Source organism: Xenopus laevis, chromosome 7L (assembly GCF_017654675.1).
Source record: "Xenopus laevis strain J_2021 chromosome 7L, Xenopus_laevis_v10.1, whole genome shotgun sequence".
Lineage (NCBI taxonomy): Eukaryota > Metazoa > Chordata > Amphibia > Anura > Pipidae > Xenopus > Xenopus laevis.
This window is the reverse complement of record NC_054383.1, coordinates 68140448-68284626: the sequence shown is the minus strand read 5'-3', so window position 1 is coordinate 68284626 and position 144179 is coordinate 68140448. Positions and strand designations below refer to the sequence as shown.

Below are 144179 nucleotides of genomic sequence, written 5' to 3'. Positions count from 1 at the left end.
TTGATAGTGTCTGTGGGAGGAGGGGCTGCTAGCGCAGCTGTAGAGCAGGACATAGGAAAGTGAAAGTAATTGCTTCGCTGCAAACCATGTGACCTCTCTCCTCCAAACATCACACGCATGGGCAGAGAGGGGAGGGGGAGTGTACAGCTAGATTCTCATGTCGTAGTGCAACCTGGCTTTTCATTACAGAGTGGCTGCCTCCAAGCACACAGGTAATGCTGTGCCTGCTGTTAGAGCAGCACAGGATGAATGTGTAATGAGCAGAAATGGAAGCCCCCATGACAAAATACAAACTAAAATAACTTATGCATGGATTTGTGGATTAACATTTTATTTGTCAGACAGTGTTTATGGATGTGTGTTTTTTATAAAAATGCAAAAAAAAAAAAAGTTTAAAATGACGACAGATTCCCTTTAAGGCAGTGATCCCCAACCAGTAGCTCGCGAGCAACATGTTGCTCTTCAACCCCTTGGATGTTGCTCCCAGGGGCCTCAAAGCAGGTGCTTATTTTTGAATTCCAGGCTTGGAGGTGAGTTTTATTGCATTAAAACCAGGTGCACTGCCAAACAGAGCCTCAATGTAGGTTGACAATCCACATAGGGGCTACTAAATGACCAATCACAGCCCTTATTTGGTACTCCAGGAACATTTTTCATGCTTGTGTTGCTCCCCAACTCCTTTTACTTCTGAATGTTGCTCACGGGTTGTAAAGGTAGGGGATCCCTGCTTTAAGGGAATAAATTGAGAACAGTAATGACTTAATACCATTTTAAATGACAACCATTTCTGTTCTGTATTTTTAGCTGAAAACGTAATGCCCCAATCAATACTCTGTAGGGCAGCCCTCAAGGCACTAAAATTAGCTTTTCCAAAATTCATGGTTTATTTGCCCCAGCATATATTTGTTTTTTGCACCAGACATTAAATGATATAACATTATGGTCACTATTACCCAGGGGTTCAATAACTTGCACATTTGCTATAAGTTCTGGGTCATTTGAGATCACTAGATCCAGAATAGAATTTATTCTGGTAGGCTCATCAACAACCTGTGCCATAAAATTGTCATGCAACAAGTTTATAAACGTGTTTCCATTAACTGATCTGGCAGTACTGTTGTTCCAGTCAATATCTGGGTAATTAAAATCCCCCATTATCATTACTTTAACCAAACTAAGAGCCTTTTCTATTTGCATCAGGAGCATCAGGAGCTTGCATCAGGAGCTTAGCCTCCTCCTCCTCACTTACATTAGGGGGCAGGTCCGGACTGGGGGTCCGGACTGAGAATTAAAATAGGCCCTGACATTTCAAGTACACAGAGGCCCAATCAGCCCACATAGAGGCCTAAATAGCCCCCACCAGCCCACTAAATACTGACTTTCTATGGCACCTTATTGCAGCCCCTCTGGCATTTGCCAGAACCCACAGATTGCCAGTCCCGGCCTGTTAGGGGGTCTATAGCATACGCCTACAATTAATTTGCTGGACTCTTTACAATTGGTGAAGAACTCCACCCATAAGACTTATGCCCCCTCATTTCCTAACATAACCTCCTCCTTTATATAAGCTTTTAAATCCTGCCTAACAAACAGACATACCCCTCCTCCTTTTCTATTGAAAAAGGTCCCTCCGAAACAAAGTATAGCCACTGATATTAACTGCCCAGTCATGTGACTCATTCAGCCATGTTTCGGCCAAACCAATAACATCATATTTTCCCACCAGCACCTCTAGCTCTCCCATTTTACAAGTCAGACTCCTTGCATTTGCAAACATACATTTAATACTGGTACCATATTGAACATATGACATGTGGTCCTCCCTATCCTTAACGGTACCCCCAGCCAAATCTCCTTCCCCATTTTCCCTTTCTTTGCCCACTATCTCATCTAACCTGTTTTCCACTGAATCTTTTACTGAACCCCATCCCACGCCTAGTTTAAAATCTCCTCCAACCGTCTAGCCATCTTCTCTACCAAAACAGCTGCACCATCATCATTGTGTCTATCGCTGCAATTTAGTGACTGAAATATGTAAATATAATAAACCACAACTGGCCATAGACCACCCAACCCTGTTTACAGTTACCATGACTTTAATGTAAGAATGTTTTCACTAACAATTTTATAACCACACATGTTTCTGGCCTGCACTTGCGCGTCCACTTTCCATTCTCCAGTTGATGTCAGAGAATTGGGCAGATTGGCATAAAGAAAGTGAGTGTGATGGACCGTAAACTGTGACAAACCTGCCAAATTGGGATTAAAGTCTGCAGTGCGATAAAAAGGAAAATCACAGTGTGTCAGAAATTGTGTTTGGCTCTTCATCTGTTCACTGTTCACTGCAGGTTAAGAACAGTAACTGAACCCCCAATTAAATACTCTCATACTCCCATAGGAACAGCTATACACTGTAAGAAATGACCACCAGGCATACCAATAATAATAATAATGCCATTAATCTGTGCATTGTATTAACCACTTCATTTAACACAACCTCCTTTCCCTAATTCGTTCTGCTTACACACAGCCTCCTTCACAATTCTCTTCCCGCTCCTTCTCAATGAATGCAACTTTCTTGTTTATAAACCCACTTTGCACACAGCCTTCTTCCCATAACACCCAACTTCACACAGCCTCCTTTCCTATTACATCCTGCACACAATCTCATTTCCATATTAGTCTCTGATGCACACAACCTCCTTGTTTATAAATATGCTGCAAAAAGCCTCCTTCTCCATAACCACATCACTACACATTGCCTCCTTTCTTATAACTCTTCTGCACACTGATTCCTTATTATCGCCTGAGAACACAACCTCCTTGCCCATTACTATTTTGCCAACAGATTCCTTCTTCATAACTGCACGTTGCCTCCGTTCTTATTACTTGACTGCATGCTGCCTCATTTTCTATCAACTCCTGGAACACAGACCATGTGCCCATCATCAGCATGTCGCTCCACACAGCATCCTTCCTTATCTGCCCTCCCTCTCCAATAGCCTATTTCTCCGTCATCAGTCACTACCCATCACTCCCCTGAACACAGTCTCCCTTCCCATCCTTTCCAAACACTGGTTCAGTAGCCAAACATGCAGAGTATGTTTCACTTGATCCGTTGACTTGTAGGATTTTTGCTTTTTCTTGAAAAATATAACGGGCTACCATTCTCTTATTTTAATTCCTTATTATGACATTGGAAGTAAGTAAAATTTTTATCAGCTGGGCTAGTTGCAACCCTAGTGAATTAGCAGCTCTACAGTAAGCTGGACATACACAGACTGATATAAAATAATGACTACTGTACGGGCCCGAACTGGCAATCTTTGGGTTCTAGCTAATTCCAGAGGGGCTGCGATAAGGTGCCATAGACAGTCAGTATTTAGTGGGCTGGTGGGTGCTGTTTGGGCCTCTGTTTACCTGAAATGGCAGGGCCTATTTTAATTCTCAGTCCGAACCTGCTACTGTAGATCTCTTCAGATCAAGATGGTAGATTATTTTGGCTAAATATCAGTTGAGCAGTTTACAAAATCCCATTGGCGAGAAATGCATCAGCCTGTTAATGGAGTACTCTTGTGACATCCTGATAATATGGAGACTGAAGGTGGGCATACCTGGGCAGATTTAATTTGTTGATTATTGCCCTTTAGACCAATTCAGCATTTTAGCTGCTCGTGTAAGGGCCCCTCCGATGGACCTACCTGGCCAATGTGGATTGGCCAGGTTTGATTTTCCCCTCAGGTCGAGGACCGCATCAGCTAGTTGATGAGCTCTAATGGCTCATATTCCCACCATTGTAATCAAATTGTTTGGCCTTACGGCCAACAATCACATTAAGCCCAATATCACCCACCTTGGGTGGGCACTTCGGTGGAAAGATCCGCTCATTTGGCTATCTTAAGTCATTGGGTCAGTCTGAAACATGTATTTTCATGTATGCCCAACTTCTTGCAGTGGCCATATATGCAAGATTTGGGGCAGTGCAAGAAATTTAAATAGCTGTCAAAAATTATGGGTCGGAAAAACTAGCATCAGACCCTAACCAACAAAACTTTAACCAGCGGCCGGCCACTCCTGCAGAATGTTGCCATTGTAGGAACGGCTGCACCCAATCCATGACGTCTCTCGATCTGTACGCCACTTCATCACACATCTGGTTTTAAAACATGGAATCTTAAGGAGCAGAGTAGTGTTGTTTCCCTCTCTGAACACATACTACCTGTAACCGTTGCCCCAATTTTAACCTACACCTGTCCAACCTGCAGGTCAGAATTGGGACAAAATGTTAGCTCTGCTGTCAAGGGGGTCACATTAACACACGTTAACCCCTCTAAAAGAATTTTAGTCACTATGCATTACACTCTATTTTTTCACCCTGCTTGATATTATGTATATGTGATGTGACAAGCAGAAACTGTGATTATTTTCGCTTTAATAGGCAAATAACTATGTATCCCTTATTCATATTAACTCCATGCACGGGAATTCATTTTCAGCCTTCCGCGTGCTGCTGTTTAGACAAAATGTATATATCCGGCAATAAGTCATCAAGAACACAATTATGAAAACGGTATAACCAACAATTTATGGACTATCACATGACAACTCTCTCAATCCCATGTGACCCCGCTGACTGAGTTTTAGCAAAGCCGCTAGGAAAGGCTCATCACGTGGTGCGCGTACAGTCGGGCAGGCGACTACAGCTGAAGTTTGGGCAAGGCGAGACAAGTCCAGGATATGGAGTTGCCGGCTGTGAATTTAAAGGTAACCAGGTTCTCAAGAGTAATGGTCTGTTTTTTGGTGGGAGCGGGGAAATGTGTTATAAACTAACGTAAATCATTTCTGACAGGGGAGATTTCACGCGAAGTCTCCGATGAAGCTCAGGTGTACTAGCAGTATAATGTATTTTGTGTAGTATGACTGTGCCTCATAACTGCAGCACACACTGTCCACTCATTGTTATCGTATTTTCCTCACACTTCCTTTGGTGAGGGTTAAAGTTTGATAGTGCCGAGGAGTGGCATCAGCTTATTGCCTTACATACATATCGCTATTGTCTTTTGTTTATACTCACAGTCTGTGAAAAAGGAAGCTGCGCACTTTCCCAGAACTCGTCCGTTTGTTGGTATGGTGCAATTAGCAGGACTGGAGTCATTACATATCTGGAAATTCAATCTATTCATCTAGTTTAGAATTGCAGCTGTCATTGATTTGTTTTTTTTTTCCTTTTTATTATCTTATTTAGACTTCCTTCCTGTTAAGATGACACCGTGACATAATGATATCTAATGATCTTTTTTACATAGGTACAGTTGCTTCTTTTGTACAGAATGTTTCATTTTAATACTGCTGCTATTGCCAGTTATGCTGTTTAAACGTTCAATTAGGAATGCTATAATATTATGATCCTTTACCTAATGGTCAGGATCCAAAAATGAGCCCCAGTGTTTTCAATTAAGGGAGAGAAGACGTAAAGCTCAAAGAAGCAGGGTAGACATCTGCACATTATGTTTTGTATTATTATGTAACAGCCCAAGGTAACCACAGTCCTTTAGGGCTGAGACATACGTGGAGATTCAGACTCCCGGTGACATCGCATCCTCTTCGAGCGACTAATCTCCCCGCAATTCCTTCCTGCTGGCTAGAATGTAAGTCGTCGGCGGGGTGGCACTCGGATCGCTTCGTTTTCTGAAGTTGCCTCACGAGGAAACTTTGGGCGACTTCGGAAAACAAAGCACTCTGAGTGCCATCCCGCCGGCGATTTAAATTCTAGTTTGCGGGGGAGATTAGTCGCCCGAAGAAGAGGCAATTTGTCGCTCTGCGACTAATCTCCCCGAATCTCCACGTGTGTCTCTGCCCTTAGCAACAAAGATCTGTGCCTCTGAAGATGCCCCCATGAGCTCTCCATCTCCTTTTCTCAGTTAAAAGAGTGGTTTACCTTTATGTTAACTTTTAGTATGTTATAGAGTGGCCGGTTCTAAGCAACTTTTCAATTGGTCTTCATTATTCATTTTTTATAGTTTTTTAATTATTTGCCTTTTTCTTCTGACTCTTTCCTGCTTTCAGGTGGGGGTCACTGACCCCATCCAAAAACAAATGCTCTGTAAGGCTTCAAAAGAATTGTTATTGCTACTTTTTATTACTCCTATTTCTATTTAGGTCCTCTCCTATTCATATTCCAGTCACTTATTCAAATCAATGCATGGTTACTAGGGTTATTTGGACCCTAACAATCAGACTGCTGAAACTGCAAACCAGATAGTGACTGAATAAAAAGCTAAATAACTCAAAAACCAGAAATAAAAAAAAAAATGAAAACTGATTACAAATTGTCAGAATATCACTCTCTACATCAGTAATCCCCAACCCAGTAATCCCTTGGATGTTGCTCTCAGTGGCCTCAAAGCAGGTGCTTATTTTTGAATTCTTGCATAAAAACTAGTTGTACTGTCAAGTAGAGCCTATTGTAGTTGGAGAGATCGCTGGGAGATTAGTAGCCCGAAGAAGAGGCGATTTGTTGCTGGGCAACTAATCTCCTGGAATCTCCACGTGTGTCTCTGCCCGTAGCAGTAAAGATCCGTGCCTCTGAAGATGCCCATAGGAGCTTTCCATCTCCTTTTCTCAGTTAAAGGTGTGGTTTACCTTTATGTTAACAAGTTTTGGTTGCATAAAAACTAGTTCTACTGTCAAGTAAAGCCTATTGTAGGCTGTCTGTCCACACAGGGGCTACCAAATAGTCAATCACGGCCCTTATTTGGCACTTCCAGGAACTTTTTTCATGCTTGCGTTGTTTCCCAACTCTTTTTACAGTTCATTGTGGCTTATGGGTAAAAAAGGTTGGGGACCCCTCCGCTACATCATACTAAAAGTTAACTCAAAGAACCCCTTCAAGAGACTGATTCACAACATAAAGTGTATAAATACGATATACCATTCACGGCTCAAGGCTGATAAGTAGTTGAACATGCTCAGAGTGTTCTGGGCTACAATTACAAAGCAAAGCTTAGGGGGTCATCATAAATTGTAAGGCAGAAAATGAAATTTGCCTGTCATTTAAGATAATGCTACTGTGCTGATTATTTCTGATGCTAATTGTACTGGTCTCAGAGCTGCCATGTAATGTGAATCTGAATTAGTGTTAGTGACACTCCTAACAAAATCTAGGATGGGGAGGTCCCCTGACAACTTTGAATGCACATTCTCATTCGTTATAGAGATGCTGAGCCTTTAGGCTGGTGCAGTAAGTTCTAGCTGCCTTTGTTTTTAGGGTTTAGTTTTCCTTTAAGTGAGAAAACCGTGAAGATATCCCTTTCTGTTGCTTTGATTGACTAGCTCTGTTTAGGGAAATTACATATAGGGCTATTCTAGACATTTTGTATTCTTTATAATGGCAATCTTTGTGAGCCTGTCTAGATCAGGCAATTGTTGCTCTAAATTCTATCATGAAGAAACCTTGTGCATTTTAGGTCCTTGTATCTTGCACAATCTGAGCATAGGATAACTAAACGTTAGTGAGGCAGCCATATGCTGCACATTTTATGACTGATAAGACCTATAGTATGTGGATTGTATAGGTGTTATAAACTGGTAAAGTGTGGATTCTGGAAAATGCCAGAGGGGCTGCTGTAAGAAGCTATAGACAGTCACTATGTATTGGGCTGTTTGGGCCTCTCTGTACTTGAAATGCCAGGGCCTGTTTTGAATCCCAGTCAGGACCTGATAGAATTGCCAGGTCTTCACTTTAAAAGTGGACAGCTACAAGTGTACAAAACTTTATTGCTGATTTCTGAATAGTTACATAGAAGTTCATGTAGGCTGCATCATTCTTCTGAACGAATACTAATAGACTAGCGTTTATTAGTATTTTTTAGTAAGGACATCAGAACATTTCATTAGAGCCTTTACTTTTGAACATATATATATCTGTCTGGTACAGTGTCAAAAATATAAATATGGCCACAACCATAAATGGCCAAATTGCCATGACCTTTCTGATATTATAGTGTGGTCAGAGAATGTATAAATAGCAAAATGTGTTCGTGGTGGTTCAAGGGGGAAGCAGGGCATTCATTTTTCATAGCTACAAAAAGTCAGTTTTATCCAAATTTTAACAATACTGCTTGTTTTCTCGTAGAAAATCATAAGACCTATTTCTGTCTACTTGCTCAGTAGAAGTTGCTCACAAGACCTTATCTTTGTCAAAATCACATTCCATGCTACAACTTATGAAATGTATTCTTTGTAGATGTTTCTTCAAATAAAAAATGTTGGGTTTATATGTGGTCTAATTAATTTTACTAGAAATGTCTAGGAGAATAATAGCTTTAGGCCTTACTAAGCAGTGGCATCTGATCTACATCATGTTAATAGATAAGAAACAATCTCAGCTCTATAAAATAAGTGATGTGGTTATTTATTTTCCCAGGATGCACAGTAATTGTGTATGCTGGAGATAAATGATGTGCTGAGTAATCTAGATGATCAAAAATCAGGAAAGATGGATGTGTGGTTTGTGTATGCACAATGTCACTCCTTTCACAAGGCTTTGTGGATTTATGTGAAGTTATGTAATATTTATAATCAGGGCCGGAACTAGGTAGGGGTAGGCCGAGTAGGCACGTGCCTAGGGTGCAAAGCTGGGGGGCACCAGGCACGTACCTGCTCTGACACCTACCCCATTGTCCGGTCCCGTCTCTCCTCGACTGCCACGGATATTTTCTTGTAATTCCTTCGCATGCAGTTCTGCGCATGAGCGCAATTTTGCGCATGCGCACCAAAGCATGCACTCAGCCGGCGCCGTGCCCGGCCAGGTTGCCTAGGGCGCCTGGCTGGATTGGCCCGGCTCTGTTTATAATATGGACATACAGTGGTGTGAAAAACTATTTGCCCCCTTCCTGATTTCTTATTCTTTTGCATGTTTGTCACACAAAATGTTTCTGATCATCAAACACATTTAACTATTAGTCAAAGATAACACAAGTAAACACAAAATGCAGTTTTTAAATGAGGGTTTTTATTATTTAGGGAGAAAAGAAATCCAAACCTGTGTGGAAAAGTAATTGCCCCCTGAACCTAATAACTGGTTGGGCCACCCTTAGCAGCAATAACTGCAATCAAGCGTTTGCGATAACTTGCAACGAGTCTTTTACAGCGCTCTGGAGGAATTTTGGCCCACTCATCTTTGCAGAATTGTTGTAATTCAGCTTTATTTGAGGGTTTTCTAGCATGAACCGCCTTTTTAAGGTCATGCCACAACATCTCAATAGGATTCAGGTCAGGACTTTGACTAGGCCACTCCAAAGTCTTCATTTTGTTTTTCTTCAGCCATTCAGAGGTGGATTTGCTGGTGTGTTTTGGGTCATTGTCCTGCTGCAGCACCCAAGATCGCTTCAGCTTGAGTTGACGAACAGATGGCCGGACATTCTCCTTCAGGATTTTTTGGTAGACAGTAGAATTCATGGTTCCATCTATCACAGCAAGTCTTCCAGGTCCTGAAGCAGCAAAACAACCTCAGACCATCACACTACCACCACCATATTTTACTGTTGGTATGATGTTCTTTTTCTGAAACGCTGTGTTACTTTTACGCCAGATGTAACGGGACGCGCACCTTCCAAAAAGTTAAACTTTTGTTTCGTCGGTCCACAAGGTATTTTCCCAAAAGTCTTGGCAATCATTGAGATGTTTTTTAGCAAAATTGTTCTTTTTGCTTAAAAGTGGTTTGCGCCTTGGAAATCTGCCATGCAGGCCGTTTTTGCCCAGTCTCTTTCTTATGGTGAAGTCGTGAACACTGACCTTAATTGAGGCAAGTGAGGCCTGCAGTTTTTTAGATGTTGTCCTGGGGTCTTTTGTGGCCTCTCGGATGAGTTGTCTCTGCGCTCTTGGGGTAATTTTGGTCGGCCGGCCACTCCTGGGAAGGTTCGCCACTGTTCCATGTTTTTGCCATTTGTGGATAATGGCTCTCACTGTGGTTCGCTGGAGTCCCAAAGCTTTAAAAAATGGCTTTATAACCTTTACCAGACTGATAGATCTCAATTACTTTTGTTCTCATTTGTTCCTGAATTTCTTTGGATCTTGGCATGATGTCTAGCCTTTGAGGTGCTTTTGGTCTACTTCTCTGTGTCGGGTAGCTCCTATTTAAGTGATTTCTTGATTGAAACAGGTGTAATCAGGTCTGGGGGTGAGTAAAGAAATTGAACTCAGGTGTGATAAACACCTGATTATTATTATTTTTTAACAAGGGGGGCAATCACTTTTTCACACAGGCCCATGTAGATTTGGAGTTTTTTTTCTCCCTTAATAACGTAAACCTTCATTTAAAAACTGCATTTTGTGTTCAATTATGTTATCTTTGAATAATAGTTAACGGTTTTTGATGAGCAGAAACATTTAAGTGTGACAAACATACAAAAGAATAAGAAATAAGGAAGAGGGCAAATAGTTTTTCACACCACTGTAGCATTACAGCTTGCAACACATTGTGAAATATTCAGTAATGCTTCCTTCACCCTTCACTTCCCAATATAGAAAGTGAACATTTATAACATTTCTTGTAAAAAGAAGAAAACTTCTTTAGACTGTGTTGTGATTCTAGACTGTTGTGCGAATTTAGAAGCTGTGTGTTTAACACGTGTGTGTGTGTGCGCGCGCACAGTGGTGAGTGCAAAAATGACAGATTTGTGCTCCATACTTATTTGAAAACTGTCTTAAATCTTACATAGTGCTGTCAATTATTTTGTGCTTGTATAAAGATTTTCATATCACATTTTGTTGTGCATATTGGCGTCCCATTAGTTAGAGTTCTGCAGCAGCTTGGGTACCCACAAAATGTTTGGATGAGTTGGGATTAGTAGGTCGGGTCACAAAGAATATTTCATTTCCTGTTATGATGACTTCACTTTCAATTTACATTACTGCAAAGAGTGCATGTCTAATGGATGGAGTTTAGCCCTGTGCCTTATCACCCTTTTACAGCATATTAAAGGGATTGTTCACCTTTAAGTTAACTTTTAATATGATGTAGAGAGTAATATTCTGAAACAATTTGCAATTGGTTTTCATGTATTATTATTTAAGGTTTTTGAGTTATTTAGCTTTTTATTCAGCTTAATATGCATTATTATTGCATCTGGTAGCTAGGGTTCAAATTACCCTATTAACCATGCATTGTTTGAAAAAAAGTCTGGAATATGAATAGGAGAGGACCTAGAAAAATATGAGAAATACAAATTAGCTATAACAATAAATTTGTAGCCTTACAGAGCATTTGCTTTTTAGATGGGGTCAGTGACGCCCATTTGAAAGCTGCAAAGAATCAGAGGGAAAGGGCAAATAATTATAAAACTATGAAAAAAAAATAATGAAAATCAATGGAAAAGTTGCTTAGAATTGGCCATTCTATTACATACTAAACATTTACTTAAAGGTGACCAACCCCGTTAAAATAAATATTCTATATGCATGTCCAATTACTCTTGTTTTATGACAACAACGATAATTCTACCAGGTATGTGTTTTTAACGTATGTAAGTACACAGATGCTGAGCACTGTATGAATGATTCATTTTCAAAATCTGTTCTTTACACACATCTAAAATACACTCACTTTACTTTTGATGATTGATGATTTGCAATAGTTAACTTATTGAGAAATCTTGAGTCTTCTGTTCTTTCTAAATACTTCCTTAAATTTGAGGTTTGTTGAAATTATACTTTCATAACAAGCAAAGCATTGGTAAAGTAACTCCCAACATTTTTTTTTTTTTTAACACAGATGGTAACAGGTAATAAAATTAATTACTTATGTGTAATTTAAAATAAATGTTCAAAGTGTTTCAAGTTTTGTCAGCTCAGCCCCCCAATGACCCCCATTAGTTTATATGTGGCTCCAGGCTGATTCTATCAGTAACTGGTGTAAAGCTGTATAGGACCTTTCTCCTATGCCTTTTACCAATTGTGTTTTGTATAATTTTATAAACAGAACACTGCCCACTTCCACACAAAGCCCCTCCCTTTCTGGTTAAGATATAAAGCAAGTGAAACTAGTTTTTGGTAGGGTGCCACAGAGGAGTTTGTTCAATAATAACTTGTGGGAGGGCAATATATCTGTTTGCACATGGCACAAAACTATGCAGGCCATAGTTTGATAAACTGTGTTGATAAATGCTCACCAAAAACCAATCATATTCTAGTGTTTGCCCTGCTATTAATTTTAAATGGTTTTAAATGTATACACAATAAAACAGTAGTGGATGCATATTCATAAAAATGATGATACTTGTGTCCACCATGATTACACTTTACAAGTACATTAGAGGACATTATAGACAAATAGCAGGGTGTCACAATGAGCGCTCGGCGCTCCCTACCTTTCCCCCGGCGCGGCGGATCCAAGATGGCAGGGCCCAGGACTACACATGGGCGGAAGGACGCCGGCGCGGTGACGTTACGCGCTTGGCACCAAATTCAAACTTAAAAAGACGCCGGAAACCCGGGTTCGATGCCCGAGTATAGCTCAATATTATATTGTGTTCCTGGGTCTCCCAGCTTGCCTGTTTTTCCTGTTATAGATCTTCTGCCTGTTTCCTGACATTTGAACCTTGCTGCCTGCCATCTCGAACCCGTGCCTGAACTTGACCTCTCTTTTGGATTACCCTTGAATTGTACCCTGCCTGGACTCACTGGAAAAGGACTTCCTCCTTGATCCTTACTACACCCCCCTGTGGGTGCCGCAGGCCCCCGCTGACATTATACTCGGGCCATGGATCCTACTGAGGAAGCTACGTCGGACGTGCGCTCCGCGGACTGGCATCCCGCATGGAGGAATATGAAGCCCAGCAGTATCGCATAGGGCAGGCACTCAATACCCTTCTCTCTCGTGTGCCTCCAGCGCCCCCTGCTTCCCAAGCTGCTGTAAATCCTCCCTTGGCGGTCTCTTCGTCCAACGCAGGATTCTCGTCTGGTGAGCCTCGTATTCCACCTCCTCCTCGCTTCAGTGGAGACCCACAGGCCTGCAGAGGTTTCGCTACACAGTGCCAGATCCAGTTCGAGTTTCAACCTTTGCACTTCACCAATGAACGTTCCAAGGTGGGCTATGTAATGTCTCGTTTGATGGGCAAACCGCTTGAGTGGGCAACATCTCTTTGGGAGAAAAATTCTCCACTGACTTTTGATGCTAAGGCTTTTCTTCAAGCATTTCGTACTGTGTTTGATGCCCCGGGTCGGGTCACTAATGCTACTTCTCGTCTTCTGCAACTCCTGCAGGGAAACCACATTGTCAGTGACTATGCTATTGACTTTAGAACTTTGATGGCTGAGACTTCCTGGAATGACGATGCCTATAAGGCTGTATTCTATCAAGGACTGTCTATTCGCATTAAAGATGATCTTGTCTCCAGGGAGTTCCCTGACCTGCTAGAAGATCTGATTGCACTATCCATTAAGGTGGACACTCGTCTCAGAGAGCATCAAGTAGAGAAGGAGCATTGTAAAAGATTTCAACCCTTGTTGGCACCCCGTTTCCAAAGGTCTCTCTTGTATACTCCAGCTTCTACTTCTCCTCCTCCGGAGGAACCGATGCAAGTTGGAAGGGCTCGTCTCTCTGAACAAGAAAGGCTCCGTAGACGTACGGCTGGACTTTGTCTCTACTGTGGTGGGCAATCCCACTTAGCTGTCTCTTGTCCTGTAAAGTTGAAGAATGTTCCTACTCAGAGTAAGACTGGAATTTCTTTTATCAGTGGTGTCTGTTCCAAGTCCTCTGAAAACTCTCATCAGTTTCGTGTTCCTTTGCAGATCCTGCTGACCTCCAAGTCAATTCCTGTTTCGGCCTTCCTTGACTCCGAAGCTGCAGGAAACTTTATGGACTTGGCTTTTGCTAAAAAGATTGGAGCTCCTCTATCCTCCGTGTGTCCTCCCATACGAGTTTTCGCCATTGATGGCAGACCCCTTTCCACTGACACCATCACTCTGTCTACTGGTGAAGTATCTGTTCAGACTGGAGCACTACATCGGGAGAAGATGTCTTTCCTGATCATCCCTTGTCCCTCCACTCCGGTCGTGCTGGGTTTACCATGGCTACGACTACATAACCCTTCCATAGACTGGTCCTCCGGTCAAATCTCCCGTTGGAGTCTACATTGCCAAGGACATTGTTTAATTTCTCAGCCCATCCAACGGGTTACAGTTTCCTCAACGAACTTATCTTCATTGCCCTCTGTCTACAGGGACTACTCCGATGTTTTCTGCAAAAAATCAGCAGAATTCCTTCCCCCGCATCGGCAGTATGACTGCCCCATTGACCTCCTTCCTGGAACCATGCCTCCCCGTGGGCGAACTTACCCTTTGTCTCCTGCGGAGACTATTGCCATGAAGGAATATATCTCTAAGAATCTCCAGCGAGGTTTTATTCGTCCTTCCACATCCCCAGCCGGAGCTGGTTTCTTCTTCGTGGAAAAGAAGGACGGTGGTCTCCGCCCCTGTATTGACTATAGGGGTCTCAATAAGATAACTGTCAAGAACAGATACCCCTTACCCCTTATTTCTGAACTTTTCGACCAGCTAAAAGGGGCCAAGGTTTTCTCCAAGTTGGATCTCTGCGGGGCTTACAACCTCATCAGGATCCGAGAGGGCGATGAGTGGAAGACAGCTTTCAATACTCGTGATGGGCATTACGAGTACCTTGTGATGCCCTTCGGCCTCTGCAACACCCCTGCTGTCTTCCAGGAGTTTGTTAATGATGTCTTTCGGGACCTCCTGGGGAAGTCGGTTGTTGTGTATCTGGATGACATCCTCATCTTTTCTCAAGATTTGGAAACCCATCGCTCCCAAGTCAAAGAGGCTCTTTCTCGTCTCAGGGAGAATTCCCTCTTCGCCAAGCTGGAGAAGTGTACTTTCGAAGTCCCTAAGATCTCCTTCCTTGGCTATATCATTTCGTCTGAGGGCTTCGAGATGGATCCTGCCAAGGTATCAGCTATCCAGAAATGGCCACTCCCCCAGAGTACCAAGGCGATCCAGAGGTTCATAGGCTTTGCGAACTATTACCGCCAATTCATTAAAGGCTTTTCTTCTAGCATTGCTCCTATCCTCTCCCTCATCCGCAAAGGAGGGAAGCCCAATTGTTGGCCTTCTGTGGCTCTTGAAGCCTTTCAGTCCCTGAAGGATGCCTTCATTTCTGCCTCAGTTCTTCAGCACCCTGAGCCTCACCTACCCTTCTTCATTGAAGTTGATGCCTCTGACGTCGGGGCAGGTGCTATCCTTTCCCAGAGACATTCTGCAGATGGTAAGCTCCATCCGTGTGCATACTTCTCCAAGAAGTTTTCCTACGCTGAGCAGAATTACGACATTGGGAATCGTGAGCTTCTGGCTATCAAACTCGCTCTCGTGGAATGGCGTCATCTCTTGGAGGGCGCACCTCATCCAGTCACGATTTACACTGACCATAAGAACTTAGAGTTTATACAATCCCTCAAGAGACTAAACCCCCGTCAGGCAAGATGGTCTCTCTTCTTCTCTCGTTTCAATTTTGTCCTGACGTATCGTCCTGGGACCAAGAACCGGAAGGCAGATGCCCTGTCTCGAAGTTTCTCCCCAGAGGACCGCCTTCCTATAGAGCAAGATCCTATCATCCCTCCATCCAGGATCTTCAATGCTGTATTTCCCCAATTCGCTGAACAAATCATGTCTTGCCAGTCTGCCGCTCCTCCAGATACCCCCATTGGAATGGTGTTTGTGTCCCCTGAATTATGCCTTCCCATCCTCCAGCAGACTCATAGCTCCAAACAAGCCGGTCATCCTGGTTCAGAAAAGACTCTTGAGCTCCTTCGGCGCCTAGTCAGGTGGCCGACCATCCGTAAGGATGTCAGAGACTTTGTCGCAGCTTGTACTGTTTGTGCCACCACTAAGGCTAGCCACTCTCGACCCTGCGGTCTTCTACAACCTCTACCAGTACCCTCTCGTCCATGGACTCATTTGGGTATTGACTTCATTGTGGAGCTGCCGCCCTCTTGTGGGAACACTGTCATTTGGGTGGTAATAGACCGCTTCAGCAAGATGGCACACTTCATTCCCTTAAAGAAACTCCCCTCTGCTGTGGAACTGTCTCTTCTCTTCATACAGCATATATTCCGTCTACATGGCTTCCCTGTGGAAATTGTCTCCGATAGGGGATCCCAGTTTGTCTCCAGATTTTGGCGTTCCCTATGTTAAGTCTTTGGGGGTTTCTCTTCAGTTCTCCTCTGCCTATCACCCTCAGACCAATGGGGCAGCGGAGCGAGTGAATCAAGCTCTGGAACAGTTTCTGAGAAACCATGTTTCCCTCTGCCAAGACGACTGGTCAGATCTACTTCCGTGGGCGGAATTCGCTCACAACAATGCCAATCACTCTTCTACTGGAAGATCTCCTTTCCTGTCTGTATATGGTCAGCATCCTCTAGCCTTTCCTCAGGACTTTCTTCTCTCCGACGTTCCCGCTGCTGAAGATCATGCAGCTCACATATCTGCCATCTGGACTGCTACTAAGTCTAATTTGGAGAAGAGCTCCCTGGTACACAAGACCTTTGCTGATCGTAGGAGAAAGCCTTCCTCTCCTTACAGGTTGGTGATAAAGTCTGGCTTTCTTCTAGGAATATCCGCCTGAAGGTTCCATCTCCTAAGTTGGGTCCTAAATTCGTGGGTCCTTTCTCCATCTCCGAGTTGATCAATCCTGTGGCTGTCCGTCTGCAGCTACCTCCTGAGATGCGGATTCCCAGCATGTTCCATGTTTCCTTGTTGAAACCTGTAGTGTCCAATCACTTCTCCTCTGGTCAGTCCCCTCCTTCTACCATCCTCGTGGACGGCCAGCAAGAGTACGAAGTCGAGAAGATTCTGGATTCTAGACTCTCCAGGTGATCTCTCCAGTACCTCATCCAATGGAAGGGCTTTGGTCCTGAGGAATGCTCCTGGGAGAAGGACTCGGATGTGCATGCTCCCGGCCTTGTGAATATCTTTCATAGTCGGTTTCCCCAGAAGCCTCGTCCTGGTGGTCCGGTGGCCCCCCGTGGGGGAGGGGGTACTGTCACAATGAGCGCTCGGCGCTCCCTACCTTTCCCCCGGCGCGGCGGATCCAAGATGGCGGCGCCCAGGACTACACGTGGGCGCAAGTACGCCGGAGCGCCGGCGCGGTGACGTCACGCGCTTGGCGCCAAATTCAAACTTAAAAAGACGCCGGAAACCCGGGTTTGATGCCCGAGTATAGCTCAATATTATATTGTGTTCCTGGGTCTCCCAGCTTGCCTGTTTTTCCTGTTATAGATCTTCTGCCTGTTTCCTGACATTTGAACCTTGCTGCCTGCCATCTCGAACCCGTGCCTGAACTTGACCTCTCTTTTGGATTACCCTTGAATTGTACCCTGCCTGGACTCACTGGAAAAGGACTTCCTCCTTGATCCTTACTACACCCCCCTGTGGGTGCCGCAGGCCCCCGCTGACACAGGGGACCTTTTTACCCATAAAGTGGATCACCGTACCAGAGGCCACCCCTTTAGACTAGAAGAAAAGAACTTTCATTTGAAGCAACGTAGGGGGTTCTTCACAGTCAGGACAGTGATGTTGTGATGGCTGATTCAGTTAATGCCTTTAAAAATGGCTTGGATGATTTTTTGGACAGACATAATATCAAAGGCTATTGTGATACTAAGCTCTATAGTTAGTATAGGTATGGGTATATAGAATTTAATTACAAGTAGGGAGGGGTGTGTGTATGGATGCTGGGTTTTCATTTGGAGGGGTTGAACTTGATGGACTTTGTCTTTTTTCAACCCAATTTAATTTTGTAACTATGTAATGACATGAGAAGCTGAGTTCACTGGACTGTGCTTAAAAGCTTACCGCTGTCAACGGTGGGTCTGCGTGCTCATGTCTCGGAACTTCAGCAAGTGAAGTAAACCATGAAAAATGTAGTGTCAGGCAGGCACCAATCCAGAACCTCAAAAGTGGAATCCAGGAGACTGTAGTTTAAATAATACACATTTTATTTTACATTATGTTAAGCGTTGCATGTTTTGTTTTGCTAAGAGAAGTAAAGGCTAAAATTAAGTAAGCTTTATTAGAAAGGTCTATATAAATACACCAGTAAACACTCAAAGTAATGCTGCTCTGAGTCATCTGTCAAAGGAAACACCACATTTCTTTCCTTCTATTGTTTATACATGGGATTTTGTGTCAGACTTCCTGGTTTAAACCTCTAGGGCTTGAGCATGCTTAGTTTGCTCCTCTCTCCTCCTCCCCTCCCTGCTGTAATATGAACCCATAGCTATAAGTCAGCAGGGAGATAATCGGGCAGGAAGTGATGTCACACCAAGGTAATATGGCAGCTACTACCCTGAACAAACAGAGAGAGCTTCTAGAGCTGTTTACTCAGGTATAGTAAAGCATTCTACACAATAAATATAGTGTTATTGCACTTTTGTGGTTAATCTATTGGCAATAAACTGCTTCGGTAGCTTTCCTTCACCTTTAAGCGGCTCTAGGCGACACTAAATGAGTAAGGCTATTGTTTTTAACATAATGTAAAATAAAATTTGTATAATTTAAACTATGAACTCCCGGATTACACTTTTGAGGTTCCAGATTGGTGCCTGCCTTTTGCTACATTTTTAGTGCACAAATACGGTTCATTACTTGATTTTTTAAAATGACATAGAACATTTTTTAACAGAAGCAAAGAAAACGTTGTTGAACATTTTGTGATTTTCCAGATAATGGATCTTCATACCTTAAGTCTACTAGAAAATCATGTAAACATTAAATAAACCCAATAGGCTGGATTTGCTTCCAATAAGGATTAATTATATCTTAGTTTGGATCAAGTACAAGGTACTGTTTTATTGTCACAGAAAAATGTAATAATTTTTTAAAAATTTGGATTATTTGATTATAATGGAGTCTATGGGAGACAGCTTTTTTGTAATTCGGAGCTTTCTGGATGACGGGTTTCCGGATAACGGATCCCATACCTGTACTATATAGCTTTTCTCCTGGTACAGTTTTGAAGCAAAATTTGTAAGTGTGCACTAGAATTCCTCCATGTGGTGTTTCACTGGAAAAAAAAATACACTCCAAGCAGACCCCATTAATCCACCTTTCACACTTGCACTCTGGAGAGACAGCTACATTCTCTACAGTGCATAATTAATGGAAAATTAAAAGGTTTTTTTATTAACCTGATTTGAAGAATTACTGCCCTGAGCATCTGGGAGAAAAGATATCTAGACTTACTGTACATCCTGCTGCAAGGTTGAGGGCAATGGCACATGAAGAGTTTAGTAACCCATGATAAATTTCCTCTAAAAATTACTCAAAATGCTTTTCCACCGCCAATAATGTAAATCGTCGGTGGTAAAACTTACGAGGCGCTTGGTTTTTCTGAAGTTGCCTCGCAATGAAATTTCTGTGTACCATTGCCCTGAATTTCCTCTGATTATTTAGTGCTGCAATTGTCTGCTAGTTCATCTTTTCTAGTCTCCTGTCATTTCCCTACACCTGGCCAATGACCTATGTCAGTCATTCCATGCCTGGCTGAAAGACTTTAGGGCAATGACACACTGGGAAATTTGTCACCTGCAGTTAAATGCTTTCGGGAGATTTGTTGCCCACATTTTTACTACAGACAAATCTTTGTGTGCCATTGCCCTTGCATGCTGGCACCATATATGCATTATAATAATGAATAGTGTTTTTAGCAATTGGATGCTATTGGTAACAGTCTAGCAGTAATTTATGGCTCTACAGTTTACATAAAATGGTTCAGCTAATTCATTATTGTTATTTATGACATTCTTGAAATAGTATAGAGATTTTAATCATGAATATATCACATGTTTCCTATTTCTACAGGCAATTGTGTTCACACACTGGCTGCTGACAGTATTGTAAGTATTCTTCTCTGTTACTGATTAACCCTCCATGCTTTCCTGTAGAACAGTGCATAGGGAAATAAACCATGGAGCTTGATTTATCTTTATCACGTCTATCTTCATCATTTTTCCTGGGAAAAAAATGCATTGGGCCTTCATCTTTTGTACTTTGCTTTCTATGTACCATAGCAGCAATGCAGTAATAACATTATCCACCCTTCGGGCCCATGGGAATGTGCAGATTTAATATGTAGTATGTATAATTTGTAATAGTATGTACACTACCTCTGCCAGCTATAAGACACTACAAGATTTACAATGTTTTGCAGATCACATCAATTTACAGATTTGGATGTAGGGTCATAACACTTGCCATTAATCATCCTCCCCTTTTACTTTTATGGTAGTCCTCTCCAAGCACGGGGCAATCACTTGCCGGTAGGAATCTAGACGGCCAGCCACAAGTGACAAGCTGCTCATAATCTCTCCTTGTGACATTGTTTACGGAGTCATGGGAAGAAAGACAAAAGGTGGTGGAGGGCTGCCATATTATGTATTATACATTATAATATACATATGTACCCATATCAGTACATTTAGGAAGCTGCTAAAAATGTCCTCCCATTTAAACAAAAATGGATTGTTTGTCCATATATTGTAATATATTCAAGATGGCCAACTATTTCAAAGGCATCCCTGGTTAAAGCCAGTCATACATAAACTCTAATCTGATCAAAATCTCATCAAGAAATAGCCTCTATTTTAATATACATGTTTTACAAGGAGGAAGTTTTAACATTTGTCTAATCTGAACCTGGAAAAAAATCTGCAGCTATACAAATAACAAGTATAAATTATCTTACTATTTGAAATGTTAAAACATAATGAAGTTGGTTGTTTTCTGGTGTGAGGGCAACCATGCCAGTTAATTGTTCATAATCCTGTGTTTGCAGAAACATCCAGCACAATCAATCAATTACTTTCAATTTCATTGAATTTCTTTCAAACAGCTACTGCAACAATAGAGATTTGTATATCTTATAGATCTCCTGCTAGTTGCTATTCTGACATCAGCCACTAGGTGTATGCATCAGGTATATCCCTTTTTGTCAGTGCTTATCAGAAGTTTGACAGGCACATGGGCATTTTAAGATGAGTTTTTTTTCCCTTCACACCACAGTGGCAGTTAAAACCCTGATGTGTGTAGCTCTTAAAGTGAATTGTAGGAAGTATGCGCTATTTTAACTATTGTAACAGGAAAGGACAAACTCGCAATATTAACTATTGTAACAGGAAAGGACAATAGCAAACTCGCAATATATCTGGTAATAAATCATTGCTTAAAAAGGATTTTATAAAAAAAAATAAAAGGTTGAGAATGAGATAATGTATGTTTTATCAAACTAAACATCATGTTCAAAAAAACAAAATTGATGTTGTGTACTGCCCTTTTAAGTATTTATGCACTTGTGTCAAATAACCTAGACTTAATAAATAGCTCTGTATCGTGTGTGTGTGTGTAATTTATACTTTATGGTAAAAGAGGGATAATCCAGAGATTATAATACTTTTTGTATTTGTTCATTTGTGGGCCAAAATATGTTAAGCATGAGAGCCTATTGAAATACCAAATACTGTAAAACTAAATGAGAAATGAGAGTCTAAAAGCTATCTAATGAGAGCAAAATGTTCCATACTTAATACGATATAAACTATCTGTTGCTTTTCATTTTGGGGTAGAGTTTTCCTATAATATTCACGTTTTCTTTGTTTGGCAGTGCATGCATGATTGATTGGCTTCCTAGAGCCTATGGTTTGGCAAACATAACAGTACTGGCAATGGGAGTTTGGGCAATTGCACAGAGGGACTCTGCTGATGCAATTTTTATGGTAGGTAAAACATATTCCTAAAAAGTATACTGAAAATGCATCTCAGATTTGGATAACGGAATGTTTTCCTCTTTCAGTTTTTTGTTGGCCTCTTACTGACTGTTTTGACGGATATCCTTCTTTTTGCACTGTACTTTGCTGGAGCAGAGAAAGCCTCTGAATCAGGACCTCTTCGAGATTTGTTTCGCTTTAGTTCTGGCATGGGCATTTTAAGCCTGCTTCTCAAACCATTGTCTTGCTTCTTCATGTATCATATGTATCGTGAGCGAGGGGGAGAGTTCTTTGTCAATCTAGGTAAGTGAGAACTAATGTGCTTTCTTATAGTTACAGTCAATGAGTCAAAAATAGTTGTCCTCCAGTGACCGTACAAATTCATTGTGTTCTCTGAAAGAGGAGTGCCTATTTCTCTTCACTTTAGACAAGCTGGGTATGCCTGAATAAACTCTAGTTACACTTTAGTGAAATATTAATGCAGTTACTGTATTGAATGATGGATCATGAGACAGGTCAGGTAAAAGTATGTTTGTAATATGTTTTTTTCATGACCTTTGGTGCCTTTTTTTTGTTTAGACATTGTCCCATAAGAAAAAACAGAATCACTTACTCATTATACCTGTGGTAGATTAAAAGAAATTCTGTCATGATTTTTATGATGCAATTTTTATTTCTTAATTACACTGTTTACCCAGCAAATAATTCACTCTATAATATAAAATTTAATTCCTGAACCAGCAAGTGTATTTTTTTAGTTGTAATATTAGTGTGTAGGCAGCCATCTCAGGTCATTTTGCTTGGTCATGTGCTTTCAGAAAGAGCCAGCACTTTAGGATGGAACTGCTTTCTGGCAGGCTTTTGTTTCTCCTACTCAATGTAACTGAATGTGTCCCAGTGGGACCTGGATTTTACTATTGAGTGCAGGCAGTATTGTTTGTCTGCTGGGCTAAGGATAATGACACATGGGATGTTTTGTTACTTGTGATAAATCTTCACTACCGTGAGTGACAAGACATTCCTTGTTTCCTTCCCATTGGCTAAAATGCAAATCACTGGTGGGGAAACATACATGCTTACATTGGATAGCCATCCTGTCAGTCAGAGCTCTCTGGATTTAACAATCCCATGCCTGTGTATTTGTGTAAATGTCTTTCTGCTGCTGTTTTGCAAATCTTTTTGTAGTTAGTGGTGAACCATATATCCTTATATTGGACCAGTTCAGAAGAAACTGATTTGGTGTCTTGTGCAACTGGAGGGCATACACACAGTGCCCATTGGTTTCTCCTAATAAAAATCTGTGCTGTCACATAATAAGTGTTCTATATTAAACCCACTGATTTGGTATACTTCTTTAAAACGTTGAATCAAAAGCTTTAATTAAGTAACAATATTTGGTAAATATATCTCTCCATAGGATTCATTACAGTTTCCCGAGATCGCAGCTCCTACCAGTCCATCGATCATGTGGATCCTCCAGCTGACCAAGATAAATTGCCATCCCGCGCATATTAAAAATAAACCGCATAAAAATACTGTGATCATAAAAAATAACTGTGACCAAAAGAATGCAAAAAACAGAAGCAAGGTCTGAAGTTGTAATACTTGTCTGATCCCTAGGCTATAAATGCCTTATGTTCTCAGGGAGCAGAACTAGTAAAACATGTGAGGGGGACCATTCCTGTTTAAGTCAAAAAGAGGAGACAACAACAGTATCCATGGTCTATAAAAGTTAAATAGCTGTTGTGTTCAAAATTAGATCTATATATTTTTAATTCATATATTGGAAGGAGGTTAGAAAAAAGAAAAAAGTCTCGCTATCACTTCAGATGCGAGGCAATCCTATTCTCTGTGACAAATGTTGGATGTTCCTACAACTTCTTTGGTTTTGTATTTTTAGACAGATTTTTTGTTCAATAAGGCATACTTGCTAACCTTTCAACTGTATAAACTGTGAACAGGATGAATATATATATATATATATATATATATATATATATATATATAAACACATTTAATGTTAACATATTTCTGTAATATATTGGCATTTTGATGGATTTAAAGAAATGTTAAGAATAAAAGACTTTATAATCACCATATACTATATATACCATCTTACTTTACTGCTGATGTGGATGTGTGTGCATTTTGCACATTGTGGGAGAGGCCAGCGATAATGGATTCTAGCGTGAGATTTGAACGGAGTAGAACCACATTCAACAATGCATTGTTTGCATTCCAGGAGTCTTCGAACATTCTGGCAAAGCCAGCAGGGTAAAAGTTCAGTTATTTAATTAAAAAGAAGACGTGCATGAAGAACCTATGCTATGGGTGATGCTATTGTGCCTCCATTGGTGGATGACTCCCAAACGAAAATCTTTGGTAATCTTACTTTCCTTGTAGTGTAGGGATGGTTTGTCCATATATTGCAATATATACATGCTGGCCAACTACATCAGTCATCCCCTGCTTGGTCAGTCCTACATGACTTGGATTCTACATGATAAACAAAAAAGGAGATTTTGTGTACTCACTGTTAAATCTTTTTCTCTTCGTTGCTTGGGAGACACAGGGACAGTGGGGTATAGCTGGCACCACTAGGAGGCAGGACACAATAAAAAAATAGAAACTTGATCCCTCCTCCTCCTGCTATACCCCTCCTCTGTAGGCAGAGACACTCAGTTCGTACCAAAGGAGAAACAGGAGGTTATTTATAATCAACAGAAAAACTGATTACTAATTACAAGAAGAACAGATGGTTGAGTCAACCAAGTCTGAAGCCAAGAGAAGGCCTCTATCCAGGGAGGGAAGCCCTGTGTCCCCCAAGTGATGTACACAAAATCTCCTTTTCTCCAGGTCTGCTTGGGGACAGTGGGGACGTACCAAAGCTGTCCCCTGAATCAAGGGCGGGAAGTAGAGGCCTACGTGGACCCAGCCACTGCAGCCTGAAGTACCTTCCTGCCATAGGGGGTGTCAGATGCCACAAAGGTGCCAAACTGGTAAAATCTGGCAAAAGTATGGATTGAAGTCCACGTTGCAGCCTTGCACAATTGTTCCGCTGAGGCTTGATTTAGAAAAGCCCAGGACATACTCATTCCTCTGGTGGAATGTGCCCTGATTGAGTCTGGGGGAACCTGACCCTATGATGAATAGGATCTCTGGATGGCCTGTTTTATCCAGCGGGATATGGTATTCTTAGTAGCTGGTGTGCCCCTGAGAGGGTCTGAGGGAAGGATGAACAAAGAGTCCAATTGACGGATGTCCTCGACCCGGTGCAGGTAAAACTTGAGGGCCCTAACGGGGTCGAGGGTGTGCAGTGCCACTTCCTTCCCAATGGAAAGGGATGGGCAGAAGGTAGGAATCGTAATTTCCTGGTTGAGGTGGAAAGTGGAAACCACCTTGGGAAGAATAGAGGGAGAAGTATGAAGTACTGCCCAGTTGTTGTGGAAGGTCAACAGATGAGATCTACAGGAGAGGGCAGAGATCTCAGATATTCTCCGTGCTGAGGCAATAGCCAGCAGAAAAACGGTTTTCCATGTGAGCCACTGAAGTGGAATAGAATCCATGGGCTCAAAGGGAGCGCGTTACAGGGCACGTAGGACTAGGGTTATGTCCCAATTGGGCACTGGTGAACGTACTGGGGGCTTTACGTGGGCCACTCCCTAAAGAAAGAGCTTAACATCGGGGAGCAATGTGAGACGTCTTTGGAACAGGATGGAAAGTGCCGAGAGATCTCAGCGACCCGAGGGACATGTCCAAGGACAGTCCCTCCTGTAAAAAGACCAGAAGGTGTGGAGTGGAAAACTTCAGTGAACTGAAACCATTATGTTGGAACCACCGATGGTAAGTGGACCGGACCCGATGGTGCGTCTTGGCGGAGACCGGTTTGCGGGCTGCACGCATGGTAGAATGACAGCGTCAGAGAACCCCTTCCGTCTCAGGATAGCGGTTTCAGTAGCCACACCATCAAATTGAGGTTGGCAGGACAAGGATTGGACCCTGAGAGAGAAGGTCCGGGATGAGTCCAAGGTTCCTCTACTGAGAGATGTACTAGATCCGAGACCCAGGATCGATGGGGCCATCTTGGAGCTATGAGGATGAGAGTAGTGTGTTCTCTCTGAAGCTTCTTGATCGTTCTTGGAATGAGAGGAAGAAGAGACCTGGAATGAAGATGGCTGACAGGCGAGTCGGATTGCCCGTATCTCGAGAAGGTTGATGTGAAGACGTTGTTCTGATAGAGACCAGTGACCCTGCACTGACTAACCCTCCAGCACTGATCCCCAACCGGAGAAGCTTGCATCTGTGGTGAGCAGTCGCCATTGTGTATCCCCTAGGGGTCTGCCCCGTATCTCGAGAAGGTTGATGTGAAGATGTTGTTCCAAAATAGACCAGCGACCCTGCGCTGACCTACCCTCCAGCACTGATCCCCACCTGGAGAGGCTTGCATCTGTGGTGAGCAGTCGCCATTGTGGATCCCCTAGGGGTCTGCCCCATGTCAGGTGACTGGTTTGCATCCACCAGAGAAGAGAGACTCGAGTCCTGCGGGATAGACGAAATTCCAGGAGAAGGGATTTGCACCTCCAGGCTGCAAGAATATTCCACTGAAGCTCCCTGAGGTGATGCTAGGTGAAAGGTACTGCTTCTACCGTCGAAACCGTGACTCCCAACACCTTCATGTAGAGTCTCCGGGTGTGGGATGATTTTGAGAGGACAGACCGCACGAGGGTCCATAGATGCTGGACCTTGTCGCTGGGACAGTTTGTTTCTGGGTGTTGAACTGCATCCCGAGGAAACCATGGATTGGCTCGGGGTTAACGATGACTTGTCCAGGTTGATGAACCAACCCAACTCCTGTAACCAAACCATAGTGAAGTGCAACTATTGCTGGGCCTGTGCGAAGGAAGGTGCCTTGATCAGGAGATCGTCCAGATAAGGAGTTATGGAGATCCCCCAGGTGCGGATTAAAGCAGTGGCCACCAACATGATCTTGGTAAAGACACGAGGGGCTGAAGGGAAGGGCCGTGAATTGGAAGTGGCGATTTTGGAAGGCAAATCGCAAGAATCTCTGATGGGGACGGAAAATTGGGACATGAAGATAGGCGTCCTTTATGCCCAGAGAAGCCAGGAATTGGCCTGGGGACATGACCGCAATGACAGACCTGAGGGATTCCATCTTGAACCTTCGCAGTCGAATGAATGTATTCCTTGAGGTCCAGGATTGGCCGAACAGATCCATCCTTCTTGGGAACTACAAACAAGTTCCAGTAACAGCCTTGGAATCTCTATCCGACCTGTGAACGGATAGGCTTGTCGATCGCGTCGTGCAGCGCCTGAGCCCTTTGATGCCCCTGAGGATATCTGGACATGAAGAACCGGCGGGGCGAAGTGAATTCTAGGTGGTAACCCTGACTCACGACCATGTGTACCCAGGCGTCTTGAGTCAGATTCTTCCAGGAGTCTGCAAACCTGCAAAGTCTCCCCCCCCTACGGCTGAGTCGCCAGAGGGAAGATGGGGTGAGTCATGCAGACGTGGGCTTGCTTGCGGGACTGCCAGGATGACCTGGACTTTCCACTGAAGCGTCCTCTGCCGGTGGTGGAGTGTTGGGGAGGAGACAATCTCACGCCCTTGTGCTGGGAGCCGCGAAAAAACCCCCCCGGTTCTGACGAAAGGAGGGGCGAGATTTTGGTTGTGGGAGTAGAGTACTCTTAACCCCGGTGGCCTGGCTGATGATCTTGTCCAGGTCTGGACCGAAGAGGAGTTTTCCCTTGAATGGAATTGAGGTGAAAGACTTTTTTGAAGACAAGTCCGCGGTCCACAGCTTCATCCAGAGAGATCTGCGAGCCGACAAGTGAAGTCGGCTGAAGTTCTGCTAATCACCTGCAGCGCATCGAGGGAGGCTCACATAGGTAGTCATTAGCCTCTTTGATTTGCGAGGCCAAATGAGTTCTTCACGGGGGACCCCTGTGGCAATCGCTCGGCATAAGGAGTCCGACCAAGATTGGACGGCTCTACTTACTCAAGCCGAGGCTAGAACCGGCCGGCCGGAGGTACCTGAAGCAGAGAAGAGGGAAAGTAGAATGCCCTCAAGCTTCTTGTCCATGGAGTCCTTTGAAGGAGGCTGCATTAGGAACTGGTAAGGCAGTGTCCTTGGATAGTCGAGAGACAGGCGCGTCCTCTGAAGGTGGGGAGGTCCACTTTTCCGTTAGATCCTGTGGAAAAGGATATAGTTTGAGAAAACGGCGGTTAGCCTTGAAATGTCTCTCTGGCTTGTCCCATTCCTGTTGGATAATTTGCTCGAGTTGAGCATGAGAGGGAAAGGAAGGTGAGGACCTGCTGTGGCTCTTAAACAAGGTGGTGGAAGTACTGGAACTAGGTCCAGGCTCCTGTAAGAGAAGGGTCTCTAATACTGAGGAGATGAGGGAATCAATGGCCTCGGAGGAGAGTCTCACCAAAGTAGAAGGAACCAACGCACACCCTTCACCAGATCAGCCCGGTGCACAATCCCAAAGGATCCGGCAGCCTCACATATGTGTAGAACAGAAAAGGATCGGCACACAGGCATTCAAAGTCCATTACTACTTCTCCCCTGCTGCCTGACTCCGAGGACGATCCGGCCCTGTCTGATAGTGAACGATCTCACAGTTCCGACCGAGAGGAAGAGGACTCTCCTCCAAGTGTAGAACAGAAAAGGATCGGCACACAGGCATTCAAATTGCAGTGTTACCTGCTCGTTTATTGTCGGACTGCACAATAAACGAGCAGGTAACACTGCAATTTGAATGCCTGTGTGACGATCCTTTTCTGTTCTACACTCGGAGGAGAGTCCTCTTCCTCTCGGTCGGAACTGTGAGATAGTTCACCATCAGACAGGGCCGGATTGTCCTCGGAGTCAGGTAGCAGGGGAGAAGTAGTAATGGACTCCGTCTCACACTCATCCTCGGAAGGAGAGGGGGGCTCTCTACGTTTTGCAGGCTTAGGCCAATGATTATCTAGCCGCGCTAGCAGAGAGCCAATTTAGGAATGCCGGTGGCAAGCGGAAATGCCCATTCTGGGAGAGGCTGTGGGTCCAGGGGTGAGGAGTCCCGGGGCTGGCCTGATGGGTCCACATGGGAGGCTTGGCTTACCTGAGGACGGAGTTCTGAAGTTTCAGAAACGGCCTCAGGTGGCTTGCACATGGAACACAGAGGGTCCTTGTGACCAGATGGCAGGCGTTTGCGGCACTTGGCACAAGCTAAATACTTAACCTTTTTCCAGGCCAGCTACTTCTGCATCGGTTATCACCTGTACCTTCAGACATGGTGTACACAAGCTGTTCCTATAAGAGAGGAATCAAGTTAACAATATATATAATGTAGGTTATATATATGTATACATAAACTTAAAAAGCCTCCCCAGGGTACTGCTGAGTGCAAAGCCTTGGAGGAAAGTAGAAGCCTGATAAGGCAGTAATTAGAACAGTGGCAATAGCTAAAAACCCCACTGTGTCAGAAGTACTGCCCTGTTGTGTTGTAAGAAAAAACGGGGGGCTGCGCTGCAGAGAAGCTGGGGAAGAGCTCCGCCCAGCATGGTGAGTCTGCTAGTAATGGAGACTGGAGCGTCGCCGGAAGAGGAACCTCCTCCAGAATCAATGGGCGTACAGTAAGCGCAAAATCTGGCCGAGCCGTTGCCTCCCCAGGTAGAGTGAAAGACAGCCCGGTGTCTCTCTTGCGCTGCTGACAATGAGGACAGTAGGAAACATAATTGCCATTCCCATTGCCTGCCTGTGTGTTTGGTGGAGGCTGTTTAACATACTGCCTGTGTCTGAACTAGTGACCTGCAGGTTGCAACAGTCTCCTATACTACTGTGCTATAAAGGCAGATGGATTTTGAAGAGGGGGAGGGTGCTCAGAGAGTGAATAGGCTGGCTATTAAGGATATATGAGCCACGGCAGGAGTTCCCAGAGTGCTAGTCTAAGGATTCTGGAGGCATATAAGGAGGAATCAGCCACAGGTAGAGTTGCCACCCGGCCGGTTTTTACCGGCCTAGCCGGTAAAACACCTGCCAAGGCCGGGGCCGGTATTACAAATTTGCCGGCAATGCAATTGCCGGTAATTTGTAATACCCTTTAAAAAAAAAGCCCCTGGCCTGCCCCCAATTCGCAAAGAACTTACCTTTTTTCCAGCGCTGTGCGATGTTGCTCCACCCCTTTTGCGGTACATCGCGTAGCTCCGCCCCTTTTTAGCATCACGGACCACCCCCTTTTGGTGCCCGCCCCCCACTGGCCGGTAACATTTTTTAATAAAGGTGGCAACCCTAGCCACAGGATGGAACTGCCTATAACTCAGCCCTGTGTCCCGGCCAGTGCATCCTCACTCTGGACAACAGAGGGAGGGAATCAATGCTGGATGGTCAGTGCAGAGCACAAGAGACCCGGTGACAATGGATCAGACTACTCAGTGCAGCTGTCCAGCTCCATATAATGTGAAGGAATTGTAATGAAATAAAAAGAGCAAAATAAATACTAAAATACTCCTGAATGCCGGTCCTAAACTCCTGAGGACACAACAAAACTGAGTGTCTCTGCTTACAGAGGGGTATACGTGGGATATAGCTGGCACCACTAGGAGGCAGGACACAATAAAAAAAATAGTAACTTGATCCCTCCTGGTACAGCAGGAGGAGGAGGGATCAAGTTACTATTTTTTTTTATTGTGTCCTGCCTCCTAGTGGTGCCAGCTATACCCCACGTAGGGAATCTTCCCCATTTCAGTGTCGGATTGGGGTACCTGGGGCCCACCAGGAAACCTGATTTCAAGGGCCCGCACCTCCGGTGTACCAATATTTTTGGTGAAATGAAACAGGTCAGATTCACTTATCAATACAGTTTTAGGAGGTAAAAAAATCCTTTTCTCTGCTTTTTCCTCACCCAGCAACAGACTGCTGCACAGTGGCAGTTCCATGTATAATACGGCAAAAATACCCCCAGAAGTCATAACACGATGGCTCGTAGCACAGTTATTTTACATGATATGGCTTTGACAGGAAAGTGCACCAGTAGTCAGCACAATCATACAGCTTTGAATAATATAAAAACAGAGGCATTGACTGACCATATGCAGGGCTGTTTTAAGGCCTTGGTGGGCCCTGGGCAAAAATCTTAGTGGTGGGATCCCAATCTTCTGGAGCGCGTAATTTTGGTGAAGCAATAACCATTTTTTGGCCACACTTCCCAAATACCACAACCATTTAAAAAAAAAAAATTAAAAAAAAATAACTAAGTCATGCCAGCATTAAATGGATAATCAGAATATTAACCACAGATCTAACAGTATGCTACATTTACTACAAAAAATTGATAATTAGCATATTAGCATAATATTGTGCCAGTATAATCACTGTAGAAATGGCCAATGAGTACTCCATCGATCCCAGACAAGCAAGTAAGATCACTAAAATATGGACAATGAAGAGAACAATTGGCAGTAAGGCAGAGGCAAGAGAGAAGCAATTCTGAGAAAAAAATAAATCTGATTAAGTAGTGAACCTGTGGAAGTGGAGCTCCCCTATTCATTAAAGGGGTGGTTCACCTTTAAGTTAACTTTTAATATTTTATAGAATGACCAACTCTAAGTAACTTTTCAATTGGTCTTCATTATTTATTTTTTATAGTTAATTATTTGCCTTTTTCTTCTGACTCTTTCCAGCTTTCAAATGGGAGTCACTGACCCCATCTAAATTCAAATGCTCTGTAAGGCTACAACTATATTGTTATTGCTACTTTTTATTACTGATCCTTCTATTCAGGCCTCTCCTATTCATATCCCAGTCTCTTATTCAAATCAGTGCATGGTTGCTAGAGGAATTTGAACCCTAGCAACTAGATTGCTGAAATTGCAAACTGGAGAACTACTGAATAAAAAGTCAAGGAAGAGGCAAATAAATATGAATAAATATAATATTAATAGCAATATAACAATTTATAAAATAATGCCGACCAATTGATATGTTGCTTAGAACTGGCCATTCTAGAACATACTAAAAAAAAAGTTAACCAGGGCACTGGTACTCCAATCAGATGACACAAGAAGCAGCAAGGACCAGGGCCGGAACTAGGTGGGTTTATTATAATTGTACAGTTATACCCAGTCCTGGAATGGAATCCATAACAATTACACAGAGGCGCAAATAGCCCCCCCACCAGCCCACTAAATAGTCGGTGTCTATGGAACTCCACAGTAGCCCCTCTGGCATTTGCCAGAAATCACAGATTGCCAGTCTGGGCTTTTAAGTTCTTCACCACCAGTGCTTAAAAATCATGCTGCATCAACAATTGGTAACACATCTAGGCCCACAATTATCATAAATATATCATCATAAATATATATGTATGGAGCTCACCTTCTGTTACTCAGTTGCCTCTCCTGCATGCTATTCACTTTTTTTCTATTTATCTGTTTTAACACTTTCCTGTTATCAACCTTTTAGATCTGTCTACTCTCTTTTATTTTACCATTTCTATCCTCCACACCTTTTCTTTTCTGCAAGCATATTAGATTTTCCTTTCTTAGCTTTTTCTTTTTTATTTTATACATCATTACTTTTCTATATGCACCTCCCTCTCTTTCTATTCCACACTTTTTTCTGTCCTGCTACTTACATGGCATTCTCTCCTGTCCTTTGCTCTCCTTATTCTCCATACTTCAGCTCCCCCCACATTAGTTTCTCTTTTGCCTTCTAAAGATTTAAGTTTTGGTCTTATCTTCAGTGAAGCATTGGTGGTTTAGTGGGTGGACAGCCATAATTTATACATTGCTTTCCTTCTCTGTGCTCAGATTTGTGGTAGGAGCCTGCGCGCCTTCGTGCGTGTCTATCTCTCTCACAAGATAACAGAGACAGACTTCACACATGCAGCACAGGCCTGAGCCAGGAGAAGAAATCGATCGCAGAACAAAGAGTTTAAAGGCGCCCACTGAACCACCAATGCTGCGATCACCTGTCATTTCGGTGGGTGGAGGGGGATGAGTGTGCGAGTGTGAGTGGATTGGACAGGGGGAGGGAGCTCAGTACAGCAGGTGCCTTTTTTAAAAAAAAAATTGTAAAAAAAAAAAACCGCTGCGTAAATACAGTCTGCTACTGTAATTAGATGATCTAGGGCCTGCCAATGCCGGGGCCCACCGGGTTTTTTCCCGGTGTCCTGTCAGGCCAGTCCGGCCCTGCCCCATTGCAAGTGCTACTGAGTGCCAGAACTACGTTTGTTCATTCCATTGGATTCTACATGACTTGGATTATACTACTTCATTATACATTTTACAGAGGGACTAAGTTTTACCTCCAACTTACTTTCAAGGTTAAAACTCCGCTTTCTCTATAGTTGTTAGAAATCCCCCCTCTCCAGCTGCTCTCCTGTCTACTGCAGCATGGGCGGAGATCGGGGGCCGATTTAGATTATGCTGTTTGGCCCGGGTCCCGCCAACAATTTTTCACCAGGGGCCTGGAGCGTGGCAGACATTGGTGGCTGACAAAGCTGAAGCCAAAATTAAATTTCTCTTGCCTAATTGGGGGACACAGGCACCATGGGGATGAAGATCCTGCAGCTGGGATGGACACTATGTTGCAAAATATGACTCCTCCTCCTGCTCTGGGCTTCATCCCCTGCCTCCTCCTATTACCCTCAGTTTCTTTTAGTGTCCTCAGAAGGAGAAGACACGGTTTTTTCTTCTAAGTGGCTGGAGCACTGATCAGGGCCCCAGGTCTAAGATCACGCCACACTCAGGGGCCACTGATTTAATCAAGCGCCTCTCCAGCTGCAACCTACCTGCCCTTTAGATTTCCCGCTCTCCGGAGGTCTGCAGGCTTGCTCCTCACCCCCTGCGCTGTTTTCCTGCTCTACGGAGGTCTGCATCAGCGGTATACATCCACCTGGGTGTATAATAGCACACATATACATATATATTTCACATCTGTGCATATATATATTTATGTGTGTGTCTTTTATTCACAGGGGTAATCTTCCACAGGGCACAGATCAGCTGGCGTTTTTCCTAGGTGAGTACTTTATTGTATTTTACTCCCTTGGTCACCCTCTCACATTATGCGCCCCTCTACACACAGACGCAATTCTTATTATCCTGGCGCCATTTAGACATGCGCCATTTTCCCTGGTGAAACGCATATGCGTTCCACCATCCCTCCACCCGCCCTTCGCCTCTACTTCCGACTGTTCAACTCTGATTATCCCGGCGCCATTGGGCATGCGCCATTTCTCTGGTGAAACGCATATACGTTCCACCGCCCATCCACCCGCCCTTCGCATCTACTTCCGGCGCGCTCTCTCTACCTCTCCTTCCCGCCAGACGCACCCTGCACTACGCGCAGGCTCTATATGCGGCTCCGACGTACAAGACAGCTACTGAGCAGGTTAGCTCCACATCGGATATTTTTTATAACAATCCTTGTACTCTTCATCCGCTCCCCTAACCCATGGCTATCTCTCTCTCCCTGCTACAGGACTCTCATAGGAACGCCCTTCTCCTATCACTTGCTAACCACCCCACATGCCTGGTTGCTTTTAGTGCGTACAGCCACCCTTCCATGCTCTTTTATAGCGCCTTCAGAGGCAAGTCCTCCAATATATATATATATATATATATATATATATATATATATATATATATATATATATATAAATATAAATATATATTTATTATGCCTCAGATATCTGGCTATAGTCTGGAAATATGAGCATGTTTTGTTACTGCATGTATGTTACTGCATGTTATGTTTACTGCATTATAGGGTACATGGACCCAAAGGGCTTCCATTCATACCTCTGCTTATCTCCGCAGGCTACCCTTCGCCAAGGAGATTTCCTCACGGCCATACCCTTGCTTAGGCTTATAGGAGACCGACTCCCCTGCCTCAAAAAAAAAAAAAAATTATTGGGCTTTTTATGGGATTTTGTCTAACTATTCCTACCATTTTCACTGATAAGGAGCAAAATGGCTAACAAGTCAGAAGAGCCCAGGACCAACAAGTCCTCAGCTCAAACTCACCCACAGGTTTCTTTTTTAGCCTGTTCAAATTGTAAAACAAAATTTAATTCAACCTCGGCTGATTCATTGTGTGGGGCCTGCAGAAAATCCGATTTACTGCCACTACCTACAGCAAATCCAGATCCTGAACTTCTTAGGGCCATATCCCTCTCACTTGCAGGCATTCAACATTTGGCCCGCATCCCAGAGACCTTAGACAAGGTTCTTGAGCATTTATCTCAACCTTCCCATTCTCAACACCGCCCAGGGACATCTAAACGTCACGCTCCCTCTCCTCCAGACTCCCCTGGGGAATTTCTCTCTCCGACGAGGACGGTCAGGTCCTATCCGCTGACGACTCTGATCAGGACCACCCTGATCTCGACATAGACACTCCCAGAACTCAAGGGGAAGTAGAGGGCCTTATTCAAGCCATACTAAACACACTGAACATAGAGGACTCTTCTCCCTCGGTCGAACCAGCAAAGAACATTTTTAAGAGACACAAGAAGAGCTCATGCTTATTCCCAGCATACGAACAGCTCGACGAAATTATCAAGTCCCAATGGAAAAAACCCTGATCACAGGGTACAGCTTTCCAAACGATTCACCCAGACTTATCCCTTTCCTAAAGAGTGCATTGAACTCTGGTCTTCACCTCCAGCAGTCGATCCTCCGGTTTCCAGATTATCCAGGAATACCACCATTCCGGTCGCTGACGCGGCCGCATTCAAAGACCCCATAGACAAGCGTCTAGAAGGTTTCTGCAAATCCTCCTTCACAGCTTCTGGTTCAGCCTTCCGACCCATCTTTGCTATCGCCTGGGTGGCAAAGGCCATGGAGGTCTGGGTGGAACAGGTGGCACAACTCATCGGATCTGAAGACCCAACTACCGACAATTTACTTTCCCAAATAGCAGACGCCACTACATACACTGGAGACGCAGAACGGATGGTTGCTCAAGCCTCAGCTCAATCCGTAGCCGCTCGCAGATTTTTGTGGTTAAAATCATGGTCCGCCGACCTAACATCCAAACGTTCCCTAGTCAGCATACCCTTCCAAGGTAAACTACTCTTCGGGGCTGAACTGGATAAGATCATCTCTCAGGCGACTGGGGGCAAGAGCACCCTACTCCCCCAAACCCGACCCAAGAGTCCTCCTTTCAAGAGGAGACCCTTTTTTCGACCTTTCAGACAAGGACAAAGGTCAAAGACGCAATCCGACAAGTCCAACTCTAACTTTCGCTCCCGCTTTCAGGGCAAACAAAGACAGCCTTGGTCTTCATCCAAGTCTACCTCCAAGCCTTCACAAGATAAACCCCACACCGCATGAAGGTGTGCCCCCTCCCGAAGGGATACCCTTAGGAGGCAGACTCAAATCCTTTGAGAGGTATGGAACAACAAGATTCAGGATCAGTGGGTTCTTCGGGTGGTATCACAAGGACTTTTGATAGACTTCACTCAAACGCCCCCCCACAGACTTTTTGTATCCAGACTGCCGGTCAAGGCCTCAGACAGAACCAAATTCCTCTCCATCATACAGGACCTGGCCGCGGCAGGCACCATTCAACCTGTTCAACCAAACGCCAAGGGAAGGGGCTACTACTCCAACCTATTCATGGTTCCCAAAAAAGACGGTTCACTCAGACCTGTCTTAGACCTAAAGGATCTCAATCCTTTCGTCAGAAAGTGCCATTTCAAAATGGAGTCAATACAATCAGTTCTAGCATCCATGGAAGAAAACGAGTTCATGACAGTCATCGACATCAAGGACGCATATCTTCATATACCAATTCACCCAGCTCATCACGGCTTCCTCAGATTCTTTGTGAACGGAGAGCATTGGCAGTTCGTGGCCCTGTCATTCGGCCTATCGTCAGCTCCACGCACCTTCACAAAGGTCATGGCGGCAGCATTGGAGGAACTCAGACTCAGGGAATAACCGTTATCCCATATTTGGACGATCTCCTTGTCAAGGGTCATTCCGCACCTATAGCTCACCTACACACACATCTCAAGTCCTCCAGACCCTGACCTCTCTGGGCTGGACGATCAACTTCAACAAGTCGAACCTACACCCGACTCAATCAATAGAGTACCTGGGCCTAATCCTGGACTCCAGACAAGGGAGAGCCTTCCTACCGCAGGACAAAGTCAGAACCCTCCAGACTCTAATTCGGTCTCTCATGGGATCCAACAGCATTCCCCTTCGATCAGCCATGCAGACTCTAGGCACGATGGTCGCCTCCTTTCCTGCCATCCCGTATGCTCAATCCCACACCAGACCTCTTCAACACACCATACTTCTGCACCAACGCAGAGATCGAGTCAACCTCGATCGCAAGATATCCATTCCGAGTCGAGTACTTCTCTCTCTACACTGGTGGCTTAAACCACATCGGATGACGGGGGGAAAACCCTTCCCACCCCATCACTGGAAGATTCTAACCACAGATGCCAGTCTACGGGGGTGGGGAGGAGTCATAGACCAAACCACAGTACAGGGCCTATGGACTCAAGAGGAAAAGAGGCTACCCATCAACCTTCTGGAGCTCAGAGCGATACGCTACTCCCTCGAACACACAGCATCATTACTCCGGGGTCAGCCTGTGCGAATCCAGTCCGACAACGTGACGGCAGTAGCCTACATAAATCACCAAGGAGGAACCAGAAGTCTCACGGCCCTCAGGGAAGCTCAAGAGATCCTAATGTGGGCAGAGAACAACGTTCCTGCGATATCAGCGGTCCACATACCCGGTGTGGACAATTGGTTAGCGGACTATCTGAGCAGAGAAACGATCGATCACGGGGAATGGACGACGTGTTCCGCCTAATTGTGGCAAAGTGGGGTCTACCAGAAATCGATCTCATGGCGTCCAGGACCAACAGACAGGTTCGGTCGTTTGTCTCAAGAAGCCTAGATCCCCTGGCTCACGCAGTAGACGCCCTAGTGATTCCTTGGCGCTTCTCCAGGGTTTACATCTTCCCCCCTCTGGCTCTTCTACCGAAGGTAATCAAAAAGATAAAAAGGGAAGGAACTCAGACCATCTTGGTGGCTCCGTTCTGGCCCCGAAGGTCCTGGTTCGCGGATTTAATCGCCATGGCGGCAGACGACCCCTTCCATCATCCTCACCGGACAGACCTCCTCACTCAGGGTCCGGTTGTCCACCTGAATTCTCGTCTCTGGGCTTTAACGGCATGGCTCTTGAAGCCTTGATTCTTCGAGATTTGGGAGCGCCTACAGATGCAATTCCCACCATGCTTCGTGCACGAAAACCTGCCTCAGCGAAAATATACCACAGAGTATGGAGAACCTTCATATCATGGTGTGAACACAGAGATATCAACCCTCAGCAGGCAAGAGTCAGGGAGATCCTCTCCTTTTTGCAAGATGGCCTTACTAAAGGTTTAGCCCTAAGTTCGCTGAAGGTGCAGGTTTCGGCCTTGTCAATTTTCCTACAGAGTAAGCTGGCATTTAATCCAAAAAATCATTCCACCGTATCGTTGCTCTGTGCCTCCGTGGGACCTCAATTTGGTGCTGTCTTACAGGAGGAACCCTTCGAACCACTCGAACAGATCCCTCTGTCCACGCTCACCGAGAAGGTGTTGTTCCTTTTGGTAATCACATCCGCTAGGAGAGTTTCTGAGATTGCGGCACTGTCATGCAAATCGCCCTTCACGGTTATTCACATAGACAAAGTCGTTCTCAGACCCACTCCAGACTTTTTACCTAAGGTGGTCTCTGAATTCCACTTGAACCAGGACATAGTAGTACCTTCCTTGTGTCCAAACCCACAAGGTCTGATTGAGAACAAACTCCACAAACTGGATGTTGTCAGAGCTATTTCATTCTATCTGAAAGCCACAGAGAACATTAGAAGAACTGACACTCTTTTCATTATCCCCGACGGCCCCAAACGCGGTACCAAGGCCGCCAAGACAACCTTGTCCAAATGGATCAGATCCATAATTTCCAGAGCCTATGCTGTCAAGGGGAAGGATCCTCCGATCAAGGTTAGAGCTCATTCTACACGCTCTCTCAGCACTTTCCGTCACCAAGCTTCAGCGGATCAGATCTGTAAAGCGGCCACATGGGCATCACTACATACCTTCACTCAATTCTACAGGCTCCACACGCATGCTTCAGCCGAAGCTGCCTTTGGGAGGAAGGTGCTCAGAGCTGTTATTAGCTAGACACCTGCTATACAGTGTCCCACCGTTGGGGGCGCTTTGGGACATCCCCATGGTGCCTGTGTCCCCCAATTAGGCAAGAGAGAGATTTTTGTACTTACCGTTAAATCTTTTTCTCTTGTCCTATATTGGGGGACACAGGCTTTCTCTCCCTATTCTGACACTGTTTTCACGGCTGCCGTGACGTTTTTTCATATTGAGTTGTTCGTTCTCTTCTATTAAAAGTTTTTTCTGTTTTAAGAGGGTGTTATTCTTGATTTCGCTTCTGTTTTGGGCTGTTTTGCTCCTTCTTCGGTCGAAACTGAGGGTAATAGGAGGAGGCAGGGGATGAAGCCCAGAGCAGGAGGAGGAGTCATATTTTGCAACATAGTGTCCATCTCCAGCTGCAGGATCTTCATCCCCATGGTGCCTGTGTCCCCCAATATAGGACAAGAGAAAAATATTTAACGGTAAGTACAAAAATCTCTCTTTATATTAAAAAAAAGTGAATAAGTATAATGATATTATAATATGGATGAGGATGTAATAGATACTGCTCTCCAAAGGCAAAAGGGTTGGAAAGTATTTGTTTTTAGAGATTCTGAAGGGCCACACAGCAGTAAGCATTGAAAATGGCAAAGAAGGAATGTATGTGATGCGGTTATACGTTATCACTGGTGATGCTTGTCTCCAGTGTTAATAATTATGCCCCAAGGTCTTTCTGAATTGGGAAGGAAAGTTTAGTAGTGGTTCTAATGTGGTGGATTGTTGAAGGTGTGTGTGCACCATGGGGGGCCCAAGTACACGTTAGTAAAGCACATGAACATGTGAGATGAGAGACTGCAATATTGTCCAAGGACTGAAAAATATTTTCCTGACAATTAAGATGTTACAAACATATAGTAGATTAGGCTGGAAAAAAAATAAAACCTGACAAACTGCTAGTTGATCCAGAGAAAGGGGAAAATAACTTCTATCTGAAGTGTTTCTGATTCCAAGAGGGCAAATGGTGCAGTCTCTGGATCAAATTAGTATTTTCTGACTTTCTACCTCTTATGAAACCTTCTAATATACAGGTAGGGGACCTGTCATCCAAAATGCTTGGGGTTTTCTGCATAAGGGGTCTTTCCGTAATTTGGATCACCATACTTTAAGTCTACTAAAAAATAATTTGAACATTATATATTTTATCCAATTTTTTAAACACTTTATATTTTTCTCTGTAATAATAAAACAGTAGTTTGTACTTGATCCTAACAGATATATTTAATACTTATTGGGAGCAAAACAAGCCTATAAGGTTTATTTAATGTTTACATGATTTTGTAGTAGACTAAAGGTATGGAGATCCAAATTACAGAAAGATACGTATAATGGATCTTTCTGTAATTTAAATATTCATGTCTTAAATCTACTAGAAAATCATGTAAACATTAAATAATCCAATAAGGATTAATTATATCTTAGTTTGGATCAAGTACAAGGTACTGTTTTATTTTTACAGAGATAAAAGAAATCATTTTTAAAAATTTGGATTATTCAGATCAGGGGTGTCCAACCTGCGGCCCGATTGATCCAGGATGGATATGAATGCGGCCCAGCTTGAAACTCTCAGTTCCCGAGGAAACGTCATGTTGCAAAGGATATAGGATGAGGGGGACTCTGCCCATTGCCCAGTTTGTAATAATAAATCTATTTAATATCCAGGCGTCCCATATTCCAGTGTATAGCTCCATTTGGTTATCCAACTGGTATTGTAGTTCTCTTTTTTGTATTTTCTTTACTTTTACAAATCAAAAGTGATTGTGTATTTCATGTGGGGCCCCAGACAATTTTTGTTTTTCCAATGTGGCCCAGCGAAGCCAAAAGGTTGGACACCCCTGATTTATAGAAAATGGAGTCTATGGGTGATGCCTCCATAATTCGGAGCTTCCTGGATAAGGGATCCCCTACCCACACGCACAATTTTTTTTATGTTACCAAGAATAGGCACACACCTGTACAAATTGTGTTTCAATTTATTTTTCCTGGAACTTTCCAAAAGTGCCTAAATTGTTCACCATGTGGATATGCATCACATTATCACATAATTTTCTGCTGCTGCTATTAATACTTTACATGATGATTTGGGTTTTTGTTACAAAAATTTTTTTTTAAAGTACAGTACTACAGACTATTCGTCTGGCTCGTGAGTCACCTTCCTCACAACAAACCAAGCAAATGGCATGTTAGACCCACTTTTTGTTTTGCTCCCTGCTATCCAGTGTGTTCTGTAAAGGAGTACAGAAAACATCACAAAATGGTGGCTCAAGGTAAAATTAAAATATTTATTGATCTGTACTATACATTATTGATATGTATACAAAAATACAGAGTTTTTAGTGTTGCTCATTCAGAGTAATTAACCTTAGTTTTATGAATGTCTATATTTCTGGTAGTGAAACAGAGCCCACATAATTACATACTTTAAAGTCCATGGAATACAAGTTAAGGAAACTCCAGTAGGCTCTTCTATTCAAAACAAGCACTGCTGCCGTAAAGGCCAAAACATAAAATCCGAATTTCCTGTTTTAAAGTCCTAGTTAAAAATAAGTTAAAAACATACAAAACAGAAGGTGGACGTCTGGAGAGCATTAATTAAAAAGACACTAATTGCTGATCTCCTAATTCTGGAGACCAAACTAGATATAAAAATGATTCTGAGGGGAGACCTCATTTTTTTACACTGAGGTTTTACCTGAAGTGTTCAATCTTTTAATGTTCATATTTGTGCAATTCAGAAGACAGTATTCCTATAATTAATACTAAATTTTTGACAGTATAGTGCTATACAGTAAGGCTTATGGCACACAGTGTGTATTATTCAGCATGTTACTTTTCCACACACAAGTGCATGGTTGCATTTGGGGCTTCTGACCGCAGAGAAATGCCTTGTGTGTCATAGGCCTGAGGAATCCTTTAAAACATAACTGGAGCATTCAAATTTACGGACAGAAGGGGGGTGAAATGGCACAGTCCATCTCAAAACCATTTGAATTGCACTTTAGCCACGAGGTAGTAGGCACATCAGCAGGATACAGCTTATTCTCACTGGTCAGTTGGTCTATCATGCTCTTTAAAGGTGTCCTCTATAACCTGCCACAAGCAATTCTCAAGGGGGAAATCATTGTCCACCAGATTTACCAAGTAGTAGTTGTCATGAATATACTGAATAATCATACGGGATGGAGACTCCTCTTCATACAGTTTGGCCCACTGCTCAATCCACAGGGCAAAGGCTTCATCCTGCGGGTAAAAAAAGATTTTTGAAAGGTTTGGATCTCACGTGTTTTGCAAAAAGACATAAGTATGTATACAGACCTATCAATACACACACATATATATATATATATATAGAATATACAGTAACAACATTACTCAGATTGATACCAATAAAAATAACTTGGTAATATGGTTCTGAGGAATGACTTCTAAATATATCTGCACTCGTCGCTTCAGCTGTAACATTAAAGAGATACTGACACCAGAAAATATTTTTTTTATATTTATCATAACATTGTCTTTGAATGCTATTTATAATTTTGCCATAAAAGTATTTGCCTGATGCTCTTAAATTACCTTTCTTACCCCCATGTTCCTCTATGAGGGGGCTGCCATATTTGTGCAGCAGGAGTCCGTAAGCATAAAAACTCTAACTGACAGGCTGAGAAGGGACAGTCAGGTTGGCAAAACAGTCAGGTTTAGAAACTCCAGGTAACAATTACTCACAAAAGCAGTGAAAAACGATCAACATGACCTATAGGTAACTTTTAATGTACATTAATATTTTGAAAAGAACATTTTTTAGTGTCTATCACTTTAAATAACATCATAAGAATCAGGTAATGTTTGTGACTTATCTCTACAAATACCATGGGCTAATATCTACACAATTTATTTACCTTCCAATACACAAAGCTAACTGGATCCACAACGGTTGGCTGAATAATTTCACGTCCTGGAAAGATTCCCCACGTCACAGCATTTGGTTGTAAATCTGCAGCATTGGTAATGTTTTGACCCTATAAAATGCGGGAGAAATATTTCACTCAGTGTAAATGGAAATGCTGCATTTTATGAGCGCTCACTAGCTGCACTTAAAGGGGTTGTTCACCTTTAATTTAACTTTTATTATGATGTAGAGAGTGATATTCTGAGACAATTTGTAATTAGTTTCAATTTTTTATTGTTTGCGGTTTTTGAGTTATTTAGCTTTTTATTCAGCGGCTCTCCAGTTTGCAATTTCAGAAATCTTGTTGCTAGAGTTAAAATTACCCCAGCAACCATGCACAGATTTAAATATGAGACTGGAATATGAATAGGAGAGGGCCTTTATATAAAGTTGAATAATAAAAACTAGCAATAACAATACACTGTAGCCTTGCAGAACATGTTTTTTTTAACAATAGTGACAATCCCAAAAAAAAAGGGGAACTAAACACCACCCATTTATACAATAATGAACAGACGTGAAAGATATAACATACATATGTTGATCAAGAATCCACAAGCTTAACTAAAATATGTCAGACTGTGGGGAAATGATATCGCACTCAGCCCAGATGCCTTAACTCCAATGGCATCACACTTGAAAATAAACGTTGCCTTTAGAGTTTACACAAGCCTAATTAGAGATTCATAACCTACTGCTGTGGGTGCACTTAAACTGAACAGTTGTATTTTCTAGGCTTTAGACTAAAACTACAAAATATAGGCCAGGGATTTGCTTTAAAGTCTGCCATTCAACTTACATGTACATTGACTATATGATAGTTCACACGTGGCTCATATCGCTTAAGCACTTTGATGAGGGCAGAGACCATTTCACTGGATGTGAAGAATTCAAGATAGGCCTAAGAATAAAAAAAAGTGTGATTAGTCAGCAAACGTATATGTATACAATAAAAAGCAAAATATAAAGTAATATATGATGAATTTATAATCACTGGGTTATTGCGAATTTTAAAATCGCATATTTTCAAAATTCTTAATTATGCAACATAAATATTATGAAAATTGAATGTTCCTATACATGTAAAATTGTTGCTTTTTGAATATTCAAAAGCAAACTAATCAGTTACTGTCCCATTGGGAACTATACAGCATTTCTGGGTAAATGTTAGGATAATATGAATATTAAAGAGCAAATGTGGTGAAAATGACAATTCAATATACAGTAAGCTTCTTATTAACATTAGAAAGAAAAATGTAAATATATTCAATTAAGAATTCTGTGCCATTTCTGAAATAATGAAGTCACTCTTCCTTAAAAATCCATGTTGCTTCATTTTATCTGCATGCAGGAATCAAGTATTATAGCAAAATCTTGCTGTTCCTTATTTCTATGAGACAAATTTTCATTTTAGCAACACTTCCCCTTTGAACTTGTCAACACTACAACCACTAAGGCAATTGGTAGTACTGTTTAAGCTTTGCACAGGTAAATGGCAGCGACGTTGTTTATTCATTTTAGTCAATCAGTATTGCTGTATGGATCTGAGACACATACCTTTTCAAAGATCAGTATTAAAGATTGAAGATTCTACATTTACAGATGTGGAATGGTCTGATTTCTTTGCAGCTTCCTAAACATGAACCCCCTCAAAACATTTGCTTTATTTCACACCATTATTAATATTATAAATATTTACAGCAGGGAAAATAAGTATTCAATGGTTTTCTCAGTAAATATATTTCTAATGGGGCTAAGTGATCCACACATACAAAGACAAATAAGTCCATAAATGAAGTTACGTGTAATAAAGTGGAATGACAGGGAATAAGCATTGAACATGCTTACAGACATTTATTTAATACTTAGCAGAAAAGCCTTTGTTGGTAATAACAGCTTCAAGATGCCTCCTGTATGGAGAAACTAGTCGCATGCATTGCTCAGGTGTGATTTTGGCCCATTCTTCCACACAAACGGTCTTCAAACCTTGAAGGTTCCAGGGCCTCTTCTATAATATCTGATCTTCAGTTCTTTCCATGAATTTGTCGGGTGATTGACTGCACCTTTCTAGTAGCTTTATTTTCTTTCTCTGAAACAAATTGAGTGTCCTTGGCTGCTTGTTTGGGATCATTGTCTTGCTGAAATGTCCACCCTTGTTTCATCTTCAGCATCCTGGTAGATGATTCTTATCAAGAATGTCCCGGTACATTTCTCCTTTCATCCTTCCTTCAATTATGAGGTCTGCCAGTATCATATGCTGAAAAAAGCCCCACACCATGATGTTCCCACCTCCAAACTTCACTGTTAAGTATGGTGTTTTTGGGGTGATGTGCAGTGCCATTTCTCCTTCAAACATGGTGTGTGCAATGACATCCAAAGAGTTCAATTTTGGTCTCCTCTGACCAGACTATATTCTCACAGAATTTCATTGGCTTGTCCAAATGTTGTGCAGCAAATTTGAAACAAGTTTCCAACATGCTTTTTCTTTTTATAGGCCATTAATTAGCATTGATAGGGGCAGGATTGTTTTCTATAAACTGACAGATTTCAGCAGGTTTTTTGGCTTTCCATGCCTTTTTGCACCTCCTTTTCTTCATGTGTTCAATACTTATTCCCTGTCTCATTCCACTTTATTTCACATAACTTAATTTATGGATTTGTTTTGATCTTTTTCTATGTGTGGATTACTTGGGTTGTAACAGACATCTGGTGTAAATTTGTCAATTTTTATGCCATTAGAAATATATTTTGTTAGAAAAACGTTGAGTGTTCAATATTTTCCCTGGTATAAATAATGAAATAAATAAATGTTTTTATATGTATTGAAATTATTCTGTAACGGGTAAATTAACCCGTCATGAATAGAAAACCTTGGTAATACCTTTTGAAAGACATAGCCTCTGCTGGGACCCCAGCCCACAATTGGGTCTGTGGAGGGCTTCCCGTTGACATTTGGTTGGGAGTTGATAGTCAGAATTCCCCTTTTATTAACTTTCTGCAGTTCATTCTTCAGTAGATTGGTCTCTGGAGCAAGAGGATCATCATTCCAAGGTAAACAGTTTACCTGTATACAGAAAAAGCAGCAGATTAATACTACAGTCAAAACAAACAAGGAAAATGTTCTTACAACACAAACAAACATACACCTAGTATGTGCATGGCTTACTTTTACTATTAACAGTCCTAGAATATGTGTTTACCAAATTTATAACAGACAATTGTGTATCAATAGAAATGATAAAATACAGGAGTTAAAGCATTTTTACTGTATAAACACAGGTATTGGATCCCTTATCCGGAAACCTGTTATCCAAAAAGCTACAAATTACGGGAAGGCCATCTCCCATAATCCATTTTAAGCAAATAATTCTCTTTTTTTAAAAATTAGTACTTTGTACTGGATCTTTACTAAGCTGCATGAATCCTATTGGGTTTATTTAATGTTTAAATGATTTTTAACAGACTTAACGTAAGGTGATCCAAATTACTGGAAGATCCCCTATCTGGAAAGCCAAGGATCCCAAGCATTCCGGATAATAGATTCTGTACCTGCATATAGAATCCATAAACAATCTTACTTTGTGCCCATTAGGGTTAGGTTCTCCAGAGATGTAATAGGTAAACACTTCAAACACACTCTCTTCGCTGTTGAGTTCTTGTCCCCACATTTTCAGTAATTCTTCTCGTGGAGATTTGCTTTTCAGGTAAAAAAGGTAATAGTCCTTTAACTCACCAAAAGCTGGAGAAGAGGAGTTGCCCCTTAAAAACAAAGAAGCAAAATGTAACTAAAAGACCTGTATCATTTACAGAACAATAAACTTCCACTTGTCAGTCAACATACCAACGCCCATTTGGAAATTCATCCCACTCCTGTGTACGATGTATGTAACTCTTTGGCCTACTAGCCCAAAAAATTGGACGGACGTCTTCTACTCTTCGTTTTGGATGTGCACTCATAGCCCAAGGCATAGGTCGCCTAGTGAACAACAAAGGGAATTATATATTATCAACACCACTGTCTCCAGCTGGCATACTACACACTAAAACTAAAATATATTGTTACTTGCAAAAATGTTATGTATCTGTCAGAAGAACTACTTCAGAGACTCACAAGCTCACAGTTCTCAATGTAACAAATCCTTTTTGCAAAGTAAAGTGAAGCCTCCTTTCAACACATTGTTAGCTTAGTCTCTCTTTTTTCTGCATTTCAATAATGTACCTTTGGAGTACTGGAGATAGGCTTCACAGCATATTTTAGATGTGGCATTACCAGTGCTTTGTAAAGGGTAAGAAATACCCTTTTCTCTTGTGAGTCTATACCACTTTGCATACAGGACAATATCCTGCTGCCCCTTCTCTGCTACTGAAGTACTCTTAGGTCCTTCTCCATCTAGAATTCACTTCTAGAAGTATCCAGGATATTTTAAAATCCCAAGTGCCAAACCTTTGTCAACACTGAATCTTGTCGGACACTTAAACTGGCCATAGACATGCAGATTTATCCTTAAAGCTGGCCATAGACATGTAAATGTGTCCTTATGTTGAATGAACGATCGCCTGTTGCAATCTTCAACCTACAACTAACCATTCAGATAAATAAAGTAGAAAGGAGAACAAATCAGACAATATTCTGGCCATGAATTGACAAACGGCAATAGTAGGAAAGTTATATCAGACATATAGTAGTGACAGTCACCCACTGATTTTGTCAGATAGACATTACATGCAGAAATATTGTTAGCCGACAGAAATCTTCTAACGTGTCCAATCGATTAAACGACTGGTCGATATGGTACAAAAAATGTCGGGACAATCCACACACTGTCTAAAAATCATACAAACCTTTGTTTAGCCTCCCCAAGATCTCTTAAAATCCCCCAACAAGCATGATACATCATGGATAGGTTTGATATTGTATAATATTTTAATACTAACACCAAAAAGAACAGACCTTATTTTAGAAAGCAAATGTTTGTGACATTGTAACAGCAGCCTTGGCAAAATTTGAGATCTACTGTGACTCTATTGTCTATAATTGGCCATACATATTAAGAGGTTGCCAACGAGTGGATTTTTTTACCAATATGCCCACCATGGCAAATATCTGTCTGATCAAATCATTTGGCCCTTGGGCTTATAATTAGATCATAATTGCCGCTATGCAGGTTGTTGAATCGAGGACTACACAAACGTGCAGATGCGATCCTTGATCTGACTGGAAAATCAAACCTGTCCAGTCAATATCTAGCCGATATTGGTTGGTCAGGCCTGTTGGTTTGCAAAACACATGGACTAATATAATAAGCTGCTGACTCAAGTCTAGAAGGTCAAACCCACAAAACATGAAAGGATAAATATATATGGCTTTTACTAGCCATTACATGTACAAGTTAAGCCACCGAACATTTTAGTTTATGTATATGGAAAAATAGCTTAGAATTATGCAAAAAAACTGTTTTAGGGTGAAGGCCCTCTTAAGTTAACAATTTAACTTCCATGTTAATCGTCAGACAATGACAATTAATTTCAAATAAGCCTTGCCTTTTATTGCAGTGCAGTGTTAGTGTAACACTGGTTTATCTGTTATATATATACAAAAAGCTTAAACATCATACAACGTTAAAAGATCAGATGCACACGGATTATGTTGTATGCTTCTATGTACAGTAACTTTCATCAAAATGCCCCAAGGAAAATTTTGTGAATACTGAAAATTTTAAGAAATTGTACTTGCAAACAAAACAAAATAGCAGCTTATTTAAATAATCTACATTTGAGCTTCTGACCCAATGCAGTTTGCACCACTGAAAATCTTAGACAAACTATATGTTTCAATATTATTATTACCATTTCTTCATAAAGCATTGTGTTTACGAACAAAAATTGTCCATATACACATACTTTATTCTATACTAGAAAAAAAAAAAAAAAAAAAGTATTACTAAAGTTGCCAGAGTAGATCCTTGTTACAGCAGAGTTGCTTTACCCACCTAGGATCTTCTTTCCACATCCCAAGGCGCTTCAAGACATCGATAGTGGCTACCTCTCTGTTAAGTGTATAGAAGTGAAGTCCGTGTACCAGACCGCTGTCCAGCAGCTCCCTACACATTGATACTGCCAAGTCAATGCCATAATTTCTAATGGCTGCATCATTATCCTTAATTGGTTCTATGACATCCATAATTTCCTGGGGGACCTCAAGTTTTGATAATTTTACTAGCTGACGCAAAGAGCCATATCCCTGATTAACATAAGAAAAAAAAATTAAATCAGGTAAATAGTTTCTGCCTTTCAAATTACCGAATTTTTACCACATAATGACAGAGTAGAAAGGATGAGGCAATCAAGCTTGTTTACAAATGTACAAGTATGGGATCCCTTATCTGAAAACATGTTATCCAGAAAGCTCCAAATTACATCTCTACAGTCCATTTTAAGCAATTAATTCAAATTAAAAGACAAAAAAAAAAAAAAAGATTTCCTTTGTTCTCAGTTTAAACAGTACCTTCTACTGGATGCTAATTAAGCTATAAAAATCAATATTGGTGGTAAAATCATCTTATTGGGTTTATACATTTTTTTAAGCAGACATGGTGTGGTGATTTAAATTAAGATGCCTTATCTGGAAAACCCCAGGTCCAAAGCATTACAAATAACAGATCCTATACCTGTAATAGTTTATGTAAGCTTTAAATGGAAATAAACTAAAAAGTTCCCATGTCACGTTTATTTCAAATTTAACTAATACGCTATCCAATAGTTTAATATGTATTTATACAAGTTTCAAGCAATAAAATTATATTTTGATTATATATCTGCGCTTTAGCTATAAATGTGCATTTTTAACATCTTTGATTGTTTATCACAATGGGAGAGGAAACCAGTCCTCCTTTCCACTCCTTCAATGCTGAACCAGCAAAATACACCTCAGTCAGGTTCAGGGAGATGGCAGGAAACTGTACCAGCATGAATGTGAGATGATTTCTTGCTATTTGTTACCAGTGAGTGGAGCTACTAAATGCTGAGAAAACAAAACCTCATAATAGCTATTTGTGCCATTTCCTTAAAATAGTAGATTGTGGATACTCTAAATCCAAATCTTACAAAAGTATCTGCACCAGCAAGTCTTCGTTGTTTTCCTATAGTGAGATTTTATCCATGCAAATGGAATAATATAGTGAATAATGTACCCCTGCCCCCAATTGTAAAATATAATTATAAGTCTTCATAAGACTTATAATAAAATCATTTTAGTGTGGCTTATATTCATGTAGCCTGTGTAAAGTCACTGATTGCATCTTAAGAAAGCTGAATACGGGTAGCTGCACGTGTAGCCCTATATGTAGAGCTGGCTCAAAGTCAGCAATGCTCTCAAGTTGCCTTTACATGCTTTTTCTAAGGTGAATAATATTTAAGGCACAATAAAATGGGCACCCTTGTGTGTTCATATCAACAACATACTTGGATCGGGAAGATTCCAGGCAAGACAGGACACGTTATCCCTATAGCTCTACAATCCTTTAAAAATGTAAGGAATGTCTCAGATCGAAAGAAAAGCTGAGTGATAATAAAATCTGCTCCAGCATCTATTTTCTCCTTAAGGTGCTTCAAGTCCTGGTCATAGCTTTCTGCATCAGGGTGTCCTCTGGGATATCCTAATTACAGAGAGAGATAAAAAAAAACCTTACTATCAGGATTTTCTTTGGCTGGTATTTGACACAAGTCATGAGGGGGAAACCATCAAACCTTACCGGCAACACATATATCAAAGTAATCCTCAAATTCATGACGAATGTGCTTAACAAGATCAACAGCATAATTAAAGCCCTCTGCCTCTTCCTCCCATTCCTCACCAGTAGGGTCTAGAAACAAAACAAATAACATTAAGTGCACAATTAGGATGTAAGTTGTACCAAACCAATATGATACATATTAAACATTGTACACTCTAAGTTCAGTCCTGCATTTTTCAAGTGGAGGAGGGCAGTTAGGCTACTTGGGTGCCCAACAAACTTAACCCATCCCCAGTGATTTAACATGTTTTTGCCCTTGTAAGTCATATGATTTATTAAAACTTGTATTTGTCTTCATAAAACCTGTATTTGTCTTAATATGTATTAATTTCATTCACTGTGAACCTGATCAAATAATAGAATGCTGCCCTGACATGGCAAAACAAATGGATCTGAACTGAATGCCACATTCATATACTAAGAATGTGTCAAGAAAAATCAAACCTTTTGTTTTAGGCAGTTGAAAAAGGAAACGGACAGTTTGTTAAACTTCACCCTCCAGCTCCACAAGTTGTCTTGTCACACTTGATAAAGGGCCTTGGTGCCCGAAACATGTTGTGTGGAAATTTAATAAATCTTAAATGCAGTTATTCTGCCTACAGCGTGTGATTCCCATACTTCGACAAAATTGTGATTTATAAGAGGAGGCCAGGGACGGAGCTTCCAGGGAAACACATAGTCTGGCTATACTAAAAATGCGGCTAATGAGTGTAAACCTACTATAGAGAAGTTGTCTTGTTATGTCCCGATTGTCAGGCAACCTACTCAGTATGGCCATGTTGGCACCCTTTAGGGAAGTCACACTCACATATTCACACTCATACATGCATTCAGCACTTACATACAACATATTACATGCGGTGAGCACCATGTGAGAGAGCCTTTACAGTTACAGTCTATCACCTTTAGGGAGTCACTTTCATAAACTTTACTATTCTGACTATTAAAAAAAAATAGGACCACTGAAGGTGAAACACGGAGAAAAAGGAGGCAACAAATATGCTTTCATTCAATAAACTGTTCAAGGAGGGATGTCAGTTGTAAGAGGTTCTGCAGCCAATGTTTGGTTCTAGTAGCTATACTGGGTAAGTGAGCAAATGGATCTGAAGTAGGGTTGCTTAAGAAAGTATGTGTGATAGATACCATATGTTGCACTATAAATAAAAGCATTTTGGATCCATACCTCCTCTAAGAGCCATTATGTTCTTCAGCCCAAGACGCTTTGCCTTTTGGAGATGCTTTGTAATGTCCTCCTTCGTCTGATTGCAGCATGTCATATGCAAAAGAGTCTCTAACCCACAGAAATTAACAGCAGTACTTGCAATAATCATGGAGGATGTCTCTTTATCTGAGCCGGGATCTCCAGCAGGGTGCCAGGTCACATCAATGAAGAGGGGACCTCCTGAACCCATTCGATCAAACCTGAGGCAATAAACCACAATTATATCACTACCAAATCAGCAACCACATCACTGCCATCTGCCACAGAACGAGCATCACCCATTATTCTTAATGACTACTAGTACAGATATGGGATCGGTTATCCGGAGACCTGTTATCCACAAAGCTCCAAATTACAGGAAGACCATCTCCATTTTAAAGGGGAATGGTCGCGAAAATGAAATATTAGCTTCGGCATACTAAAATAAGAAAGTTTCTAAATACAATCAGTTAAAAATTCTGTACCAAGTTTATAATCGCTATTCCTCTTTCAGCATTGGTTTCTCTTCATTCGGTCTTCATTCAGGAGTTTGGTGTCACATGAATGATCCAATATATCTTATAGGGGGGCTCCTTTTGCCTAGATGTATTAGAGCTCATTTTATTAAATCCTGTCTCTCTACATGCAGAATTTGTGCAAAAGGCAGTTATTTTATAAGATGTTGTTTGTACTGGAACCAGTTATTTGAGTGAGCTCTAATACGTCTGCTGGGAAAGGGAGATCATTCATCTGACACCCAACAGCTGCATGAAGACAGAATGAAGAGAAACAGATGCTGAGAGAGGGATATTGAATATAAATTTCATTATTTCAGAAACATTACAGTATTTTTAATTGATTGTATTTAGAGTATGAGGAATTGTATATTAAATTTTCATTTTCAGGATAGTTCCCCTTTAACTAAAATATTACATAACATAAATGTTAAAACAATTCATTTTTAATAAATCAGTACCTTGTACTTGATCCCAACGACAATATAACTAATTGTTATTGGAAGCAAAACAATCCTACAGTGGTGTGAAAAACTGTTTACCCCTTCCTGATTTCTTATTCTTTTGCATGTTTGTCACACTTAAATGTTTCTGCTCATCAAAAACCGTTAACTATTAGTCAAAGATAACATAATTGAACACAAAATGCAGTTTTTAAATGAAGGTTTACGTTATTAAGGGAGAAAAAAAAACTCCAAATCTACATGGGCCTGTGTGAAAAAGTGATTGCCCCCCTTGTTAAAAAATAACTTAACTGTGGTTTATCACACCTGAGTTCAATTTCAAAGGTTATAAAGCCATTTCTAAAGCTTTGGGACTCCAGCGAACCACAGTAAGAGCCATTATCCACAAATGGCAAAAACATGGAACAGTGGTGAACCTTCCCAGGAGTGGCCGGCCAACCAAAATTACCCCAAGAGCGCAGAGACAACTCATCCGAGAGGCCACAAAAGACCCCAGGACAACATCTAAAGAACTGCAGGCCTCACTTGCCTCAATTAAGGTCAGTGTTCACGACTCCACCATAAGAAAGATACTGGGCAAAAACGGCATGCATGGCAGATTTCCAAGGCGCAAACCAATTTTAAGCAAAAAGAACATTAAGGCTCGTCTCAATTTTGCTAAAAAAACATCTCAATGATTGCCAAGACTTTTGGGAAAATACCTTGTGGACCGACAAGACAAAAGTTGAACTTTTTGGAAGGTGCGCGTCCCGTTACATCTGGCGTAAAAGTAACACAGCATTTCAGAAAAAGAACATCATACCAACAGTAAAATATGGTGGTGGTAGTGTGATGGTCTGGGGTTGTTTTGCTGCTTCAGGACCTGGAAGACTTGCTGTGATAGATGGAACCATGAATTCTACTGTCTACCAAAAAATCCTGAAGGAGAATGTCCGGCCATCAAGCTGAAGCGATCTTGGGTGCTGCAGCAGGACAATGACCCAAAACACACCAGCAAATCCACCTCTGAATGGCTGAAGAAAAAACAAAATGAAGACTTTGGAGTGGCCTAGTCAAAGTCCTGACCTGAATCCTATTGAGATGTTGTGGCATGACCTTAAAAAGGTGGTTCATGCTAGAAAACCCTCAAATAAAGCTGAATTACAACAATTCTGCAAAGATGAGTGGGCCAAAATTCCTCCAGAGCTGTTATGATTTAATTCCGCTATGGACTCCAATGGCTGAGACCGGCTACAATGTAGCTAATTGCTACACTTGCGGAGTTCAAGAATTAGTAACTCACTGGCAACATAACCGCAACCTGTTGAACTCGGCTATAGTGCTATACTCTCTCTGGGCGGCTTGAATTCCGGAAGGCCCAATATTACTTCACTGAACCCATGCAGAGGCTTACGGCAGAGCGGTGCTTCGGAAGTACACGCTAATAACGTTCACGTGGCGGCTGATTTCTGAGCCCGACACAAGTTATTTAACACTACCCAAAGCCCCAATTCACTGCACGGAGGCAGACTCAAACTCGAAACAAGAAGCGTTTACGCTAACTACACACACGCTCGGCTTTCATTGAACTGGCAGCCGCGTGTGCACTTCAGAGCCTTAAGACACCTCTGCTCCCTGCGGATAGGCTGCTGAACCCACCTGCCATTAACTCCTGCCTCGCTGGCTGGGTCGTAAACCCTCACACTACTTATCCGCTTCACTTCAACCCTAACATTACCCCCCCCTTGAGGGCGGCCTCTGGCCGTCATAGGTCCTGGTTTACGGGGGTACCTCCGATGAAAGTCCCGAATCAGCCTCTTAGCATGAATGTTTCCCACTGGTTCCCAAGATCTTTCCTCAGGGCCAAATCCTTCCCTATCAACCAAATATTGAAGGTGGCCCCGAAAAATCCGTGAATCGAGGATGTCCGAGATGACAAACTCTGTCTCCCCATTGACCAACACTGGAGAAGGGGGCACCACACTGGGGTGGGAAAATTGTCCCTCAAGGTAAGGTTTCAAGAGACTGACATGAAACACAGGGTGAACCTTCATTGATTCAGGTAAATCGAGCCCATAGGCTACCGCATTAACCTTTTTCTTGATGTTGAATGGCCCAATAAATTTTGGACCTAATTTAGGAGATAGGACCTGTAGTTTCAAATTCCTTGTGGATAACCACACCTTGTCCCCTACCTGAAAACACACCTCCTGACTCCTGCGTTTATCAGCCTGCCTCTTCGAGCGAGCATTAGCCTCTTTGAGAGACGAGATGAGAGTGGCATGTAGATCCTGTAATGCAGATATCCGATCCTGTACTGCAGGGACAGAAGATGATTTGGGTAATCCAGGAAAGAAGAAGGGAGTCACCTCGCACACCCTGGCCGTCCAAGTTCCGCGACACCTGGTGCTCGATGAAGGAGGTGTTGGCAACCTCCGCAGCAATCGAGAAGGAAGAAATCACCGGCACAACAGGTTATTTCCAGCAGGGAAACCCTTGCTCGTTTATTTTGCGGATGCTTGACAAAGGGGTTACGCACCGAAACGTTGCATCCGCAAAATAAACGAGCAAGGGTTTCCCTGCTGGAAATAACCTGTTGTGCCGGTGATTTCTTCCTTCTTGGGTAATCCAGGAAACATTGAAGGATGGATGCCCGTGTTGGCAAAGAATGGAGTCATTCCGGTAGTAGTGTGAATGGAATTATTATACGCGAACTCCGCTGTTGGAAGGAACTGAACCCAATCATCTTGCAAAAATGCTACAAAGCAACGCAAATATTGCTCCAAGGTCTGATTCGTGCGTTCAGTCTGTCCGTTAGTCTGCGGATGAAATGCTGTGGAAAACGAAACTTGGATGCCCAATAATCTGCAGAATTCGCGCCAGAATCTAGAGGTGAATTGTGTACCGCGATCGGATACAATCGAATCAGGAGTACCATGTAATCTGAACACCTCCCGCACCATCAAATCTGCTGTCACCGCAGCTGATGGAAGGCCACGAGCAGGAATGAAGTGAGACATCTTTGTAAACCGGTCTACCACCACCAGTATGGTATTAGATCCTTGAGATGTAGGAAGGTCCACAATAAAATCCAGTGACAATGAACTCCATGGTTTTTGTGGAACTGGTAATGGCATCAGTAATCCCATAGGTGCTTTCCTTGAACTCTTACATCTAGCGCAAACTTGGCAGGAACGCACAAAGTCCATTACGTCGTGCCGAATCGTAGGCCACCAGAAACTTCTGCGTACAAGGTCTAATGTTTTATAAAAACCTAGATGACCTGCAACCTTGGAACTGTGATGTAACAGTAGAACTTGCTTGCGGTAGGATGTAGGAACAAAGATCTGCTTTCCATGGAAAAGAAAATTATCCAGTGCCTGCAATTCCCCAGATGTCAGTAAACTTGCAGCCTCAAGGTCCGTAGTATAAGCTTTCTTCATTCCCTCCCAAAAGTTTAAGTGAGGAACGGTGAAAAGAAAATGTTTTTATCCACAATTGGAATATCGGTTTTCCGACGTACGACAGTGGATATAGGAGGCCTGGAAAGCTCATCGGCTTTCCCATTTCTACTAGCAGGCCGATAAGAAATCACAAAATCAAATCGTGAGAAAAATAAAGACCATCTGGCTTGCCGTGGATTAATGCGCTTAGCGGACTTCAGGAATTCCAGATTTTTATGGTCTGTGAATACAATGATGGGGTTTTTAGCTCCTTCCAAGAAATGTCTCCATTCTTCGAAGGCGATCTTAATTGCCAATAATTACTTATTCCCTATGTCGTAATTCCTTTCTGCTTCTGTTAATCTTTTAGATAAAAATGCACAAGGATGGAGCAGAGATTTCGGACCATGGCGCTGAGACAGTATTGCGCCAACCGCATAATCTGAAGAATCCACCTCAACTATAAATGGTTTCTCCAAATCCGGATGTTTCAAAACGGGCGCTGAGGTGAATAAGGATTTCAATTTATCAAACGCCACCTGTTCTTGAGTTGACCAATGAAATGGCACCCCTTTATGAGTGAGACGAGTGATAGGAGCGCTAACTGCAGAAAAACCCTTAATAAAACGTCTATAGAAATTAGCAAATCCTATAAATCGTTGGATTTCTTTGACATTAGTTGGAATGTCCCATTGTAAAATGGCTTGGATCTTACTGGGATCCATTTTCAGTCCTTTGGATGAAATCTCAAACCCCAAAAATTAAATGACAGGAACCTCAAATTCACATTTTTCGAACTTGGCGTATAAATTATGTCTACGAAGCCTGCTTAGTACTTCCCGAACATGATGACGATGTTCTTCAATTTCGGCCGAAAAGATCAATATATCATCTAAGTAGATTATGAATTGATCTAACAAATCGTGAAAAATATCATTAATAAAAAACTGAAACGTGGCGGGCGCATTACTTAGGCCAAAAGGCATAACAGAGTACTCGAACTGCCCATATCGTGTACAAAATGCAGTTTTCCACTCGTCTCCCCTTCGAATACGAATTAAATTATATGCCCCGCGAAGATCTAACTTTGTAAAAATCCGAGCGGTTTTCAGTTGATCCAGAAGTTGAGACACGAGTGGTAACGGATACCGATTCTTGCATGTAATTTTATTCAACTCCCGGTAATCTATACAGGGCCGCAGTGTGCCATCCTTCTTTTTAACAAAGAAGATGGGAGCCCCAGCCGGTGATGAGGAGGGACGAATAAATCCTTTCTCAAGGTTTTCGTCTAAACATTTTTTTAATTCCTGCAGCTCTGGTTCAGAAAGATTATAAACTCTCCCATAGGGAATCTTGGCATCAGGGAGTAAATCGATGGGGCAATCATATGCCCGATGTGGGGGAAGTTTGTCTGCTTCCTTCTTATCAAAAACATCTACAAACTCCGAATAGGGAGCAGGCAATGTGTAATGAAGGTGTACTCGTTCTCCCCCCTTATTTTCCCAACTATTTGTTACTTGGGCCCCAAATGAGGTAATTGTCCGAAAAGTAACTTCCCTTGTCACCCAATTAATGCAGGGATTACATTGAAGCAACCATGGAAATCCTAAAATCAATTCAAAAGGAGTTGAAGGCAAAACATCAAATGAAATTTTTCCAACACACTCTTTATTAATCAACACCAAAACGTCTCGTAACTCATGAGTAATGGGCCCTGAACTCAAAAAGGATCCATCCACCACTTCCACAATCAGGGGTGATGGTTTACAAATCGGCTTGAACTCAGCCTTGGTTATCAAAGTGGAAGAAATGAAATTGCCTCTGGCCCCTGAATCGATGAGGGCTCTTGCTTCAATCTGACTGTTTCCCTTCTGCAAAGTAACAGATAAAGTGAAATATTTAGCGTTATGCATTACATAGGGAGACAGGTTATAAATCTGGGGTTTCTCTACACTACCTTTAGCCGTCTCCTTCTTGGTGTAAGAAGAACCACGGAACTTTTTGGGGCAGTCCACTGAGAAATGTCCCTGTGCAATACAGGCACAGATGCTGAGTGCGGCGCCGATTCCTTTCTTCGACAGAAATGGGTCCCCGGATGAACCCTACTTGCATGGGTTCCTCTCCTGAGGTTGCACCCGGTGCAGTCTCGCCCCTGACCACCCCAGTAATTGGGGCTGCGACTTGTCTCCCACTCTTTTCCCGACATCTTTCGGTGAGACGACCTATCAATCTTGATACACAATTGGATAAAGGAGCCAAGATCCTCTGGCGCATCCACCCGTGCCAATTCGTCTTTGATTTTGTCAGTTAACCCTCTCCTAAAATGAAATTTTTGGGCAGCCTCATTCCAGGAAGTGTCTGCCACCCATCTCCTGAAACTAGCGGCATACTCCGCCACTGATTTTTGCCCCTGAGATAAGGTAAGCAAATTAGTTTCTGCTGTAGCCACCTTATTTGGATCATCAAAAATAACTGACATAGCTGCCAGGAACCCGTGGAAATCTGACAGCAACGGGCTCTGCTGCTCAATTAAAGGTGAAGCCCAATTTAATGCTTCTCCTGATAATAATGTTAGGATTAACCCCACCTTACGAGAATCATGAACATATTGCTGAGGCTGTAACTGAAAAATCAACCGACATTGATTAATGAAACCCCTGAACGCCAGTCTGTCTCCACTGAATTTATCAGGCAGGGGCATTTTCTGTTCTCTAACTGCACTCGCGGCAGGAACAGCAGCGGTCCCACTTCCCCGTGCTATTTGACCCTGAAGTTGTTGTATTTGCGACTGCAAACTGGTCACCATTTGCACCATGGAAGAGAATTGTTGGGATAGTTCTGCAATAGCTTGATTGGTCTCAGCGGAATCCATCATGGGCCAGTTCAATATGTTATGATTTAATTCCGCTATGGACTCCAATGGCTGAGACCGGCTACAATGTAGCTATCACTAACTCGAGGAAACACTTGATACTAATTGCTACACTTGCGGAGTTCAAGAATTAGTAACTCACTGGCAACATAACCGCAACCTGTTGAACTCGGCTATAGTGCTATACTCTCTCTGGGTGGCTTAAATTCCGGAGGGCCCAATATTACTTCACTGAACCCATGCAGAGGCTTACGGCAGAGCGGTGCTTCGGAAGTACACGCTAATAACGTTCACGTGGCGGCTGATTTCTGAGCCCGACACAAGTTATTTAACACTACCCAAAGCCCCAATTCACTGCACGGAGGCAGACTCAAACTCGAAACAAGAAGCGTTTACGCTAACTACACACACGCTCGGCTTTCATTGAACTGGCAGCCGCGTGTGCACTTCAGAGCCTTAAGACACCTCTGCTCCCTGCGGATAGGCTGCTGAACCCACCTGCCATTAACTCCTGCCTCGCTGGCTGGGTCATTAACCCTCACACTACTTATCCGCTTCACTTCAACCCTAACAAGAGCGCTGTAAAAGACTCGTTGCAAGTTATCTTGATTGCAGTTATTGCTGCTAAGGGTGGCCCAACCAGTTATTAGGTTCAGGGGGCAATTACTTTTTCACACAGGTTTGGATTTCTTTTCTCCCTAAATAATAAAAACCCTCATTTAAAAACTGCATTTTGTGTTTACTTGTGTTATCTTTGACTAATAGTTAAATGTGTTTGATGATCAGAAACATTTTGTGTGACAAACATGCAAAAGAATAAGAAATCAGGAAGGGGGCAAATAGTTTTTCACACCACTGTATGTATATAATGTTGAAATTACTTTTTAGCAGGTAGTGTATGGATACTGTATTCTGTATAACAGGTCACATACCTGTATACATGAACACTATTGATAAGGGACATTGGATGGCATGTGACAACACACTTGATTTTAAAACAGTGTGAAATAGATTTTTGAACCCTGTGATATAAATGAAAATCATTAGAAACTTCATCTCTTACTAGATCAGAATGTCATATTCCATTTGATTATACAGTGTGTGGATCTGGAGACATTTAGCTCATAGAAGCTCTTACACTTTACCTTAATTTTAATAAAAGTGTCTACGGTTTTACAATATGGGCATGCAGCCCTCTGGACATTTTTTTGAGTGTGCTTTAGAGTATCATTGCACTAAGTGTAATTTTACATTATTATAATCTTTAGGGATGCACCGAATCCAGGATTCAGCCTTTTTCAGCAGAATTCGGCCGAATCCTTCTGCCTGGCCGAACCCTAATTTGCATATGCAAATTAGGGGCGGGGAGGGAAATTGCATGACTTTTTGTCACAAAACAAGGAAGTAAAAAATGTTCTCCCCTTCCCACCCATAATTTGCTTATGCAAATTAGCGTTCGGAATCGGTTTGGTATTCAACCGAATCTTTCGCAAAAGATTCAGGGGTTCAGCAGAATCCAAAATAGTGGATTCTGTGCATCCCTAATAATCTTATTGTGTTAGAGAAGTAAGCAAACTTCATCTTTCAGTGAAACATACAATATATAGTGAATAAAGTACCCCCTCTTGTAAAATATAAGGATATTATAAGTTACCAAGGAGTTTCATGACCATATAAAAACACGAGGCCGAAGGCCGAGTGTTTTTATACAGGTCATGGAACTCCGAGGTAACTCATAATATCCTCATATTTTACAATTGGGGGTACTTTATTTATTATAATACACAAATTTTAGTGAGTCATGTGACAGAAATTACATCACTACTCACCGTTTATAACTGATGACATCACTACTCACCGTTTATAAGGATATAATTTACAAGATATTCATGGCTTTTGTGTATTATATGTCCTTCCTTGCATAGCCGATTGCTTTTATACTCATTTCCCATGTATAGCCATGTTAATATCAAGCCTAATTACACGTAATGAGTCAAATTACTGTATATACATAAGAGATTCAGTATTACAGATTATGGATAAAGGGACACATCTCCTCAAAATTCCCTATAAAATACTCCAGTTAATTCACAGGATTTATTATTTGAATTTAAATGCACATATATTGGAGTGCTACTAACTCACCAAGAGTTTGTAATGGAACAGTAACAACAAAAAATGAAAGTGTTTTAAAGTAATGAAAATGTCATATTCTGTTGCCCTGCACTGGTAAAACTGCTGTGTTTGTTTCAGAAACACAACTATAGTTCATATAAACAAGCTGCTGTGTAGCAATGGCGGAAATTGAAAAAATGCTATATGGCACAGGTTAAAAGGTGGATAACAGATAACACCATTGTTCTACAGAGCATATTTTTTTTCTGCTGTGTAAGCTGAGCCTTTTCTACTTTGAATTGCTGCCCCCATTGCTACACAGCAGCTTATTTATATAAAGTAGTGTTTCTGAAGCAAACACAGCAGTTTTACCAGTGCAGGGCAATACTGCATTATATTTTTAATACTTTAGAACACTTTCATTTTTTGATGTTACTGTTCCTTTAAGCTTACCATGCCATTTATCCAGTGGGGTATAATTGGTTAAATTTTTTATTTATGTATTTAAACTGCCTCTAATTTAGTTTGGTCAGTGACCCCCATTTAAAAGCTGGAGAGAGTCAGAAGAAGAAGGCAATTAAGTCAAAAACTATAACAAAAATAAATAATGAAGACCAAATGAAAAGTTGGTTAAAGTTTAACATACTAAAAGTTAACTTGAACCACCCCTTTAACAAGTGAAATGTTAAGCCATGAAAGAAAACCCTCTTTGAGAGATCACACCTGGAGATCAAGTTAACTGCTCCACTTGCTGTACGTGGAGGAAAAAACTCCAATGAGAACCATCTATCGCCAGCTTCAACCCGCCTTCTCATCTTTTCCTTGAGACATTCATGTCGCTCTATGTCCAGGACTGGTGTGGAACATCGGGAGCTTTCCTTGGAGTTTTCTGCACTGCTACAGCTAGCGGTGCCACTATCACTGCTGTTTGCATTCACCATCCTGAGACCACTAAAACAGAATAAAACAAACGTTAAAGGGCATGTAAAGGCAAAAAAATAAAATCCCATTTTTACTTTCTTTAATGAAAAAGAAATCGATCTCCAATATACTTTAATTAAAAAAATGTGTACTGTTTTTATAAGAAACCTGGCTGTAGGCAGTGAAATTCTCCATTCACTTACTGCTGAGGATAAGAATTGTCAGACAATCCCTAAATGCTCTGCAAGGAAACAATCATACTTATGAACAGCAGGGGGAGCCCCCGCCTTCCCAGCCATGCAGAACTCAAGCAGCTTTGTTTTTTCCCCCCTGTGTATAGCAGTGGGCTACTGTGTAGATATTTGTATTGGATTTTATTTTTGTCTTTATATCCCCTTCACTGTTTCCAACTCCAGCTGCAGGGACAAAGATCATGGAGACAGATTTAAACAGATAAACCAGGATTCTATTTGGAGGATTATTTTGTTGCAGCCACTGGTTCTGCAGAGTTGGAGAAAGTTTATATTAAACAATACAAAAACTATAAAATTCACATTAGATTACATGACAACACAGGACCCAGTGCAGTCTGCATATTCTGATTATTAACCAGTTTTGATGTATCGGCTTCTGGCAGATATTATTTGGCTTGGGCTGTTTTGATAGTTTATGACGATCCCTAAGCAGCCCAGACCACACTGAGCATGTGCACAGTCTTGGTCTTGCAAAGATGTTTAACAAAGTTACAAGATGGTGACCCCCCCTGTGGCCAGCTTTGAAAGCATAGATCATTTGTTTGATTAGGCCTGTGGTGCAGTAAGTTCATTATTATGTTTAGTATACAAAATACAGCATTTGTAGCCTTATTCTATTTTAGACTCTCCTTGCCCGTTAATCATTCTTTAGGAAATGCTTTCTAGTTATCACTCCTGCGGAGGCAGCAAAATTCACTGATACAGAGAAACCTCTAACTGCACAGGAACTCAGCTACTATATTCTTGGCAGTTAGAGGCTTAGTCTGCCTGCACAAAGAAGCTATGTTCTTGGCATGCAAAGGATTAAAGGGGAAACTATTGTCAGGCAAGGTCATTTTGACATACTGTTTGGAGGGTCTTCAGAAAGCCAAAAATTTTATCAGAGCAGGCAGGACAGCAAGCTGCCAAATAATTGTGAAGCGTAGGGCAATGATGCTGTATACCGGGTGGTTCCCAACCTTTTTTTTCCCTGTGAGCCACATTCCAATGTAAATAGAGTTGGGGAACAAGACAAGCAGGAAAATTGTGGGCGGTGCCAAAAAGGCCTGTCATTGACAATTTCGTAGCCTCCATGTGGACTGGCAGTCTACAGGACACAATACTTGGCCGTAAACCTGGTTTTTATGCTATCGAGTTGCCTCCAAACCAGGAATTGAAAAATAAGCACCTGCTTAGAGGCCATCGGGACCAACATCCAAGGGGTTAGTGAACAACATGTTGCTCACAAGCGACTAGTTGGGGAACATTGCTGTATACAGTACCGCTTAGACTCAGATACAGAAGCTTTGTATACAGAACACTAATGTAGTTTTAAATTTTGAAGTGTGTGTTATGGGATGTCTGTGTGATGCAGTGTTTGTGAAAGAGGTGATGTGATAGTGGTGATAGAACTGTAGTCTATGCTTTATTACTGTGAACTGCCTCTTCCAGATCCCCTGAAGAAACACGATCCGGGCTAACACAACTGTTCTGAGTGCAGGCAAGACAGAACCACAGAAGGGTCTCTTCCTTAGGACAAAGTGTTTGTCTTCCTTTAGTTATGTACTGTTCTGTCCTGAGCTGTATTTTTCCCAAAGCAATACTGGTTTGTGTGTTTAAATCATACTGTACTATATATATTTGCATTTAACTGTATGCCATAAGCCTGCCATAATCACCTGCTTTTTTTTTTTTAATCAATTCACAGGCATTAGGGGATCACCATATGTTAATTGGCCCAACAGTGTTATGAGGCTACTCTTGCAGTTAAACTTTAATCTCTGACTCTTCAGTCTTTCTGGGCCCTGTGTACTGAAGGTTATTAGTTGCAAGTGGTACTTTTACCAAGACATGATGGCCCAGTTTTGATAAAAGGAAAAGCAGGAGAAAAGTAAAAGCCTCAGGTGATAATGTACTGATTACAAAGTCAATGGTGACGTGTCTAGGAATAGTAACAGACAACAGTCACTTTCACATCACCAATCGATATTCAATCGACCTTAGAATATCACTGAACATCAAGCTCTGTTAATTCCCAGAACATTTGACCTGCAGCTTTAATTTGCTGGGTAAATGTCCCCGGCAACCACATTTGCAGATTCCTCTCAGATTATAATTTTTAATGTTTTTACATTTTTATCATGCTTCTTTTTATTCCTTCTCTTATACATTTTACAGTCTGTCATTCAAAATATGTTTTGGTTGCTAAGAAAATAAGACCATAGCACCCAGAAAACAGTGCTATAAGGACTATAAGACACCAAGAAATATGGAACCCACTTTCTGCTGAAGAGCATTATAAAAACCACACCAAAGGACTGATTGGATACTGATTTTATAGAAGTAGCCTTTTTATTTTAGTACACACCTCGAGACTTTAAGGGTAGAGCTCCACAAGCGTTTTTCATCGGATCAACGCCATCGACAAAACGCACAAGACAAGTCGGATGGAGCCACACGCGTGAAGATACAATTGGACTGAATGAAAAGTCGGAGGTAACTCCAGACACTGCTAAATGATCTTCTGTGTTGTTTCAGTGACGCTCGGCTGGGGGCGGCGCCATCAGCCCAGCGTCATCAAAGCAATGCAGAAGATCCACTAGCTATGTGAGGGTCCGGTTTACGAAGGTTCGCGGGGCTGGGGGCAGCTTTGGGGTGGTAACTCTTTAAACAATAAAAGATGCTTATCTTTCATGCTAATTTAAAAAACTTATATCATCAAATCAACCAAAAAAAAATTATGTTGACTTGCAATTATTGTAACAAATTTTGCTTGTATTGATTGTAGTGAATTAGTCCTCAGTTTGGATGACTGTCAATTAGTGATGGGCAAATCTGTCCCGTTTCACCAAAAAAATTGTGAAACGTCGAAAATAGGCTGCAGTCCTGTTTTCATTTGTAATTAGCCTATGGAAGGATTGTGGCGCCCCCAGCCGAGCGTCACTGAAACAACACAAAAGATCATTTAGCAGTAAATACATTGGATATGTTACTTGCCATTATCTAGACTGCTTCTGTGCTGATAATTTTAAAGATATATAATAGTTAAAAGAATCCTGAACTTGACTCCCACCATATGGTAAGAAGAATAAGGGCAGCACATCTATCTATTCTTGGTACAACATGTTATACAATATGTACATTAACGTTCCTGAGGGGCATGGCATTTAAACATACCAGTGAATTGCCTTAGCTATCTAAAGAATTTGTTTTTTAATTTACATAAATGCATAAATATAACTAATAGGCCTTTCTGGAAAGGTACCAGGGTGCTGCAGACACAGTATTGGAAATCAGTATGACAATAGTTCCATATATGGCAATTACTTCTCTAAAATTCAAACTTTTATATATCATCCAATTAGTTAGGAAAGTTTCCTGCTTCACTGGAAGCTATGGAAAAAGGACAATGTTGATCATGTAACCTCACAAAACGCTGCAGTTCACTTCCCACTGACATGACTGGGACCATGCACAGGAGATTAGCAACTTATGACTTCATTATGTCCAGCATGTATTGCCTATAAATATTACCGTTAGCCCAAGTCTAACATAAAATTAAAAACCCGCATATGTAATAAAAGGAACTAAGTTTGCCCACGAACACTAACCCATAGCAACCAATAAGATGGTTTCTTTTAAACACGTGACCAGCAAATGCTACCTGCTGATTGGTTAATATGGGTTACTGTTTCTGGGCAAACTTTGTGGCTTTTATTACATATGGGGAGGGTTACAGCTGAGCATTAAACAGTGCTATGTAAAATATGATAATGACAGAAAAAAACTTGTGTATGCATATTCCCCCTCGTAGCTTTTGGTGACTCCCAATGTGGTCTTAAATACAAAGCACCTGATCAACACAAAAAGCTATCTAAGTTTGTTTGTGTGTGTCTTGATGGGATGACTACCTTTCCCAGAGAAAAGTCTACACAAATGCTTTGTTTGTTTTTTGTTTTTGTTTGGCGTTCTTTTGGGAGTTGCCAAATGTGTACTCAAATGGAGGTCAGAAGTAGAAGTGCCCCTGTGACAGAAAAAACTCATCAAGACTGTGTACTTTGATGTGGTTGCTATAAGCTCAGCATACTACATTTTATAAAAAGTAAACCTTTTTGTTTAACACACAAGTTAACTTGCACTGATTTTTTTTTTTTTACAAATTTCTAATAGTTACAGCGTATATCACTCATCTACATATATCTCCAACTCTTAAATAACATTTCTATAACTACATTTCTAATTCACCCAATCTATGTTAAAACTATAAACTACTTGATAATAGTCCTGTAAATATGCTGAATGATCAGTTATTTATCCCGTTTTTTCCTAGTAATTATTTTCCTAGTGATTATAGAATATTATGGTATGGTACAAGCAGAAACTTTGTTCTATGGAATCTGGGGCAAAAGTCATAGTTTGTGACACCTGGCTGAGACTGGATTTAGCTTTTCTATTCTGCAATTCTGCTAGCTGTCATTACTTCCATATGTAATCTTGACTTAAGCAAAGGCCCTTATTCACTCCTAATAAAACATCTCATTCCAAAGACGCTATCTTGTCCATAATGTCCCCAAGCCCCGATATGATAACAAAATACAGACACCAGCTCTTTGCTTGATTATAAGGGTGAAAAAATTCCACTGAACTTTCCAACTCAGGAAGTTGTTTTACCACGCACAAGTTTGTGCTACCACTAATAACCAATACGTTGGTATATTAATTATTTGTAAATTTGTACCATAATACTCATATTCATAACAAGAAATAAAAATAGTCAAAATTTAGAATTAACTGGCACGATTACACCTCTTGACCTAGTTTACTATGAACAATGACTGGACTAGTAGTCCTTTCATTCCTTCTTCCTTGAACTTCCGCCATATTTTTTATACACTGCATGATAGACATCATATGCTTTATGAATTTATTTAGGGGCACAATATAATGCATAAAAGATGTCACACCTTCAACATATTTGTTGTATATATGTGTTAAGGTTATGCAATATGCAGCCCACAGGCCTGCATATTATTCTAACTCAGAGTTCCACTAATACAAATAAATATTATGTGATCATACACAGGGAAGTCATACAGAATTCTGTAGCAGGTCTTACTTGCAAGAAAGTCTTCTCTATCTTCCCCTGGGATGACATCACTTCCAATTTATGTGGTGGGTAACAGGTCAGGTTTAAGATATACTTTTTGCAGGTTATAAAAATATATTTTATCAGTCAGCAGCATGTCCACCCTATTAGACCGGCTCAGTTCTCTAACATGCAGGTTCAAACTGCCTTTTTTATTTATAAAAGTCCAATCCAAGTGCTTCAATTTACCCACTGCAAAAAATGCAATAAGCCTTTGCTTAATAATGTAAGAATATTCAACATTTCAACCACACAGCCAGAAGCCCTGCTTGTACTCCTTCACTGCAAGACTAAAGGGGCCCTTATTATCCTATGCCCCCCAGTCAAAAGGCCTTCAGACACCCCTTCTCTGCAAGGCTGGGGGTAGGTGTCCCTTTTACCCAGGCTGCAGCCAGAAAGCTTACAGGTAGGGAAATCTTCAGAAACCTGCAAGGGTCCCAATACAAATACGCTCACAGAGGGCTCAGAAGCCTGATGACCACACATGTCCATTAGATCCTTGTGCAGACTCATAAGAGCCTTTTTGCTCCAGATACTTGGAAAACTACAAAATCAAAACATGCAGGTGTGCCCCTGGTTTGGGTAAGGTTGGGGTAAAGGAGCAAGGTGCAGCAGTGCCAATGAAAGTGCATGTGGTGCGCTCTAGTTGCCATGATTTCAGGCACCCCAGGTGTGCAAGGCCTGGGGTCAAAAAGCATGGGCATCCTAGCTGCCAGGCCTTTTGGCCAGAGGATCAAGTGGTTCACCATTCTCATAGTTAGGGCTAGAGTTTTCCTCCAACTGATACCACACTTGATCCAGGGTGATGAAGCACAGATTGACAGAAAATGCACTGGGGATAAAAGGGAAGTTAATCTATAAATCGACTGGGAAGTACAAAACCAAAATGTGGAGAGACAAGTCAGAACTGAGCAAAATCAAAAGACATAGGCTGTTGAAGAGGAAGAAGGGCTGTGAGCAGTGCTGTCCAACTTGTTACATGTCGTGGGCAAATTATTTCTCACACAGCACATTTGAGAGCTAGATGTAATTAAAATGATCATGCTCATACAATGAAGTCTCTGAAACCTTTGAGCAGACTAGAGGCCATAAAAATCCTTTGGATGGCCACGTCTGGTCCAAGGGCCTCCAGTTTGACAGCCTTGGTATTGAGGATACCAAAACAGGACAGAAGACAACAGAAGCAGATAGGGTGAGATGGGGAGAAGTGAAGCAAAGGGGTGGTGAAAGAAACAGAAACTTGCAATATAGAGATCAAGAGGAGAAGGTGAGACGTAAAAAAGAATGAAAATAAGGAGAACAATAACAAGGAGAAGAGGGACGAAGATAGTAAAGACGTGTAAATAAGAAGAAAAAAGTTAAAGCGTAGAGGCAGAAATACAGTAAAAGGTAGCTAAGTAAGATTGACATCCTGACTGTCACATAAATTCAGAATCCAGCTGGTGATGGATGTAGTGCTTGCCACCCATACTACCAAACAACTAAATGCTTACCGTATATGTATAGCACCAGCATCAGAGACATTGGAGGTCAGTGAAATATAGACTAATGTGTCCCCTACAGTAAATATTAACTGGCCAATGCTTATGTGGCCTTTGTAAGACAAGAAACCTCTGTAATCTCATTTTCTATACAGTTTTCTCCCAAACATACGTAGGCAAGTCATTGGCTTCTGGTACAAATGACCCGTGTGTGTGAATGTAGTAGGGACCTTACATTGTAAACCACATTGGAACAGATGCAACTAATGCAAACTATGTGTAATCTCTGTAAAGTGCTGCATAAATGTATATATAAATGCCAGATAGTGGATAAAAACAAATAATTGGAGCAGAGGTAATCCTTGGCAATCTCAACCTTTGCAAATACATACTGGCTAAGAAATACTCAGAACATGAAGCCATGCTCTTCCAACTCCTGAAAAAATGCATGACTGTTCCCATAGAGCCAAATTAGGAAAGCACGACCATGTGCCACTGACAGATCTATTTCAATTACAAGTTACCAAGAACTAGTCACCAAGTGCATGTGCATTGTTAAAGTTTCTTCAGATATTAGGACCAACAAGGTTTTTTATGACTTATAGAAACCTTGGGCTCCACATGTAATTGGTCATTCAATTTTCAGAACCTGGAATTCCAAATGCCTACAACGAAATACAAAGCATACGGTATATGCACATTCTATTAAAGTCTGCTGCGCATTCTCGCTCCATTTAACTGTGTCATCTGCATAAACACTACAGGCTCTTACCTCATCCGCTACAAACTCCTTTGTCACCCACGCTGTCTTAGCAGAACACGCTTCAAGACACTACCAGTGTACGCGCATAGACTTCTCTCTACGTCACGCTCAGAACACTCAGGAGACTGGGTGGGGGGAGGGGGTAACCAGTACGCGAGAATACCATGTGATCGCAACATCCGTGAAACAGCATGTCTTCCTATCAGCCGGCCCTTTTGCTCTTCTGTCTGGAAGGTACAGTGTCATGTGACTGGAAAGGGGCGGGGTACATCCGAACAATGCCTGCTAGTGGTACAACACTGTCATAGGGTAGCGAGGGGGATCTGCTGGTGTTGTTATCACGTGTTATATGACACTCTGGGAGGGGGGCATAAAAAAAAAGATGGCGTGCTGTGGGGGTTCGGTGTGCTGTTGCTGCGGGAATCGAGAGAGCCGCACCCCAGAGGAATTGGTGAGAGGACGAGCCTCGCTGGAATGCAGGGTTTCTGATAATGCCTGAAAAGCCAGGCAGTCTGATGTCTTTATTTCCTCTAGTACTTTTAAACTGCACTGTTCGTGCCCTCTCCCTTCTTTCTGATAATTGTCTAGATAGGGAATGTGCGTTGATTACTGCTTTCTGTAGTTCAGTTGCATCCTCACTTGTAAGGTGACTGCAGCACAATGCCTGAGTCATGTTTCATGGGAGGTCATGGGTGTCTCCCAGGATTCACAGTGAATGGCATTGTGGGACAGTAACTGGTGCTAATATTCCAGTTTTCACCCTGCATATGGTTATTGAAAAAAGATTTTTTTATATAGGTTATGTAAAATCAGCACTTCTAAAATCAGGCTTTGATACAATATGGCAGTTTTGCTGCAAGCATTTTGACTGCCAAGTGGCTCGCTTATTTTTCCTATTTGTTAATACATTGTTTTCAAATAAAATTGTTGCTTAATGTCAAATATCCTGACTGAATCACTTGATTCTATGTGAAGTGATGCAGTCGGGATATTGGTATGATTTTTGAAAGAAGTGTGGTATCCATCCATCACTCTGTTGGGGCAAATGTAGCAATATATGTTGGTTATTCTATTTGGACAAACAATCTTATTTATGCGTTTTCCATGTACATGTATTCTCCGGTTAATGCTTTATAAAGTTTCTGGTTGACTGACTGGCTTAGTGTGGGGCAAAACTAGTGATCTAGTCTTATGCTCTTGGAGTGCTTGGAAACCAATAACCATTTCTATATAATGTACTTCAGAGGATCCAAACATGACCGCTTGTGTTTAAATCATGTTCTGACTATTCAACATTCACTTTGAATCTTTACTGTTGTCACAAAGGCATGACAATATTTACACAGCGTATCCCATGATTTATTTATTTGTATGTGCAAATGTGAAAATTACTTCTTGTTTCTGCTAGGGCAGGTAATAGTATCTAAAGTGCCCTACAGGGTCACTTAGGGCTACAGAGTTACGTAGGGTAAGGTAGCATTATAAACCAATGTTTCCATTACTGTATGCCAACAGTTAGTTAAAAACATTTCATATATAGTGCTGCCTTCAAATTTATGGTCACTGGAATAACTGTATTTAGAACTGTGTTAGAAGCTGTATAAATACATGTCTTTTTGCACTGCTTAAATGGCTTCACATGGCTTATTTATACAAACTATAGTAGTTTTCCTAAATTAAACTTTAACTAATGCTGGACGTTCTCTTTAAATGCATACAAAACACTTTGGTGCTTTTTGGCGTTACTTGTCCTTTAAATGCATGACCGCTAGCTATGGGTCATGGGGGTTTGAATTATTAAGTATACTGAACCTTAATTTGTTTTCACAGACTATACTAGGGGAAACACATGAAGAAGATGAGGAGATTCTACCCCGGAAAGATTATGAAGTAAGTTACAGAACTTTGGTTCTTAGACACAAATTATAAATAGGATACAACGTACTCACAGCTCAGGTTCAACTGCACTTTCTCGAAAAATCGTGATAAAATATTCCCACTTTATTTCATCCATTAAAAAACTGTCAGCAAAGGTACAGGGCATAATATTACAGACTACTGACGCGTTTCGTGATCACAATGGTCAGAGCTTCAAATTATAAATACAGTAGATTGTCTTTTTTTGCAAGTCCTGTGTTTTGGCAAATTTGTGTGAGTTGTAGCACAGCATCAGCTGAACAGTTTAAACCCAAGGTTGATTAGAAAAGTGGTTCAATTAGGTGGTCTCATCTCTCACTTGGCTATTTATCATTCGGATTGGCAACAGGAATGTACCTACTGTACCAAAACATTGGGAAACACGGATCATCCTGTTTCTTTTGCATTTATATATTATGCACATGACGTGCTTAAATCTCTTGGTTAAAAATTAGCTTGTATTCATTACTTTGAGTGCAGAAATGCACTGATGCTCACTTCGTCAGCGATTGTCATGCTGTCTATTTGGCAAATATCTATATATTGCCTCAGGTGCACGTTACATAGCTATACAGGTTTGGGATCTTTTATTTAGAATGCTCGGGACCTAGAGTTTTTCGGATAAGGGGTCTTCAATAATTTGGTTCTCCTTACCTTCACTCTACTAAAAAAATCTATGAAATTAATTAATTAAATATTAATTATATCTTAGTTTGGATCAATTTCAAGGTACTTTTTTATTATTACAGAGAAAAAAAATCATTTTTATAAGGTTGAATTATTTGCTTAAAATGGAGTCAATGTGAGATGGCCTTCCGGTAATTCCGAATTTTCTGGATAACCGGTTTCCGGATAACAGATCCCATACCTGTATACATATCTGGAAAGAAAAGTATGTTTTAACAGGAAAAAGTGTGGGAGTAATAGACACAGCTCTATCCATTCATTGGCTAATGAACCTCATGTATTCATGCCTTTGGTTTATACTTCACACAAGCAGAAGGGACAAACTTTCATATTGGGTCAGCATAGCTGCATGTTTAACATGAGTTCAATGAATAACGCTTGTGAAAACATTATTACTAGTGCACAGATAATCCTCTTCCATAATGGACTCCTAAGGAAACACTCATAACAAAGGGTGAATGGAGGACGTTGTAATTCATTATATTGCAAGGACTAAACATGGAGTAGCTTCAGTTTCTCTGTTTGCCCTGTTTAGCTCAAGAAATAACAGAAAACTTTAATTTTTTATGATTGAAACAGTAGGAAAATTATGTTGAGCATGAAGTCATGCTGTACAAGGGGATATACTGTCTTTAAAAACTGCAGTGTATCAATATGGGATTCTTCAGTAGCACATACTATTTATAAAAAAAAAAAAAAGTTTTAAAGTTAATAAAAAGCCTTTATTACATTAATCAGTGTGTTGCATCTTTTTTTCTGTGAAATATTTTAATAGAACGTACACTACAATGTAGTTCTCTGTAGTTTGTGCTATATCAAAATTTGACTGTGTCAAATTTAACTCAAATGTAGGGCAGTTTCCTCATACTTATTTTCCTAGGTAGGAAGTCATAAACAGCCTCACAGATATGCTGCAAAGCGTGGACACGGGGAAGACCCAGTAAATACAGTGGCTTGGCCCCTATTTGCAGCCTGCGCATGTGCGAGCTGTTTATTGTCTCCTGGATTCTTAAAAACAGAGCAGTAATTATGGATATCCTTTTTTTATAAGCTAAGGCAAATGTCTGGCTACATTTTGGACTGTGTGTTTGAGCACACAAAGTTCAGAAACTTGTAGGGTAAATGTTTTATTATTTTTTTTTAAATTCCCTGAATTTTTTCCTCTAGAAGCTACATAAAAATGCAGGCAAACCCACAACAACAGGTTTCTAGTTCAACTCGTACCACAAATAATTTGAATATAGCGGCAAAAATGAAATATCTGCACTTCAAACAAGCAGTAACGTTTAACATTTACAATTGCAGTTTTTTTTAAATATGTTCTTCTTTGCAGAGCTTGGATTATGACAGATGTATTAGTGATCCATATCTTGAAGTTCTGGAGAGTATCAACTATAAGGTAATTTTATACACAAAATAAGAAAGAAATGCATTTAAAGAAATCCAGGAGGTATGTAAGAAAAGTGGAGTAAAGTTTTGCAAGAGTTTGGTATTCAAGTACCTAGTGACTTTCTTTATTCAATGCATCTCAGAATAGCTGTAGATGAATTAAAATTGTGTAATAAGTTGTATTTTTTCTACCAGAGAGCCTGGAGGTACGAGGCAGTGAAATGGATAATGGTCTTTGCTATAGGAGTCTGCACAGGACTGGTGAGGTTTTTATTTTTCCACTTAAATATACCACTTAAAAACAAATGGCTAAATAATGGAGGTAAATCAATAAATGACTATATGTTTCATTAAACAGTAATTTAAATGTTCTACTAAACAATCACAGAAAAGGCGAATACAAACAGGGGACAAACCCCTTGTGTTTATTGTGTCACAACGTTTCAGGGGCGTTCCTCCTTTCTTCCCAGGGTTGGCACACCAGGTGGATATCCGTTTTGAAGGGCCCGTGTGTGCGTCTTCCTTGTTACACTACTATAAACAATCAGTGCATTCTTGCAAGATCCTAAGCACTGTGAAAAACATTTTTATATGAAGTCAGTACTACAATGGGAATGAGCAGTATTATGAAATTATCTGCCTGTGTGCCATGGGCAGTGGACTTCCCATTCAAACTAAGGGCATTTTGGCTGCAGCAGTCAAAATTTGTTTTATACAATAGCAAATTTGCTTTTATAACACAATCATTTCTTGTCTATTACGTTTAGTAGTAACAAACAAACACTTTTTTCGGTGTACAGAACTGTAATACTTAAAACTCCTCTAAATATAGAAAAAACGTACTTTTACAGGCTGATTTATTTCAGCTTTATGCAAAAACCCTAGTCGTCCCACCCATCTGTTCTACTTATTGGTGCCTTCTTTTCCAGATTGTGAAGGGGTGCCAGCAGCAATCGGCACACTGCACTGTAAGACAGGGACCAGCTAGTCTGACCTGATAGGGAAGGAAGTCTTTTCTTGACTCCAGGGCTGTTATTGGCTAGCCCCTTTACTCCTACTATGCTTCTGATAGACAGAGTGAAATCAGCACCATATATTGTTTATTTATTGCCTGCAAGATTAGGGGGGATTTTATTTACCTATAGGTTTCCTTTAAGAATGAAAATAATTAAGTGAAGTTTGTAACATCTGTATTAAAAAGGAGATACTCCTTTTGATACTCCAGTATTGAAGACTTTCATATCAGAGGGAACAATGTTTCCTTTCAGAGCACTGCTCTCTTCTTGAAGTGGCTGTTCACCTTCCAACACTTTTTTTTCAGTTCAGATGTTTTCAGATAGTTCCCCTAGAAATAGACTTTTTTCAATCACTTTCTATTTGTGACCGTATTTTTAAATGTTGAAGCTTTAACATTTAATTTTTTGTCTTCTGTTTCTTTAAAGGAGGGGGAATATCGCTGACTCTGTAAACTGTTCTAAATTGATACATAAGTTGATACATTTCTTATCTTTTGTCCTGCTGAGCAGAATTTGTTAGTTTCATGATTTGTCAAACATAAAACATGGAAAGTGATTGAAAAAAGTATTTCTGGGGAACAATCTGAAAACAACTCAATTAAAAAAGGTTTTGGAAAGTGAACAACCCCTTTAATTAAAGGAGAAGGAAAGCTACAGAGGCATTTTATTGCCAATAGATTAGCTGCAATAGTACAAGCTAGAATGCTATATTTATTCTGTAGAATGTTTTACCATACCTGAGTAAAAAGCTCTAGAAACTCTCTGTTTGTTTAGGATAGGAGCTGCAGTATTAACTTGGTGTGACATCACTTCCTGCCTGAGTCTCTCCCTGCTCTGGGCTCAGATTACAGTAGAGAAGGGAGGGGGGTGGGGAAGAGGAGCAAACTGAGCATGCTCTTGCCCAGGGCAATGAGGTTTAAGCTGAAAACAGGAAGTCTGATACAGAAGCCCATGAGTACACAATAGAAGGAAAGAAATGCTGTGTTTCTTTTGACAGAGGACTCAGCGCAGCAATACTTTGAGGGTTTACTGGTATATTTAGGTGGACCTTTCTGATAAGGCTTACTTAGTTTTAACCTTTCCTTCTCCTTTAATCTTCATGTTTTAGCCCATGTATTGTTGCCAATACTTTTTTTTTTCAGGATAATCTGGAAAAAAAAAGTTTGTTTGATACAGTGCATTGGACTGACTATTCCTTTCAGACTGTAGTTATGCTTGTGTAGCATATTTAGGGCAGAGACACACGCTGTTATTCGAGGAGATTAGTTGCCCGGCAACAAATCTCCTCTTCATCGGGGCGACTAATCTCCCCGAACTGCCTTTCCGCTGGCTAGAATGTAAATCGCCGGCGAAATGGCACTCGGAGCACTTCGTTATCCGAAGTTGCCCGAAGTTTCCTCATCCGACGACTTCGGAAAACTATGCAGTCTCAGTGCCATCCCGCCGGGGATTTACATTCTAGGCAGTTCGGTGAGATTAGCCTCCCTGAAGAAGAGGAGATTTGTCGCCGGGCTACTAATCTCCCCGAATCTCTGCCCTTAAAGGATATTCACTAATTAATACAGGAATGACCTGCAAGACTTTTTTTACTGACACTTTCTGGGATGTTTAGAGATTAAAACCCTTTACCCTTAACCATTTTTGATCTCACATATATATTATTTACTTCTCAGCAGCAGGGCCCACACTCAATGGGGAGGTGTGACCTTTGGCAGTCCAGTCAGGGGCTCTTAGCAAGTCAAAGGGGTTCTAACATGCTATGGTTCGGTTCCAAAGGGACCTATAATACTTAGTTAGCTGGACCTACCACTGTATATGGACCCTGGGTGGGCCACAGTCATAATAAATCAGGATTTATGGCGGTAGGGTTCTGCCAGTTAGCAGTATGCATCCTCTTGATTTATGATAGTAGCAAAAAAAAATTATAGACTTCATCCTGGTTGAGAGTGTGTAAATAACCATTAAAGAAAGGATTGCTTAGTAGTAAATGTGTGCTTTATTTGATTTGTTGTATTTTTTAATATGTGTATTGTAATTATTTGTGTTGCTGTGCCCAATATAATATTTCTCTGGGATTCCTACCAGGGCTGGTTTTGTATTGCATGCATCTGCATTTATTATCTGTGTTATTTACAATTACTTAAACATTTTTTTATCCCTGTTTCTATTGGCTTCTGCAGGTTGGACTCTTTGTAGATTTCTTTGTCCAGCTCTTCTCCCGGTTTAAGTATAGAGTGGTGCAAGGTTGTATCCTTTCAAACCTGACTTGTTCTGTTACATAAAACTCCAAACATACGGTACTAACTAGTTTGTACTTTTAACATAGTCAGTCCTGTTCACTTGGTGCCAAAGGAAATATTCTGCATAGAGTGCAAAAAAATGGCAGCCTTTTTTGTGCTTTGCACATTGTGATCAGGTTAAAAAATGAACCCAAATCTGAATAAAATCTGCACAAATAAGAATAAAAAGTCTGATTTCGCAATGTAATACTCTTCCTTAAACTGTTATTACATTGCGAATTTTAATTGCGCATTGTGAATTTTAATTACGCATTGCCCACTTTAAAGAAGTGCTTGAAGGTGTCGTAATCTTTTGGAGCAAACATAACCACTTTTTCATTAAGAAGTTTTATTACATTCACTGCGCACTAGCGCAAACTATAAAATTCGCAAACCTTCTTTCACTGTCGGAAATGGTCACTAAACCGTTTCCTGGTTCGCAAAAGCTGTGTTAAATACACACAAAGGCAAATTTGTTCACACAGACATGTGCAGACGTGTTTTAAAACTGATGGCATGCAAAATTTTGATCCCTGCTGACATTAAACTTCCTGGTGACATCAGTGGGAAGCATCACATATTGCATCACATATTGCCCTAGACCTGTCATTACTAGTAGTCCAGGCAACCGGTAGCACTTCACTTTGATGTCAGAGGGTAGCCAACTGTTGTATGTAGCACCCTATGTACTATTGGTCTACACCGTTTTTTTTGTAAAGGTTCAGTTTTATTGATTTTACAAAACCAAAACGAACACAAAATAACTATGTTTTACAGTGTTTAGCAATACTGCATAAAGATGATGTAACCGGATAGTTCTGTCACAAAATAAAGCAATTATCATTTTTCGGGTAATCATAGGTAGCATTATATAGCAGGTCACAACAATTTTAAAGGGCCAGTTATTCATCAAGGGGGTCATGGTGACACCAGTCCCCCCACATTTTGCTAACTTGTCGTGCGCCCCCCTCGTTTCATAAGTTCGTTTTACTACGGGGAGAGCTCCATCCACTAGGTGTCACCTAGGATCCTCCTATCCAGTGCATGATCACAGTTTTTTTAGCATAAAACATAAGAGTTTGCATCCTGCCTCTTGCCAAATTTCTTTAGCTTGAGAAGCGTTATAGGTTTGGTGGATGAATTTGTTTGGTGGATGAGTCTTGGGATAACCTGAGTCCGCATGAGATAGGCTTGATCAAAGGGTGGCTTGATTGCTCCCATAATTCCACTATATTATTTAGATAGGAGTTTGGTTGAGGATGGTGGCATCTTGAGAAGGGCATCTTTTAAAGGTATGGTGTCTATTGTGGGGGAGAGAGTGTGAAACTGCTCCTGAAACGCATGTCTGATTTGGAACTATCTATAGAGTTGCACCTGTTGACCGGGGACTCTATCCTGCAGCTTTTGATGGGTAGGTCAGAAAGGTTTTTCAGAATGCTTTTTAACACTAAACCGTGGCCAATAGACAAAAGTTCACAGAAATGGTTCAGGAGTGAGTTGGTCCAGAGAGGAAGGTGGAGTGAAAGCAGCGGCCAGGACACAGGATTTTTACAGCCGTAGACCATGCTTTGTGTGGCGTTAAGATAGTATGGGGTACGGTGGTCATATCCAAATGATGTCTGTAGGGTCCCAAGCCTTCTAAGGAATGAAGGATGCTTGAAGTACAGTGTTTGGGTTATAAGGGTCAGGAGAAAAGCACCAGTGTAAATAGTAAATTTGGGAGGCTAAGTAATAAAAATAGAAGTGTGGAAGGGCCAAACACCCTTTTTCAATGGGTGATGTAAGCCTTTTCCAGGAGATACGAGGAGTACTGTTGGCCCAAATAAATGGAATTATAGTTCTGTTCTGTTTTTTAAAGAAATGTTGAGGTATGGTAAATGGGGTATTGTGGATTATATATGAGTTTGGGGAGATATATCATCTTAATGAGATCGATCCTACCCCAAAGCGTAAGCGGTAGTTTGGCCCAACTCTTAAGGGATTGGGTTAGAGTCTCTATTATGGGGTCTAGGTTGAGTTGCAGAAAATGATGGGGGTCTGAAGACACCCATATTCCCAGGTATTTGAATGATGTGACCCACTTTAACCGTGTCTGCGGGGGAAGTGGGGCTTGGGGGTTAGGGTCAATACAGAATAGCTGCTATTTTCTCCCAGTTGATGCGGCATCCCGAATGTTTAAGTGCTGGATAGTAGTTTAAAAGAGTGGAGAGGGAATCTAAGGGATCCTCAAGATATATTAGTATGTCGTCAGCAAATAGGGATACCTTTTCCGTGACGTTGGCGTATTGTAGCCCCTTGAATGTTTGGGCACTAGTTCTAACTAAGGATAAAATATTAACCATTTTGACAGATCTTGCATTAAAGTCCTACAAATATGCAGGGCCAACAGTGGGTTGTTCCTGTGAAAAGAAGTATTGATCAGCTAATTAAAAGGTGTAAACCTTCTATTAGGATTCTATTACAATTTTTTACTGAAGTTAAAATAGATTGTTATTGGACTTTTTCAGGAAAATAATATAATACTCCCTTAACTAAGGGGCTATCTGTAAGGGCCCGAAGGCACAGTAGGAGTGCGGACCAAGGAGGAGGCAGGTAACAGCCGAGTTCGAGGTAACAGAAGGATAAGGCAATAGAATAGTCGAAGTTCAGGAAAAAGGTTCAGTCCAGGCAGCAAAGGGTCAATCCGAATAACAGGCAAGGTAGGTACACAGGAAATCAGTCAATAATATCACACCCAGGAATTCACGAAGATAAACCTATACTTGGGCAATGTCTGTAATGTCCAGAGGGCTTTATATAGGCCAGGTTTGGCGCCAAAGTTTGGGCGCAATGGCGTCATGACGCTGGCGTCCTGGCGCTGACACTCTGACACTCTGACGCCGGCGCCCATTCTGACCAATCGGCAAGCGGGAGGACGCAGGCGTCATAGTGCTGCGACCAGCAGGATCCACATGGTGGGGCCAGGAGTCGCCATCTTGGACGCCGTCGCCATCTTGGGAAGAAACCTCTATTTCCATTACAGTACCCCCTTCCTTAGGGGGGGCCTCAGGACTGCCATGACAAGGACTGGATGGAAACTGTTTGTGAAATCTTCGGATAAGAAGGGGAGCATGGACATCCAAACTTTTCACCCAGGAGCACTCCTCAGGACCAAACCCCTTCCACTCAATCAAATATTGTAACACACCCCTGGAAATCCGAGAGTCCAGAATCCTCTTGACTTCAAACTCCTGGTGCCCATCAACAAGAACAGGAGTAGGAGAGGAAGAAGAAGAAGAAGAATGTGTTGCAGGCTTGAGGAGAGACACATGGAAGACATTAGGAACCCGCATTTCGGGGGGAAGCTGAAGACGAACCGCCACAGGATTAATAATCTCAATAATAGGAAAAGGACCGATGAACTTGGGGCCAAGTTTGGGGGTAGGGACTCTGAGACGGATGTTTCGTGTAGAAAGCCAGACTTTGTCACCAAGGTTATATTGAGGAGACGAAATTCTTTTCTTGTCAGCGAATTTCTTCTGAGAAAGAGAACTCTTTTCCAAATTAGCCTTAGTGGCGACCCAGATAGCGAGCATGTGAGCGGCTTGATCATTGGCTGCAGGAACGTCTGTGAGAAGAAGGTCTTGAGGAAATGCTAGAGGATTCAACCCATAGACACAAAAGAATGGAGATTTCTCAGAAGAAGCGTGCATAGCATTATTGTGAGCAAATTCCGCCCAAGGGAGAAGATCTGCCCAGTCGTCCTGGCACAAAGACACATGGCAACGAAGAAATTGCTCCAAAGCTTGGTTGACTCTCTCTGCAGCTCCATTGGATTGAGGGTGGTAGGCAGAGGAAAACTGGAGAGAGATATGAAGTGCTTTACATAAGGATCTCCAAAATTTGTAAACGAATTGGGAACCTCTGTCGGATACCACTTCAGCCGGGAATCCATGAAGGCGAAAGATATGCTGAATAAATAATTTTGAAAGTTCTTGAGCAGAGGGCAGCTTGCGTAGAGGAATGAAATGGACCATCTTGCTGAATCTATCAATCACGACCCAGATGACCGTATGACCGAGGGAGACAGGTAAATCCACAATGAAATCCATCGCCAGATGAGTCCATGGACGGGAGGGAATGGGCAAAGGTAGAATCAATCCCTTAGGAGGAGAGTGACCGGACTTGGAAGCAGCACAAATGGAACAAGAAGAGATAAAGTCTTTGACGTCCTTTCGAAGAGAAGGCCACCATACCAGGCGAGACAGAAGTTCAGTAGTCTTCTTGATTCCAGGGTGGCCGGCCTGTTTGGAATTATGGGACTGAGAAAGGATGGAGTGACGAAGATCTGGAGGAACAAATGCGACTCCCAAAGGAGTATCGCCAGGAGCAGAGGACTGTGCAGATAACAACTGGGAAGCCATGGTAGGAAATAAGGCAGCAATAATCTTGATGGGAGGCACAATGGGTTCAGGATCTTCGGAACTAGTATCTTCAGGAATGAAGCTTCTAGAAAGAGCGTCTGCTTTCTTATTTCTGGACCCTGGACGAAATGTGATAATGAAGTTGAATTTAGAGAAGAGTGCCCATCTAGCTTGCCTGGGATTAAGACGTTTGAGAGACTGGATGAATTCAAGGTTTTTGTGATCAGTAAAGATAGACACAGGCACAGAAGAACCTTCCAACAAATGTCTCCACTCTTCAAGCGCCAGTTTGACAGCCAACAGTTCACGATTTCCCACGTCATAGTTCTGCTCAGGAGAAGAAAACTTTTTAGAAAAGAAAGCACAAGGATGCAATTTCCCATCGTTAGAAGACCTTTGGGACAAGACAGCTCCGGCCCCGACATCAGATGCATCCACTTCAATGAAAAATGGTAGAAGAGGATCAGGGTGTCTAAGGATTGGAGCCGAAGAAAAAGAATCTTTGAGAATCTTGAAGGCTTCTAAAGCTTGAGGAGACCAGCATTGAGGTCTTCCACCTTTCCGGATGAGGGACAGGATAGGAGAAATTTTGGACGAGAAGCCCTTGATGAACTGTCTGTAATAAATGGCAAAACCAATAAACCTCTGGATAGCTTTAGCGCTGGTGGGGAGGGGCCAATCCTGGATCGCCGAAACTTTAGCTGGATCCATCTTGAAGCCTTGTTGGGAAATGATGTACCCCAAAAAAGGAATAGAGGAGACTTCGAAGAAGCATTTTTCCAGCTTGGCGAAAAGATTATTTTTTCTTAGACGAGATAAGACTTCCCGCACTTGGATCCGATGTTCGGTAAGGTTTAAAGAAAAAATTAGAATGTCGTCTAAGTACACGACCACACTTAGGCCAAGTAAGTCCCGAAAAACATCGTTAACAAGTTCTTGAAAAACCGCAGGAGCGTTACAAAGTCCAAAGGGCATCACGAGATACTCGTAATGCCCATCCCGAGTATTAAATGCGGTTTTCCATTCATCTCCCTCTCTGATCCGGATGAGATTATAGGCCCCACGAAGATCTAACTTGGTAAAAATGCTGGCACCCTTGAGCTGGTCAAATAACTCGGAAATGAGAGGAAGAGGGTAGCGGTTTTTCACAGTTATCTTGTTCAATCCGCGATAATCGATGCACGGTTGTAAACTGCCATCTTTCTTTTCAACGAAGAAGAACCCTGCCCCAGCAGGAGAAGAAGATGGACGAATGAAGCCCCTCAGGAGATTTTCCTGGATGTACTCTTTCATCGCTGCGGTTTCAGATGGAGAGAGCGGATAAGTACGTCCTCGAGGAGGCATAGTACCAGGAAGAAGCTCAATAGGGCAATCATAAGATTGATGAGGAGGTAGAGTTTCGGCAGACTTTTTGTTGAAAACATCAGAGAAATCTTGATAGGTAGGAGGAATTGCGGGATTTGGAACAACAGAAGATACCTTGACCAGGGACTGGGCCGGAAGACAGTTCCGTTGACAAAAGAAGCTCCAGCGAGAAATTTGAGTTGCAGACCAGTCAATGACAGGATTATGGATGCGCAACCAAGGAAGTCCTAGGACTACAGGAGTCGATGGGCAATCAATTAGCAGAAACGAGAGTCTCTCAGTATGCAAGGTGCCCACTTTGAAAGATAACTCCTGAGAAGACTTGAAGATGAAGGCAGAAGAAAGAGGCCGGTCATCAATGGCTAGGACTCGGAGTGGAACTGCCAGACTTTGAAGAGGAATATAATGACTTTCTGCAAAGGCTTTGTCCAAGAAGTTTCCAGCTGCGCCGGAGTCAAGGAAGGCTTGAGTAGTGATGGTCTTGGAAGCAAACTGGAACTGTACTGGAAGAAGAAAGCGATGAGCAGAGGATTGGGGAAGATGATCAATTCCGTCCAGGTAAGTTTCCCCAAACTTACCTAGGCATTGGCGTTTCCCGACTTCACAGGGCACTCATGGGCAAAGTGGGATTTGCCCCCACAATATAAGCAGAGTCCCGCAGCCCTTCTCCGCAACTTTTCCTGTTCGGAAAGACGAGCACGACCAATCTGCATAGGCTCTTCAGTGGTAGTGGGAGAAGGAACCGGAGCCGAGGAGGAAGATGAGGCAGTGCTGGGAAGAACCGGTCTCTGGAAGCGAGGAGCCAGGGGAGGTTGAAACTTTCTCACTCGTTCTTTAACAACTTGGTGTTCTCTTTGACGAGTATCCACCTTGACTGCCAAGGCCACAAGATCCTCCCAGCGTGTAGGTAACTCTCGTGAGACCAAATCGTCCTTGAGGCGCATGGACAACCCATTGTAGAAGGCAGCATGATAACTGTCGTTGTTCCAGTTGGTCTCGGCAACCAGTGTGCGGAATTCGATAGCATATTCGGGCACAGAACGTGTTCCCTGACGAATCTGGAACAGGCGGGAAGAGGCAGACGCTGCCCGGCCGGGAGCATCAAATACGGTGCGCAGATCACGGATAAAGGCCTTTGAGTCATCAATCAGGGGATCCTCTTTCTCCCACAGCGGAGATGCCCATTCCAAGGCTTTACCAGTCAAGCGGGTAATGATGTATCCCACCTTGGCACGTTCCGAGACATATTGATGGGGTAGCCGTGTGAACTGGATGTCACATTGATTGATGAACCCTCTACAAGCCTCAGAATCACCACTGAAGAGCGGAGGTGCTGGAATGCGAGGTTCAGAGACATGAACCGGCGCCACTGGAATAGTGGCCGAAGCGGAGGCAGGAACCTGAACAGTAGGAGAGAGAGCAGACAATTTCTCCAAAATGGCCTCAAGGGCTTGGCCAAAGTGAGTCTGCCGAGCTTCATAGGCCTCCATGCGTGAGGGTATCCCACGAAAAGCTCTTCCGAAGTCTGGTTGAGCCGAGGCCTCCTCAGATGGGTCCATGGCCCAAGTATAATGTAAGGGCCCGAAGGCACAGTTAGGAGTGCGGACCAAGGAGGAGGCAGGTAACAGCCGAGTTCGAGGTAACAGAAGGATAAGGCAATAGAATAGTCGAAGTTCAGGCAAAAGGTTCAGTCCAGGCAGCAAAGGGTCAATCCGAATAACAGGCAAGGTAGGTACACAGGAAATCAGTCAATAATATCACACCCAGGAATTCACGAAGATAAACCTATACTTGGGCAATGTCTGTAATGTCCAGAGGGCTTTATATAGGCCAGGTTTGGCGCCAAAGTTTGGGCGCAATGGCGTCATGACGCTGGCGTCCTGGCTCTGACGCCGGCGCCCATTCTGACGCCGGCGACCAATCGGCAAGCGGAAGGACGCAGACGTCATAGTGCTGCGACCAGCAGGATCCACATGGTGGGGCCAGGGTCGCCATCTTGGACGCCTTCACCATCTTGGACGCCGTCGCCATCTTGGGAAGAAACCTCTATTTCCATTACACTATCTTGTGCCTTACTAATTGGTGCAGTGTATCTATGGCAATGTTGGTAGCAAAGCAGTCTAGAACAAGCATGTCCAAAGTGCGGCGCGGAGGCCAATTGCAGCCCGTTTTCAAATTCACACCGGCCCTCAGACTCCGTCATGAAATTAATAATAATGAGGGCCCCCTAGCACAGTGCAATCGGGAATCCTATAGCAGTAATATTTGGGCACATTAGTGAAATGATCTTCTACTACTCTATACTGCTGACACGTACTGGCACGTAGAGACGCGCTGTTTTCACATACTTCTCTAGAGCTGAAGGTGTCAATAGACGTACTGACGTGCCAGTACAGTAAACTAAAGAAGTATGGCGTCACTATGTGTCAGTATGTATCTATTGCTAACTTCTTCAGCACACAGGCAGCAGTATAGACCAAGTGGCAGATCATTTCACTAATGTGCCCAAATATTACTGCTACGGCTAGGTGATTCCTGTAATTTACTGTTAATGGTTCAAAGAATGTCGGGCTGAATGGTGGGCCCCCACACATTTTCACCTCACCAAACTGGCCCTCGTTGCAAAAAGTTTGGGAACCCCAGGTCTAGAGGATACAAAAGGCACTAGGCAACACACAATTGTAAGATGCAGAGCCACTTTTAAATAGGCAGTATTCGGTTTACCTAGAGAATTGCATAGTCCCCAAATCACTGTGCACATCAATATTAGATGCGCCTCCTTTCCTTGAGCCATCCACAGTTTTGTTGTCGTTAGTGTATGTTAGGAAACGTAACTTATTTTAATAAGGATAAAAAGATGGATTTGTATAATCCATTCCATACTAATATTTTGTAAAGCCACCCATTGCAGCATTAATAACTTTAATAAGTAAGTATGTTCCTCTGATTTTAAAATTTGCTATGGGGCTAGACATTTTGACATTTCCCAGCGGCCCTCAGGTCATGTGACTTGTGCTCTGATAAACTTCAGTCACACTTTACTGCTGTACTGCAAGTTGGAGTGATGTCATTACCCCTCCCTCATACAAGCTGCTGTAATGTAAATAGAGCCTTGTCTGCTGAGCCTGTCAATTGAACAATAGGCAGGAATCAAGATAAGCTCTCACTGACACCACTTCAGAAGGATTGAAATAAGATAGTCCTATATAGATAGTTTATTATATTTGTTTACACAAAAATGAATGGCAGAAACACAGGAGTACACTCCCAGGACTGATGACAGGGAATAGAAAAAAAGTGTAAAATAAGGAGGACATACTTGAAAACCAGGAAAACTTAGGAGGAAGTCTAGGAAGGGTTAAAATAGCTCATGAAAAGGAGGCAGTAAGTAGTTAATGAAAAAAGTATTGCAGGCAGGAAAGGAGCAAGGTCTGTGTGAGGTGGATAGCAGAGGGAACTCACAGCTCCTTTACCTCATCTAGTAACCAGTAAAACAAACTAGGAAGGCAGCAAGGAGAGAAAGCTCCCCCCTCCAAAGGAATGCAGAGATCAAACTTACAGAACGGCAGGAGCTTTGATAGTCGTCTGTGGGAGGAGGGGCTGCTAGTGCAGCTGTAGAGCAGGACGTAGGAAAGTGAAAGTAATTGCTTTCCTGCAAACCATGTGACCTCTCTCCTCCAAACATCACACGCATGGGCAGAGAGGGGAGATTCACTAAGATTCGTAGTTGCGTCAGGCGTAACTTCGCCAGGCGTAGTTTCGCTAGCGCTCCGCAAATTCACTAAAATCCGAAGTTGCGCTCAGGGGTAGCGTAAGGTTGCAAAGTTGCGCTAGCGTTGATATACGGTTGCATACGGCGCCAAATTCAAATTTCAATGGAGGAATATGTAGCAGCACTACAAATGCCTGGGAAACCTTCAAAACATCAAATAAATAAAAATTTTATTTTGCCCTACAGAAGTGCCCACTGTATAGTTAAGTTGCCATGAGTTAGGAAATGTAGGGGGAAGTAGGGGAGCCCCAAAAAATTTTTCGATCTTTTTCAGCCCATCACCCATAATATAGAAAAAAGCCAGCGTTTTTTGGGACTTAGAAAAAATTTGAACTTTTTTTGAAGCAATCCCTATCTACTCTATTGCGCTTCGCCTGGTCTGAGGTGGCGAAGGAAGTCTAGCGTAAAAGGTAGCGTTCAGTACAATGCGCGCGTTAGTGAATTTGCGTAGTTATGTCCGTTGCGCAAATTCGCCAGACGTAAGGGTGCGAAGTAACACTAGCGAATGTACGCCAGCGTTCGTTAGTGAATTTGCGAAGTAACGAAAATGACCAACGCTAGCGAATTGACACTAGCGTTAGGCGCTTCGGCGCATAGTGAATTTGCCCCTCAGTGCGACCTGGCTTTTCATTACAGAGTGGCTGCCTCCAAGCACACAGGTAATGCTGTGCCTGCTGTTAGAGCAGCACAGGATGAATGTGTAATGAGCAAAAATGGAAGCCCCCATGACAAAATACAAACTAAAATAATTTATGCATGGATTTGTGGATTAACATTTTATTTGCCAGACAGTGTTTATGGATGTGTGTTTTTAATAAAAATCCAAAAAAAAAAATTTTTTTTAAATGACGACAGATTCCCTTTAAAGTGACTGCTAATCTTTATGTAATTTTGGATACAAATAAAATACAAACAATGGATGGATAGGAGGTTTATCCCTCTGGTTTTAGTAGAAATTAATTTACAGTAGTACCCCAATTTACACTTTTCAGGGACCAGAAAAAAATGGTGAAAATTCCAAGAGAATGGAAAATCAGAGGATGCATTATATATTGGTGGGACCACCAAAATTGTGTAAAAACAGGTACAAACTTAAAAGGGGGTGTAAAATTGAGGTTTCACTGTACTGGTTTTGGTTGCTAATTTATCAGTTAAGTAGCTGACTGATTTGCCACTATAGGTTAGTGCTGTAACTTTCGAGCAATTCCCATTGAATACTTGGGGAGGTAGAAACTGTTTAATTCCAAAATTGTGCTATATTCTGTGTCTGTATTCTATCATTTTCAATTCCCACTTCCTCTAAGCAAGTAAATCAATTAGTATGCTTTATATACTGTCCGTTATCCATTTTTCATAGAATGCCCTCTACAGTTCATTTATTACTGTATTATAGCAAATTAAATAAATTTTCCTTTTCTTGTGCATAACATTAGCATATTCAATTTATCTAAATTCTTGTGCCAAAAAATCCAATTGGTTCAGTTACAGAATGGACAGATCGATATAAGGCTATACAATCATACTGTAGGTTGCAAATTAGGCTGAAATGGACCTTCTTTCTATGGTGTATGGTCTATCGTAAAAGCCTTGCAGTTGCTTGGACTGTCAAACATGCTATTTCATCTTGTATTAAAAAGGGCATTGTAAACATTCCTTTCTAAATGCTTTTGTATGTCCATATACTCTTTGCAAGTCTGTTTTTAGGCAAGATAATTAGAAGATTTTATTTATTTATTTATTTTTTTTGTAAAGGGATTTTTGTAGGGATTTGTCGGGGAAGGCATTTTCAGCCCATTGTAAGCAAAAGCTTGACTGTCTTGTCCTCAAAACAAATAGCTATGAAAACTAGATAACCTTTGGTGCCCCCAGTGATTAAAACTTTACTTCTTTAAACGTTTCACTGAAAACAAAAGTGCATCTAGACCAAAGTAGTAATAAAGCACAAAATCTGGAATCCCCAAAGCTGAATTATAGAGTTGACTGATCCTTTATTTCAATAATTTCCTTAACACATTTTTTAGCTGTTGAAGAATGTACTGAGAGGGGTTGTTTGGCACTTTCACTTTTGGAGCTCCTGGGATTTAACTTGACTTTTACCTTCATTGCAACACTCTTTGTCCTAATTCAGGTAAATTGTTGGAGATTCAAATTTGAGAGAGTGATAAATACATAACGGTAGCAATGAACTTTTATTTTAATGGAAAGTGTTATCATATGTAAAGCTGAAATGTTGCCAGACTTGCTTAGCTTTATAAGCAATTAAATTACTTTTTTGGGGCGTTGTAAATTCAATAACAAATGCTTACAATTTTACACAGCCTGTGGCAGCTGGTTCTGGGATACCAGAGATAAAATGTTACCTAAATGGGGTGAAGGTTCCAGGTGTAGTCCGTCTCCGTACATTAGTGTGCAAGGCTTTGGGCGTCTTATTCAGTGTGTCTGGAGGTAAGAAAGCTTTTGTGGAAGCTTTTTGTTTTATCTCTAACCATATAAAATATTAGACAAAAGCTAACTTGAACCAAAATATGATTGCTAGTTTTTGGATGTAAGCAAACAAGAAAAATATAAAAACAAACAAAATTTATTTTTCACTTAGCAGAAATAAAGCAATGTGTTTAGTTACTGGATGAAGAATGTATTGGCAATATAGTAGCTACCTCACTTACCTATAGAAAAGTTCAACACTGGAAACAAATACCATTGAATACAAGGAGAGGTGACAGTGAACCGAAAAAACTGTCCAATACCTAACTTTTTATTTTTAGCTCTATTTATAAAATGATATTCTTTATGTATTGTCAAGTACCCAATTTTTACACATTGCCCCTTATAGTTAATTTTATATTATACTACCCTGCATTGATATGCTAAATGTATTTGCCATCTCTAGTTGGCATATTCAAATTTATGTTAATTCCTTTTCAGTAAAAATCCAGTAAGTGGACAGGTCTGAAATATAAGGAAACAAATATAGGTAGTTTATAAGTTGACATTGCATTTCTTTCTTTTGTATTGTAAAAGCCTAGCAGTTGCAAGTGCTGCCATACATATTTTTTTTTTACCTTTTATTAAAAAGGGCATTGTAAACATTAATTTCTAAACATGTGTGTATTTCACTGTTCTCTTTGCATTATTAGGTCTTTTTGTAGGCAAGGAAGGCCCGATGATTCACAGTGGTGCAGTTGTAGGAGCAGGTTTACCCCAGGTTAGTGCTTGTTTTAAACACAATTGTGCAAATTAATGTCAAAACAGTATATAGACACCATTAATTGTGAATTTACCTTCAACTGGCACTGATAAATTACATAGAAAACAAGGTTCCTGGTGCTAGTCCTGAGACCTATATAGCGCATTTGTTATTTTTCCATTCATATAATATGTGTGTTAAACAGATTATAAATGGTAAATGAATCAGTTCCTAAATACTTGTTCCCTATAAACCTGCTTCAGACCAGATATAGGTATGCTGTACCGCCTAAAGTTTCTTTAATAGTCAGTATTATAATAGAAAGCAGGACAAATCCAAGGCAGTAGCTATGACTGCAAAGTGCTTTTATTGGGGAAAAATGCTCCTTTAACTATGGAATGCAATGAAAAATAGTTACTAAGCTTCACTAGTACCATTTTGTATATGTGAGAATGTGGACTGTATTTTCAGTAGATTCTGTTAATGTAAGTGCAGCATCCTGGCAATATACTATAAAGGGTATATTGCTCTTATCTTGCATTTGTACAGAAATGTATTTGCTGCTGAAATAGTGATATTCTGAAATAATTTCACTTTGGTGAGCAGGCTGAAAACCTAGTTTGTCAGTCCGCAGGTTGCATTTATTGTAAAATATTTAATTCAGCAGTGTTTGGTACAAATCTTGAGTAAAAGCACGACTATTTACATTCACAGAATTACTTCCACATTATTGCTGAATATAATTATCAAATTTATGGTGACTATAAATAATATGCTTTCGCTATTGTAAGAAGCAACCCGGTTTTCTGCAAGAGCACCGCAGTGGTCAAAACATCCACTTTGCCATAGTCCTAGAGGTGTTTGGATAGCTGCTGGTAGAAATTGAGCGAATTGAATTACATAGATCTGTTCTTTTAATACGTGCAGTGGTTATGGTAAAACTATATCATACTATAACTGAGGGCTGAATCATTATAAAATGCTGCTCTCATGCAACAAAGGTATCTCGAGTTCTTCGACAACATGGCAGTCATAAAAATCCTTTGGAAGGCCACAACTGCGCCTAGGATTTAAAGATAACAGCCCTGAACTTGATGACCTGTAATAATGGGATAATTACCGAGCACACAAAATTAGACTTTGGCAGTAGCAGTCATGCTTTTTTTTTTTCTTAAGTTTCAGAGCATGTCTTTCCAGAAGATACGTTTTGATTTTCCATATTTCAGGAGTGACCGGTATGTAGTAAAGTTCTGCAATAAAGCTTTGTGTTTTCAACAAAGAACATGGCCGTGTATTAAAAAGATGTTTTATGTTTTTCTTGTTGAAAGGAAGATAAGTGAAATGGTAAAATGTCTGACTATGTTTCTCTGCACCTTCAACTTTCATGTTCTTATTAGGGATGCACTGAATCCACTATTTTGGATTCGGCCGAACCCCCGAATCCTTCATGAAAGATTTGGCCAAACTGAATCCGAGCCCTAGTTTGCATATGCAAACATTTTTTACTTCCTTGTTTTGTGACAAAAAGTCACTCGGTTTCCCTCCCCGCCCGTAATTTGCACATGCAAATTAGGATTCGGTTCGGCTGGGAGGAAGGATTCTGCCTAATCTGAATCCTGCTGAAAAAGGCCGGATCCCAACCGAATCCTGGATTCAGTGCATCCCTAGTTCTTATAATAAAAACATTCACTACACCAACATTCTCAAAGTAAACCTGGCCATAAAATTTTTTTTATGGAGATGTAGCCAACTAAGTAGATATTTTGGCAGTTTAGCCACCCAAGTGCTAGGCCAAAACATTCTGATTGGATTGTTTGTCACCTCCCCAAAACTTGAACCATAATGCACCAGTGCAGACCTGTCACTGAAGAGAATCCCATCAACCTGATGCTGCCATTCATACTCTACAGGATCTTTTAACCTACCCAATAGATATTTGTGTGGTTCTATTAGCGTGAGGTAAAGCCGTAGTGTTAGGGTATCTAAATCTTTCCAATTACTTAATAATGGAGAGCTAAAGCTTAACAAACCAATACCAAAACTTTTTGCATTGAGCAATGTAATTCTTTTCTATGTATACTGATTCAGTAAGTTGATGAAAAAGAGAGGGAACTGTGTTAGTGTGTCTGATGAGAACTAATAAAGAATAATATACCTTTGTTTGTGTCCCTGTGTTGTAGAATGGGATAGAATTTACCCAACCAAGTGTGTCCCCCAAAAAGTTATTAGAACTGTAATTTCAAACAAAAAAGCCACTGACACTTTTACCTAAACAGTATCTGGTATCTTTATACATAGGGACAAGAGAGACTTTGTATCTGCTGGAGCAGCTGCTGGTGTAGCTGCTGCTTTTGGTGCACCTATCGGAGGTACGCTATTCAGTTTGGAAGAGGGGTCCTCATTCTGGAATCAGGGCCTCACATGGAAAGTGGTGAGCATGGATGATCTGAAATATTTTAGGAACCATATCCTGAGTCTGTTTTATTATTTTATTCCCTGTACATAGGATATTGAAACTGGCTGTCCCATAGTTATTGTTTAGATATTGCCTCTCTGTAATGCCTGAATTAAGTATTTCGGGTTTTTATACTGGTATGGGATATATATTGGGAATCTGGATTTCTTGGGTCCTGGGATTTTCTTTGTAATCGGGTTTCCTTAAAGGGATACTGTCATGGGAAAAAAAATTTTTTTCAAAATGAATCGGTTAATAGTGCCGCTCCAGCAGAATTCTGCACTGAAATCCATTCCTCAAAAGAGCAAACAGATTTTTTTATATTCAATTTTGAAATCTGACATCGGACTAGACATATTGTCAATTTCCCAGGTTCCCCAAGTCATGTGACTTGTGCTCTGATAAACTTCAATCACTCTTTACTGCTGTACTGCAAGTTGAACTGATATCACCCCCTCCCTTCCCTCCCCCCAGCAGCCAAACAAAAGAACAATGGTAAGGTAACCAGATAGCAGCTCCCTAACACAGGATAACAGCTGCCTGGTAGATCTAAAACAACACTCAATTCTAAAATCCCATGTCCGACTGAGACACATTCCGTTACATTGAGAAGGAAAAACAGCAGCCTGCCAGAAAGCATTTCTCTCCTAAAGTGCAGGCACAAGTCACATGACTGGGGGCAGCTGGGAAATTGACAAAATGTCTAGCCCCATGTCAGATTTCAAAACTGAATATAAAAAAATCTGTTTGCTCTTTTGAGAAATGGATTTCAGTGCAGAATTCTGCTGGAATAGCACTATTAACTGATGTGTTTTGAAAAAAACATGTTTTCCGATGACAGTATCCCTTTAATGTCTTATTGTGGAGCACAGTGCCATTAACCCACTACATATACAGTCATATGAAAACGTTTGGGAACCCCTCTTAAAATTCTTTGGAGTTTTATTTATCATTGGCTGAGCTTTCAAAGTAGCAACTTCCTTTTAATATAAAACATGCCTTGTGGAAACAATAGCGTTTCAGCAGTGACATAACGTTTATTGGATTAACAGAAGAAATGCAATATGCATCATAACAAAATTAGACCGGTGCATACATTTGGGCACCCCAACAGAGATATAACATCAATACTTAGTTTAACCTCCTTTTGCAAATGTAACAGCCTCTAGACGCCTCCTATAGCCTTTGATGAGTGTCTGAATTCTGGATGGTGGTATTTTTGACAATCATCCATACAAAATCTCTCCAGTTCAGTTAAATTGGATGGCTGCCGAGCATGGACAGCTTGCTTCAAATCATCCCATAGATTTTCCATGATATTCAACTCGGAATGATGGCCATTCCAGAATATTGTATTTCTCCCTCTGCATAAATGCCTTTGTAGGTTTCGAAGTGTGTTTAGGGTCATTGTCTTGTTGGAATATCCAACCCTGTGTAACTTCAACTTTGTGACTGATGCTTGAACATTATCCTGAAGAATTGGTTGATATTGGGTTGAATTCATCCGACCCTCGACTTTAACAAGGGCCCCAGTCCCTGAACTAGCCACACAGCATGATGGAACCTCCACCAAATTTGAAAATAAGTAGCAGGTGTTTTTCTTGGAATGCGGTGTTCTTCTTCCGCCATGCAAAGCACTTTTTGTTATGACCAAATAACTAAATTTTAGTTTCATCAGTCCAAAGCACTTTGTTCCAAAATGACTGTGACTTGTCTAAGTGAGCTTTTGCATACAACAAGCAACTGTTTGTGGTGTGAGTGTAGAAAGGGCTTCTTTCTCCTCACCCTGCCATACAGATGTTCTTTGTGCAAATTGCGCTGAATTGTAGAACAATGTATAGATACACCATCTGCAGCAACATGTTCTTGCAGTTCTTTGGAGGTGATCATTGTGTTGTCTGTAACCTTTCTCATAATCCTCCGCATATGCTGCTCCTGTATTTTTCTTGGCATGCCAGACCTGGGTTTTACAGCAACTGTGCCTGTGACCCTCCCATTTCCTGATAACATTCCTTACAGTTGAAATTGAGAGTTTAAACTTTTGAGAGAGAGAGCTTTTTGTAGCCTTCCCCTAAACCATGATACTGAACAATCTCTTTGTTTTCAGATGTTTTGAGAGTTGCTATGAGGATCCCATGCTGTCACTCTTCAGAGGAGAGTCAAACAGAAGCACAACAATTGGCAACTTTCAAGGAACAGTTCAGTGTGAAAATAAAAACTGTGTAAATAGATAGGCTGTGCAAAATAAAAAATGTTTCTAATATAGTTAGTTAGCCAAAAATGTAATATATAACAGCTGGAGTGAACAGAGTCTAATAAAACAGCCAGAACACTACTTCCTGCTTTTCAGCTCTATAACTCTGAGCTAGTCAGCGACTTGAAGGGGGGCCACATGGTACATTTCTGTTCAGTGTGTTTGTAATTGACCCTCAGCATTCAGCTCAGATTCAATTTACCCAGTTTTTATTTTTACACTGAACAATTCCTTTAAATACCGTTTCTCATGATTGGACACACCTGCCTATGAAGTTCAAGGCTTAACTAGCTAATTAGTGATGCACCAAACTATTTGGCATTCGGGCAAGAGTCCGTGGTGAAAGATTCTGGCAAATACCAATCCGAATCCTAATTTGCATATGCAAATTAGGGCCAGGAAAGGAAACCATTTAAAGATTCCTTTGTGACTAAAAGTCGTGTGATTTCCTAACCTGCCTCTAAAATGCAAATTAGAATCCTGAATTCGGTGCATCTAGAGCTAATCCAACCAATTTGGTGTTGCCAGTAATCAATATTGAGCAAAATTACAAGGGTACATTTTTGCACAGCCAGTTTTTCCACATTTGATTTAATTTCATACTACTGTATACTGCTTCACTAAAAATCTTTGTTCAGAAAACACCTCAGATGTCCTGGGAAATGAAAGACATCTTTTTTGTTGAAAGTGGAGTAAATTATAATGCAGGCTGAGAGGGGTTCACAAACTTCTTCATATGACTGTATCTTAGCAGCAGTTTTATCAAGGATTGAATTGAAAATTCGAGTTTTTATATTTATTTATTTTTTATGGCCAAAACTGTCATTTGAATAGGGAATTGTTAAAAATTTGATTAGTTTTAATTAAAAAAAATTCAAATTCGATTTTCGAGATTTCATACGCTGGCCCTTTAAGAACTTGAATTAGACAATTCGCCACATAAAACCTGCTGAATTGCTGTTTTAGTCAATAGAAGAAGTCCTGGGATCAATTTGGAGTTGTTTGCAGCTTTCCTGACAGTTGAGTTTTTTGTTTTTTTTGAGAAAAAAGCAAATTCAATTCTGGGTTATGGTTGATCCTATTCACCCAAGTTTTGGAAATTAGATTTTTTTTTTTAATAATTTTCAATTGATTGAATTTTGAGTTTATGGGTGTTTTTAAAAACTGGCATGAACTCGAAATTCGACGTTTAATAAATGTGCATCTAAATGTTTCAAGAAAAATATCGTTGTTCTGTTATCTTTATGGATTTATGCTAACTCGGTTACCATCAAGTTCAAAGCACTGTCTGAAACAGAATAGGCAGACCTGATAAATCAGAAAAATGGATAGTATAAATAATACACTATGGGGAAACAACTGCTGTATGCAGGGCCAGATTTACCCTCCTTGCCCCCCCTAGGCCCAGCTACTGTGCTGCCCCCCCCCCCGCGCGCGCGCATTTTCTGAATGTGAATCTTTTTCCAATCAGGACATTGATGCAAAAGTGGATCAGATGGATCAACTAGCAGTTAGGCTTGTTTGAGATATATCTATATATATATATCTATATCTATATCTATATATATATATATATATATATATATATATATTCACAAAACTGGAGCACTCATATGAGCCAAAACAGCTGCCTGGGTGCGGTGTTCAAAAAATTATGTAGACCACATATTGTACAAAAAACCGCACACTCAGGTCTTCTCAGAGGTGAAAAAAACAACAACTTTATTACGACGTTTCGGCTTCTATACTGAAGCCTTTCTCAAGTGGAGTCACTCCACTTGAGAAAGGCTTCAGTATAGAAGCCGAAACGTCGTAATAAAGTTGTTGTTTTTTTCACCTCTGAGAAGACCTGAGTGTGCGGTTTTTTGTACAATATGTGGTATATGTATATATATATATATATATATATATATATATATATATATATATATATATATATATATATATATATATATATATATATATATATATATATATATATATATATTGTGGGGGTTCACTCGCTGGTAGGCTGCAAAAGAGGCGACTTCACACACCAGGAACGGTTTAAGGGCTTCCTGCCCGCGTTTATTTTCCAGTGGCAGCAGAAGTTTCCCCTCGCAGGGGGAAGGTAACCAAAAAACAGCGGTTTAACAGAAATATCCAGCCTCCTGGCTAACACAAAAGAAATGCTTTGCTTTCTCTCCTGAAGCTGAGCAATACCAGCAGTTTGTCTCACACACATTCAGCACTGCTGCTCAGCATCAGGTGTACTAAATAGGCCTAGGGCCTCTTGAAAACCTGGCCTCCGGATTTGGGAATCCGCCCCACCCTACTCTTGCGGGTTCCCAGTAAGACCAGTCCCGGATCAGCAATTACAAAAACCTTGCAGAGAGACATAGTGTTTCTCTGCTAACAGCACTACTGGTCTCACCTCAGCAACAATATCTGAGAATCCGTGGCCCAACATACATTCCATCAATCACTTTTCCCCAGGAAACTGGGGACCTTTTTGTCACCATACCACATATCCCCCCCCTCTGCTCAAGCCCGTAGGGCTGAGCACAGTATGCCAAAAATGCATGTACCCTGGAGAGAGCATCTGCATTCCCTTGCATCTTTCCAGGTCTATGTTCTACTGAGAACTTGAAATTTTGAAGGGACAAGAACCATCTGGTGACCCTGGCGTTCTTTTCCCTATTTTGGGCCATCCATTTAAGTGGGGCATGGTCAGTGACAAGTTTGAACTGCCTCCCTAACAGATAGTATCTCAAGCTCTCCAGTGCCCACTTGATGGCCAGGCACTCTCTCTCTACAATGGCATACCTGCGTTCAGCGGGGGTTAGCTTCCTGCTTAGGTATGCTACTGGGTGTTCTTCCCCATTCACTACTTGTGACAGAACAGCCCCTAACCCAACTTCAGAAGCATCAGTCTGTACAAGAAACTCTTTCTTGAAGTCAGGAGCTATCAGCACAGGGTATCTGCACAGGGATGCCTTCAAGTTTAGAAAGGCTTCCTCTGCCTCTGGGGTCCATGTAACTGTTCCAGCTTTACTCCCTTTTGTGAGGTCAGTAAGTGGGGCTGCTAGGGTGGCAAAATTGGGGACAAACCTCCTGTAATATCCCACTATCCCAAGAAAGGCCCTCACTTGTTTCTTGGATTTGGGCCGGGGCCACTCCTGAATTCCCTCAATTTTGGACACCTGTGGCTTGACTACCCCTCTTCCAATCACATACCCCAAATAACGGGCCTCTTCTAACCCCATTGCACACTTTTTGGGATTTGCTGTCAGACCCGCCTTCCAGATAGAGTCAAGGACCGCTTGTACCCGGGGCAAATGACTTTCCCAGTCTGGGCTAAAGATAACCACATCGTCCAGGTAAGCTGAAGCATAACCTTGATGTGGTTTGAGAATGCGGTCCATCATTCTCTGGAACGTTGCTGGGGCCCCATGTAAGCCAAACGGTAGGCGTTTATATTGCCACTGCCCCTCAGGAGTGGAAAACGCAGTCTTCTCTTTGGCCCCTTCAGTGAGGGGTACCTGCCAATACCCCTTGGTAAGATCTAGGGTGGTAATGTAGCGGGCCTGCCCTAGCCTTTCTATCAGTTCGTCGACCCGGGGCATTGGATATGCATCAAACTTGCTGACCTCATTTAACTTTCTGAAGTCATTGCAAAATCGGATGCTACCATCCGGTTTTGGGACAAGGACAATGGGGCTGGACCATTCACTATGGGACTCCTCAATAACATCCAGCTCCAACATCCTTCTAATCTCCTCTGTCACTGCCTGACGTCGTGCCTCGGGTATCCTGTAAGGTTTAACATTGACTTTAACCCCAGGTCCAGTTATAATGTCATGTTTAATAATATCAGTAAGCCCAGGCTGGTCTGAGAATATTTGTCTATTCCGGATCAGAAACTCTTTCATCTCCTGCTTCTGACTGTTAGTAAGGGTCTCAGCCACTTTTACCTCAGGCACCTGTGGGATCTTTACCTCTACAACTGCAGGACAGGCGGACAGCGATTCCCTATCCTTCCAGGGCTTAATTAAGTTAACATGGTAGAGCTGCTCTTTTTTCCGCTTGTTTGGTTGGGACACCTTATAATTAACGTCCCCTACGCGTTCTATAATCTCGTAGGGGCCTTGCCATTTGGCCAGGAACTTACTTTCCACCGTAGGAACCAGGACTAACACCCTGTCCCCAGGATGGAAAGTTCGGACACGAGCCGATCTATTATATATGCGGCTTTGAGCTTGCTGGGCCTGAAGCATATGTTCTCTCACAAGGGGCATTACTTTTGCAAGACGGTCCTGCATGTCTGCAACATGCTCTATGACACTTTTGTGTGGGGTGGCTTCAGACTCCCATGTCTCCTTTGCCACGTCCAACAGCCCTCGTGGGTGGCGGCCATACAACAACTCAAAGGGTGAAAACCCTGTAGAGGCCTGTGGGACTTCTCTAATGGCAAACATGAGATATGGAAGTAAACAATCCCAATTCCTCCCATCTTTATCCACCACTTTTTTTAACATCCCCTTAAGGGTCTTGTTGAACCTTTCCACCAACCCGTCAGTTTGGGGATGATAGACAGATGTGCGTAACTGTTTGATTTGGAGAAACCTGCACAATTCCTTCATCACCCTAGACATGAAGGGAGTCCCCTGATCTGTAAGGATCTCTTTTGGAATTCCTGTGCGGGTGAACATGTGGAACAGCTCTCGAGCTATGGTCTTTGAAGAGGTGTTCCTTAAGGGGACAGCCTCTGGATACCGAGTGGCGTAGTCCATGACTACCAAAATATACTGATGCCCCCTAGCAGATTTTATTAGTGGCCCTACCAAGTCCATGGCAATACGATCAAATGGAATTTCGATTACGGGTAAGGGAACTAATGGGCTGCGAAAATGGGGCATTGGGGCCGATTTCTGACACTCGGGGCATGATTCACAATAGTTCTTTACATCTGCATGTACCCCCGGCCAAAAGAACCTCTGTAGCATTCGGTCTTTGGTTTTCTCATACGCTAGGTGGCCACCTAGTGGATGAGAATGGGCCAGATTGAGAACTGTTCTCCTATATGGCTGTGGGACCACTAGCTGTTCCACAATCTCTCCTCGAACCTTATCCACATGGTAAAGCAAGTCATTTTGTACAGCAAGGTGGGGAAATACACATTCTACCCCAGGATTTTCGGGGTTCCCATTTTTAACCTTGACATTTTCCCAAGCTTTAGTGAGTGTCGGGTCCCTTAGCTGGGCAGTTCCGAAGTTATCCCGGGAGACCTCTAGCTCAGGCATGCTAGGTTCCTCAATGGTCTCCGCAGTTACCTCAGATTCACCAGCTAATACAGCTAAGGGAAACAACTCACTATCTTCCAACCCATCCTCGGTACCACTTACAATAACACCTGACATGGGTGGTTCTGTTTTCTCTCCCCCAGATACTCTATTGTCCTTAACAGTTTCTATAGAAGTATCCAGTTCAATAGGGTGGGGTCTCACCTCACCATGCTCAAAACTTTTCTCAGTCTCTGGAGCTTGCTCCTGGCACAGTTCACGAAATAAGGGAAAGTCTCTGCCCAAAATTACACTGTGCAAGAGTATGGGAGACACTGCCACTTCATGGCACACAGTCCCTGCGGGGGTCACAAAAGTCACTAAGGCTGTGGGGTATTTCTTACAGTCCCCATGTACACACACCACTCCTACTTGACGCTGTGTTAAAGGACAGTCCTTCAGGAGCTGTGTGTTTACCAGTGTGACTAAGCTACCTGTGTCTAATAGTGCATTCACAGTGCGCTTACCAATCTGGACGACACAAGTTGGTACATCAGGATCCGCAACGAGACCTGGTCGAGCGAACAGAGACAACTTCCCCTCCGTTCCACACTCCATGGGTTCTGGATCAGCTGGGCAGTTGGCGGCAATATGTCCCCACTCTCTGCACCTCCAGCACTGGGGAGCTCCTCGGGTCTGGCGGGGGCTGTCTCCACGGGGTCTTCCTCTTGTTGAGTCTAGACCTGGATTACCGGGGTCCTCTGGGCTGAGCCTTTCCACTGTAGCCGACTTCTTGGATCGGTCCACTGCAGGAGTCCTCTTCGAGGTGGGCACCGCCCGCGTAGTGAAGTCCTCAGCGGCAAGGTATCGCTCCACCAGTTCCACCAACTGGTCTGCTGTATTTGGGTCGCCTTGGCTTACCCACCGGCGTAATTCAGGTGGAAGCGCTCTCAGGTATCGGTCCATTGTGACCCTTTCCACTATCTGAGGCGCGGAAAGCAAGTCCGCCTGTAGCCAGCGTTTCACAAGGTTAATGAGATCATACATCTGGGAGCGGGGTGATCCCTTAACCTTAAATTCCCAACTGTGGACCCGCTGTGCCCTCACAGAGGTGGTTACTCCCAGTCTCCGCAGGATTTCAGACTTCAGCTTGTCATAGTCCCTTGCGTCCTCGGAGGACAGGTCATAAAAAGCTTTCTGGGAATCCCCCACTAGTAGTGGTGCAACAATCATCGCCCATTGCTCCCTCGACCAGGCTTGCTGCTCCGCCGTCCTCTCAAAGGTACAGAGGAAGGCCTCCACATCATCCTGCCCAGTCATTCTCCGCAGGAGGTGGCTGCCTGGGATGGAGCGTGGCACTCCGGGGACTAGGGCAGCATCCCCAGAGACCCTGGCTGTCAGTTGTTTTACCACCTCAACTTGCAGCTGCCGATCTTTCTCTGCAGCCTGCGCCAGTGCAGTGATCTGGGCCTCCAACAGACGATTTGCCTCCTGCTGGGTGGCGTTACACTGCTGCTGTAGCAACTGGCTCTCCTGGTGGGCCTTCTGTAAAGTTGCAGTGCACTGCAGCAAAGCCTTGAGGACATCCTCCATTTCACAACTTTTAAGTGCACTGTCTCTTTAAATCCCACTTATAAGCTATACAGTCCGCACAATACCCACAGGAGACTTACTGTGGTTTGGCAACTTCCGCGTGTGGCAATCGCTGCCCGCATCCGAAACACCAATTGTGGGGGTTCACTCGCTGGTAGGCTGCAAAAGAGGCGACTTCACACACCAGGAACGGTTTAAGGGCTTCCTGCCCGCGTTTATTTTCCAGTGGCAGCAGAAGTTTCCCCTCGCAGGGGGAAGGTAACCAAAAAACAGCGGTTTAACAGAAATATCCAGCCTCCTGGCTAACACAAAAGAAATGCTTTGCTTTCTCTCCTGAAGCTGAGCAATACCAGCAGTTTGTCTCACACACATTCAGCACTGCTGCTCAGCATCAGGTGTACTAAATAGGCCTAGGGCCTCTTGAAAACCTGGCCTCCGGATTTGGGAATCCGCCCCACCCTACTCTTGCGGGTTCCCAGTAAGACCAGTCCCGGATCAGCAATTACAAAAACCTTGCAGAGAGACATAGTGTTTCTCTGCTAACAGCACTACTGGTCTCACCTCAGCAACAATATCTGAGAATCCGTGGCCCAACATACATTCCATCAATCACTTTTCCCCAGGAAACTGGGGACCTTTTTGTCACCATACCACAATATATATATATATATATATATATTCTCTATATATAAACACCTTTTTATACATAGATGCAGAGAGCGATGTGTCCCTTGTTTTGATAAATTGTGCTCCAGTGGGCAGCCGCAGCATCAGTTAAATATTTATTATAAAATAAAAAAGTCAAATCTTGGCAGCAGCATAATCTTTGTAGTTCCTATTTCTCAGCAGACGTCACAGCAGTATTTTTCATTATTTATATAATTAATTAAATTAAATAAACGTTTTAACCTACCCAGGGCCGGATTTACCTTTCTTGCCCCCCTAGGCCCAGCTACTGTGCCGCCCCCCCCCCCCCGCATTTTCTGGAAGCGAATCTTTATCCAATCATTTATGCAAAATAAAATAACAGACAATAAAATGGAAATAATTATGTATTAAACCATAAATAACTTTTAAATATAACCAATATGTATATTACTACCAACTGTTGCAATAATTAAAAAATATAGGGCAATAAATTCTGCCACAGCCACTGCTGAATGATTTCAGTTGCAGGCTTGCAGCAAGGGGCGGGCCGCGGGCAGGCAGCCAAATTGACATTATATTGGGCTGATACAATGCTTTGGCCTGGGCCAATAAATAGGTTTACATTGGAGGCCTAAACAGACCAATTGGGGTAGGACCACATTAACAGCACAATGCAAACCTTACTCAATAAATATCTGGCCAATTTTAGTGGACTAAACTTTAGGCTGCATGGTTATCAAATAAAAGAACACTTTATTTTCCTTTTAACTTACTTGATGGGCCAACTTTGATGTTCTAGTACCTTCAGCTCAGGCTGAGTGAGGCTGGCCGCTGGCGCCGAGTGACGCATGCGCAGTCATGTGACGTGATGATGTCACCGCGCACAGCGTGTGCTGCGTGCCGTGCGCATACTGAGTCTGACTGCCCGGAAGCGATCATCTGCGGCCAGAGAGAGTAGAGAGCTGAATGCTGACAGCTGCTGCCGGCTGCCGCTGCGCACACAGCAGGACTCTGCAGCCGGAGCCAGGAGTGGCAGCAGCGGCCGCCCCTAACATCTTGCCGCCCTAGGCCCGGGCCTAGGGGGCCTTTCCCTAAGTCCGGGCCTGAACCTACCAACTGTTAGAGACTGAGTTTCAGTCTGTTCAGACTGTTTTGGAATTGGGATTGACCAGCAGTCCGTAACCGTTTTACAATTACTGTGGGTTATAGACAGGGCCAGACTGGGGGTAAGAAGCAGCTCGGGCAAAAGAAATCAAAGCAGCCCACATGTAAACATGCAATGGTTTTGTACACATTTGCTCATATATTGGGGTAAAACTGCAAAAAATGATGTGCATAAAGTGCTGCCTTTCTCACAAGTGTAATTCATGTAAAATATGTTAATTGATTCTGCAGCCTTGTGCCTTTATATGGTCACAGAACATCCCCTCAGTGATTTCTAATATCCTTATCATTTACAGTAGGGGGTACATTATCCCTTATAATACATGAGTGATACTCAGAGTTCCCTGTATAACTCAGCCTGCAGCCTCTTGCCTTTATATGGCCATAGAACAACCCCTCAGTGACTTCTAATATCCTTATCATTTACAGTAGGGGGTACATTATCTCTTATTATACATGAGTAATGCTCAGAGTACCCTGTTTCCAGTTGAAAAGATAATTTACAAATAGAACAAACTGTGTCTGATGTTGCACTTGCTGCTGCAGCGCAGCTGTTCTTATAAGAAGCAGTTTCTGGCCGTATCTGCTGCTGCACAAGTCTGTATGTCAGATGACAGAAAACCAATATGTTTTGCTGAACCCTGCAGCTAAGATGCAAGTCAATCACATTTTGTAAACAAGGGAAAAGTGGAAGGATGGAAACCTAATTCTGTAATAGGTTGAAACGAAAAAGGTCCCTTATGTCGTACTCTTGTAAATTTCTTCTTAATGAAATATAATAATCATTAATTAAATGGAGTAAATGGATTTAAATTAATTGAGGTTTTTAATTTCATCACACAATATATATAAAATCATGTACAAAATTCATTTATCAAATTTCATATGTAGCAATTAATTTATAGCATTAAATTCATATCAGTTTGTATATAAATATTTATTTCATCTTGATTATCTTCGCAGTAACTTGTCTTAAAGCATAAAAAGTTCGATATTAAAAATAGACTAATTGTGTAATAGAACTGAAATGGTTTTCATTTTGTAGGAAGCAGGAAAGGGACATAAAAACATCTGTAACAGGTTTAGAACACTTGTGATTCTGCACCTCCAGCAAATCTGCAAGTTGACTATGACCTATTTCTCTACATGGCCGATATACAGCAGATCTGCAGGGGAAATGTTAAATGTACATACCAGCTAAGGAACAGTTCAGCTTGCTGGGACACACGCAGCACGGCAGAGGCAGCAGCATCACGAGCACAGAAGGGAGTGGGAGGGGGCGGAGCCACATTGGGAGATAGGATGGAGGAGCGGTCCTAAAGCCAGCCGGATCTATCAGGAGCAGCCGACTTACACAAGATGTTAGGGGGCGCCTTCTTGCCGCCCCTAACATCTTGCCGCCCTAGGTCCGGGCCTAGGGGGCCTTTCCCTAAATCCGGGCCTGGCTGTATGTTTTTGATACACTTGATATTTGGGGGCCCATTTACTTAGCTCGAGTGAAGGAATAGAATAAAAAATACTTTGAATTTCTAAGTATTTTTTTGGCTACTTCGACCATCGAATTGGCTATTTCGACCTTATTATATCTTATTGGCAGAATTTGGAATTTTTTTTGTACAGCTTCATTCATTCATTCATTTATTCTAATTAAATCTGACCTATGGCTAAACCCCAGTATGTCTCAATGTGACAACTATAAAGGTGGCCATACACGGGCCGATAAAAGCTGCCGACGGACCGAGTCGGCAGCTTATTGGCCTGTGTATGGGACCCCCGACGGGCTTCCCCCATCGAGATCTGGCCAATCAGTCGGATGGGACTAAAAAATCCCGTCGGATCGCGGCCGCATCTGTTCATTGATGCGATCCGACCACCCGTAAAGCCACCGTTGGGATCCAATCATTGGGCCCTAGGGCCCACGATCGGATCAGCCCGATATTGCCCACCTCAAGGTGGGCATATCGGGGAGAGATCTGCTCGTTTGGCGACATCGCCAAACGAGCTTATCTCTCCGTGTATGGCCACCTTAAGTGTTTTCTCAGTGATGAATAACACTCTTATCCATATGTATATTTGTAAATAACACAGTTAATCCTCAAATGTTTAACATAGCAGAGTAAACATTTATTTTGCAGTTCTGATTTTATTCTGACCTTTCACTTTTTTTTCTATTCCTGCCAGCTCTTCTGTTCCATGTCAGCAACATTTACCCTGAATTTCTTCCGTTCTGGGATTCAGTTTTCAAGCTGGGGATCATTTCAACTACCCGGGCTGCTTAATTTTGGAGAGTTTAAGGTGTGTATAAAAACATACTTTTTAAATTGCTTTGGTTCTTCCTATCCGTTTTGAGAGGATAAAGTAGGCAGAACAGAGGTCTTTACTGTCCTTTTAATGCTAGTTTTCTTATTAATTTGTAATTAATACAATTCTTTTGAATAGGAGTTACAAGATTATTTAATCAACTATTTGAACCATAGTTTTATTGCTACTTTCTTTGAACTGTAATTTATTTTGCTAAGTTGACTTCTTATGTCCTTGCAGTGCTCTGATGCTGATAAGAAGTGTCATCTGTGGACCATTGTAGACCTTGCATTCTTCATTGTTATGGGTGTGACAGGAGGTTTGCTCGGGGCAACTTTCAACTGTCTGAATAAAAGGCTAGCTAAATATCGCATGAAAAATGTTCACCCCAAACCAAAACTTGTCAGGTAATTTGCTACATATTTTTAACACATTCTAAGTTAAAAAAAGTCTTATTTACAGACAGAAAAGTAGCATCTCAGAGACCGTTTCAATAAACTTTTTAAACTCGTAATAGGTGGAGCATAGTCAAAGTAGAAAAAATCGAATATTTGCAGGTAGCAGCAACATACTGCTGAAAAGTCACTGAAGATAGCGACATGGCTCTCATAGTAATATATCCTTGTCCTGGGTGTTTTTCAGGGATGAGAAAAGCACCAGTCTTCAGTCTGGGGATAGCATTTGTATTCCCCCGTAAGGACAACTAAAATATTGTGGTTAGCTAAGTGAGTGATGCTCATTCATCAACGTGTTGGCAACAATCCGCTCCAAAGTGGGATAGAAGCTTTATGGCAAATGGTAATTGCAGCATGCTGTGCAGTACTGCATCACTTGCTTTACTGCTGAACTGTAGTGGGGAGAGAAGTTGAGCTACAGGCATTTCCTTTACCCATCAGCTTGCAGGTTTGCCTGGCTCAAGGCCAGATGTATGCATCTGTAGAGAGAGCACTAAAATTGTCACTAGCTGCAGAGCAATGTGGAATAAAGGGTATCCAGACATTAGTGAAACTGGGTCTAATTTGAGCAAACTTAGCATTTCATGGTCTAACACCCCAAGGGTTATACTGCAATAGACATGCATTACACTAATATATTATTGACATTGAAATTAACAACAATTTCTCAAGCCATTGTTTTAAAAAATCTAAGGGTAATACTCAGAATGGTGATCTACATTTTGTACAATAATACAAAGAATGTTTGTTTTTACTAAACATATTCCTACCCGTGTAAAAGCCGAGTTTTTCAGCATCCAAAATGTGCTGAAAAAGTCTACCTCAGCTTATACTCGGGTCAGCGGTACCCGAGCAGCTGAGATTGCAGTCACTTTTAATCATTCCTATACCAACAGTACACTTGGGGAGAGACTGCAATATCCCACAATGCCCTCTGTTGGTTATATGAAAGAATAACAGTGCGCCATCTGTTGGTTGTATGAAAGAATAACAGTGACTGCAATATCACACAGCGCCATCTGCTGGTTGTATGAAAGAATAACAGTGACTGCAATATCACACAGGGCCCTCTGTTGGTTATATGAAAGATTAACAGTGACTGCAATATCACAGCACCATCTGTTGGTTATATGAAAGATTAACAGTGACTGCAATATCACACAGCGCCATCTGTTAGTTGTATGAAAGAATAACAGTGACTGCAATATCACAGCGCCCTCTGTTGGTTATATGAAAGATTAACAGTGACTGCAATATCACACAGCGCCATCTGTTGGTTGTATGAAAGAATAACAGTGACTGCAATATCAGACAGCGCCATCTGTTGGTTGTATGAAAGAATAACAGTGACTGCAATATCACAGCGCCCTCTGTTGGTTATATGAAAGATTAACAGTGACTGCAATATCACATAGCGCCCTCTGTTGGTTATATGAAAGAATAACAGTGCGCCCTCTGTTGGTTATATGAAAGAATAACAGTGACTGCAATATCACACAGCACCCTCTGTTGGTTATATGAAAGATTAACAGTGACTGCAATATCACACAGCGCCCTCTGTTGGTTATACGAAAAATTAACAGTGATGGCAATATCAAACAGCACCCTCTGCACATGGTAGTGGGACAGTGAGACAATGCACACAGTAATCCGTTTGGCAATTCTCTGTCACCATCAACTTTGCAAAGAAGTCCGGTTGATCGCTGGGGGGGTCGCTTTGGCAGAATGTGCGCTGCTGGGAGACAGGGCTGTAGTTGTGTCTAGGCTTATACTAGAGTCAATAAGTTTTCCCAGTTTTCGTAGGTAAAATTAGGTACCTCGGCTTATACTCGGGTCGGCTTATACTCGAGTATATACGGTATGTTGGCTGCCAGAGGGCTAAAGGTGTGCTGCAGTGCAGTAGCTATACAATCTTGTGGTTGCATATTCAAAATGTGCTGGACAATTGTTGTTAATATACAGTAAGTAATAGTCTGGTTTTCATGTTGGCAATGGCTAGAAATAGTTATTCATATGTGTAATTCTGTCATAATTCCTCTTTAACTTGCCTTTCAGAGTGTTTGAAAGTTTGCTGATTTCTCTGGTTACTACAGTGATCATATTTGTTGCATCCATGGTTCTAGGAGAATGTAGGGAATTGTCTCCTCACTGGAGCAATACTTCCCTTACTTTTCAGGTATTCGTTTCATTCTTGGTACTATATATTTATTAGGCCACCATTAAGTAAAATGTGTTTATCTCCCTTTCTCCTATTTCCTTTCATTTACAAGGATCATCCTATCCTGAGATTTTTCTTTTTCTTCTATTGAAACTTTGTTGCTGTTTGCACTTTTAATTCTTTTAACATTGTCCCATTCTATTTGCACTATAACTATGATCGAACACCTGTTAATCAAGTTGTGAATTATTACCTTTATTAATAAATTAATCAAATATTAATGCAAAAAAAAAAAAAGCTTTAAACTGTCAAAGCACAAATGCTGAGATTTCCCAGAGTCCTTTATTTTTTTTTTTTAATTATATTTTTGGTGTTTAAGCCCTTTTGACATGCAATTTATAGATATAAATAAGATATTCTTTTACATTACTATTTTAAAAAAAATCCATGTTTTTTTTATATTCTAAAACTAAAACAAATCAGATAATTGTTTTTTTTTTTTTGCTTTTTTTACATTGAGGGTAGGACTCCACAAACGATTTTGTCGCGATCCGACGTGCTGCAACAAAATGCATGCGACAAAAATAAGGTTAAGAGATAGATTTGTCGCATGGTGTCGCAGCGTTGATCCGACTGTCGGATGCAGATGCTCTGCATCCGACAGTCGTGCTGCGTCAGATCAATGCTGCAACACCATGCGACAAATCTATCTCTTACCTTATTTTTGTCGCATGCGTTTTGTCGGATCGTGACAAAATCACTTGTGGAGTCCTACCCTGAAGAATCAAAGATAATATGTGCAGTGCTTCTAATTGACTGAGATTGCTTGCAAGAACCAAAGAAAGTTAGAAATTAAAATTAGATTTTGTTGTCAGTCTTTGCCCTGTTAGTGCAAGAAATAACAAAAAGTAGATATTTCTTAATGATGATATTATTACCAGCACACATTAGCATTCAGCTTTCTTGTATTGCCAACTTCCTGTCTGAGATCTCTTGTTTTATTTTTTAAAGCTAATTCAGATTGTTTTTCCCCAAGGTCTCTTCATCAGAAGAAGTAAATTCAAGTATCAAGACATTCTTCTGTCCTAACAATACATACAATGACATGGCAACACTTTTCTTCAATCCTCAGGAATCTGCAATTTTACAGCTTTTTCACCAGGATGGTAAGGCTGTGATGCAAGTAATGTAGTTGTTGGTAGGGGAACATGCTGACTCTAATTGCTGAGTGAAGGGATCTATCCATCTCTTATGTTCTAGGCACTTTCAGCCCAGTCACTCTATCTATTTTCTGCTGTATGTACTTCCTCCTCTCCTGCTGGACGTATGGTCTCTCTGTTCCCAGTGGTCTATTTGTGCCTTCATTACTTTGTGGTGCAGCCTATGGACGCTTGGTTGCTAATCTTCTTAAAAGGTAGTCTAAGTTCAGAATCCATTTTCATGAGTGTCCTTTATATTGTTTTCTTTTGTTTGTTTGACCTCCTGTTTCTTTCTGTAGCTACCTTGGATTGTCACACATATACTCTGGAACTTTTGCCCTAATTGGTGCTGCAGCCTTCCTTGGTGGTGTGGTTCGTATGACTATCAGCCTTACAGTCATTCTCATTGAATCAACTAATGAGATTTCTTATGGGTTGCCAATAATGATCACATTAATGGTGAGCTGCCCTTTACTTTATTATACCTTAAAGGAAATGCATTTCTTAAAGAATAAGGAAACTTTAGTTTACTGGGCCAAAATGTTAGGCATTCTCAATAAATTCATTTGCTGGAAATAATATAATGCCCACATGCAGTAGAGTGAAATTTTCCTTACATTCAAAAGTGTAACTCATCTTTTCCCATACTAATGTTATGAGTTTTAAATATTTAGTTGAAGCTCAGTATGATGATGTTAAAATCATTCTGTATTAAGAGTTGCTTCATACAATTCAATTTTGTATGGAAGAATGGGCAATACATTAGAAACTATAATCTTGTGAATTGTGAACATGTAGGTGCTGTATCAATAAAGTATAAATGATTCTGCAGGTTTCATTTGTTTATGGACTTTGACTAGCCACAAACCGTTTAGAGACAATGATGTTGTTGTTCTGGAATGATACCATACTTGCATTTGTGCATGTATTTAAATGTTTTGGAGACTGTAGAAAACAATACATTAAGACTACCAAATAGGAGTAGTAATTATTTCCAAAGGCACTGGGCAATAAATTCGAAGGTCATTAAACAAAATAGGGATTTTAAAGAAAGAGAGTAAACTGAAGAGATTTTGAGTGGAGCACAAGCTTCAGTTGCCAGAGATGCCATTTGAATAGGAAGCCAGCAAAGGACTTAAAATTTGATGAGAGAAAATATATTTAGACAAACAGTTAGGGGTTAATATCTTTCAGTAATCAAATCTGGAAGCAAGTGTGCTTGTTTCAATCCAAAAAGACAATTCTGCTGTACTGTACCAAAGAAAGTTAATTCTTTGTTTAAATGTATCCATAAAGATAGGAGCAATATTGCTTACATGTGCATAAATTGTTGTTATAGACATAGAAGGTATTTTAAATTAGACTGATGTTTTTATATTAGACTGGTATTTTTATATTAGACTGAACTCCTGTATAATTATTCAGAAAAGTAATGTACCAGGTGCACAGTACTTTTGGTTATGTATTTTACAGTCAATTAAGTGTGGTGCACTCAATGCCACGTTCCCCTACACAGATGCTACCCAAGTACTCAGCTGGTCCAATAGCTTTATACTCAACACTACACACTATGTATCACGACCTGGATGAATAAAACTGTTCCCATATAGAACTCATTTCAATTAACATTATGCACCCCTTAGACTTACTTAGAAATTAAAGGAAGTAATATTTTAAGCCAAATATAAAAAAGCATATGCAAGCATTATGCCACCTATTTTCTGACTGCTTTCATTACTGTAGGTGGCAAAATGGACCGGCGATTTTTTTAACAAAGGCATTTATGATATCCACGTGGAACTAAGAGGTGTTCCTCTGTTGGAATGGGAGACTGAAGAGGAAATGGACAAGTAAGTTTAAAAAAAAAATAAATAAAAATTCCCCCACATTAGACCATGCCATGTTTTGAGAAGGGGGAATAAATATATAGTTTGCTTTAATCTGAATATTCTGTACTCTGTGAAATTTCTGAAGAAAGTTATAATTGCTCTTGCTTCTAGTTAAATACTGTATATATTGCTCATTTTTGTTCTTATGGCAAAGTGTTCAGAATATTTCTTGTATTTTTTTTTGAGTTTTGATGTTTGCATTATTTGTTAACAATACAACAGTAAATAGAGAAAGAACAGAGAAGGAATTATGAAAGTTACACAATTCAGGGTGGGGTTATTTCTGGAACGCTGAACACTGCTAAAATGGTGAAAATCACATCAGCCTTGTTCTACGAACCATCTACTCCATAAAGCGTAATTTCTGACCAGAAAATGAGTAATGTATTATTAAAAAGAGTGCATATGCACATACTAATTTTCACATATATACACATCCCCCATCAGTGTGAGAACTTCTTAATATTTTGGTGGTCAGTGCTGCAATTGATGGCTTAAATCACGGTTGTGCAATACAGTAGCCACTATCTTTATAGAATAAAGATTTGTATTCCAGTTTATCATTCAAACCACTACCGGGCTGCTAGGGTAATTTGAACCCTAACAACCAGATATCTGGTGAAAACATTTAAAAACCACAAATTAGCAATCTTTCTATTCTATCGTCTGTAAATAAAAAGGACTTCCTACAACAGCACTCCTTTGCCTAATACAAAGCCTTTCATATCAAGTGTAGTATTAAAACATTGCTGAGCTGTTGCCATAAGAAGATAAAGACTTTGTATTAGGAAAAGGCACATTGCCTTGCATGTCATAATCTTTTCTTGCATCTTTGTTTAACTTCTAATAGGCTGAGAGCCTGTGACATCATGGAACCCAACCTAACATATGTTTATCCACACACCCGTATTCAGTCCTTAGTCAGCATCCTTCGTACAACTGCCCATCATGCATTTCCTGTAGTGACTGAGAACCGTGGCAATGAAAAAGAATTCATGAAAGGAAACCAACTAATCAGTAACAATATTAAATTTAAGGTAGTGTTTTTAAAAATAATTGTAGTAATATAATGATTGTAGTAAAATGTATCTATGTATGGTATCTATATTGAGATTGCATGCATTAACTTCATAATACACACACACACACACACCACCCCCCATCATTTGGCATTTTTTCAGGGACCAGAAAGATATTATGTAAAATTAGGAAAATGTATTATGCATAATATACACAGTAAGTGGGACCACAAAACTAGAAGAGTAGATTTGACCCATCGAACACACCGGCATCTGTTCGCACCTTTTGTAACATTACATTACACCATACGAAACCCCTCCGTAACCTTTCCCCCGATGAAACACAAGTAATTAGAACACTGACAGAACAAGGATTTGGTAATTTGCCCTGCTGATAAGGGTGGGGCATCGTCCTACTTAGTTAGGTACTAACTAAATGCTTAGATAACTCTCTGATGTCTCTACATACCATGCCCAAGTGGAGACCCTATGATTGTCTTTAAAAGGGAACTAGATAATAAACTACAATGTGCACTATCTGCAGGATGGCTAGATCAGAACACCTATCATTACTTGACTTCAGACTTCCCTAGTGTCCCCATAATCTACACACTTCCCAAAATACATAAGTCTCAATCTGCACCTCCAGGAAGACCTATTATTTCAGTGGTTGGTTCACTGTTCCAACCTGTGGCTGTCTTCATTGACTGACTCCTTTCTTCACCTGAGACACTACCCATGTGATTAAGATGCTACAAAAACTTGAAAACCTCCCTCTTGGCCACTATGGATGTCTAGTTTATATACAGTGATTCCCCATGACCAGGGTGTTCAGGCCTGCAGGAGGGCTCTAGAGACACATCTGGAAAAATCTACTCCAACAGAATTTCTTTTCGAATTACTGGAACCGACTCTTGGCAAAAACTATTTCAGATTCGAAAACACTTTTTTACTTAGACGTCTGGCCTGTTCATGCTACAATATGAACAGGAGAATATCCTAGACAAGGCTGCGGATAAGATAATCTCATATTTACGCTACATAGACAATCTATTACTGATATGGAGAGGTGACTCTAAAGACACTTTTGAATATTACTGATCTGGAGAGGTGGACACTCCCATCAGATTTACCCTGAATTATGATGACCAGAGTATTGAGTTCCTGGATTTACAGATTTTATAAAACACAATATGGGCTGGACCAGCCTATACAGGATACCTACGGACTGTAACACGATCCTACATGTTGCTAGTAACCATCCACCTACTACCATTAGGTCCCTCCCCAATTCACAATTTCTGCGCACCATACGTAACAATAGTGATCCTAAATTGGCGCAATCACAGCTTGGGAGATTCCTGTAGAGGGGTTTCAGAGAGAACTCATTAAAGCAGCAATTGCAGAGGGCCCTCACACACTCACAAGCGGACCTACTGATAGAAAAACCTAATAATGACCAGATGTCGACACAATTGATCTTTTCCACCAAATATTTGCACATTTCCAAAGACCTGAGAAGGTGTATACATAAGAACTGGCCTATTATTGCCATGGGTGAGACGCTGTCTTAAGGCTCCATACCCGAGGTTTAGGCATGAGAGGAATTGAAACTTGAGACATTTTGATAAAAAAAGATTTTCTGAATAGAACTAAGACTGCTACAAGTTGGCTTACAGTACAACGAAAATTGGGCTAGTACCGCTTCCCCGACTGTACAACATGTAGATCCATGTTAACTGGTAAAGACTTTCCACACCCACATACAGGCAAGCACTTTAAAATACAACTACCTTTGTAGAATATATTGTCACATGCCCCTGTGACCTGTATTATGTGAGCAAAGCCACCACCCCACTCAGAGATAGAATCGCCAATCACAGATCGGCCATCAGCAAAGGAACTAAAAGAAAAAACTACTAAACAACCGAGGCGAGACATTCCTTGCAAATGGGACATGGACTGGCTAAAGACCTAGCATTACTAATACGTAAATCCAAATGGATCTACCATTTGGATTCACGTTGTTTCATTTAAAGAGTTGTTTCATTTAAAATTCATTGTGGTAATGTACAGAACCAAAATTAGCAAAAACGTTACCTGTCCAAAGATTTATAGGCCTAACTGTATGTTTACGTGTATGTTTATCTTTACCCTTTGCCTCTTGTCTCGGATGGTTCTACTTGCACTTCATGGTTATGCCCTTTACCCCGCTCCTCTCTACCTGCACTTTTGCACACGATTATGTATTTGCCTACCTGCAGATCAGTAGCAACTATCGATTGCCTAGCAACACGTTTTGGGGGGTTGTCTGGTTTTCTGTTTTTCACTCCTGACGAAGATCACAGTTAGGGATCTAAATATTGAGTCAATTAAACATCCTTGTTTTTGCTTATACAAAAGTCCAGTGAGTGCCGCTATTTCCTTATCTTCATACTATATTGACCTTTATAATATATGAATATTCTTTCTGTAGAAAGCAAGCATTTTGACACGGGCTGGAGAGCAGAGAAAGCGAAGTCAGTCTATGAAGTCTTATCCATCTAGTGAGCTACGTAATATGTGCGATGAGCACATTGCTGCTGAAGAACCTGTTGAGAAAGAGGATATGCTGCAGCAGATGTTGGAACGCAGGTTATATTTCTCCATTTCAGAGGGACATGGGCACTGGATGGTTAACCTTCCAGTAGGAAAGGACACTAAAAGAATAAAGGTCTTGGCTGCCCCTAGCAGGCTAAACCCCTCCGGGAGGCTGGCACAGCCCAATTCTTTTAGTGTCCTTATGGGGGGGAAGACATAGCTCCTACATGGGAGCTTTATTTTATTTTGTCATACTGAGAATGTTTAAGAATTCTATTATTTGTACATGTTAAAGAGTTACTGTCAATGGAAACTAAATTTTGCTTCAAAACGCATCAGTTAAAAGTGCTGCTCCGGCAGACTTCTGTACTGAAGCCATCCAGCAGCCTATCAACAGAACAGTGGGAATGTAACAAAATAACAACTACCTGATATCAGAACAGCACTTAATAGTAAAAACCCAAGTCCCACTGAGACCTCTTCTGTTACATTGAGTAGGAGAAACAGTAGCCTGCCTGAAAGCAGTTCCATCATGAAGTGCTGGCTCTTTCTGAAAGCACAGATTCAGGGAAATGACCTGAGATGGCTGCCTACTCACCAATATTATGGCTAAAAAAAAAAATGTGTGTGTATATATATATATATCTATATCTATATCTATATCTATATCTATCTTAGATTAGTAATTTAAAAATAAAAACGACTCCATAAAAATCTAGACCAAACCTTTAAGTATCACACTGTGCTTTTTATGTTTTTATAGGTATACCCCTTATCCCAACCTTTACCCTGATCAGTCTCCAAGTGAGGAGTGGACAATGGAAGAACGGTTTAGGCCTTTGACTTTCCATGGTATCATCCTTCGTTCCCAGCTGGTCACGTTGTTAGTTCGTGGAGTATGCTATGCTGAGAATCAGTCTGTAAGTTCTGCTGGTTTGTTTTTTTGTTTTTGTTTTTTTTATGTTTTTCTTTTTTTATTATTAAATCTCGATTTTTTTTCTGGTTGGGATTTTAAAGGGGAAAACTCAATTTTTTAGACTTTTATTATACCCTAAAGCTGGTAAAAATCAGAATCCGAAAATACTCCAGCTAAAACCTGTTGAGATCAAGTAGAAGTCAATTGTTTCTTGATATCATGATCTGCACTAGATAATCTGAAAATGTCAGGGCTCTCGGTTGACAACTAGAAAAAATTAAGCTATTTGGCGTCAATTCGTACAGTTCAAATTGTTGCACGATTTTGTTGCGACTATTTCCCGCACAGACTTTTTGAGCAGTTTCTTTATAAATGAGTTACATCTGTGGATGGAAATAAGGTTGACTTTGTTTTCATAAAAAAAATGAGAATTTTGAGTTTTCGTAAATACCCCCCTAAATGTTTGACAGATAAGGTAACTCATCATTTTGCATCCATTCTTTCTTGTTATTAACTCTTTTTGGAAGTTTTGCTGTGAATAAACCATTCGTCAAAATAAGTGTTTTAAAGTAATAAAAATATAATGCAGTGTTGCCCTACACTGGTATAACAGCGGCATTTGCTTCAGAAACAGGAATGTCTTTTATATAAATAAGCTGCTGTGTAGAAATGGGAGAAACCATTCAAAGGAGTAAAGGATCAGTTTACACAGCAAATCAGTTTTACCAGTGCCAGGGTACATGATATTTTCATTCATTTAAAAACACCTATTTTTTTGGTGTTACTGTTCCTTTAATGATCTTTTTAAATCATATTCCTTCTATATAAAAAAAAGAGTATAATGCTCTGGTACATTCTTGTTTTTTTTACACAATAAAACATATCAGATGATGATCACTTGTCTTCGAGCCTGAGACATACTGAATGCAAGGACAAGATAGTGATAGATTGTGATCTACACATGTAACGATCAGACAATTAAGACAGTTTGGAGAATTTCTGTATCACAAAAGCACATACCAGTTCATTGTTACACTTTTTTCAATTTCTTTCTTCTTGATGATCTCCTCTACAGTTGTAGACATAGAAAAAGCAGTATTGTTACAGACATCTGTAAGCAGAAAACAGGAGCATTTTTTTATAACATGCAGACCCACCTATCCGTAATTTAATTTTAAAAGGTCTGTTTTGTATTCTAGGAGTGCTTTTTTTTGTTAATAGTTAAATGTGAGAAGATGAGAAATACATTACATCTTGACTTTTCTTTTAATAAAATGTGTAAGGGCTTTCCCCATAAGCAGGTCTACTGTATGTATAAATATTTATAGAAGAAGTCTACTGAGCATGTTATCCATTATGTAGACATTTTTAAAGAAAAGTAATTTCATTAGATTTTATTTATCAGTGGCTGAGTATTGGGCATATTTTATCTTTTCAGAGTGCTAGCCAGCCCCGCCTTTCACATGCAGAAATGTGTGAAGATTATCCACGTTACCCTGACATACATGATGTTAACCTTACTCTCCTGAATCCAAGAATGATTGTGGTAAGAAGAGTATATCTGAAAACCAGCAGATTTTATGAAAACCAAATTAACGTGCTGGTTATACTGTTTGTAAATGATAAATGTTCAAATAGGAGACCGGTGAATGCATACTGCATGTGGTTTTGACAATTGCCCTTTTTTCATGCTACAGGATGTTGCACCCTACATGAACCCTTGTCCCTTCTCTGTGTCACCGAATACCCACGTCTCTCAGGTATTCAACCTGTTCAGAACAATGGGACTGAGGCATTTACCAGTGGTGAATGCGATTGGAGAGGTGAGTGCTTACCATTTTATGTCACTTCTGCTACAAAATTATATGTGGATTGACAATATTGTACTTTTAATATCTACATCTATTCTTTTTATTTTCTTTAACTTATGTATATACAGTGACATGTCTTTTTATGTAAGTTTATATATGGATTTTTAATTTTAGATTGTTGGAATAATAACACGGCACAATTTAACCCATGAATTTCTGCAAGCCCGTCTAAGGCAGCATTATATGACTTCCTGATGCTACTCTGCAAGAAAAAATTTCAGCCCATTCAAGGATGGATCTCTTCACCTTTATGGAGGACTGAACCTTCCAGGACTGTTCATTTGGGTTCAGGCAAAATAAAAACTGGTTTGATGCCTCTACTAAGACCCATAAATGGCCTTTTGCCTTCCCCTGTCTCTTTACCCAACATAATCCAGATTTGGCTTGATTCTGCTGCTGAGTATTGTAAAAGAAGGCTACTTATAGCATGAAACATGACATGATTTTTGGGGGAATTATAAACCTATGTTCAGCATGAGCCATATAATTAGGAGTTTGAAACTGTGTTGTGCCTACTGTTTTAACTTTCAAAATTAAAATGTGAGAGTGTACTGTATAGCATTGCATTTGAAGAATACCTGCTGCTGTGTTTTTAGGCCAATTTTGCCTCCCAAAGCACAGGTGTTTCTCACAATGGAGGGCATTTTGCTCCTGTATAAAAGCACTAGTAAAACCGTAAACTGCAAAATAGCGTTCATCATTGCCTTCAAATACTTACATATCAAATACTTTTTTTTTCCTTATATCAACAAATCATTAGGATGGCGCCAGTTTTATGCACCAGGAAATATGCAAGCAGAAAAGTGCCTATAATTGTTTTTTTAGTTCTACATTTGTTTAACGCAACACAGATAGGCAACATACAATTTTTATCAGAATGTCTGTTCAGATTCTCCCATTTAAACTTTTCTTTGCCCAAATTATATGGGACACAGTAAAAGTGAATGCAATATAGGAACTTGTTATGTCTCTCTTTAGGCATGTGAGCATTTATGAACTGAAATGAAATTTTACAGAATTTAATAATTTCCCATTAAATGAATGGGAGCCTCAAAAGGCAGGTTTAAAAGCAAAACCATACACTATTTGGCCTTTTTAAGTGAAAAATACATTTATTTATTTTTTTGCTCATGTTGAACTTAGATTAATAATTCCCCCTGTAAAAGATTTTTCAAGCAAACAGTGTCTATTAAGCATACATCTTTCATCTCCTATCAGTGTATCATTTAGTTACTATTTCCTGCATTTTATTTCATTACACTCGCACAGAGATAGCATCTAGGTCTGTTTTCTCTGTCTACAGAAGATATGTTTTATTCCTCAAGCTACTATATTGTGATTATACTAGTTATTTGACTAAATTTACAGTGATGTTCAACATATAGCTTTTTAAATTAACCTTGTTAGATCTGATACTGTTATGGCATCTTCCCCCTCCAGGGCTGAAGTAAAGGCAGCACAAAGAGGGCATTTGCTCTTGTCCTCCAGCCGAAGAGGGGCTTCTTTTTAAAAGGTTCAAATTGCATAGCAATTTTTTGTGTATTTTAATATTTGCAGGGTCACTATATTCTCATAATTTGTTTGCTGAATTTTGCACTGTATGGTCAAAGTGTGGACATTTGCCTGTCAAAACATCTAAATTTAAAACCAAGGGTATTTAATATGATCTTGGATCTCTTATGCTGCTAAAACAGCCTCTACCCTCTATTCAACTACATGTTTACAAGTTATTGGTGTAATAATGTAAACGTTTTGGTAGATCGTGCCTGACTGCATTCGATTTCCAGTTCATCCCTCAAGTGTTAAGTTGCATCAAGTGCTCTGTACAAGTCTTGTTATGTTCTTCTACTCCCATGTCTGCAGACTAATTCTGATTCTAATGGACCTTACTTTTTGCACTATATTATTGTCCTGCAGGATAGAGCCTTCTCCAAATTATTGTCTTAGTAGGAAGCATAACATTGTCAAGAATGTTATCCATACGATGTTGTGGTGGCAGGCAATATCAGCAGTTTTGGATTGTCTGTAATTACCAATTCAACATTAGGAGTGTCCACATACTTTTGTCCATATAGTGTATAATGACCAGATTTCTACAGGCAGTTGTTGTATTTCCTGACCCTCCAGCTGTTGTTTTTTCAACAGTAACCTAAAAGCTGCAAGTTGCATATTTCTGATTTACCTAGCATTTTTTTTACCCTCAGGTTGGGATCCAGTCTTCCTTTCTCTTTACATAAGGCACCCTGTGGTCATTGGACTTTGCAAAAAAAAAAAAACACACAGTAATTCCTATTTCTTATAACTGGCCTAATAAAAAAAAAAAAACACAATGGGGCTCATTTATTAACGCAGCGCTAAAAAGAGCGCAGTGGCCTGACATTTGCCCAGCGCATGCGAGTATTTAATAATGTAGCGCACGATACCTTAACAGTGCGATTTGTGCGCTAATGTAGACATAGACAGGTGCGACGTGTGAAACTGCGTATCAGCTGTCGCAGTGCTTATAATAAATTGTGCGCACAGGAAGATACCGCAAAGGTAAGGATTAGTTGTGCTCATGTATGAATGCGCTGCTTTAATTAGTTGCGTCACATATTGCGCATATTGCGTTCACTTAGACGCATCTGCATTTGTTTCTGTGCTAATATTTGTTTGGTTGCAAAGGTGTTTAGCCTACCTGATACCCTTAAAGGAACCTTGGTCAATATAAACATGTTGGGTGGAAGGCGTGGTTAATATGCACTTTACAGGGGTTGTTCATCTTTGAGTTAACTTTGAGTTAACAAACATCCCCACCAACAGCAGCACCATTGTATTTGCCAGAACCCAGTTTAGCAGTGTGGCTCTGCACACATATATAAAATTCTCTTTTAAGCAACATGAAATGCAAAAATGTGAATATACTAGCGCAGCTGGGCGGGAATGCGCATTTTGAAGAGCGTTACTATTACGCCACGAAGAGGCAGTCGTAAAAATTGTGGTGCTGTTGCCCGGGTGCAGTTTTGCACATATACAGACGCAAATCTGCGACGGCCGCAGTGCAAGCGCATTGTAGCCACGCCCACAGCCACGTCCCTAACAACCACGGCATCATTTGCGACATAAATGCCCAATCTTTTGCGCAATGCGCATAAACAAAACCATCGCAAAAGCTCTGTTATGCGCAATATCACGCAAATATATTAGTGATCACGCTCGTGATGGCGCAGACAATCTTGCGTCCACTTATGCGCTGTGCTGCTTTAATAAATGAGCCCCACTATGTTTTAGTTCAGACCCAGTAGTAAATCTGAGATATTAAGTTTCCTGTTGCCATAAATTACCATTAACATGATTCATGTGGTACAATTCTATTGTGCACTGTTTAAATTGCTGGTCTTTCTCAAACAAAACAGTTCAAGCAGACTGTGCGATTATTTCCATAATTTACCATTCTTCCATTCATCTCTGTAAAATCGACACATTACAAGTCAAGTTTAAATGCCATGGCTGTCACCCCTGTCCTGCACCACTTATTTTATACCAATGAATGAGTATGTATGGCAATCCGCTTCACTGAATGCAGCTATCCTGTGTGTTCTGCTTTATGTTAAATAATTAAGTCCCAGGTAATGAACAGAAAGTTTCAGCAAACCCCTAAAAGGAGTTGACTGAATCAAACCTCCTACCAATGTTATGGCTTTGTAGAGCACCAGGACACCACTAACCTGCTTCAATCATGCACCTCATCTGGACCCAAAGTAATCAAAATAAATTAGCTTGTATAGGCAAAAATACATTTTGGATATGAAAAGCAAAAAAAAAATTAAAATATATCATAATGAAGAAGTAGCTGGCCAGTCTGCTATAAAAATATAGTAATTGACAGGAGGTACCTCCCCAATCGTACTATACCCTTGCTACCTTTATACATTAAAGTTAAAACTTTGTTCATTTTTCATTGGCAGTCAACAGTGCATAGTCTTTATAAATTATATTTCTTCATGATTCCTGTTTCAGGGAGAATAAGAGAGGAATGAAGCAACTTATAAAGACTGAACACTGTTGACCTATAAATCTTATAAGCCATGTCAAAATGCATGAAAGATCTTACTTTTGCTCATATTTTCTGGCATTGATTGTTTTATTATCATTCGTACAGGATTTCTTTTTGAACATTTTTGTTCCCCAAAAAATGTAAGAGTTGGCATCTGGCTTGCTTTTTATATTTTGAAAAAAAGCAATGTCAGAACACGCCAGTGTTGTAGCCTACAAAGCCAGTCTTTGAACAGTGAAATATAGGCCCCAAAGTGTTCGTAGCATGTTTTTTTTTGTTTTGTTACAAACTTTGGCAATTTCTAAAACCTAATTTTCTCACTAAGAAAATATAAAAAAATAATGTCCTGTACAGCGCTTGCAGCAAATTGTAACCTTAGAAAAGAACCCTGGGTTTGGAAGGAGTCTAGATGGTTATGCCAAAAATCTTTCTTCAGTTTATACTTGCTTAAATGAAGTTATTCTGGGTTTTTGAAGACTGGTATGCAAAAGATCCTGTATCTATTACTCTTTAAAGGTCAGAATATTATTTTTGCTCAAATGTCATCAACATTGCTTTCATGTTTCTGATGTTCAATTCTATTTTTTAGATTCCATGACTCCGATGCTTTGAAAGTAATTGCTTGCAAGATTTTAGGCAGCATTTTAGGAAGCATTATTATTATTATTATACATTTATCCATTTTTTAAAATGTTGTCATCTTCGACAGTTTTTAATTAACTTGGAACAATCAACAGGCCATCTGACATAGAAACACTAGTGATTTTATTGACAGCTGCTCACAGCTAAGGGATCCTTGATTTCTAAATCCCTTAACTTTACCAGTCCAAGATCTTGTAACATTCCATTGTGTATTATTTGCACTTTTGCTGATACAATTGTGTTCATTGCCTAACTTGTGACCAGTGTGAAAGTACTCCATAGCAAGCCAATGCATTTTTCTACTGAATTTTTCGTAGAAAGGGTCCATAATAATTAAAAAAAAATATATATATATATAAAGATTTTTTTGTACAGATTAACTATCATTCCACAGAAAGGGAAATATGACTAAATGAGATTATCTTTTGACTCTGAGTTTGGATAGTGTTTATGCGCCTCTTCTGAATGAGTTCATGTTAAAAGGGAGTATTTTTCTCTTTAATAATGCATTACCTGGTATAAAATGCAAAAGACCCTATAGGGGAGGTATAGCCACCAATATAACTATGTAAAATTAAACAAAGTGCTCTTTTGAGCATTTTTGCAATTTACATTGCTATTTTGCTAATATCATGAATGTGTAACAGAAGCAATGAAAGCAGCCAGACAGAACAGCAACAACTTAAAGGAACTAGAAATAAAAAACTTTCTAAATTTAATCAATTAACATTTGGTACTGTCTCTGAAATAATTAATTTAATTTTCAGTATCCCTCTCTCAGTTTTCTGTCTCTCTTTAATCTTCATGTAGGAGTCGGTCAGATTGATTGACAGCTAATTAATACATTAGCTAGGCGAAGGGAACGTACACCAATTATATATTAGATCTGTCAATCGAATTCTGACTCCTGCATGAAAAAATTAGATTGTTGGAAAGAGGGATACTAAAAATTAACTTGATTGTTCTTGAAACAGTGCGTTCCGTAAAACAGTTTCATACTTCCATGAGGTGTACCTTATATAAAATTTTCATTTGTGCTATAGTTATGGATGCAGAAAGCATCTACTGACTCTTCTCTGCTGAGTTTAATGACTCACTGTGACACATTCTTGATAGTAACAGTGTACTATTGCTATTATCACTTTGCATTATTATATATGGATATATATATATATATGTATATATGTATGTATGTATGTATATATGTATGTATGTATGTATATATGTATGTATGTATGTATGTATGTATGTATGTATGTATGTATGTATATATATATATGTGTATATATATATATATATATATATATATATATATATATATATATATATATATATATATATATATATATATATATATATATATATATATATATATATGTATATATGTATGTATGTCCTGGTGGTGCAGCCAACCCAACTTGAGTGACAGAACTGCCTCTGTGCTCAGACAACTTCATTCTTGGTTAGAATTTTGTGTAGTGACAATACCACTGTGCTGAGGATGGTTTAGGGGATAGAAAAGAAAGTCCTTCTTTAAAGACTAACACTTTCCCAATAATACCATATATGTCGGTATGATTTTAATTTCAGTTACAAATGATAACTGTCCATCAAATTAATTAGTCTTGTAAGTACATATCCAAAGAATGGAAAGCCTTCCTGTTCATTCTTTAATCTTGGCTTGTTAAGGGGTCACTGAAGGCTGGTCTGAGTTAGTATAAGCTATTTTATGTTTTCATTGTACAATATATAAAATTGTGTAGTTTTTATTTTTTATGTATTTAATTTCTGTATAATATCCGTGTTACATGTCTGAATTAAAAATCAAATAAGTCAATTCCGTGTATTCTCATTCTTTGTAAATAAATGGTCTTTTTTTGTGGGAAAAAGATTTATTGAAGTTTTAAAGGGAAACCATTTAGAATGGGAATGAATAATGTAATTGTTTTTTTAATATACAGCATTACAATTATTCAGGGGGGCTGTTTATTTCTGGTCGGTGCTATTCTACCATTCTGTGCTTTGAGGTTTAGACTTGCCCACTTATCTGTCACAACTGACTTTTCCACTCTCCTTTACCCCCCCCCCCCCCATCAAGAAATCAAAGGGCTGCTTTGAGGCAAGATTTGTTATTGTAACATGTAATTTTAGCTTCTGAAACCAAAATCTTATATTGCCTTTCCATTGTTCAAAAAGAAGATAAAGTCTTGTGGCACTTAAAGTGTACTAACATTTGAAAAGCCAAAAAACAGTGTCCTAAGTTAGTCACCTAAAATGTCCTCTTCATAACATAGACACACTCTGCCACGCAAATCAATTGATTCAATGCCATGTAGTGTACATGGCTCCTCTTCATTAAAGGTAGATTATATGGTAATCCCTTTATGATTTATACAGCAGGGGAAAAAAGTATTGAGCACGTCAACAGTTTTCTCAGTAAATATACTTCTAATGGGGCCATTGATATGAAATTTCCCTGGACATATTCCATATCGGCACTTTGCTTTCTGCTTTACTTGCTCCAAGGAGTCTGCTTTCCTTGCTCCATTGGAAGCAAAACATTTTTCTTTTTAATTTGGAAAAGCATTGGGTGACCGGAAATGGCACCTAGAGAATGGGGTTTTTGTTTTTTTTGATCCATGAGATTGTTTCCCCTGCACATTACCTCATATCCTGGAATCTTCAGCACTGTTCTGCAGGAAAACTTAAGACAAAGCCGATACGGAATGCTTGATCCCATGTGCCTTCAACAGCATCTAGCGGCAAGTGCTTGTCCACCCCCATCCAAGTGCTCTTCCAGCTTGCCGAAAAGCACCCAGTGGAAATGATGTGTGGCCCTGCGCCCTTTGTATTTTTGCAGATGGGTAAAGGAGGTGGAAGGTTAGCAGTCCTCAGTAAATATATAGTTAATGGCCTCCGTTTTGTTTGTTTGGGGAGTTTTTTTTTCTTTATGCCTCCATCACAAAGTCTTTCCTAAGGCTGTGTATTCAGAAGTATAAAAGAAACAAAATGTGCCTGGTTTCCCACTCCAGTTTTAAGCTTTGTGCTGGTGTGGTGCCCTACAGAGAGGTAAGCTGCATGGGCAGCTTCAGCTAAATGTAATTAGGTATACAACTAGGGGTCTGGTTCTCCCCGGTCTCTACCTGAACTTACAGGGAATTGCACCAGTCCTGTGTTATGGTTACTTGTAGACACGCTGGGTATTGCGTTGAACTTTTCATTTGCTCTGCATTGTTTTTAGCAATTGGTGCAGTAACAATCTCTGAGAACTAGCTAACGGATGTATACCCAAATAGCCTCAGATGAATAGAATTGGGTGATCAGGTACACTCTACCTGAGCTTTCCACAGAATTGCTCCAGTACTGTGTATGGCTTCTTGCGGCTGTACTGGATAATACACTGGACCTTTTCACTTGCAATGAAAATATTCTAGCAGCTAGTGCAAAGTTATATGGTAACCTCTGAGAACTGGCTAATTAGATGCATACCTAATTAGCCTCAGCTGAATGGAATCATGTGATCAGCTACACTAAGGGCTCTTACAGACGAGCGTTTTTACCTGCGCTCCCCTGCGTTCCGTTTTTCTGCGTTCAGCCGCAGGGGAGCGCAGGAATAGACGCATTACATTTTTTCCAATGGGGCTGTACTCACACAGGCGCGTGTAGGGCCGAACGCAGGTTGAGACGCAACATGCTGCATTTTTCCTGCGTTCGGCACCTACACGCGCCTGTGTGAGTACAGCCCCATTGGAAAAAATGTAGGATGTGTTAAGCTGTAACCCAACTGCAAATTTCTTATATAAAAGAATGATATATAATGCTTTATAATTGGATCATATGTCGTAGTGTCACTGGGCCTGTAGTAAATATTGGGCCCTGGTATAACCAAGGTTTATAATAGGCTGTCAAACTATCATTCATATGGGTTTTGCAGAGATTCTAGAGTCTAGCCGTATGCTAATCTAAATATGGCAACCAAATTCGATGCTCAAGAGGAGAGACAGAAAAGTGGAGTATACGGCGTCGCACAGTCCCAAGACTACTCTATACAGATAACTGTGTCTTCCAGCCTAACGTGATCAACTAAGGACTTAGTACAAACATTGTGATTCCTGTGATATTTTGTAACATCTCAACTGAGATAACTCAATAAATAATTAAATTAAATACTTAAAGTGAAAATCTTGTCAATTCATGGTGAATATGATTCAAAAGTGCAAGTGCTTATATATGTGAACATAGAGTTGTGCTGGAGACCACAGCTTGGACTCAATAAAGAAAACCTAATAAAAAGTAACTTTTATTTCATCATTAAAATTCATGGACTGAAAGGAAATCGATAAAATTACTAAAAACAGTTAAAAAAGAAGGTGGAAATAGATCAATTATCAGAGTAGAAAGGGGTAACAGTGTAATAAATTCATAAGACTGTTCCCATATAGATCTTACATCACCAGTATCCCTATACTGGCTGAATTATAGTCAGGGAGTGTAAGGAGGACTTGATTAGCGACAGTGCAGTATTTTAGATGGAGGGTGAGTGTTGAATGAGCGTAGAATGAGGGTTGTTCTGGGGTGCCCCCAAACAGTTGCCTTGAAGAGGATTGGAAGGCACTGTAGCTTTACCGCTTGTCTAGCGGTTTCAAGACAGGGAATAGGAGGGAGCGCATGACAATCCGCAGTATAACAGATAATTAGAGGGGGAAGAACGGAGGGTATTTTCTATGTGGGGACTCGGATCCTACGTACGCAATGTGTAACCACTGTCAGTATAAGGTGTTGCATTTGTAGTGTCTAGGGAATAGGCCAAACGTATTAGGTGCCTCTGAGAGGACATAGCGTTAGTTAACTCTTTGCACACCATACTGTACAGAGGCCGACAAATCCACCCTTCGAACTGAAGGGCTAGTGACACTAAGTTTGAGGATAATACGCTGCACCCTCTCTATCACCCAATCCTCTTCAAGGCAACTGTTTGGGGGCACCCCAGAACAACCCTCATTCTACGCTCATTCAACACTCACCCTCCATCTAAAATACTGCACTGTCGCTAATCAAGTCCTCCTTACACTCCCTGACTATAATTCAGCCAGTATAGGGATACGGGTGATGTAAGATCTATATGGGAACAGTCTTATGAATTTATTACACTGTTACCCCTTTCTACTCTGATAATTGATCTATTTCCACCTTCTTTTTTAACTGTTTTTAGTGATTTTATCGATTCCCTTTCAGTCCATGAATTTTAATGATGAAATAAAAGTTACTTTTTATTAGGTTTTCTTTATTGAGTCCAAGCTGTGGTCTCCAGCACAACTCTATGTTCACATATATAAGCACTTGCACTTTTGAATCATATTCACCATGAATTGACAAGATTTTCACTTTAAGTATTTAATTTAATTATTTATTGAGTTATCTCAGTTGAGATGTTACAAAATATCACAGGAATCACAATGTTTGTACTAAGTCCTTAGTTGATCACGTTAGGCTGGAAGACACAGTTATCTGTATAGAGTAGTCTTGGGACTGTGCGACGCCATATACTCCACTTTTCTGTCTCTCCTCTTGAGCATCGAATTTGGTTGTCGTGAATGGGAGTAGTCAGCACGTCCATACCAAGTTGCTCCTAATTCTCGGTTAGGGGGTATCCCTAGGGAAGAACAACGGGTTAGAAGGTGCGGCAATCCCCCTTTTTTCTAATCTAAATATGGTTTTCTCTGGGCTGCAGAGAGTCACTAATCTAGTGGTATACAAACTTGGTAAACAGCATATGACTTGCATATCCTAGAAGGCTCTCTGAGTTGATCTGTGTAGTAGGTCAGTCAGAATATAAGCTATTTTGAGATGGTTCAGAGTTTTGCTCCATTACAGGTTGAAGCAGGCCCTTCAGAGTGTTCCACTAATTTCTGCTTGACTAGGGTTTACCATTGTACTTCAGGCTGTTTCTTATAGAAGGGAGGAGAGCATATCAAATGCAGACAGCTACTGCAAGCTGCTTTATTTCAGACTACATACACATAACATTTATTCCCACCTACTCAATACCGGCAAAGGACTGGGAAATAGACTTTCTTAAATTCATACGTAAAATTAAGCTCAAAATGTGTTTTTCCAGCAATGATAATTTTGGTCCTACTAATAGATTAAAGAGACCAAGTACCCTTATGCCCGACATACAGAATGAGTCAGTTCAGGCTTTGAACAGATTATACTTGCCAAAATGAAAAAAAGCCAGCTTGAATGCTAGTAATTTTTACTTTAAAGAAAGGGCATCTCTGAAACGGTTGCAGAATAGTAAAAAATATAGTCATCCGTAAAGCCAAATAAAGGTGGTAGTATTGTGGCGCTGGACAGAGAGAAATACAATGTTGCAGCGTAAAGACATCTTAACATACTGGGACATTATGCTAAGATTGGGCACAATGGGAGCTACGGTAGCTCCTTCATTCGGAAATCTGTTTGTACACCGTTTTTTCTGGAGAAGGAACCATTTTGCAATTGTACTATTACAAACCACCTTAGGTACCCGATCCTGTAGCCAGTTTCCTATCCATGTGCAAACGACTTCATTAAGCCCAAAGACCTTAGTTTAGAAAGCAGTCTGTGGGGCACTGTATCAAATGCTTCAGCAAAATTCAAATAGATCAAATCTACTTCACCCCCGCTGTCCAGCATCTTACTTACCTCATCATAAAAAGGAATCAAATTAGTCTGACATGACCTATCCTTCATAAAGCCATGCTGATTGCTGCTCATAATGCCATTCATCAGGACATCATTTTTAATGTGATCTCTTAACAAGCCTTCAAATATCGTGTGCCTCACAATACTGGCTCATGCGCAGCTGTATACATCAGAATCAATAATTATGATAATAGCGTTCCTATATATGTTAGTTACTGAATGTTCCACCAGCTTTTGTTAACAGCAAATCCTATGGAAGATTATAGCAAGTTGGTGAGAGCTGTAGTGTACTAGGTGAACAACTCAAATTTCACATACTATAGCACTAGATCGTTAACCATTAAGTTCAAAGTGATACTTTACAACGTTAATTAATTTTTAGGGCAAGAAACATTTTTAAATACCAAGTGCTCATAAAAGTCAGTAGAGCTAATATGATGGATGTTAATTTGCTTCACTGGTGCTCTTTTGTCTGGAATCCCACTGAATGTTCATGTCAGAACAACCAGCAACCAGAATTCATTATTTGGTTGCTTTTTTTTTTTTTATTTATTATTTTTCTAATAAAGCAATCTCCTTTTTATCTCCCAGCCTTCCATTTATACCTTATACTAAAAGTTCTCCTTATTTATCTTGCTGCTGTTCATTTTACTAGACAGTTTGAAAAACTAAAAAACAAGAACTAATTTCTAAATGTTTTAGAACAATGCAGTATTTGAAAGCTAATTTCATGTAAACATGCCCTTTACAGGAATTCAAGTATTGAATTAGTTAATACACTAATATACTTATTACTCTGAGATGCCATTATGAATACAGTTCTGAGAAATCTTGAAGCATTTAAGTAATAAATATAATTTATTTTGTTCTACACGACAAAACACAGAGCGTAACACATTTTTAATTCTGTTATGTAATGCTTCTTCAGTCAGAAGTGAGGGTTTACACAATCTCAATGGACACTGTAATGATGTGAGTGATCTGGTAAAAACAAATTTGCATGTAGAAAAATAATTTTTTTTAGACAAGACATTTCTGCAAATGTGAATTTGGTGCATGGTGCCATAAATAATTATTTTGTTTCAGATTTCGTAAGATAGTCCAGTCGTTGCAGAAGAGGACTCTTCAGTCTTCTGGTTGGCTTCTTCAAAACTATTTAAGAAAAAAATGTTTTTAGTTTTGCTTAGAATATTTTCCTTTTAAACTACAGAGATATATAATTCAAGCTCTTGAGACCCTTATTCAAGGAATGTGTATTCAGATATGATGTATATACTGAAATCTCAGCAGGGAAGCTACTGTAATTCACAGAAGCTTTTTTTTGTTTGTGTTGTAAAGGGGTCATAAAGGTTTGTGTTAGACTGTTATGTATTTTATGCAATGTATTTTATTCTCTACTTCTGCTTCTCTACTTCTTGTGCTGTTGTTTTGCAGACTGCATTAATGATTTGGTAGAATCCTTATTCAAAATCCATATCAAGTAAGAACACATTGTTCGAATAGCTTACAACTTAAACACCTAAATTTGATTCTCTTGTTAGCAAATAATATAAATAATTGCAATGCAAAATGTTCCTCAGTTTACTTAACCATTATTCAGCATTTTTACAAATATAAGATAGGTAATACATTATCATTTCATAAATATTTGTGCAAAAGAGATTTATATATGTGTGTCATTACAATCTCACCTTCCATATCCAATTCAACATGAGATATTTTCTATAAAAATTAATCTTTTGTTCTTTCCTTGGTTTTTGTAATGGGTTATTTTCTATCTACAAATGTTAAATAAAACATTCTATTGCCTTTATTAATTTAGAGGACATTCTGTTTGTAACAGCTTGAGTTTTGAGAGGTGGTCTACTGTATTTGTCAACAGTCAAGTTGTCTACAGTGATTAATAAACACCACTAGTAACAGTATAATTTAAAATTGAACATGGTTTTAGACTGAACCCAGCATTAGATCAGTTGCTGACCACTCTGATAAGCAAATCTGACCAATATGAATGGTGAAATGTAGAAGACAGAGGCCCAATTCTGCTGAAAACACTTAGGGGCATATTTATCAAGGGTCGAATTTCGAAGTTAAAAAAATTTGAAATTCGAATAGGTGTAGTACGAAGTCGAAGATTAAAATTAAAATCGTTCGATTGCACAATGAAATCCTTTGAATCGTTCGGTTCGTACGATTTTACAAAAAAACCTTCGACTTAGCCAACAGCTCATATAGATTATAGGAGGTACCCCCATAGGCTAAACAGCAATTCGGTAGGTTTAAGGTGGCGAAGTGTTGTAGTCGAAGATTTTTAAAGAGACAGTACTGATTTTCGAATGGTCGAATTTGTGAAGTTTATTCAAATCGAACTTTGGCCTATTTGATGGTCGAAGTACTCAAAAATTACTTCGACCCTTAGTAAATGGGCCCCTTACAGTACAAGTTTATAGAAATAGAAATATAACTTAATTGGTAGTATTAATTCATGTGTATGGCAATGTAATGTATTTCAATTTAAGAAGTGTTAGTTACAGGACTAAAATATTTCGTTACACAGCAATGCAAAATTTGCAATACATGGTTTAGATCTGCTGTTTTCAAACAACTGTTGCCTTCAGTGCTACAATGCAAATTCATTTGAAACTTTTAAAGGTATTGTTTTAATAAAAGCGACAGTTTCTAATTTTTTTTCAATGTTGAGTTCCTACTCACAAATTTTAATTTATCTTTCAATTTATTTACATGCAAAATATTCCCACATTAAATAATGGATTTGCTGCTCACCCTGTGGCTGTTGCAACCCATGCCACTCTGGGCTCCAATTCTGTCAATGCGTCCTCCAAAGCAGTCTGAGGACCTTCTTAAACTTCTTGGTGAATTCAAAAGCTCTCTTAGCTTGCTTTTTAGTCGGGATAACTTATCAGGTGTTTCCCACGAAGACCCTTTGTTATATATAATATCAGATTGGGGTCTTATAGCCTCTCCAGTCCAAGAAGGAGCAGAGTTAGAAGAGTCAGCAGCATCATAATTCTGAGCAAATAAATCTTGGGATGGGGCCATTGGCTCCTCTGCAGTCACTCTGTCTTCCAAGCGCTCCAGAATATTCTTCAGAAAAAGATGTAGTTACGTTAATTGCTGAGAAAAATTATCTTTTGTTCTAAAAAGTATTTTCTACTAGGATTTACCAACAACCAAGCTAAATTTCTAGGAAGATATTAATTTCTGCGAACACATCATTCATTTATCAACTAATAAACTCTGATTATTATGAAATAATTAAGGAGCTCAAAAGCTGTATTTACTGTAATATGTCAATTTATGGGTACACAGCTATTTCTCTTTTCCACACATAAATATTAGAGGAGTAAACTTTTCCAAATAGATCAATCTTCAGCTAACTCCCAAATGTTTCTTTATAAGTGCTTTTTATTTTTTATTGTTGAGTGCAAAACAGGTTGACACTCTTAGCATCTTTTGCAGAGTTTTTATTATGTAAGTAAGTATTCTATGCAAATGTTTCTTGCTCACTTTGTCTAACATTGGTGATGTAATATGATGTCACAAATAGCACCTTCCCGCCTCCACGTGTTAATTAGACATGAGTTGTCTATGAAGGTTTTCAATCAGGTCAGGGTATATCTAGTAGAAGTAAATCAAAAGTAACTGGACTTGCTTTTTAATCATTGAAGATGTTTCACTACTCATCCAAGCAGCTTCTTCAGTTGAACTGAAGAAGCTGCTCGGATGAGTAGTGAAACATCTTCAATGATTAATCAGCAAGTCCAGTTGATATAAACAGGTATGATTCAGTTTCCAAAATTCTTCACTAGTTATAGCTGTAGGATTCAAAAGCTCTATGTTATACCTCAATGCGTAATCCAAAAAGTAGTGGTTGAATCAAAACAGCTTCAGGCAGTAATTTTAAACTGCAAAGTGTTTATAATAGCAGTGTAGGCACACTACATGTTTCGGGCATAACCATTTGTCAAGTGTAATGCCAACCAAAGGGTTATGCCCGAAACATGTAGTGTGCCTAAACTGGTATAATAAACACTTTGCAGTTTAAAATTACTGCCTGAAGCTGTTTTGATTCAACCACTACTTTTTGGATTTAGCAAGTCCAGTTGCTCTAGATTTACTTCTAGATAGACACGAGTTGTTTGTGTTTGTTCACTTTGAGAAAGGCTACTGTTGTAGCCAAAATGTCAGTCTCCATTAATAAAATGACCTAATTGTTTCTACATAAGACCTGCGAGTGCGGATGTTTTTGGCTTGTTGGATCTGTTGCTATCACATTGGACTGCACCCAGGCATCCTATATTCTCATATACGTGTGTGATGGCTGATTTGTCTGTAGTATTATAAACTTTTGTAAATTATAATTGTGTTAACAAAAATTTCTGATGTCTGAGGGTAATATTTAAATAAATTTTGATTTAAATAATTGGACAAATTTCCATTAAACCTTATAGGCTTTTCTCTTGATCCAATCTTTCATCCCATCTACTGTATTCACCTCTAGCAGCAATCGGCATAGCCCTAATTTGAGGGAAAACCCCATACTGGTGTAATACTGGACTAATACAGAAAGACTACAATCTGGGCAAACTGGAAAAAGCGCAAGTTTAAAAAAGAGAAATAAACTTTTCCACAGCCTTACTATTGTCAGCCAGCTGATGTATAGCTTCTTCATATTTTGTAAGCCAGATCCATAAGAGTTGTTCTGATACAAAAATGAGTTATTAAAATATGTGTAAAGATCATGGTAGTCCAGCTTTGGTTGCTCCAATTTGTTGACTAATACCATGAATTAATACATATAGACAAACTGTTTCGAGATGCTAGGATTTATGGTTCATACAGTGTGCCTGTGTGAAACTACATCAGGTAATTATTCATAATTGTGCATATATGTATGTATATTGTTGAAATCAAAAGAAAATTGACTTCCAAATAAATGTCCATGTTTACCTGGAACAGTATGGCTACAGTATATGAGGAGAGTTGTCTGCATTTTTTATATTATTCAATGTGTGATTAAAACACTAAAACATATATTGGTTCTCTAAAAATGTTACTAATTAATGGGAATCGAAACAGCAATAGAAAATTATTATAATCTATACTGTACTCCTTTAAGCGCAAAAAAATTTATGTCAATTGCAAAAGGGCACTGTAAGTTGATAAAGTGGATCTAAACTCACATACAAAATGAATAAGGACAACTCAATATATGTTGTGAATTCCAAAAAAGATAAATTATAGGTTATAAGGAATAAAGTGGATCTAAACTCACATACAAAATGAATAAGGACAAATCAATATATGTTGTGAATTCCAAAAAAGATAAATTATAGGTTATAAGGAATTAAGTCATCCCGACTGTAACTGTAATCTTATAAATACAGATATTAGATTTAGATTAGATATAAGATGTCCCTTATGGGGGAATATAATATTAGTTGCTAAAGCAAAAATCGTTTGCAATTTGTTCACAATGCAAATAAATATTCGCAAAGTGAACAACTTTACCTTCGCGAACACTCTCCCACTCATGCAACAGTAGGATAGTGACTGCAAATTTTATAGTTTGCGATAGTGTGCAGTGTATGTAATAAAACGTCTTAATAAAAAAGTTATGTTTTCTCCAAACGTTTACGCCACCTTCAAGCAGGTCTTAAAGATTTGTAATGCGTAATTAAGATTTGCAATGCAATAAAAGCCTAATGAAGAATATTACATTGCGGCATGCAAATTTGCATTTGCACATTTGTTCTCTTTACAATTTTATTACATTTCCCCCTTAGAAGTAAAATATTTTACCAATGTAGTGCACATTTGTATTTACAGATTTATATAGGAATGTGTGAATAACATCTGATACTTGCAAATAGCTAAATAATTGGCCCTATATGGTTTTTACTATGTGCGTATATATGCATTTCTAATTTAATAACTATAAATGTATTTTCAACGTTCTTTTATATTTGGCATATCAATTTTATTAACTTTTTTTAATAGCTGAACTTGCTAAGACCACATGTTGTATTAGGTGGGTTTCAAGAGCATCCCTGCTAATTATGTAGAAAAGAGGCTATGTACTGGAGAAAGACCATAAGTAGAATAAGAATAGTTACAAAAAATGATTTAATTCAGTGTGTACTTAAGATATTTTACATTGATTTGCCAGTGCCTTTTAGGAAGGCAATCGAGGCAAATGGGATTCCATTTATAATAGCTAGTTGCTGTTAATATTTAATAGTGCCCCTATGTGTGTAAAATAATAGAATACAGAACATGCAATATACTTTCTTTTTAATATTCGCTGTTTACATTATATTTTCATTTCTTCTTCTGCATTAGGTTCTTTATAACTACATTCATGCAACGTGTCTCTCACCTTTAAGTCTGTCAGATCAGATGACAGGACAGAGCTGTATGCAGGACTGCCCTTGGCCTTCATCAGAGAAAGAAGAAAGAAGATCAAAGTAAAGTATCCAACAAATGAAGTCTGCATGGCTCCTGAGACTTTCTGATATTGACAAGACACCTAATTTCCACTATAGAAATGTCTGTGTGACTCCTTGTTTGTTCTGATATTCACAACACTGACCCATTTTTATATGCGTAGCAGTGACACAAGGTTGCAGAGGAATGAAGCCCGCCACATTCTAGCACTTCCGCATGATAAAGAATCTGATTGAAGGCCAACAGAAGATTCCCTTTTAAAGTTATCCTGCCCTCCACATTTCCACAGAATTTCCAGGAGGTGCCTTATCCACTTGACTAGCCTGACCTGACAGGAGACTCACATTCTTTGTTAAACACATGCAGTGTCTGGGTGAAAAGGATAAACTGACCCATCTATCTTTACACCTGCATTCCTTATTAGTGGCTCATGGAAAATAAGAAGATTCAAGATTCTCATGTGTTATGGATGCAGTTCAGACAGCCTGTGAAATACAAAAGCGTACAGGAGCACTCCAAGGTTAATAAAATATAATGTAAATCCAACAGATTTGACCAAATTAGCTTTATTTAATAAATATGACGTCTGGAACAGACAGCGAGTCAGTAATAAACATCTCTGTGTGTTTGTGCAAGGTCATCAGCAGGGCCACTCCTGCCATGAGGCAAGGTGAGAACCTGGAGCACTCAACCTGAACCGCAATATCGCTCACTGCACTAGTGATGCGCCCCCCCCTAGACCTGATCTGATGCTAAAAGTTGAAAGCGTGGAGTGGGAGATGGGCATCAGCAACCCCTGGAACACCGCTGGGTATGATTAGGAGGGTCTGGAGAGGGAAGGAAACCTACTGTTTCCTAGGCAATGAAGATATGACATGTTTTCCATTTTTTACGTTCACAGTTTGAAATCTATTATTTAAGTCTTTTGTCTGTGCCTTATGTAAAAGAAAAAGTCCTTATTCTATGAGCACAGCAATAAGTTAAGATATAAAACTTTTCATACAAAAAATGCATTTTATTTGTTCGTACAGCATACTTAAATGTAGGCTAAGGCTAGGCCTTATTATATAAATTTGATTTCAATTTTATCTCAGTTACTAAGCATTTATAATGCATTTGACTGCTTTGAGCATTTGAACACCATTCTCCAGTATGGGATGCTAAAGCTTAATGGCAGCTAGGCAGTGCTGGGGCCACAAGGTGCTGAAAAGCCCTGTACTTAATGCTTGCCTGTGGTGATAAGTGTAAGGCTCTTTTGTGCATGAAAGTGCTGCACTCTGCACCTCTGCACACAAGATTTTAATTCAGCGCATGATGCAGAGAGCAGCCACCAGTCTTAAAGTTGGTGTTTGACACCTCTGTTCTTCCCTTGATCATGGATGGCAATGGGAATGGGGAATGCCACTGTAGCTTGTCAGAAGCTTAATCAATATTTCTCAACATTCTAAAAAAGCTAAGAATTGTTCTGGATATATAAAGCAATCAACTTAAGTGTATTATGAGTTTCCAACTGATTAAAAAGATATAGGTAGCTACAGCCATAACTTTTACTGGGCTGGTAAATTTTCCCTTACCACTTACAATTCAGTTTAGCTGACATTTATTAGTTCAGTTTTTATACAGTACTAGATTGAATGAATGAACTGTTTGATAATTTGGGCACTTGGTACTGTAAAAATGGCCTCAGTGCAATTATGCAGAGCTACCATAGTGGCAAATATGGAGTGTGTGTATATTTTGAATATGAAGCTAGATATTGTTGTTCAACATTGTGCAACAATCCCAATGCATTAATAGGTGGCACTCTAGAATATAAGCAATTTTGGAAAGATTTATACTCTATTTCTGACATTTAGACTTCTGTTTACTCCCTCATCACAAAGCAGATTACATTAAAAGCAGACCCACAGGTATAACCAGAATGGAAACTTAATGTACAGTATTATATTCCAAGATTACACTACAAAATCTGACCAGTCCCCTGTATCAACCTCTACTAGGTTAATTTCACTAATAAACTATCCAATGTATCTGCCAGTACAACTGCTTTAGGAAGGGATTTACAATACTCAACCAGCTCTCACTGTAGAAAAAACATTTTGAACTTATACTGGAACCTGCTTTCTTCTGATCTCAATGGATGCCCTCATGTCTGCTGAAAGGATCTACTACAGGAGTGCCCATAATTTACTAAAGCAGGGTCTACTTTCCACAAACACAAAAGCAGGTTAATTGGCTTACATTGTAATGTTCACTGGGGCAGGAACTGATGTAAATTATGAACAGGCTCTTCAAAGTGCTGAATTACATGTTGGCTTTATATAAATAAAGCATAATAATATGTGTCAATAGCTTGCTCATCTGACTATTGTGGTGTTGCTGCATGTATTAAAACCCACATATCTGAGACAAATATAAGTAAGAAGGTAAATACTAGGCAAAACTAGGATAGTTTGTATGGTAAGACACATTTTCCTAATAAGTTTTCTTTTATATATTGCTATTAAACAGTGTATGCTTTTTAGAAAAGAAGAAAAGCGCATTCACAACATTTGTGCTGCTGGGAATATATGTTAGAAGGGATTATGGCAGACAACATAAATTAATTAATGGTCTCATAACCTGAACAAAAGTATGAATTGGGTGAATTATGTAACCTGCAGGGAGAAAAATGAGCTAAGGCAGCTTTTATGCAAGATGTGAGACATTTGCTGTTTATCATGCACTGCTTCCTTTTCACTGTCTACTGGTTAAGCCTAATATTAATTAATGATAAATGTCACTTGTTAATATTGTGATGAGAAACCTTTTGTTGAATTTTGCAACTGACATTTAGTACAGCTGATGAGAAATTATCCATGGTGACTTACTGACACTCTTACTCTTACAGAAGAAGCAAAAGTGTAGAGATCTTCTGGATAGCATCTCTTTAAACCAGTTTACAATGTCCTATGTTTTTTTTTTAAAAATTTCCTGAACATACAGTTAAAGTTATTGAAATTGTTTTTATAAACTCACATCAGAGGTGACATGTGATGTCAGTGATATTGTAAATGTTCTATGAGATAGTATCGGGGATGTCCTCTGCCATTTTTATTTATAAATGATGTCACCCAAATTCTTGTGGATGGGGTCAGTTAAGGCTGCGTGTATAGGGATAGCGGAGACTGATTGGAGTGCAGTATGTGATCATGCTGGAGGGGTGCATACCAGAAGCACATAAGCAGAGCAAAGAAAGAAGATTTTAAACAAATATCTAAGGAGCAAGAAGAAGTCATTGCCTCCACCAAATATGATATAACAGAAGTTTGTGTTACATTCTAAAACCATGGGCATTTGACTTTTTTGTTTTATGTTTGTAGCTCTGGTCACTGAGAGAAATAGGCTTATAGTGAGAGTATGGGCTTTTTAAGAGAAGTAAGGAAATTATTCTCATCCAACACCCAGTCCTTGGAGCTGTAGTGTTATAAGGAATTGCATCCCAAGGACTCATTTGCCATCCTAAAGCGGCTAGTAAGCTAAAGCACTTACCCACATACTTTACAGTAATGCAAAGGCAAAAAAATGCACAAACTGTAGAATTTACAATTCCCCTTGCCCTTTTTAAAGGGACATTCCATCCACATTTTTTTTGAATAATGAAAGATTATATTCTATTCTTTATATAATTTCAGTTGTTTTAAAGATACTTGTAAATGTTTACCCTTTTCTATCTCCTCAGTGCTGTTTCTGACTCTTGATACAATATAGCAGAAACCAGCTCTCTTCCACCCAGGATTTCAGTTACCACAATCACCTGAATAATGATAAGTTGATTCAAGAGACAAAAACAGATGTGCAGAGAATAATTTAACTTTAAAGCCAGTAAAATATTTGTATTAATGTATATTGAAACATTGGTTAATATTACAGTTCCTTTAATTATGCAAGAAAAAATGTATGATATTACTCCTTAGAACTTAATTTTAGATTTTTTTAATGAATTAGTGAAACTTTAAAACAGCAATAGTTATTAGCTTCTTTCATCCAGAAGAGAGCACTTCATCCTAAGGGCCACAACATGGCAATTTTAACAAATTACTTATATGCAGAAAAAGCTGAAATGTTATTTCCTATTTTAGATTTCACAATTGGCATCATTTACTTTTTTTTTTCTTGAATATCACTTGAATATCACATTTTAAAAACGGTGTAAACAGGGGTTCCAACAATTTAAAAGTACAAATCATAGAGAAGGTCGCAACCCCGGTTAGAGGAGGCAATTCTTTAAGAACTTTAAATTCCAGGGAAGCCTTCTGGATATTCGAATTGAATAAACATGCCCCTATGTTTCATATAAAATTTGATTTATATTTATTAGTCCCTCATACTAGATTTTCTTCTTTGCATTTAACATTCATCTCTGTTTTTCTTGATTTTTCTCAGTCTTGGCCAAATTCAACAAGCTTTGATATGCAATAATTAATTACTTTTATTGCTTTTATTGCTTTTATTGCTTTTATTGCTTTTATTGCTTTTATTGCTTTTATTGCTTTTATTGCTTTTATTGCTTTTGTTGGGGGTTCCCTCAGTCACTAAATTTCTGATTTGGTTTTATGATAGTAGTTTTTAAATGTATTTTGTAATTTGTCCTATAGATGGCGCTGTTATTGAATGTATACAAGGGTAACTCACATCCATCTCGTTTAAGCCTATGAGTAAGGGGTATTCCCGAAAAGCAAAACCATCTTATGCACTCCAGCTACCTACTTTTTAATGGTTGAATAAACAGTTGTTTTTACTTCAAGAGATGGTGTGCCATTCTCTTTCTCATGTGTTTTTAGCTTCTTTATGATCAATAGATTGTAGAACCTGGCTGCTTATTGGAGATTCTAGAGTAGTAATTTCAAATCTTCCTTTATGCCCCACAGAAGTGATATTGCGTTGTGTATGTTATAATATTACATATATAAAAAGAAAACCACAAGATTTGTAAACCAGTATTATATCACCCATCACCCAGTGTAGTACCAGACAGTCTATCTTCAGGACATTCATTGTATGCAAAGATGCTATCAGTGAACTAGCCACACAGCTGACAAGGGTTGGATGCATTTTTAGTAAGTAAAAGAAGACTACGTTACAATATTTAACTCACAAAGGAGCTTTTGTGCCTTTATGTAAACTTAATTACTATATTATTATGTTACTATTTTTCTAGCAAAGCAAGCGACAGTTTGGATCGTTTCTGCAATTGCGCCCAAGCTACATATTGTACATGCTGCGCTTACATTATAATTTCCCTGATGATACAAGAAACAAATTATTGCACTCGGCTCTTGGGAAGGTCAGAGGCAAAATTTAATTGAAGCAATGCCCTAATAAATAAATCATACCACCTTCTAAATCAGCTCACAGTTTTTCATGACTTACAGGTATGGCAGATCACTCAATGCTTGCCCTCTTGCCTCTAAAATTAAATGTTAATCTCTTTGGTAAATAAACCAACAGAAAATACCAGATCTGAAGTCTATTATGAGAAAAATAAATTTCATTCAGTACTCCAAAGAAAACTACAGAGTAAATACAATTTTAAGATTTAAAATGAACACACATGACTGCAATAATTTTAGTACAGTGTTAGAAAACATAAAACAGATGGATGTGCTTAATTACGGGACTCATGCCAGATTTAACTGTAGGTAAAATTTACAACTGACCAGGAAAAGTGCAATAGTGTGCCCCTTAGTGCTTATTCAGCAAGCACTTCTTCCCATAGTCTGGCTTCAGTGCTGAATAAAAATATCTGACTTGAGGTGCAAACCACAGTATCAGGGGTAAAGGTCAGACCTGTCCTTATCACCGCCATAGGAGTAAACAATAAAGACAGGGCCTTGATGCAGCCTGTGTGCTCTGCTACTCCCTAACTTATGTGTCTGAATGATGCTTCCCCTCTTATCCCTCAGGAATCTTTGAGGCAGATGCAAGTCTGTGAGCTCTAAAACTGAGTGCAGACACCCGCTGCTAATCTACATTTACACATTGAAGGAAAGCAGTGTGCAAAAAAAAGTACTTTACTTTTTTTGCGCTTTTCACACTCCCTTAAAGGTCGTAAATGGCCCCTTGTACGTTTCTTTCACTAATGTATGTTATGGAAGGGGGTTTGACAATTATTTCTGCGTGTAATTAAGATTCATTTATGAGGTCACCGCATTTTAGTGAAGATATTTTTTGGATACGAATGCTTTGTGTCATGCCAGTATCTAAGTGGACACTTGATTATTTCAGGACAGGGCAGAATGCCAACATGGCAAGAGCTCTAGTTCTCCTGTGACTGGGTACAAAAATCAATCCAATTGTTTGTCTTTAACTGCTCTCTAGGGATCTACCATTCTTTAAAAACAAAAAAAAAAGTATCATAACTGAAAACACACGGTGCCCTTTTTGTTTTGGGATGAAATTATGATTGAAGACTTTCACTGACACATCAAATTCAAAAATGTTCCATGATTATTTGTTATAAACTATAACATTATAGCTATTATAATGTGGTGATATTACAAACGTTTTAATATATTAAGACATTATGAATCCTTAAAACAGTACGGTACTGGAATCAAATTATTGCGGTAAACTTACTGAAAGTGCCTTGTAAACAAATATCTTTTGAGTATTTTAAAGCATGGCACTGCTATGTGCCAACAATGAAACCGTCTATATGTACATGTTTGGTGCACAAGGTCACATGTATCAGATGTGCTTATATATTGGAGTCACCTATAGCAGACAATTAGAAAGCAGTATTTACTGGACACCTGTGTAAATGCAAACATCCATTTGGAAGCTATGGGTTACTGCTCCTGGCAAACTTTGAGGCTTTTATTAAATATGGAGATAGCATGCAAACTGACCAAAGTTCCAGATTAATAGTACAGGTATGGGACATCTTATCCAGAATGCTCAGTACTTAGGGTTTTTTGGATATGGGGTCTTTAGATCTTCATCCCTTACATGGAGCGAAGATTGGCCGAAAGACAAGAAAGCAGGACCAACCTCCTCTCCATGTACCCACAATGAAACAGAAGTTGTACTTTTCAGTGCAGATACACAGAAATACAGAAGGGAACAGATCTGCATCTTTTTGAACCAATGTTCAATGTGTCCTTACCCTTAAACATTTAATAAACGCAACAGAATTGTTTTCACACTAATAAGGACCAATTTTATCTTACTTAGGATCAAATACATGGTACTGTTTTGAGAAAAGGAAATCGAATTTAAAATGTTAAATTATGCATCTAAAATGGAATCCAAATGAGACAACTGTCCTGTAATTCTGAGATTTCTGAATAATGGGTTTCTGTATAATGGATCCTGCACCTTTATTTGCAATCAGATTTTGGTTGAGGTTGTGTAGATGTAAATTAATCAGTTCATGGTCTAGGGCAGTGATCCCCAACCAGTAGCTCGTGAGCAACATGTTGCTCTCCAACCCCTTGGATGTTGCTCCCAGTGGCCTCAAAGCAGGAGCTTATTTTTGAATTCCAGGCTTGGAGGCACGTTTTGGTTGTATAAAAACAGGTGTACTGCCAAACAGAGCCTCAATGTAGGTTGAGAATCCACATAGGGGCTATCCAATGACCAATCACAGCACTTATTTGGCACCCCAGGGACATTTTTCATTCTAGTGTTGCTCCCCAACTCCTTTTACTTCTGAATGTTGCTCACGAGTTCTAAAGGTTGGGGATCCCTGGTCTAGGGGTATTTCCAGACACTCACATGGGAGAACAAACTTACAGGGCTTCCAGTGAAGACTATGAGGAAAACTATATGTTAATGCTTGTGGATATAGCAAATTCATTTTAGGGCCCACCACATATATAGAGGTTGACCTGTTGTACCAATATATCTTGAAAGAGCTCATTAATTAGGGCCTCCTGCTGCCCCACTGCAGCTGCTGGGTCTGCTTACTCTATAGTAACGCCTTGCAAGCCTTTTCTTTTTTAAGTGTATTTATCAATGTGCTAAAGTTAGAGTTCAGCAGAAAGAATCCCAAGGCACACAGGATAAATGCAAGCCAGCTGCCTTGCGTGTTTATTGCGAAGTGCAACGTTTCGGGGTCACGCCCCTTTCTCAAGCATGACCTAAAAACATTGCACTTCCCAATAAACATGCAAGGCAGCTTGTTTGCATTTATCCTGTGTGCCTTGGGATTCTTTCTGCTAGACTGTTTATGAGGCGGCTGATCCTCTACCCTTGTGCACCAGGTATCGTTTCATTAATTAGCAAAGGGTGTGCGGGAGCCAAAGTTGAATTACTAAAGTTAGAGTTCACCATTTAATAAATACAATTCTAAAAATCCCATAGCAATTAATATAAAGTGGGACAGTTTTACTGTGGTGAGCCCTAAAGGAGTGCATGGCCAATTCTAATCAGCTTTTCAATTGGTCTCCATTATTTACTTTTTAGAGTTTTTGTAATTCATTGCTTTTTTCTTGTTTACCATTCTCAAATGGGGGTCGCTGACACCATCTCAAAACAAATGCTCTTTAAAGCTACAAATGTATTGTTATTTTTTTTTACTTTTTATTACTCTCTTATTCAAATAAGTGCATGGTTGCTATGGAAATTTGGACCTAGCAACCAGATTGCTGAAATTGCAAACTGGAAAGCTGCTGTATAAAAACCTAAATAACTCAAAAACCTTCAATAATATATAAT

At 40.4% G+C, this 144179-nt stretch overlaps 4 protein-coding genes across 6 annotated transcripts; 2 read left to right on the top strand and 2 right to left on the bottom strand.

The window, feature by feature from the left end:
- The first annotated feature begins 4626 nt into the window (after nucleotides 1-4626).
- Nucleotides 4627-23874, top strand: agtrap.L (angiotensin 2 receptor associated protein L homeolog). Of its 2 annotated transcripts, XM_041568581.1 has the most exons (6): nucleotides 4658-4764; nucleotides 5246-5306; nucleotides 19870-19904; nucleotides 21668-21779; nucleotides 21857-22073; nucleotides 23188-23869. In XM_041568581.1, exons 4-6 carry the CDS (start codon nucleotides 21675-21677, stop codon nucleotides 23283-23285), a joined length of 420 nt encoding a protein of 139 aa, XP_041424515.1. In that variant the 5' UTR covers nucleotides 4658-4764; nucleotides 5246-5306; nucleotides 19870-19904; nucleotides 21668-21674; the 3' UTR covers nucleotides 23286-23869.
- A 17384-nt stretch (nucleotides 23875-41258) lies between these two features.
- On the bottom strand, nucleotides 41259-70099 carry mthfr.L (methylenetetrahydrofolate reductase (NAD(P)H) L homeolog). Its single transcript, NM_001086623.1, is given in 12 exon segments — nucleotides 41259-42236; nucleotides 42893-43012; nucleotides 43742-43843; nucleotides 45824-46006; nucleotides 46521-46701; nucleotides 46784-46918; nucleotides 48933-49183; nucleotides 50404-50597; nucleotides 50694-50804; nucleotides 51919-52157; nucleotides 62048-62275; nucleotides 69878-70099. Coding segments are annotated over 11 exon segments (1932 nt in total). The 5' UTR covers nucleotides 62266-62275; nucleotides 69878-70099; the 3' UTR covers nucleotides 41259-42038.
- A 9-nt stretch (nucleotides 70100-70108) lies between these two features.
- Nucleotides 70109-119821, top strand: clcn6.L (chloride channel, voltage-sensitive 6 L homeolog). 2 transcript variants are annotated; one of them, XM_018225667.2, is made up of 23 exons: nucleotides 70110-70319; nucleotides 71699-71758; nucleotides 73806-73871; nucleotides 74057-74122; nucleotides 77058-77124; nucleotides 88718-88824; nucleotides 89015-89141; nucleotides 89834-89901; nucleotides 91060-91118; nucleotides 92182-92314; nucleotides 105440-105553; nucleotides 105800-105966; nucleotides 108070-108190; nucleotides 109209-109338; nucleotides 109433-109586; nucleotides 109671-109830; nucleotides 111115-111221; nucleotides 112111-112297; nucleotides 114756-114913; nucleotides 115623-115779; nucleotides 117214-117321; nucleotides 117473-117598; nucleotides 117761-119821. In XM_018225667.2, exons 1-23 carry the CDS (start codon nucleotides 70218-70220, stop codon nucleotides 117839-117841), a joined length of 2625 nt encoding a protein of 874 aa, XP_018081156.1. In that variant the 5' UTR covers nucleotides 70110-70217; the 3' UTR covers nucleotides 117842-119821. The 2 variants fall into 2 exon arrangements, with proteins under 2 accessions (XP_018081157.1, XP_018081156.1); XM_018225668.2 differs by lacking the exons at nucleotides 77058-77124; nucleotides 88718-88824 and having other exon boundaries at nucleotides 70109-70319.
- Nucleotides 119822-129853: 10032 nt separating this feature from the next.
- nppa.L (natriuretic peptide A L homeolog) lies at nucleotides 129854-135586 on the bottom strand. The gene is given in 3 exon segments (NM_001087530.1): nucleotides 129854-130163; nucleotides 131796-132116; nucleotides 135412-135586. Coding segments are annotated over 3 exon segments (444 nt in total). The 5' UTR covers nucleotides 135529-135586; the 3' UTR covers nucleotides 129854-130157.
- Nucleotides 135587-144179: the final 8593 nt, after the last annotated feature.

Coding starts and splice junctions, on each gene's coding strand:
- clcn6.L (XM_018225667.2), top strand. CDS start 70,218: ATGACACTCTGGGAGGGGGGCATAAAAAAAAAGATGGCGTGCTGTGGG. Junction 71,759..73,805: donor TACCCCGGAAAGATTATGAA/GTAAGTTACAGA, acceptor TCTTCTTTGCAG/AGCTTGGATTATGACAGATG. Junction 114,914..115,622: donor CAGCAGATGTTGGAACGCAG/GTTATATTTCTC, acceptor ATGTTTTTATAG/GTATACCCCTTATCCCAACC.
- agtrap.L (XM_041568581.1), top strand. CDS start 21,675: ATGATTGATTGGCTTCCTAGAGCCTATGGTTTGGCAAACATAACAGTA. Junction 21,780..21,856: donor CTGCTGATGCAATTTTTATG/GTAGGTAAAACA, acceptor TTCCTCTTTCAG/TTTTTTGTTGGCCTCTTACT. Junction 22,074..23,187: donor AGAGTTCTTTGTCAATCTAG/GTAAGTGAGAAC, acceptor ATCTCTCCATAG/GATTCATTACAGTTTCCCGA.